General features: G+C 38.9%; 1 protein-coding gene across 5 annotated transcripts; it reads left to right on the forward strand.

The window, feature by feature from the left end:
• Nucleotides 1-13,610: 13,610 nt before the first annotated feature.
• On the forward strand, nt 13,611-120,465 carry cpne5b (copine Vb). 5 transcript variants are annotated; one of them, XM_041033751.1, is made up of 22 exons: nt 13,611-13,720; nt 40,890-40,930; nt 41,343-41,389; nt 49,286-49,389; nt 51,093-51,132; nt 52,001-52,015; nt 53,934-54,010; nt 83,771-83,834; nt 96,265-96,368; nt 97,711-97,815; nt 101,912-101,926; nt 104,967-105,008; nt 105,177-105,252; nt 106,893-106,946; nt 107,725-107,786; nt 110,002-110,048; nt 110,938-111,119; nt 111,422-111,549; nt 112,989-113,091; nt 118,478-118,535; nt 119,188-119,261; nt 120,260-120,465. In XM_041033751.1, the coding sequence occupies exons 1-22, from the start codon at nt 13,611-13,613 to the stop codon at nt 120,449-120,451; spliced, it is 1,740 nt and encodes a 579-aa protein (XP_040889685.1). In that variant the 3' UTR covers nt 120,452-120,465. The 5 variants fall into 5 exon arrangements, with proteins under 5 accessions (XP_040889685.1, XP_040889683.1, XP_040889682.1 ...); XM_041033749.1 differs by lacking the exon at nt 101,912-101,926; XM_041033748.1 differs by lacking the exons at nt 52,001-52,015; nt 101,912-101,926 and adding an exon at nt 53,290-53,292 and having other exon boundaries at nt 104,967-105,011; nt 105,138-105,252.
• The last annotated feature ends 9,324 nt before the right edge of the window (nt 120,466-129,789 follow it).

Below are 129,789 nucleotides of genomic sequence, written 5' to 3' on the forward strand. Positions count from 1 at the left end.
GTAAGGCGTCAAAATCGGGCAAAAAAAGTCAAAAATTTTTTTCAACACAAAATGTCATAAAAAACGTCATAGTATAGTAAGGCGTCAAAATCGGGCAAAAAATGTCAAAATTTTTTTGGACCTCAAAATGTCATAAAAACGTCATAGTATAGTAAGGCGTCAAAATCGGGCAAAAAAAGTCAACATTTTTTTTCAACACAAAATGTCATAAAAAACGTCATAGTATAGTAAGGCGTCAAAATCGGGCAAAAAAAGTCAAAAATTTTTTTCAACACAAAATGTCATAAAAAACGTCATAGTATAGTAAGGCGTCAAAATCGGGCAAAAAAAGTCAAAAAATTTTTGGACCTCAAAATGTCATAAAAAACGTCATAGTATAGTAAGGCGTCAAAATCGGGCAAAAAAAGTCAAGAATTTTTTTCACCTCAAAATGTCATAAAAAACGTCATAGTATAGTAAGGCGTCAAAATCGGGCAAAAAAAGTCAAAATTTTTTTTCACCTCAAAATGTCATAAAAAACGTCATAGTATAGTAAGGCGTCAAAATCGGCCAAAAAAAGTCAAAATTTTTTTTCAACACAAAATATCATAAAAAACGTCATAGTATAGTAAGGCGTCAAAATCGGCCAAAAAAAGTCAAAATTTTTTTGGACCTCAAAATGTCATAAAAAACGTCATAGTATAGTAAGGCGTCAAAACCGGGCAAAAAAAGTCAAAATTTTTTTGGACCTCAAAATGTCATAAAAAACGTCATAGTATAGTAAGGCGTCAAAATCGGGCAAAAAAAGTCAAAAAAATTTTGGACCTCAAAATGTCATAAAAAACGTCATAGTATAGTAAGGCGTCAAAATCGGGCAAAAAAAGTCAAAATTTTTTTTCACCTCAAAATGTCATAAAAAACGTCATAGTATAGTAAGGCGTCAAAATCGGGCAAAAAAAGTCAACATTTTTTTTCAACACAAAATATAATAAAAAACGTCATAGTATAGTAAGGCGTCAAAATCGGGCAAAAAAAGTCAAAATTTTTTTGGACCTCAAAATGTCATAAAAAACGTCATAGTATAGTAAGGCGTCAAAATCGGGCAAAAAAAGTCAAAAAATTTTTGGACCTCAAAATGTCATAAAAAAGGTCATAGTATAGTAAGGCGTCAAAATCGGGCAAAAAAAGTCAACATTTTTTTTCAACACAAAATGTCATAAAAAACGTCATAGTATAGTAAGGCGTCAAAATCGGGCAAAAAAAGTCAAAAATTTTTTTCAACACAAAATGTCATAAAAAACGTCATAGTATAGTAAGGCGTCAAAATCGGCCAAAAAAAGTCAAAAAAATTTTTCACCTCAAAATGTCATAAAAAACGTCATAGTATAGTAAGGCGTCAAAATCGCGGAAAAAAAGGCAAAAATTTTTTTCAACACAAAATGTCATAAAAAACGTCATAGTATAGTAAGGCGTCAAAATCGGCCAAAAAAAGTCAAAAAATTTTTTCACCTCAAAATGTCATAAAAAACGTCATAGAATAGTAAGGCGTCAAAATCGGGCAAAAAAAGTCAAAAATTTTTTTCAACACAAAATGTCATAAAAAACGTCATAGTATAGTAAGGCGTCAAAATCGGGCAAAAAATGTCAAAATTTTTTTGGACCTCAAAATGTCATAAAAACGTCATAGTATAGTAAGGCGTCAAAATCGGGCAAAAAAAGTCAACATTTTTTTTCAACACAAAATGTCATAAAAAACGTCATAGTATAGTAAGGCGTCAAAATCGGGCAAAAAATGTCAAAATTTTTTTGGACCTCAAAATGTCATAAAAACGTCATAGTATAGTAAGGCGTCAAAATCGGGCAAAAAAAGTCAACATTTTTTTTCACCACAAAATGTCATAAAAAACGTAATAGTATAGTAAGGCGTCAAAATCGGGCAAAAAAAGTCAAAAAATTTTTGGACCTCAAAATGTCATAAAAACGTCATAGTATAGTAAGGCGTCAAAATCGGGCAAAAAAAGTCAAAATATTTTTGGACCTCAAAATGTCATAAAAAACGTCATAGTATAGTAAGGCGTCAAAATCGGGCAAAAAAAGTCAAAAAATTTTTGGACCTCAAAATGTCATAAAAAACGTCATAGTATAGTAAGGCGTCAAAATCGGGCAAAAAAAGTCAAAATTTTTTTGGACCTCAAAATGTCATAAAAAACGTCATAGTATAGTAAGGCGTCAAAATCGGGCAAAAAAAGTCAAAAAATTTTGGACCTCAAAATGTCATAAAAAACGTCATAGTATAGTAAGGCGTCAAAATCGGGCAAAAAAAGTCAAAATTTTTTTGGACCTCAAAATGTCATAAAAAACGTCATAGTATAGTAAGGCGTCAAAATCGGCCAAAAAAAGTCAAAAAATTTTTGGACCTCAAAATGTCATAAAAAACGTCATAGTATAGTAAGGCGTCAAAATCGGGCAAAAAAAGTCAAAATTTTTTTTCACCTCAAAATGTCATAAAAAACGTCATAGTATAGTAAGGCGTCAAAATCGGGCAAAAAAAGTCAAAAATTTTTTTCAACACAAAATGTCATAAAAAACGTCATAGTATAGTAAGGCGTCAAAATCGGGCAAAAAAAGTCAAAAAATTTTTTCACCACAAAATGTCATAAAAAACGTCATAGTATAGTAAGGCGTCAAAATCGCGCGAAAAAAGTCAAAATTTTTTTGGACCTCAAAATGTCATAAAAAACGTCATAGTATAGTAAGGCGTCAAAATCGGGCAAAAAAAGTCAAAATTTTTTTGGACCTCAAAATGTCATAAAAACGTCATAGTATAGTAAGGCGTCAAAATCGGGCAAAAAAAGTCAACATTTTTTTTCACCTCAAAATGTCATAAAAAACGTCATAGTATAGTAAGACGTCAAAATCGGGCAAAAAAAGTCAAAAAATTTTTGGACCTCAAAATGTCATAAAAAACGTCATAGTATAGTAAGGCGTCAAAATCGGGCAAAAAAAGTCAAAATTTTTTTGGACCTCAAAATGTCATAAAAAACGTCATAGTATAGTAAGGCGTCAAAATCGGGCAAAAAAAGTCAAAAAATTTTGGACCTCAAAATGTCATAAAAAACGTCATAGTATAGTAAGGCGTCAAAATCGGCCAAAAAAAGTCAAAAAAATTTTGGACCTCAAAATGTCATAAAAAACGTCATAGTATAGTAAGGCGTCAAAATCGGGCAAAAAAAGTCAAAATTTTTTTCAACACAAAATGTCATAAAAAACGTCATAGTATAGTAAGGCGTCAAAATCGGGCAAAAAAAGTCAAAATTTTTTTGGACCTCAAAATGTCATAAAAACGTCATAGTATAGTAAGGCGTCAAAATCGGGCAAAAAAAGTCAACATTTTTTTTCAACACAAAATGTCATAAAAAACGTCATAGTATAGTAAGGCGTCAAAATCGGGCAAAAAAAGTCAAAAAATTTTTGGACCTCAAAATGTCATAAAAAACGTCATAGTATAGTAAGGCGTCAAAATCGGGCAAAAAAAGTCAAGAATTTTTTTCACCTCAAAATGTCATAAAAAACGTCATAGAATAGTAAGGCGTCAAAATCGGGCAAAAAAAGTCAAAAAATTTTTGGACCTCAAAATGTCATAAAAAACGTCATAGTATAGTAAGGCGTCAAAATTGGGCAAAAAAAGTCAAAATTTTTTTTCACCTCAAAATGTCATAAAAAACGTCATAGTATAGTAAGGCGTCAAAATCGGGCAAAAAAAGTCAAAAAATTTTTGGACCTCAAAATGTCATAAAAAACGTCATAGTATAGTAAGGCGTCAAAATCGGGCAAAAAAAGTCAAAAATTTTTTTCAACACAAAATGTCATAAAAAACGTCATAGTATAGTAAGGCGTCAAAATCGGCCAAAAAAAGTCAAAAAATTTTTGGACCTCAAAATGTCATAAAAAACGTCATAGTATAGTAAGGCGTCAAAATCGGGCAAAAAAAGTCAAAAATTTTTTTCAACACAAAATATCATAAAAAACGTCATAGTATAGTAAGGCGTCAAAAAATGCCAAAAAAAGTCATATTTTTGTAAGACCTCAAAATGTCATAAAAAACGTCATACTATAGTAAGGCGTCAAAAAATGCCAAAAAAAGTCATATTTTTGTAAGACCTCAAAATGTCATAAAAAATGTCATACGGCCGCAAGGCGTCAAAAAATGCCAAAAAAAGTCATATTTTTGTAAGACCTCAAAATGTCATAAAAAACGTCATACTATAGTAAGGCGTCAAAAAATGCCAAAAAAAGTCATATTTTTGTAAGACCTCAAAATGTCATAAAAAACGTCATACTATAGTAAGGCGTCAAAAAATGCCAAAAAAAGTCATATTTTTGTAAGACCTCAAAATGTCATAAAAAATGTCATACGGCCGCAAGGCGTCAAAAAATGCCAAAAAAAGTCATATTTTTGTAAGACCTCAAAATGTCATAATAAACATCATACTATAGTAAGGCGTCAAAAAATGCCAAAATAAGTCATATTTTTGTAAGACCTCAAAATGTCATAAAAAACGTCATACTATAGTAAGGCGTCAAAATTGGCCAAAAAAAGTCATATTTTTGTAAGACCTCAAAGTGTCATAAAAAACGCCATACAGCTGTAAGGCTTCAAAAATGCCAAAAAAAGTCATATTTTTGTAAGACCTCAAAATGTCATAAAAAACGTCATACTATAGTAAGGCGTCAAAAAATGCCAAAAAAAGTCATATTTTTGCAAGACCTCAAAATTTCATAAAAAACGTCATACTATAGTAAGGCGTCAAAAAATGCCAAAAAAAGTCATATTTTTGTAAGACCTCAAAATGTCATAAAAAACGTCATACTATAGTAAGGCGTCAAAAAATGCCAAAAAAAGTCATATTTTTGTAAGACCTCAAAATGTCATAAAAAACGTCATGGGGGGTAAGGCTTCAAAATATGCCAAAAAATGTCATACTTTAGATCGGCCTTAAAATATGCAAAAAAAAAGGTCATATTATAGTAAGCCTTCAAAATTGGCCAAAAAAAGTCATGCTTTAGTATGGCCTCAAATTGTCATAAGAAACGTCATAGTATAGTATGGATATAAAATCCGTAAAAAAAAAAGTCATACTTTAGAACTGCCTCAAAATATTAAGTACTTAATTAGATTAAGTGTGTGTGAGAAACACCCATTAATACATCCATTTCCTGTTTTGGCGAAGGGTCAACTTTGTGGTGCCGCCCCGCCCACACCGTGTAATTTTGATGAAAGCTTTTGATAACTTTTTCTCATCAATGTCTTCTGAACCATGACAAAACATTTCAAATCTATCAGATTATGTCCTCTCCTCTCTCCTGCTCTTCTCCCCACAGAAGCACAGCAGTATATCAACAACAGAAAAGACATGGGCCCCTCCCAGCAGGGGGCGCTATGAGTGTATCATCAAATGAGCATATAAATCAGTTGAGAGTTTGAAGGTCATCCTGACTGTAGAGTTTGTTCAACACTGGATGAAGTATGTGGGAGATACAGGCACAAATACATCCATTTCTTGTGTGTTGGTGAAGGGTCAGTTTCGTGGTGGCGCCACTTTGATGAAAGCTTTTGATAACTTTTACTCATCACTGTCTTCTGAACCATGAGACAACATTTTAAATGTATCAGATTATGTCCCTAAGAGGACTTCATCGAAATACAATGTGTGGAATGTGGAAAATAGGGCTAAAAATAATGCATAATGCCAGTAGGTGGCGCTATGATTGTATCATTATATTAGCATATCAATCTGTTCAGATTCACATGCTCATCATGCCTGATTTTTTTCATCCACATTGGAGGAAGTATGTGGGAGATACAGCCACAATTACATCCATTTCCTGTGTGTGGGCGAAGGGTCAAGTTCTTGGCGGCGCCACGGGTAGACTGTATAACCCACACCAAAACTTTTGATAACTTTTTGTCCTTAAGATTCAACAGACAAAATTTCAGCCCGATCGGACCAATCCCCTAGGACAAGTTCATTCAAGTACGGCCAGTCCGAAAAGCTAAATGGAGGCATTTTTCCAAAATGGTGGACTTCCTGTTTGTAGAATTTTCCTCCAAGAGACTTTTTTTCTTGTATTGAAGAGATCTTTCTGTGCACCAAATTTCATGTCTGTAGGCCTCACAGGGGCTGAGTTCAAGTTCCAGGGGGCGTTGCTGAGCTGAGTGACCATGCCCAATTTTTCTAAAACAGTGCCCTGTGGTAAGACTTGTAGGGGATTATAGGTTTCAATATGGAATATTAGCCAGAATAGTTGATAAGTGGGAAAAAACCTAAAATCCTCATTTTCACAAATCGGAGGGTGAGTTTGTGGTTCTGCTCCGCCCACATCGTGTAACGTAGAGAAAAGCTTTCAATCACTTTTGGACAATAGTGTCTGCAACATGACAAGATTTCAGCACCATCCGATGATTTCCCTAGGAGGAGTTAATTAAAGAAAAAAATGAACCACTGCCATTAGATGGCCCTGTGATGATATCATCATATTAGCATATCAATCTGTTCAGAATCACATGCTCATTGTGCCTGATTTTTTTCCATCCACATTGGATGAAGTATGTGTGAGATACAGCCACAAATACATCCATTTCCTGTGTGTTGGCGAAGCGTCAATTTCATGGAGGCACCACGGGCAGTCTGTGTAACCCACATCAAAACATTTGATAACTTTTTGTCCCTAATGCCTTCTGAGCAATCAAATCACCAAAATTCTGCGCAATCTGACAATTCCCCTAGGAGGAGTTTGTCAAAGTACGGCGAGTGCGAAAGGCAAAATGGTGAAGTCTTTCCAAAATGGCCGACTTCTTGTACATTGTGGAATTTTTCTCCAAGAGGCTTTTTTTCTTGTCCCGATGTGATGCATCTGTGTACCGATTTTCGAGTCTGTAGGTCTTATGGCGAATATTTTCACACTCTAGGGGATGCTGCAGAGCCGTTTGGCTGCGCCTGGTCGCACAGATAGTGTCAAACAAGAATTTTCGTCAGGGGACAGTTTTGGGCAAAATTTGGTGACTTTTGAGCACGTTCAGGGGGTCAAATTAGCCGACAAAGCAACAGAAGAAAAATAAAAGAGAATAATAATCATCCCTTCAGTTACAATAGGGCTTTGCGTGAATTTCGTGCTTGGGCCCTAATTAAAGCAAACAGAGCTCTGGTATCGGAATAGCATCGGTATCGGCAGATATCCAAATTCAGGTATCGGGATTGGATCGTAAGTGAAAAAATGTGGATTGGGGCATCCCTAATTACTACCTCTTCTAAGGTTATGTTTTCACCCATGACTGTGTGCTGGTTTGTTAGGATTACCTAGAAAGTACTGAATTGATTTGCACTGAACTTGATGGAGGGATGAAGCATGGGACAGGGAAGAACTCATTAAATTTTGGGGCTGATCTGCATTATCTAAATATTTCCTCTGCCATCTGGTGTATGTTGTTTAACACTGGCCTTGGCGGAGGCCTGCACTCTCAGAGTGCCCTTCTAGTTTTATTGCTGTACCTTTTCAGTATCATTCCATCTATCCATCCATTTTCTAAGCTGTTTATCCTGGTCAAGGTTACAGGAAGGCAGGATACTATCCCAGCATGAAAAGGGCAAAAAGCAGCGTACACTCTTGGCAGGCTGCCAGTCTATCACATCTTTTTCTGCAGGACATTACAAAAATAACAGTATTTATTTATGTCTTTTGAGACATACAGACAGGATGTTTGTCCAAGAAAATGCATGACTCAATAACTACACTAAAATAACAGTAAATTAGACATATTTGCACTAATGTTATCTATTAGCCATACTTAGTTTGCTTCATTTAATTAACATTACACAGTTTTAAAGGGACTTTCAGAGGCAAAAATTATTTAATAAAGGCCATGTGTAACTGTACCATCATCCCAGAGTGATGACGCTGAGCAGCCAGAGAGCAGAGTGCTCCTGATGGATGATTTTAAAAGTCCCTGGTGAAAACTTTGCCAGTAGAGAGTTCTTTGCTAATCACTGGTAACATTTTCACTTCACTTTCAGCATTTAAACTAAGCAATTTCTTTGCAAAGAGATAGACTTACCCAACATATGCTTCTTTAGTAAAATATGGCAAAGCAGAACATTCAGGCAGCTTCCCTGGAGGACTCAGCGGTGAACGTTTACCACTGTAGAAAAACTACTGCACCACTAAAACTTTTGGATACTACTCATCTGATGATTAAGCGGAAGTTCATAGTTAGTTTGAGTGACTGTGTAAGTACTATAGACCTCTCAGTGAAAAAATATGCTCATTTTATTATTATGTTGCAGGTAGCTCTAATTCAGAATCCAGTTCTTTGAATCCCCACTGCTACAGCCTGAGGGAGCGCTGGGCCCTTAGCCAGTCAATCAGCCACCCAGGCTGCTGTCATCTTCCATAAATACTGTATATCTGTGCATGTCTGTCTATGGCTCTTTCTCTTTGTTTGCTGATCTTAGGGCAATCATTCATAGAGGGTTTCTCTGTGATGTTTGCCATCTCAGGAGGGGTTTGATTCTGGATTAAACCACGGGGCCTCAGAACAGGATTACACTCTGGGAGGGAACATGTGGCCCTTTGAACTGGGGTTTACCAAACCCCCTACTTCGCTGCAGGGCACAAGCGAGGTACCCAGAGAGAAACACAAAGCCTCAGCGGTCACATTAAATCCAGCTCAATCATAATTCAGAGCTCACTGGTGTTTGCTTAAGCTGTTCCAAATGAGTGTTACTGTAATAATAAAAACTCTTTTATTATTAGTTGCTGCATCAGGAAGTTTGTTCCTTGTGCTGTTTAAAGCACACAATTTGTAGTCGGACTCTCTGATGTCGTTTCTGGGAGCTTTCAGCACATCATCTACTTTTCTGAAGGATGTTGTGGATTCCAAAAATCTGTATCATATAACGGAAACTGTGTATTTACTGTATTAGCAAAAGTGATATTCTGGTTTTAGATTTGAATGTTGTTACTGGAGTTTAAGAAAAGATCAACTGCTACATTTGTAGTCTCAGTGCTTCATAATGTCTCATAATGTCAAGTCTTATTTTTATTTTATTCATTTTTTTAATGTATTCTCTTTGCTTCACTATGCCTTGTTCAGCTAGTAATTTCCTGCATTTCACAGAAACGTGAAAAAACAACCTGGATATTCAGCATGAGTTTGAAGCTTTTGAGAAAAGTAGACTCAGACTCTTCATTTAAAACTGCAACATTACAGTACTTCAGGCTGCCGTGCATTATGGATTTTGAGCTTACTTTTATTGGAGAAATGACTTTTCTTCCTCTATGATGCATCTTTCTATAGGCGCATTGATGAGTATATAGAAATCCCTTTGGGAAAGGGGAAGCCCCCTGCAACAGTGTCTCTAGTGCATGTGCATGCTTGTGTGTGTGTTTCGTTCACTTTGAGTAAAATGCAGAGAACAAATTTCCCCAGCTTGAGGGACGAATAAAGAATTAAAACTTAAAACTTGCTCCTTGATTGTGAAGTAGTGAAACCAAAATCTTAAGTTCACCGTTGATATTGTAGATGGAGTAAGTTAAGTGTTGTCTGACTATATTGACAGTGCACTTAAAATACTTCAGCATGAAATCATGTTATCTACAGCCACAAATGAGAATAAGAACAGTTCTCCACCAGACACCAAAGTGGACACCAGATGTGAAAAATTGTTGTGTTGTGGGAGGTTTTTTTGCTAAGACAATTTCCTAAGCAGCAGAAGGAGAAGGCATACTGTCCATCAAGAGAAAACTGCACTACCATCAGCTGCTGATCCTTTTCATTATCTCTACTAACAGCCACAATATTAGGTTTGACAAAGATTGAAAGAAAGAAAGTAGGTTGATGTCAAATTTGAAGACGAAGACTACATTTTAAATTTGTGCGTCACAGGCCTAATTAGCTAGTATTTGCTGACCACTTCCCTTCCCGTATTTAGGAATAGGTCTAGGGTTGGACATCCAAAACTTATTAATTAGTGGATTTTGTTTTGTTTCTTTTTAAATAAACTTAAAAAAAAAAAAAAACATCCAAAGAACGAGATGAAAGGAATAAACAAATGTTCTTATTTTCAAGGTTGGTGAAAAAAAAAAAAATCACATATTTTGTTGTAAGGAACCTCACATGCTTGACAGGGCATTTGTCTGTTTTTGTATAATTGCTTCCAGAAAGGCGTTATTTTTGGACAGCATGACGCAAGTAAGCATAAACACAGTAATTAGTGCTTAGGAAACTGCAGGAAGCCGAGAGAAAAGGACGGAGAAGGAGGAAAAGGGACATTTGAATCCCCTATGGTGTTATTAATGTCACGAGTAGTACAAAGCATTGACCACCTCCTGGTCCATCGCAATTGGATGGCAATTGTATTCAAAGGACATATCCAGCATTTTGTTATTGATCATGCAACAAGCCAGCACCTTAAGACATTCAGTTTGTGTTTCTTAGGAACTGACACCAGCTTGATGAAACTCATCATCTCTGAAAATCTAAAAATCCAGCTGTCCAACAGTTTTGTTTTTATTTGTTTATCCCAGAACAGATGTAACAGATGCAGAAATATTTAGTTTTCTGCCAATTTTGCATAGATTCATGTTCGGTGCTTTGATGCTGCCAGACAAAAAAAACAAAACAAAACAAATCAGTTAACTCACTGACCAGTCATTTTAACACAGCAAGTTTTCCAGCTTTAATTTTTCTGTTATTTTGAATTGTCAACCGTTGATTGGAGTGCTGTTTGTCACAGATCTGATCTGATTGTGGGAGTGTTCAAAAGTAACATTACATTAATGATTTTTACACCATCAGTTTTAATAAGACAGAAGAAACAGGAGCAGGAACAAATGTGCTGTGTAAAGAGATGCCACAAGCCTACAATGTCATATAATTCCAAAAATGCTGTTTATAAATATTGAGGGGGCAAAATATTCATCAGTTTCAACACTGGTCCCCCTACAGTACCCTTATACTTGATTTCTGAAATCCCAGTTTGAGGGAATATGTGTAAAACACTCTCTATTGCATTCTTACATTTCTGATTCCACAGGTTACAACTCAAGGCAAAATAGCTGTTGTGGGTCTTCTTCCTTCCCTTTCTGTTTTTTTTTTTTGTCCTCTGGCCCTGCTCTTGCCAACCCACTCCTTGGAACATCTGCATTAACGTGCTCACCCACACTAAACAGCGAGCCCTTAAAATACATGAATCATCCTTGAGAGAAAGGGGGGTGTATGTGTGTATGTAGATGTGTGTGCCTCTTTATCTCTGTTTGTGGGTCTTTCTGTGACATATGAGAAAATAATTTGTTTTCATATGTGCCCCATACGTCTGAAAGAAAGATTGCTCGTGTGTATGTGTGTGTTCCTGATCCTGAGCTGGAGGGCTGTGTGGGCAGAAGCATCCTGTGCCGGGGTAAATTGATTTCCAGAATCCAGACGCTAGGTGCTCTATGCAGGAAAAAGCTGTGTGCTTCTGCACCCATTTATGAAAGGACGTAAAATGGTTTATAGCTGTGTGTGTGATGTGCATGTGAGAGTGAGTGAGTGGGAAAGAGAGAGACAGAGAAACAGACGGAAAATGCTCAGTGATACAAGAAAACGGATGTCTCTGTTTCCATATTGACCAAAAAGTGACAACTGTAGTTTTACAAGTTGGTAAAAAGTGATTTCTCTCCAGATGCAAGCAGTAGCGTATGGAACAGCTAGTTATTTGTTTATTCATGACTACTAGAGTTTGCATGCATTTCATATAAGTGTGCAAGTCCCTTGTTTATCAAGTCCCTTGTGTCAGATGGAGTAAGATAAACAGTGAGGTGGTGGAGAGAGGATAACACACACACACACACATTTGTACTTCAATCTTAGTAAGGACACTTATTGACATAATGCATTCCCTAGCCCCTTACCCTAAACTTAAGTATCATAACTAAATGACTAACCCCAATGCTTACACTAACCCTAACCTAAACCTAATTGTAACCTGAACCCTAAAAACAAGTCTTAACCCTGAAACAGCACTAAAGCTAAACTAAAGTTGTGAGGACCGACCACAATGTCCACACAGCGATGTTTTCAGACCACAGAAGGACATCTACGCACACACAACGGCTGCATTTATGCATTTAGAATCTTAGTTGTCCAAAAATGACAAACCCATCACTTTCTTGGCAGGCGGCTGCAGCGGTTTAACATATTCATTACAATGTGGTTTACAGGGCAGGTCTTAGCTGCATACAACAGGCTAATGATGGATGGTGGCCATTAAATCTCTATGTAATTCCCTCCCTGTAATTAATATTGATTTTAAATCAGCCAGCATGAACACATTATAATTGGTAACTACATTTCTTAAAATGCCATGTGCATGCCTCTTTCACCACAGAAAACCCACTAAATTCGAGACAGTGGGAGGGAAAAAGAGCTGCAGTTTTGACCTATTTTCAACTTTAACTCCAAATCCATTTGGTAGAATGTACAATTACTGCTCAGTGAGTATTAAAGGCTGAAGGAGTTTATTAAAACTTGTCTGCTGTTTTTTCTTTTTCTTTCTTTGTCGTTTTCCCCCAACCATTAGTGAGCTGGATGGTTTGTTCTGGGAGCTGTCCACTGCTGTGGTTCTGAAATATTTAATGTTTTTTCCGCACCCAAAGTCGCTCCAGAGCTGCAGTTTCCAAAGTTTTTTGGCTTGTGACTCAGTGAAAAGAGAAAAAACTATGTCTACTTGGGACCTCTTTGTCATAGGCTGAGGTCAGCTCAAGAGATTATTCTGAGTCAGACAGACTTAAAGAAATACTTTTTTTTAGATTAAAAGAAAGATTGATAAACTAAAGAAATATGGATTTCTATTTTCATTTCCCGTTATTCACCTCGAGACCCCTTAAGATTTAGTCTCTGATCCAGTGGGGGGTCTCGACAACATGTGCTTACAACCTCACAACCTCTTGTTATGACAAGCTGATCTTTTTTTTCCCTTCATCGTTATGAAAGATTCCGCGCTAGATAAACACACCTCATATAAAGTGTTAAATATTAAATAGCATCAGTGCCTAATTCCATTACCATGACACACACACTCGCACGCACTCAGTGAACAGTGCACAGAGGATGCTGCAGGGTGACAGCAGCACCGGGGCATGGGCAGGGTTTCCAGCACTTGAGTGTAATTCCGTGTGGGAGGAGGATGGGTGGGTTTGAGTGTATCTAGTCTTTTCTCTTCACACGCTCTGCTGTGCGCACAGACTGAAGACAAAGCGTAGAGAGCAGTCCAGTGATGTGCAGCCGCTCGGTGAGGGCGCACTAATCTTAGATACTGTCCCAGAATTTCTTAAAAAAAAAAAATTACGTTGCATGGACAGTTAACCCAGTGCGCCTCTGCTTTTTCACGGGTGTCCACTCACTCAGTGCTCCCCCCTCCCTCTTCTCCAGCGTCAACATTTGTGAAGTGGCTGCCTCACCGGGTCGGACCGGAGGCCGTCTGGTCTCTGATCTGGTCTGTGGAGTCAGCGGAGACTCGACGCGCTCCGTCGGGGCCAGGCTGTGCGCCTCTCGGATCAGACCCGAGCCACCCCGAGCTCCTGCGATGGAGATGATGGAGGGAGACGTTATGGACAAGCTGGAGGACATGTCATCGGTGTACGACTTCGACCCGATCACCGGCAACATCCCCGCCACCAAAGTAGAAATCACCGTCTCCTGCAGGTGAGTTGAAGCGTCCGCAGACAGCGGAGAGCGCGTCCAGCGGTCAGCAAAGTTCGGTGTGAGGAGTGCGTTGTAGAAAAGTTGTGGCGGCGCCCCACCCTTTCTGTGGGATTTAGTTACGGTTGTCCAGTGAGAGTGTGATCTAGAATAAATTCAGACAACTAGATCTTATTAAATAAATGCAAAGAACATTATGTTTGAGGGGGGAAAGCAGCAGATTTTGGGTGGGGACAGAACCTTTGTTTTCCTCACTATATCAAGAAAGTTGTTTGATCAAATCTTACCACCGACTCTCTTTACAGAGAGCTTTGTGGTTTTTGATCAACCCTTTGATTTGTGTGCATTTCTGAGAGAGGATTTGCAGAAATAGACACTGATTCACACATGCAGGCAGCTGTTGTCACTTAAAGAAGGGGAAAGGTGTGTGTGTGTACTTTGAAATGTCAGCTCATATTATTGGAAAACCTGTTATGGAGGCAAACTAATGTTTATTGTGATAAAATACAATATTGCACTCAGAACAACATCCTATGTGGCTTGAAGACTGTCTAAAAAAATGTAAAAATCTAGGGTTTTAAGAACCTGATTGAGCTTGGTTTGTGTATCCTTTTTTGTGGTTACATACTATATATAGGATGATGGTGTTTATATATTAAACGCATCTACTGCTCCAACATCTTTTCAGGGAGAAACCTTTTTCACATTGAAGCCCACACTGTCACTGCTGTAACCACTGGCTGCTTTCAGCACCAGGAGAGCACTGAGAGCCTCTTCCCTTCCTCTCCTGCATTCTTTACAAAGTACTGGATGTTAAAGATTCAAAGATTACATCATATTCACAGAGCGCCTGTGTCCCTGGCCTCAGCCTTAGTTTCATTCTGTATTATTTTTCATTACAAAGCTTTTTCCTTTTCAGAAAGTACTTCAGTTAAAGAAATCCACCTTTCCACCAATTGAATCTTCCTGCAGTGCGAGTTCAGTGAGAATAAACAGTCACTCCTCTTCCCATTAGGAAAGGTTCTGAAGCCAAGGCTTTCAACGCCTTTTGCCTCTCAGACAAATCTTCCACTGCTGGCATGTGTGAGCATCCTCACATGCACACACACACACACACACACGCACGCACGCACGCACACACACACACACGCACACAGAAAGACATCTTTCTGGTCTTTGATGCTGGGTTTTAGGTTGGTGAGCCATCGAAGCAGAGTGAGTTTGAGCTATAACAAGCTGTGTGTGCATTATTGATGGGCTTTCTGACGTTCAGAGAACCTCACTGCCACATCTCTCAACTCAGAGTAAAAAATAAATAAATAATAATTAAAAAAAAAAAAAAGAAAAAAAAAAATATATATAGAATGATAATAAAAAGAAATCCTGGCAAGAAATGAATGTGTTTCAATTTACTGCATGAACAACTGTTTGCCTGCTTGTGGAAATGGTGGGTGATAGTGGAGAATCAGTTTAGATGGATAAAGGATGGCTACCAAAGTGTTGTAGTCAAAGCCCTGCATGGTTTTGGATTTTGTGTTTTTCATCTTGTAACGATGAGGCGATTGGGATTACATGCCTCAGTGACACGCAATTAAGCACCATTCAGGTAAATGATGAATCCTATTCTGACAACCCCCTGCATTTATGCAAATGATTCCTCTGACAACGTGTGTGTGTGTGTGTGTGTGTGTGTGTGTGTGTGTGTGTGTGTGTGTGTGTGTGTGTGTGTGTGTGTAGTTGCACTTCTATCTTTGTGAGGACAAGTTTGAGTTATAAACCTTACAGGGTGAGGACATTTTGATTGGTCCTCATTTCAAAGGGCTGTTTGAGGGTTAAGACTTCGTTTCAGATTTCAGGTTAGAATTAGGTTTAGGGTAAAGGGCTAGGGAATGCATTATGTCAATGAGGGTCCTCACAAAGAAGTACGTGTGTGTGTGTGTGTGTGTGTGTGTGTGTGTTGGAAAAAAAGAGAAGTGGTGCAGATGCCTCCCACCATAAAGAAGAGGAGTTTGGGAAGAAGAAATCATTAATCGAAAGGGGAGGGTCGATGCTTTTCTTCCCGCTTCACTGCTGCTTTGTGTGTGTGTGTGTGTGTGTGAGAGAGAGAGCATCTGTGTGCGTGTGTGTGAGAGAATGAATGAGAATAAGAGCGAGAAACAGAGCAAAAGAGGCTGAGAGTTCATCTTAGAAAAGCATACATTTGATGCATGAGCGATTCACACTTTCAGTGAAATGTAAATGATTATGATGTAATTTGTGTGGAACATGTATGTAACGTACTCTGAACAAGCTTACTGATTAGGGGGTGTGTTTACTGTGATCATGCTTGACATAGGATTGTAGCCTAATGAGCTATACAGACTCCTTAAGTGTGCAAAAGGTTGCTCTCACAACCTTACCTCCAATTGTCCTACATACACTTCATTTCCTTTGGGTTTATGATAAATATTTAATACTAGGCTTCTGTATCAGGCCCCTCCTGAAGCAGAATAATTCAGCAGCTAAATATTTCTGTCACATTCAAACACTTCTGATAGCAGTTCAAGGCCTCACAAATCCTCTAAATCCTTTGTACAGATGTTGTGTGAGTCAGATTCTCATTCAAGATAAGAGGCTCCCTGTTGGGTCTTCTTTGCTTTTCTCCCTTTGTCACCATGTACAGTACATGCACTCTCTAAAACCTGATGATAGCTGTTCCCTCTAGGTTAATACCCCTTATTAGAGGCTACACCCCCTGCTTTTGACAACGTATTATTATCAGGACCAATGATAGGAATTGGTTTGTCTTTCAGTCAGGGGGGAAAGAAGACTGAAGGATTTGGTGGCAGGAAGTTGCAAACAGTGTTAAAATACAAATTATATTCATATAGAGTTATTAGTGATTCACATTCTGTTCAGTGCCAGCGCAGGAAGTCATGAATTTTTCCCTAAGCCTCACCCAGTGCTTTTAGCTGTCTGACCTCAACCATACATTCTATATGAACAGACAGTCCTTGGGATACATCTGTCACCATGTTCACATTTCTCACTGTGTTTCATGTGTCATTTCCAGCACATTTGTTTTGGGGGAAAGCTTGGCCTTCAGGAGCTGTGTGAGTGAAAACTGGTGAAACCGTTTGAAAAAACTGCAAGAAAAAAAAAGATTTTTCTTTTTTTAGGCCAAAATCCAACCTGTTTTTTTTTTTCTTAAAGTAGTGGTTACACTCCCACGGGGCTTGTCAGTCAATGGTTTAGCTCCTGGGGGGAGAAATAAGAGGGAGACGGGTACAACTGGCATGTAGACAGGAGAGCGGAGGTGTAAATCCTACAGCCACAAACCCCACAGTCCTAAATTCAGCCCTTTTGTATAATCCCTCCATATCCATTCACGAGCAGGTCGAAGACTGCTCTCCCATTTCTGCTCCAGTCAATTCAAACAATATAAAGAAGTACTTATGTGTCTAATGTGGTCCACAGCCATTTATCAGCCTCTCCAGTCAGCTGAGGAGAGACTGTCTGGCTTGTGTATTGAAGAGCAGGTCAGTCAATGGAGGAGCACTGGAGTGATATTGATAAGCAATGACCTCACCTGGCATTATTGGTTGCTGTAAGGTGGAGCCAGCACAGCCAATTTAAGAGACCTGCAGACTTGCCAACTAAATTTTTAAAGCCAGTATTTCATTTTCACCCAAAACTGGACCCTGCCCCAGTTTGTGCATCTCTTGAATTATCATTACATTGGAGTCACAGAGGTACGCATATGTTTTTCTGAAAATAAACACCCAGCAATCTTTGACAAACCCAGAAGGACGTTTAACAACAGTTACCATTGCTTTGAAAGTATTTACAGAATCCCCAAAGGCTCTTCTAACCATCTGGATTTCTAGCTGTTTCCCAATTTACGACTCTCAACATTGCTAGTTTTGTATGAAAACATTAAAACTGGTTATAAAACTTCCTCATTCAATTTGTATGACATAAAACCTGTCATACAAATTGAATGAGATGTATCATTAGAGTTGCAAAAAATTTTTGGTCAGGAGATGGAAATTCTTTTTCATCCCGATGTTTATAACAGTTTTTGAGGGTTCAGGAAGAAAAATGCCTTTAAAACGCAGGTTTGTTAGATGACCCTCTGACTTTTTTAGAGATTGCCGGGTATTTATTTTTCAGAAAAAAAAACTGTTGTTTTGCTCTGCAGATTGAATATAATGATGATACTTGAGAGGCACAACCTGGGGCAAGGCTTGACCAGACAGTTAAGATCAAAATCAGTGGTTAACAAAGGCTTTTGCTCTAACAGCCCTCAGCTACTGGAAGAGATTCACATTCGCTGTTGAAGGGCTAAATCTTGAACTTGTTTTAAACCATGACAGGACACTCATTCTCAGGCACAATAGATGTACAAGAAAATTGTTGAATGCATCTCAGGCTTTACATGTATGTGCCATGGGCTGATGGGAAACAAACAGGGGTCAGGAAGAGGGGGAGGTGCGACCACTACCAACAAGAACCTGGTTCACACTGACTGAACGCAGAGCACAGAAAACCAATTAAACTATTAATGGATTGTCCTTTTCTTGAGCGTGACATCTAATCTAAGAACTTCAATAAGGTGAAGATGGATCTTGTAGCTGCTGAATTTTTACTCTAATTGGTAACCTGCAGTAGTGATAGTATAATAATTTTATGAGCTAACTGTGGGAATGTGGAATTTCTCAGCTTGTTCAGGCATTGCATGTGTTGTTGTGATTAAATTCCTGTGCTAAATGTCTGAATGGTCTGCATTTGCATACACATTTGTGCTTATGAGAACCCTGGTTCCACCATCTGATAGATTGCTTTCCGGATCTGGGACAGATATGAAAGCATCTCTCACAGTGTAGAAAAGCCCAAGGGAGATCCGACGCCAACGCATATACGATGCCTATCATCACTGTGATTTCCCTGGCTTGTTCACATCACATCTCTCTAGGTTTGAGCACTTTGGGTGCGAGTATGTACTGCACCACAAGCATAATCAAAACTAATTAACAATGTGAAGAATGTAGAGGATAAAACACAAGCTCAGCTTTGCAGACCACAACATAATTATCTTGCAGATGACCCACCCAACACCAAAAATATAATAAACCTCTTTCTGTTTCTCTAACTCTCTCACACATATATGCTGACAGTAATTTTGTTGCACAGCAGACTGGGCACACTGCCTGGTATCACACAGCCTAACTGACTTTAGCTGGTTAGGGAAAATTAGGTGTGTAGAACGAGATAGAGGCAGGGAGAGAGGAAAGCGAGTGCGCACGGTGAGAGAGCGGATAAACAAAGACAGACTGAGATGAGAAACAATATTGAGGTGGGCATGCTCGTCAGTGCACAGTAACTAGAGGGCAGGGAAGTGAATTCATTAAGAAATGCAAATAAGAGGCTGACATGTTTAGAGAGAAAGTAAGAACCGGCAGACAAAGAGATTTAGTTTTATTATCACCAACAGAACAGGGGCTGCATGTGTAGTCTGAGTCATTTGTGTGATCCAACATTTCTGTGAAATGTGAGAAAGCAGTAAATAAGAGGAAACACGAACAATGACGCTTTCATTATAAACCCGGGTGTTAGAGGGAAAGCACAACTTAAACCTGCAATGACTGATTTCCTTGGGCCATGTGGGAGCAGACGAAACAAGTTGTGAACACACCACTGACACATCGTTGCTTTTTAAGTTGGTTCTGTGACCTTGTTGGCAAACAGTTGCTTACACATCCAGATGTTCTGGTGCAATATTATCATTCATTTGGAGTTGTGTTTCTGGCCATGTGGTGCATTTAAGTCCAACATTCACTGTCCAGTCACAGGGAAATATTCGGCTCTTTAGTTGCTAAATGTTCCACTATGTTCTACCTGCTGTTTGGTGCTGAGCAGGCAGCGTACAGTGGGTCTTTGGAGCTTTTCACTGAAAGCAGCTGCCTGCTGTGGCAAAAAACGATGCTATGAGAGCTGTGAGAGTGAAACAAAACAATGAGCTGAAACCCACTATAAAGCTCTGTAAAGCCAGGAAGAGCTGCAGATACTGGTGAGAATTCTCTATAGCTTCCTCACTACAAGCGACCCCTTTCACAGCGTCATTTGATACATTTTATAATGAAAACAGGACTATAGCTGCTTTAAAAGAATTGAAACTACCCACTTCAAAAACACCGGGGAGACACTGGCAGAAGTGATGATTGTCGCTGTCAGATTTTATCAGCTGTATCTAGCTAGCTAATTAAAAGTACGAGCTGGTTGGAAACTTCATCTTGAGCTTTGAACCCTGCGAAGCCCTGTGAAGGGTCTGAAATTGAGATAATATCATGATACCTCTGTCAAATAATCCTGCAGGAAAAAAAAACTGGACTCGAGAAAACATCACCTGTGTATGGTCCATGTAGACAAGGAAATAAAGCAGTAAACATTCTCCTGATTTTACAGAGTAGAGTGAGTTAGTTCTGGTATTACAGGTATTAAAAATGTAAGATCAGACAGTTATTATTTAGGTTTTTACTAACTACAGAAACATACTTGGATAAGCAACCTGAAAGTATATTTTTGCTTTTTTGTTAATATTTTCAAACGTATTTCACTTTTAAAATCTTAAAGTAAAGTCTTTTAGGATAAATCTGGGATAAACTCCTCAGTTCAAATAAAAAGAAGACTGAGCCTTTAATGCTACCCTAAACATTAGGCTTACAAGCAGTCAGCCAGTCTTAAATGGGGCTTTTTCTTATGTAACCTGAGCCCCTCAAAATGATGTGGTAAACTAATCATGTTAATCATATGTAATTTCAGGTCACTACATCATGTAGTAAGCTAGTTGACCAGGCATGCCTATGTTAGCACCTTACTTAGCCTACGAACAGAAGCTTATTCCCAACAGTTTTGCTTATAAATATATACATAAAAGCAGGGGAGTAAAAGTAAAAAAAAAAAACAGGAGCAAAAGTAAAATAAAATGAATAAAATGATTTTCTCTTCCATGGATGAAGTCACTTGTGATGACAAATATCACAGAATTAAAACATGCACCCAACACCCCCACAAAAACATGCCCAAAGAGAGACAGATGATCTACTGCTTAGCCTGAAGCTTTGTACAACAATACAAGCTACCACGCCTATACACACACACACACACACACACACACACACAGAGAGAGAGAGAGAGAGAGAGAGAGAGAGAGAGAGAGAGAGAGAGAGAGAGAGAGAGAGAGAGACTTACACATTTCTTTCATGAAATCCACCCACTCAGTAAAGCTGTGGTGATCACGTGCTTCTAGTTTTTGCATTAAATTTTTAGTGGAACACTCTTTACACTGATTTTTTTTCCCTCTTGCTGAGGCCACACACTCCTTTTACTTCTTAAAGTGAACACTGTGCAGGTTTCAGTGTTATTAAGATGGAGAAGCACCAAGGACCATGGCACTCGAACACCTGCAACACTGATGAGTGTTGCAGGTCTCTCTGACTCTGACCTTCTCCTACACAGACCCGGCCTCCTGGGGGCTATTACACAAAATCTGGTGATAGCAGCTTACAACCTATATATTTCACCTCTTCTGCTTTGCTGGTAGCTCTATTTTGCCGATAACCAGTAGACAGCTGTGTGGTCACTGTGTGTGTGTGTGTGTGTGTGTGTGAAGTCTGTTTTGGAAAGAAGCAGTCTGCCACAGCAATGTGGTCCATTTGGGAGACAAATTAAAAGACTCTATGAAGCTTAGAAGCAGTGCCTATTAAATATGCATCTGAGTTGTTGTTTCTGCTTACAAAACATTTTCTTCTCTTTCTACCAACAAGACTGCATTGATCTACAGAAAGCATATTGTATATTGGCATGTCTGTGGGGAGCTGTTTGCATACAAAAGGACATTCAGATGCCATTGCAGCATGAAAAACCTCTCCTGACTTGGCAAAACCAATCAATTATTTTCTACTCTCTTACTTATCTAACGCCTTGGATGAGTGCATTGCAGACAGCAAACATCATTTCTGCGTACCATTCACTATCTTTCACAGTTCAGTGCTGCTTTTTGCCTTTGTAATTTTTTTTTACAGTGCCCTCTGTACGCTGATGGACAGACTGTGACTAATGCTTTCACTAAATCAATAAAGTGGACTGTGGGCATGCTGAGAAGATTAAATGGGCACATGTCAACAGCTTACATCCACATTTCAAAAGCAATATTTTCCTTTAGCTGGTTGTTTTATATTAATTAAAAACAAAATGTCATCATTGTTGCTCCTAAAAAGATTTGTTTTGGGTTTCTTTTTTTTTGCCTTCATTACCATGATACTTTAAAGATGCTGATTTTTATCCGTAACTCCTCTCCCGACACCCAATAATCCCCTACAGCCTTGACAGCAACACTGTTCAGTTGTCAGCGTCTTCACATAGCCATGGCTATAATCAGCTCTGTCAGCTCTGCTGCTGAGAATCAACTGTCTCATTCCTGTAGCCATCAAATTCTTCCATCCTGCACTCCTGTATCAAGCTCGTATCTTACAGCTCTTATGCCCAGGCGGGAGAGTCTACATGAATACAAACGAGATCTGGTAAGGCTGTGGTCGACTGCCACTGAACATAAGTGATGTTAAGTCCAAAGGAAGAAGGGTATCGCTCTCCACGAGTGTTAATGATGGCTCACTGTCATGCTGGCTTTAGTGGCTGAGAGGCTGAAACGGGGCTTTGATCTGTGCTCTCTGGCTGGCAGGCTTGCTGGCTGACTGGCAAGAGAAGAAGAGTCATGGGAAGACAAAGTCAAATTTATTAGTGAAGGACTGTGGAAGTGGAGGACCACCTAAACACTCTCTCTCTCTCTTCCTCTGTGTCCTAAATAGCTAAAAAAGACTGTGACCAGTAAACATGTTAGAGGGCTAAAATGAATTTCAGTTTCAGCTTTTTTGAAAGAGGGCTGTGGCCTCTGTTTGGTGCCATGAAATGTAACCTTTGCTTGTATAGCAGAAGTCTCAGCTTGTGCAGGCTGCCAGTCAAGTTCAGTTTTATCTGAGGAACATAAATATGACTACAAAGACTTGAAGTTTGTCTGTTTGTTTTTTTTTCTCCACAAAACTATAGTCATTTGGAAAAAACCTTCACTGTGGGCTTATAATTTAATAGACATTTGGCTGCACTGTTTTGTTTTTGACAACCTAAAAGGCCAACCTTCAAAGAAGTTGTGTTGTTTATGAAAGTAAGCTGGATACTTTCCATTTCATTTTTTATCGCTTCACTTTGGCATCAGACTTTTATCATTGCTCTTTTCAAGCTCCATGCTCTAAGGGACGTTACAGACAGCTTTTTTTCTGATGGATGAAAGCTCAAACGTTCAGGGCTGCAATGTAGGAGAAAACAAAACACTACATGAGTTTAACTGATAAACTGATTCAAACCAGGTATTTGCACATTTGCACACATACTGTTTTTACCTGGAAAATAAGAACATTTGCGTTTTAATGTTCCCTCAGGTCAAGGATTGATTATTAATACATGTTTGATCTTCATGTGGGAAATAATGTGTCACCTGAATCATCAGTCTAATTGGGGGGAGTCATTATTAACATCTGACCAGGGTGTATGACTTGCTTGTCTCTGGCTCCCTGGCTAGTGTTTTATCAAAGTTACACTGGACTGAGGGATTGCTATCAGACTCTCAGGAGTCTTATTATTTCACTGCATAATTGGATTCATTTGACTTTTCAGCTGGAGATACTGACAAACCAAATAAAGATAAGAGGCCACATCTCTGCAGGCATGAAACACTATATAGCTCACGGCAAATAAATGCAACCAGTGAAGAAAACAGGTGCAGTATTTGTGTAGAATGATGCTTAGATAAGTACAAATGATTCAATTCAATTCAATTCAATTTTATTTATATAGCGCCTTCCACAATCAAAATTGTCTTAAAGCGCTTTACAGAGACCCTGAGCCTGACCCCAGAGCAAGCACTTAAGGCGACAGTGGCAAGGAAAAACTCCCTTTTAACAGAAAGAAACCTTGAGCAGAACCTGGCTCATATGGGGGACCCTCCCCCTGCCGATGGCCGGGCTGGGCGAAAGGAAGAAGAAGAGGAAGATAGGACAGCTAGGAATGGAGGAGAAGAGGAGAAGGACATGCAGTTAGTGAACAGTTAGTGGATAATGTGTGCTCAGCGGATTACAGTTATGATAGGAAGCAGAGCACAGAAGCAAAAAGCTGTCATGATTGGTAATCATTTACATTACAGTCTGCACAGAATATTAATCCAAAATTTATCTGTAGCAGAGTGGAACATTAAACATGTATTAGAAATGGATCATTGTAGACAATAAACAGCAGCAGGTGGGTGGAGCCAGGACCACAGACAGAGAACATGCAGCTCCGGATGAGTGATTACTAAAAGTAATTTTCTCACTTTTCCTATAAAGGATGAGGAGATATGCTTTGGACAAAGTTTTTGTACTGGCACCTTTATTGTTGTTTGTTGTTGTTTTCAAAGTTTTCAATGCACTGTAGGCAGTGCAGTGTTAGAACAGTGTCTGAAAGAGACAGATGCATGCACACATACACCTGAGTCAGATAATAAGTCGTAAATATAAAAAATAAGACATTCACACATCATTAAATCCTCTAAATCACAGATTTGCCGTCCCCTCTGTGCTGCAATAAATCACTGTTAGTACTTTGAACATGTGTGATATGTGTGAAATCGCATTATGATAAGTGATAAGTATTATAGTGTCACTGTTTCAAATGGTGAATATCTTTTAGGTGTCCAAAGTCATCTCAAAGACAAGTCTGTCAAAGATTTCTTTTTCCCCATGAAATATAAAAATATATCATTAAAAAAAATTCAATGCACTAAAACTCTAAGCATCAAAACCTTCAAGACAGATAAAGACAGATAAACAAGACAGCCGCCTGATCAGTCATTTAGCTGTGTGAATCGCACCAATTGTGCAGCCCTACAAGCATCTGTCCCCGGCATATGTGATGGAGTAATGGGAGCTTAATAGCTCTCAGTCAGAGCTATTGAGGAAGGTGAGTCACAGCTGTGGACAGCTACCATCACCTGGCAATTAGAAAGATGGGGCTTTCTCACTGTTACAAGGACCATGTCCATGAGAAGTGATGCATCCCAATCGAATGCAATGAACTAATTTGTTTTGAATGGCATGCCAGCCATGGCTCTGAACACAGATGACTGGATACTTCCAGTTGCTGGTTGAGCAGCAATAACAATGTTTATAGGTGGCAAGATTTTCAGGTCTTTTTTTTGTAGGGACACACAGCAGCCACTCAACTGGTTGGGCTGGTCCCAAAAAAATTGAAACGCTACAACTCGTCATGAATTACAAGCTTGTTCTGACATATTCTGAAACTATGGTGCTTAAAATTAGAAATAATACCTGGCATGCTTCAGCTAATGAGCTGAGCTTGCTCCAGGAATGTGACCTCAGGTATGGATCTCCCTATTGGCATCTGATGGAGCCAATGAGTGGAAACATAACACTCCCACCACTCAGGTCCCTGAGCTCTTTACCGTGATGTATCCAATTTAACCCCATTAAATCTGATGTTTTAGGCTGATAGGATTTTCAGTTGAAGACAATGAGCATTATTTTGAAAATGAAAGCACAGTGTTGATTTGAGGCATCCCTGCAGCAGTTATGGCTTTATTTGTCAAAACAGAATATGGGTATAATTTTAGATGACAAGCTGATTTCTTGACACTCCACACCAAAACCTCATCATAAATTCTAAAAACACTAAAATTAATCCAACATTTTTTAATTCCACAATTGAGACTGAGAAATGAATGAAATCATTCTAACACTGGCATTGTTTATAATGCTAATTTTACTGTGGGCCAGTCAACGTCTTGTAGTGAGTGATCCATGATTGAGTTCACTCCTCAGAGTAGATGTGAGATTGCCTATTCTGAGCTCATGGTGCTATTTCAGTTCTGGCTCCCAGCCCCACCAGTGCAGGATAGGATGATTGGGCAAGATGGTCCTGTGTGGTACAGCAAAGCTGGAGATGTGTGAAAAGTGTGTGGGTGAGATGACTGGATTTGATTATGGCGCTACCAATGTCCTGAGGGAAAATAGATAATGGATGAGTGAAAAAATGTGTGTGTGTGTCAGTGCATAACTTGGTTTTCCTGGCTGCATTCATAGGGATGTAAATGTGTTTGTGATGGTTTGAATTGTTGTTGATGATTTGAATTCAGACAAATGAATGTAAATATAGCTGTACATACATTTTTTGTCAGCTTTCAAAACAACTTAGTCCCCTAGTAAAGGTATTATTGCAATGATAGCACTTTTTTCCCCTCATAGTATCGGCTGAAATCCCTTTAATGTGTTTTTCTTTTCTCATGGTAACTAAGTCATTATGAACTTTTTGAGTCTCATTTATCTTATTTTACAGACTGCAATTTACGTTGGGGGTTTTCTGCAGTTTTTAGCCATGCTGCACTGAAATATCGCAACAATAATTGGACAGAAAATTTTTGTGCAAACATTCATAGATCACAGAAAGGCTGGATTAACAACCGGCCAACGCAGGCAATTGCCCAGTGGCCCAGATCCCAAGTTGCCTCAAAAGGCAGATTTATATCACAAATAATTTGATTAATCGCAAATTTGTCAGAAATTTGCAAGGCTCAGTATCAACTATGACAGGTCCTCCACCCTCCACCTTGTAGAGGGACACTGTGCCATAATCTAGTTTTAGGATCTTAATTGTTTTAGTTTACATTGTACTCCTTTGTAGTTGTGTTTAATTGGATTGAAATTAAGCCTTGCTCAACTAATGGTTCAGTGCATAAAAAATAAATAGTGAAAAACAATGTGTTGTCTGACCAATAGTCCATAACCCCCCTGAAAAAAATGACTCAAAGAATGAATCAAATAGCAAAACTGTTGCCAATGAATTGATAAAATAACCAATCAGCCTTAGATAACTAGCTGGTTTGGGTGGCCGGAGACAAAAAGGAAACTTCTGTGTATAGAAGGGGTTGACTGGGGCCTCACAACTTATTTTTGCCCAGAGGAATGGTACTGACTTTGGTGATCCCTGACATTTTGTCTACCTCTACTGTGAAGTTGACATTTTTGGATCTGGAGTGTAATATCTTGACAACTATTGGATGGATTTCAACATTCATGATCCCCAGACAATTAATCCCTTAGGTGATCTCCTGACTTTTTCTCTGGCGTCATCGGTAGGTCAAAGTTTTCACCAGTCTAGTGAAATATCTCAACATCTATTCGATACATTGGCAGAAACTTTGATACAGACATTTGTGGTTCTCCGATGGTATATCCTACTGACATTGGTGATCCCCTGAGTTTTCTCTCTAGTGCCCCATGAGGCTGACATTTTTGGTTTAGAATGAAACGTCTCAACGACTACTAGATAGATTGCCATGGCCATCAGCCCCAGCTGTACTTTGTCTTATGTTAGAACACTAATATGCTAAAATAAGATACTGAACGTGGTAACCGTTATATCTGGTAAACATTAGCATGTTAGCGTCTCACTCAAATCAGTGCTGGGTCTAAGTACAGCCTCACAGAGCTGGTAGCATGGCTGTAGACTTGACATTATTCTAGCGTGCTTGTATGCTGTGTGTGCCACCGTTTTTGTCACAACTAGAGTAACTCATTAGCTACTCCTAGGGGCAGGCATAGGAGGGACATCCGAGTGTGAGCTCCTCATTCAGTGACCCACTTCACAGAAACAATCACACATTTTACAGTGACCTACTTTGAAGTAGTTTCAAAATGTTTCTCTCAGGATATTATTTTTACAGCATGGGCTCACTTTCATTAACATTTCGCTCTTCATCTCAAGAATTTTTTCTGCATTCACTCTCAGTACAAAGGAGAAAAGACAGTGAGCTGGAAATTTCTTGGCACTTTTCCTGCTTTAACTACAAAATAACAAGCTGGTTTCTGTTGTGGGATAATATCTGAATAGCATAATGTCCCCCTCTATCTGGCAGGTTTAAATTAAAAAACTGCATTATATTTTGCAGGTCACAGAAAACAGATGACGCAAACTATAAACGATCAACGAACCACAGTTTTTTGGGGTTCTACCCATAAAGTATGTACTGCTGCCCATTACCTGACCTTTGTTGACTTGGGCCAGGGTGCAGCCCATGCTGTTGGGAAATTCATGGTGATCCTGAGCTTCCCTGCCAGGCTGCAAGCTTGCTGTGTCTGTCTGACAGGCTGAGCAGGAATCTCCCCAGAGGAAGTCCTGGCCTGAATAATTCAGCAGCTGGTGGGAAAAACGATTCTGCTTGGTTCTGCCATTGATCCAACACTAAAGCAATGCCAGCACCACAGTTTGGAAAAGGGGGTGATTGAGGCTATGAAGAGCGCTTTATTTATAAACTGCTACTGCTTGTGGTTTTATTATAGGTCTAGCATGGAAAAGAGAACATCATCAACTTACAATATGTGAATTTTTATATCACCACCATGTATCAAAACACATGTATAACATATTATATTAGATATTACTATCTTACTTACTACAAATGTATCAATTAAGTATTTTAATTATTAATATGTGTTAAATATTAGCCAAATAATAAGGCAGCAAAGTAATATGAAAGTGCAAATGACAACAAGACAATAATGAGAGACTGATGAAGGGTTAATGAAAGGTGATTTGATCCATCTTAAATAAAACTGTTCTGCACATGCTTTACCCTACACTCCTCTCCCTCTCTTTTAAACATATTACCCTCCTTCCTTCTACTTCCACATTTTCCCCTATTGCTTTCTCTTTGCTTCCTCTTTTCTCCCTTCCCCATCTGTCCACTCCTTCCTTTTTCCATGTTTTCCATCGCTAACTCCTCTCCTCTCCCTTAGGTCCCCTCTCTTTTTATCTTGCTCTTCCCTCCTCATCCCTCATTAACTCCTCCTTTCCTCTGTCATCCGCCGCTGCCATCCACCCGTTCCTTTCATTTCATCTCATCGGCAGTGCTTTTTCATTCAAGCAGTGTGAGGATAGCCTCCATACTACAATCCATCCAAGCTTAAATGTCCTTGAGGAAAACATTCAGCCTGTTTCTGTGTTCCTTAAGTGACAAATTGTCATGGCTGGATGAAAACTTCACATTTTCAAAACATCAAGCCTGTTGAAAAAAAAAAGGAGTTTCTTTTTTAGCTTCTTCATGAGGCATTTTGTTTTTACCAAAATGAAACTGAAAGGGGAAGCGTTAAATTTCTTTAACATACAAAATGTTTTACCAATACTAAAACATCAACGTGTATGGCTATCTGGTGTAGTGGCATGTAGGCTTGTTTGTTCTTTGTTTAACTAATAAATGTTTAAGTCCTAAGTACAGTTTGCAGTAAACAGGGATCTGATGTAATTGACAAAATTACAGTCAATAATGCTGAATTAAGTGCATGCATCAATTTTTGTGAAGGCCTTCGATCATATACGTGGAAATCTGAATCCAGCACAGGATGGCAGACTCCAACACCAACAATGAAAAAGGCAGACCATTAATAGTATCAGAAACAGGGACTATCCTCCTAAGAGGAGCAACTGTATGTTTATGTTTCACTGATAAAGCCCTCTAGTGGCAGTAATGGCCTTAACTTTGTAGTTATTATCCTCATGATGACAAATATTCCCTAACTTTAACAAAGTAGTCATTTTAACCCAAATCATTTAAAAAAGAAATTGCTTTAGAAGTCACAGACACATGATGTTATCTTGCAAATAGGGATGCCAGATCAGAAAAACGCTTGTTGCGTCTTTGAAGAGGGCACAAATACAAATGCCATATTCTGCCATTTAGTTTGGAGGGTTTGTAGAAAATGGACGTCGTACATCCATTCAGTCTAATGCAATTCAGTACAACAACTCTGCCATAAATTCTGGCTTTGAGAAGCTTATGTTTAGTTTATTTAGTTTCACTGGACTGTATTATATTTCAGGTGTTTGTGTTTTGTCCAATCCATTTACATGCAGGAGAGGTACACGACATTGGAAACGCTTACAATTCTATCCAGTGCGACACTAATAGCTATGAACTCAATAATAAACATGGTTGAATTACCATGTCTTACACAAAAAATGTCAAGTATAAGCTTCCTAAAGGTACAATTTATGGCAGAGCTACTGTAATAAGTGAAAAAAAGTAAACTTGCAAAATCTGTTCTGCTCCATTTCAGTCGTGGCTTTTATTATCTACTCAGAGATTCTGCAGGTGATAAGTATCCAGTTCTGTTTTCTTATTTTTTACAGCAATACACACACACACACACACACACACCTTCCCCCAGATGAGTTGCGCTGGATTGTGTGCAAGCAAGAGGTCAAGCAAAGAGCCTGGGCTCTATGAATACAGTATAGATTCATTCTACACCCACAAACTGTCCTCCTTGCACCAGAAAAATACACCCTCCATGTCAGCCTTTCACCCTTGATGCACACATGCATTTCACAGTCTTTTCTTGGCTGTGAATTTCCTGAGGACACTGTGTAAGAAACATTATTCAAATGCAATAATGCATATAATCCATAATGACCCAGCCTTGGCTCAGTTACAATAAATGATGTCCAAACAGGTATATCATGTCACAGTAATGCATGACAGATAAAACAGAGTGTGAATGAATACATCCTCTGGAATTATTTTACAGGTGAGCAGTATTAGGAGTCCCCAGTGAAGTTAAAAATCTGCGAGCTCCTGAAGTTTTACTTATTAGCCCGTGGCAGCCTATTTATGCTGACTTGTACTCTTTTCCAAGTCAAGAATTTCATCAGCTCAATTTGCATGTCTTGAAACGCCTCTTCAAAAAGAACCACTCATCCCTAGATATTTATCATCCTTTTCTCAGCCCTCGCTCACAGCAGTTGGATTTGGAGAGCTGAGGAACACTCGCTCAGGTTAGAGGAAAAGAGCTGTCTAATTATTGTGGTTTGTGTCAGATCTCTGTAAATAAAGTCAGCCATGTCTGTGTGTCTGTCTAACAGGCGCTTGTTTCTTCTCCCTGTGCAAGAGGAACTCCGTTGTACTCAGTCTATTTCTGAACTAATCTCCGAGGACTTCATTTTTCTCCCTCACTCTCTCTCTTTCCAACTTCCTCTCATACACACATTCCCTGACACACATTTTTTTCTCTCCTCTCCCCTTCTTGTTCTTACATTTGATTTTCTCTTACATTCCTGCTCTCTTGATTTCACAAATTCCCTTGCGCACAGAGACATCCATACCCAAATCCTGCCCCCACTGCCTCCGCACGTCTCAGATCTTTTCATAACCTCATTTACATAAGGGAAGTTGTGTTTCAGGAAGTTAGTTTGAAACCCCTTTAGTATTGCCTATCCCTTTGAAATTTATTATGTAACACCTAATGCAAATTTGGTGACATATTTTAAATATTTCATACCATAGCAGTGGTTTTATGATGCCCTGGTGAAAAACTGATTCTTGTTCTTAAAGGAATATTTAAACTTAACTCACATCTAATTGAAAAAGCTCTTATTTCATCATCCTGGTGAGATGCAATTTTTTTCAATTTATCAAACATTTTCGGAGTGTCTATGTCTCTCTTTTCTTGCTTTGCTGTGCAAAATGCATTGACCTCAAATTATTAGAGACTTCTCTGAAGTTAAATTCCTGTTCACAGAGATTACTACTTTGTGGAAAAAAGGATCAGGAGATTTCACTTTTAACATAAGTGGACTGCATTTTACAGCAATTACCATAGTCTGCAATCCTGCAGACATGTTCTCTGTAAGGCCTTAAAACTCTCTGCTGAGTGAAGAATCTTAACATCACTTTAACTTTTCTTGGGCTCATTTGAGAACTTTGAAGCACCCTTGCAATAAAGCTGGGGGGTTTTGATGTGCTGTGTGTGGAAGGTTTTATATGAGCACCTCATTTGGTGAAATTTTGGGTGATTTGGTTTACTTCCACATTTAGGGCAGGACTGTTGTTGTCTAGGGGCTTTTGTGTGCAAAGGCATATGCTGTTGGCGTTGCATTTGACGCAGGGTAATAAAGCAGTCGCTTTGATGAGGTTTTGTTTCAGCAGACCTAGTTTTTAATACATTCAGGTTGAGCTCCTGCAGGCTGGGTGTTCATGTTTAAAGCTTCTGTCTTTATACACATCTCGAACGTATGTCTATGCATATACTGTACAGTATGGGTGAATGTACACTTTGTACCAGAGTTTGCATGGTTGGGACGAGGATTAAATTGGTACTTTAAAGTACTGTAAATTCTCTTATAAAAGCTATTATTAAAATAACTGCTGGGGGCATGGTAAGCACAAATAAATAAAGGTCAGCTATTAGTACGGGAAAACACACTGAGGGCGGGGGGCATTACCTGTAGCCTACTACAGCAGCTCACATGGTGAATTCAGTGTAATTTAACAGAAATAAGGTTTTCTACTCTAATTAATTCCAGTCATTTCATCTTTGCTGTACTCTTCTCAACACGTCATGTTGTTCATTTCACATTAAAAGCCTATGAATAAAAGGAAGGCTGCAAGACTTGTAATTTGTAAATCCTAGTAGAATTGTCGATTCATGGAAACTTAAGGTTGTCTAGGTAAAAAGGCAAAGTGGAACAATTTCAGAAATGGACATTACACTGAATTTATCAAGACAACAGGTAAACATGGGGGGCGTTTGCTGTAACTGGGGAACAGGAGAATACTAGTGAATTAGGAACAAAGGCTTATGTCCAATATAAGCCTGTCCCAAATAAAAGCCTGTTTCTCTCTGTCACTTAGGCAAATAAAGGGCTAGGTCACTATCTGAGAATTTGCAGTATTTTATTTTGTCTACCGATATGCAGAACATGTTTGAAAAAGAACAGGAGCACCTTAAATGAATAATGCAAATAACAGTACAAACCTCAAAAAGAAAAAAAAAAAAGTGTTTCTGGCAAGGCTAACTTATTAGAATCTAATACACTGCACAGGTGTTGAAAGCATTGTTAGTCAGACACTCTGCTCTGACACAAAGGCCTCTCTAAGGTTACCGTTCCTCTCAGGAGCAACACTAATGTCCTGCTTTTTTTAAAAGAATATCTGAGCCTTACAAATGGCTGCTCCTCCACCATAACTGGGGATTATTTATAAAAAGATGGGTCTCAGAAATAGCATTTGGGATCTCTCAGAAACAGGTTCTAAATCAACAGATACAAACTGATCCCTCTCTTGTATCTTCAGACAGAGAATAAAGTTGTCTGAATTTGAACCGGTTACCTTCAAATCAGCTTAAACCATTATTAGTGACAAGGATTCTTTTCTCCATCATATTTATAACATGTAAAACTGAAAGGCAATGATCATTCATGTGTTTTTATCTTTCCTGACTGTAATTATCATGCACTTCATATTAAGTGCAATGACATGAAATTGGTTTTGTCTGAGGCCTAGAGCACAGGTTTTAAAATATACTTGTCAGAAAGCAGAAGCTTTTAATAATTTAGATGGCACCAAATGCTTTTAGTTATTCAACGGCAGGGGAAAAAAAATGACCCCTTCATAGCGAATTAGCAGAAGTATACTGTTGCCATCTTCACTTTTTTTGATGATATTGTAATTACAATAATATATCTATTACAATAACCATACAACTTAAACTATAATTATGTCGTGTTTTAATTTTTTGCTTCCACTTTATTGTTTGCTAATGGACCTAAACCAAGTGTCTCTCATTTTGTTGTTTGTAAGCTTTTCATTTTTGAGATGAACATGCTGAGCTTTTATTTGATGATGGTGAACACTGTGACGACCATAATTCATTTGATCTTTACAACATCCAACATGTGCAGTTTGTGTCAGTGACATAATAAAATGCACCAAATGAACCAATCAAGAGGCAGAAAGAAATAATTAGAACATTTTCTACACAAAATGAGACAATATATATAGGAACCACATCAGTTGCAATAAGATGGGATCAGGTGTCTGCTTCACAAAGTTACTGCAGTAGCTTATTGTGGTTATTATCCTGAATTTTAAGTACATCACCATAGAAACATAAGCTGCTCATCTATCATGCTCTACAGAAAATCATGTTTAAGTTATTGGAAAAGTATAAAAAAAACAAATAAATCTTCCTCACCAATTATCTGTGGAAAGATGACACCACCATTCTGAGTCGGCCTTGTGGCCCAAACCGCAATTGGTTTACAGCACCCTTTCTCCCTGAAAGGGAGCAGAAAAGTGGATGTACTCCCTTGAGACATTGAGAAAATGTACTGCGTTTAATTCAGAGTCTGAAACAATTGTTATACGCAAAACAGCATTGTTTACAGAGTGACCCTGTTTGCTCTCTGTCATAACAAATTAGATTAGAGATGTACCATTAGAGATATACTGTAGACAACTGTGTATGGCATTTGCTGGTCACTGAAGCACTAGATAACAGCAACATTGCTTTAGCTGCAGCACGAAGGCCACTTTGTGTCCAGAAAATCTTCTACCATATCACTGTAACAACACTGTATTGATAAAAGAAGTGTAAACATTTGCTTTAACACAGTATAACAGATGCAGAGATTTTTTTTAATTTTTTTTTTTTTAGATTTGAACCTGTGACCGCTGCCATGTAACTGTGGACAGGGATAGAATGATTTAAACTGGCTGCCGGTCACATCTAAAAATAAATGCGTCGACTGAGTGAATGTTGGAAAATAAAGAGCGGTGGCACAGGGATGAAAGCAATTTGAGGCTACGTTTAACATAAGAGATAATGGAGAGACCATTAGAGGGATAATACACAGCTGACAGATAAACAGGAGGTGGAAATGACAGAGACAGAGAGGAGGTAGTGGTGGGTGACATATGGGCTGATTCATTTTAGACCAGTGTGCAGGAAAAACGTACTAATTTAGGAAAGAGAAGGAGAAAGGGAGGGAATACTAATATAATTGGTTGGTTGTTTGCATGGTTGAGTGATAATGTCTGCACATACTCACACACACATACTCACACACATATAAAGGTTCCTACAAATTTAAAAATGCAAATGTTAAGTGTCCACTGTGAATACTGCTGCTGTTTATTATGAGCAAGGCAGCTACTATAAAACTATCCAGGGCACCACAATGCTTAACCTCGGTGTCATGGCTCATTTTCAAATGATGAAAATGTAGGTTAGGAGGGATCAAGAATAATGTTAAAATACTCTTGAAGTTTAAGTTTGTAGTGTTTCGTACAAAAGACTATTTTTCTTGTACTAGAGGAATAAGGAAATATCTTAAACTATTTTACTACTCCTTCAATATATTAGGTGAAAATTAAAATATTAAAAGAACCTATATCCTATAATACCTATGAACTTCTTAGGGATTTTTCAGTTATACTTGCATCAGATCTGGTACAGGAAGGATGACTGTGTCATAATTAATGACATTAATAACTTTATTTTTCAATGAGGCACCAAACTCCCTTAGTAAACTGCGTATAGCACACAGTCAGATTTTTGTAGTATTACTATGTGTCTATCTGCTCAAGAGAAAAAACAAGGCAAACCTTTATTTTGCTTCTTTAGCACAGACACATACAGGTGGGTGGGTGGTTTTAAAAATTTCTTTGACATTTACCTGTTTGCTCATATGTGCTTTTTCTATAGACACAAAAAATGTAAAGGCACTTGGTGTCAACCTTTACTCTCACTCTCTTTGATTCCTTCTAATTTGAGATGGTAGGCTATAAGGATTCAAACACGATCTGAGGCACACAGCGGTAACAGCTCCGAACATAAAAATAGAACAAATGAAAGGTCAGGACCCACACTAATTTTATTAGGATTAATGTATAATTTTTAGACGAAAGGAGAAAAATTGTAATCTCCTCTGCAGTTACTTCTTTATAAAGGAAAAGGGAAAATGAATCTTCCATGTTCAACGTTGTTTGGAGAAAGTTTCTGACTTGCTATGTTATACAACAGCTAACACTCAAATCCAGCAGTAATTACTGTAATAAAGAAACAATACATAGAAAGAATACTTGTGATAGGAGTGCACACTCAACTTAACATTTCTTTTTCAAGTATCAAAGTTCCAGTTATATAATGATTATATAGAGTCAAAGTCCTTACGTCATGTCCAATCTAGCCTCTGTTCCACCAGCCTCTGTAACTCGAAGTGTAGTCTCTCATACAGCTTTTCTTTCATGGGTGTTTGTGAAAAAAAAAATGCAGCGTGTGCCTGGGATTTTCTTTCCATATTCTGAGACAAATCCACATTCACTACAGAACTTGCAATAAGAAACTGAAACCCCTGCGATTTTAACACAGTTAACAATTATTTTGTGGGCACAGAACACAGGACACAGCTTGTACCAGTGAGTCTTTAAACCCACATTAACAATTAATGACTTATTGGTCTCATAGTTTTAGAGTTCATGATAGAGCAATTTACAACATTTACGATGTGTAATGTTGCCAGAGATATTTACTCGAGAACTCGAAACATTCAAACAAGAACAATAGAGCAGAAATAAATAGGGATTGCTGCATCACACTGGTGCTAATGTACCCTTTGAGGGTTGTTGGGGTGGGTTGGTGGATGGAAAGAGTCCAGATGTAACAGAACGTGTATTTGGATAAGGCCTGAATAAATTAAACTGAACAAAGCATCCAATTATTAGAAACAATACATTCCTGAGACATTTTTGCAAATAAGCATGATGAACTGAAAATAGCATGATGTTTTGTTTTTTTCAAATTCCTATTCTACTGCTGGAGCTGTAGCAGTGCAGTATTTCTGATTAGGATGAAATAAATGACTTTTAAAGTCAGTGTGCAAGTCTGTGCCCTGACTGATAATTTAATTATCTTGCTTTCATAGCACCAATTCTATTATTCTTTTCAATTTAGATCAAACTGTAATGAAAAGTGCCTGGAACCTCGGACACTGCATTTCGACAATCACAGAACATGAGCTGGCATTGTCTTTGATTTCAGATTTCAGGATTTCATGTTTTTTCTTTCTTTTTTTTTTTTTTATCAGTGTCGCCTAGCTATAAAAGGGAAAAAGGAGGAAATACGGAGGCAGAGAAAAGATTGAATCAGATTGAGGCTGATGAAAGAACACAGCAGAAGATTTATGACAACAGAAACTGCAGAAGAAAATGAAACATGAAAAAGAAACAAGAATCAGAGAAGCCAGCGGGCTGTGGCATCTTCAGTGAGGGCTCTCATGTCACTGTAGTGACCGAGCCAGCAAAAGAAAACAAGAAGGGTAATAGTGTTGGGTACACAGTAGCCTCTGGCAGGCATTATGAAAAGGTCAAGCAAGCATGATGAAGGTGTAACATGGGCACTCGAAACACAGGCAGAGGTTGACAGATAAAGAAGGACAGATTTATAGAAAAAGTATTGAAACAGTGTATGGCTCAGGAAGAGACAACAAAAGACAACGAGGGAAAGTGAAGAGGAAAGTGCATGAAAGACAGCAAACAAAGAAAAAACGGAAAGAAGAGAGTTCACTGTCATCCTCTGGTTTCATGCAGAGATGGCAGTCGGCCAGATAGAACCAAAGAAAGAATGTAATACACATGTCGGGTGAGCCAAGAATTGGAAAGAGTGAAAACCTTTTTCGGCCTATGCATGGGGTGAACAATTTTCAGTGAATGAATTGGCTGATGTCTTGGAACACTATATCCAGTTCATGTAATATCTACATGATTGTGTCACATTCCACCCGCTGTGGCTTAAACAGACTTTATTTGCAATGTCTACAAGATTAGACCAGATTCACTCTTCTAGATGAAAATAACTGACTCGTTCTCACCTGTTTGCAACCTTAGAACAGTTGAGTTTGGATAAGAAAATTTTGGTAACAGATTAGGGAAACACTCTAATCACAGTTAAACACAGTGAAACCATAGTCTGGGCTTCCACTCTCAACACACACCAGCTGAAATTTATAATAGCTTTTTAACTTCTTTCTGTCTTTTATTTGTATGACTCCAAAGAGCACCAAGAGCTGCTCACTGAACTCTTAAGAGTAACGTATACTTTTAAAGTCTGTAAAACTGGAGTTATGGTTCTTTGAAGACGCATAATTATCAGTGCGGATCTACGCAGTGAGGGGGATTTTACAGGTAGTTGTCAGCTGCTGAGGCTTGCAGAGATGCCAGTGTGCATGCCTCAAATTTTAACAATGCGTTTTGTGGCTGCATGCAGAAAGCTGATTGACTGATCCAAGTTCACATGAGAAAGGAAAAACACAGAAATGTTAATACTCAAAGTCTATATGAGAATAAAAGAAACAGTCATGAGAATGTCACTAAAGGATTCCCATGCACATTTGCTTCTATGCAGCACAGAAACACATGTTCCAGCCTTAATACAGCACACAAACTTCAAAGGAGGTGAACACCTCACTGTCAGGAGTCAAAAAGTGATTAACTGCTCTGTGGGTGTCTCAGATAAAAGACTCTTGCACATCTCTGAGCCCCACAAGTCTTTGAGAGAATTACAATGATGTTTCTAAGACCATGCTCAGCACATAAAACAAACACAATTAAATGTGTTCTTGTTTTGACACTAATGGTCTCTCAATTAAAGATCAAAAACATCTAAAGCAATGAGAAAAGACAGTTGTTATTCTTCAAATAGCTCATGAATTCCCTATTACTTAAGTTTAACAAATTGAGAAACATCAAATTTCTTCCACAACACAGAAAAAAAGAATCTCCCTGAGTCAGTATTAAGTATTTCTGCATTATCTACAGTACTTTAAATAATGTACTGTAAGCTAAAATGGTACAACAGACTCATGAGCAAATTTCCAAATATAATTTAGGTTTAATAAATCATATGTAAAATGGATGAATAAAAAATGCACCCCACAAAATAATTTATACAGATGATATTCCTCTAAGCACTGTATGATTTACTGTTTAAAGATTAATGGGTGATATGGTTGATCTTATTGTCTTATTGTGCATATGACATTCTTTTCATGTATGAAGCACATATTAGCATATAGAAAATGATTTCACAAAAGACCACATTTCACAGATTGACAGAGAATGGAGGGTGGAGTGGGACAGATAGGCGGAGGAGCTCACAGTGTGAAAGAGACTGTTGACAATGACCTTTTTGGTTGTCTTTCTCTTCGCATTATACAAGGCTGTAATTTTCTGACTCCAGCCTTTCATGAAAATCAATGCTGCTGGCTCTAATCAAACTTCAGGTTCAGAGGATTCCTTTAAAAAAGTGATCTGTAATAGGTTACCTACTGAAATAATGACAACTGACAATAAAAACCGTTACTCTAGGAATCAGTGGTGCTAATCACAATTTAAACAAACTGGCTATTTTTAAACACCCTTGCCCCCCAAAAACCACCACATCACCAGGCTGAATAAACAGTCAACAGTCAAGTTTGTCGTCCTGCAGCTATTTTTTCTTTAATATGAAAAGTGTGAGGCTGAACATTGCGTGCCATTGCAAAGAGGGAGGCGCAGTGGCTGTTTGGAGGGCAGAGAAAGAGATAAGCATTCAGTAAACACACAGACATGCTGGTAATCAGGTTGCCATTGTATGAGATACCAAACCCAACAATTTTCTGCGCTGATATGCCTGCTAACCAGCTGATTTTGTATTCTGTGAACATATAAATGATCATGTTTGTATGTGCATGTTGTAGAAATCAACCTTACACATGCAAGAGGGAAAAAAAAGAACTGTGCACCCAGATACTTCAAGGCTGTAGTTTCATGTTTAAGTGCTGTATTTTATGATCTTAACTTTGTTGCATCTCTTAGGATGAACATGACATTTATTATTTGTATATAGGATTTTGACTGTAGCTCCACCCAACATCAACCTGTACATCAGGCTAATGAGCCAGAAAGATTGAAACTATCTGAAGAAACATCTTGGAGGCAACCACGGGAAACACAAACAAACTGGCAAAGATAAAGTATAAGTGCAGTTTCTTTGGTAAACTTTAAACTCCCTCCAAACCCATGACACACATCTTGGCTGAACGTCTGAACTCTACTCAGGACTGTGAGGGCATGTACTGCACTTGATTAACATCCATCTGACTCCCCTGTTAGCTGCTAGTGTGGGACAAATGACATCTTAATAATACTTAATCATTCTAGCACATGGTGTCTGGTAACCTCATGTAATTTGAGGCTGGCATCCTAAGAAGAGCGACAGGCTCGATTAGCTGCTCAGCTGCAGCACATTAAACAGCATGTAGAAGAGCATGTACTTTTCAACACCACTAACAATGACAATGTGCTGTTTACTGGCAAATTTGTTCGCTTTGTCTCTTGCTCTCTACGGTGTAACACCGGCTCTCTGACAGCCTGTCAGCTGCTGTCATTCAAACACAGACTCACCCCTCCAGCCAGCTGAGACAAAGAGGAGCAATTCTAATATTTATCCAAAGTCCTTTTTTGTCCTTTTAACAATTAAAAATATAAAGAGTACATTTAAAAAAAAAAGAAAATGTTGACATTATTTTTGACTACAAAATGGGACGACTACATGGATTTTAACACCACTCTTGACTTTATGTTTCCAACTAACAACGTTGTATTTTGGCCACAATCGTTCTCTAAACTTATCATGTGTTTATTACTGTAACCATGACAACAAAGCTCCTCTAACTAGGACTTATTAAGTTGTTTTTGATCAGAAGCTGACCGCAGAACAAAAGCTATTAAAGATTGATGTGGAGTGTGTGGAGGGCCATCTTTTTCCTTCCTCCTGTGTTGATTGCTGGATTGCATTTAATTTAAAGTTCCACAGCCATCTACTACTGTCTGTGTGTGCGTGTTTTTTTCCTTTCTTTTTATTTTCTTGTGCTATTTGCAAGATGTCATGGTAGTCTTTGATGCAAAGCGTGGTGGTGAAAAATCTCTGAAAGGGAAGAGAGGGCGGGCTCAGCAGTCACTTCTCAGGGTCAAGTTTTATACATTGGTGTTTACTGCAAACAGCGTTTGGTCAGTTTCTAATGCAAAAATTATAAGAGGAAGTGTGGATGTACTTAATGTATTTGAAAGCTAGAACATAGTATGTTCAAAAGTCTATGCATACTTAAGTACAGGTGAAATGATTGACTTGGAAAGGGCAGTTTCACAAAAAAAAGACCTCTCTGACAGCAGTTTGTCAGCATGAGTAACATTTGTTTTTCTTTCTTTATTTTTCAGAAATCTGCTGGATAAAGACACATTCTCCAAGTCAGATCCATGTGAGTACATTGTAGAAGCTGTGTCTGAGTGTTTGTCTGTGTTCTTCTGTCATCTCTGTTTTGATACTTCAGTCTTTTAAATTACTGCTGCCCCTGTCCTGGTCTGTCTTTGTCTTTTCTCTTTCCCTCCCTGTCAGAGAGAAGAAGTGGTTTTTGTCTGGTTTCATGGATTAGGATATATGGATGTGTTGCCCTGTGATTTGGGGAATCTTTGTTTTGCTCAGAGTGCTGTGTCTATTCGTTCACTGTACTGGAGCTAAAACCCTCACATGATTTCCAATTTAGAATTTGTCTGCATGTCTCTGATTGTCTCTCTCTTTCTCTCTTCCTGGCCCTCATTTTCTTCCTCTTTCTAACTATTTCTTTTGCAATATTTCATCTCTTTCTGTGTCTATCTGGTATTTTTTCACAGTATGCGTGCTCTATACGCAAGGTGTGGAAACCAAACAGTGGAGAGAGGTGAGTACACACACACACACACACACACACACACACACACACACACACACACACACACACACACACACACACACACACACACACACACACACACACATGTCTTTGTGAGGACACTCATTGACATAATGCATTCCATAAATCCTTACCCTAATCTTAACCATGAAAACTGAATGCCCAACCCTAACCCTAAAGCTAAGTCAGAAAGTGAAAGTGAGGACCTGGCAAAATGTCTTCACTTCAATGGTTTAAATTTCAAACTGATCCTCACATTGAAAAGCCATACAAGTATACACATACACACACATTAAAAAGAAGAAAGGACTTATGTCCAATTAAGTTATTGCTGTGCTTACCCTGTGTTTGTTTGTAACTGTGTGTGTGTGCAAAAGCCAGGAGAAATGAGGCTCTAGTTAGGACTTTTTTGAGTGTGGACACGTGGTAGTTGGCTTTAACACTACATTATAGCTGCTCAGCTATCAGTCGTCTGAGAATGCCAGGAAATATTCTCTAACTGGAGACTTCAACCAACAAAGAAAAATCCTCACAATATAATGATCAATATGTTGACATTTTGGAGACTAAGCAGCACACTGCGGAGGCAATAAACCAGCTCTTACTGTGCCTTCTTTGGTTTATATAGTTCACACAGCCCACTGACCACTCTGTCTGTTTGTCCAGTAATGTTTTTTTTTTGTTCTGCAGTTAAAATAACAATAAAATGATGTTCAGTGGATCTATGAAGTGAATACGTAAATGAGGCACTATTAAACACACAATTAAAGATTAAAGACTGAGAAACAGATGTCACAACTTCCACTAAGTGTTTGTTATGAAAGGTTGTGTGTAAGATGGCCATTTCTTTCAGTGAGTCAAATGATAATGATAACCTTTACTTAAGCTTCATTTTAAAGGTCAAGCTTGGCAACAATCTGTTTTCCCTATTGTGAACAAATTCTTTTAAAAGAATAAAACCAAAAAAGAACTGTAGAACAGACAAGTATTATCTGTATAGTTTAAAACTGATGTAGTTTATTCTTCTGTGCCTAGATCTCCAACATTGTCCAAGAACTGTTTAAACACATCAGTGAGTTATGCATGTATATACGCAAAGGTAAAAGCACATCTCAAAAAAAAAAAGTCATAAATATAGATTCAAAAGTTAGTTGGGAAGTTTCTGGCCTGATCTCCTCAGGGAAGTCATTCCAAAACCTAGCAAAGATAAACAGCAAAGTGAGATACAACTTTAGCAGGTTTGATGCTTGACTTCAAGGCTTGAAAATACAAACATGGTGTGGAGTGGGTTGCTGCCAGTGTGTTGGCTCCATTTTGAACAGACTTTTTCTGCACTGTCACCAGAACAGGTGTGACACCAAAAGATGATCAACATTTCTCAGTAGCAGAGGATGGAAAAAAAAGGACTATGATAAACACCCAGAGTGTGATATTTACTGGTTTAAGTTATGGTTTATAACTTACTTGATGTTTCTAATGCTTGTATGTGTATCCATTTGTATATCTGTGTTTGTGTTTGCTGCAGAGTTGATATATATTTCTGTCCCTGATTACATACAGGTTCCCATAACACGTTCCCGTAGACATCTCTGGTGTCAGCACCAATGTTTGACATCATTACTCATCATGTGGTGCAAATTGTCAGTGCATCCAAGTGGCCACAGTTTTTTTTACAGAACTGGCCCACTGTGGATCATCATAATTTAATGGAAATCATATGTATTTATATAGTCAGATGACCCTCATCTCCTGCTTGTGTCTTCACCCACTCATAACAGATGGCTATGTGGGCTTTCATTCAGATGTAGCTGAGCAACTGCGGGGGACTGTGTGTGTGTGTGTGTGAAAATGCGGTTGCATATGTGTATATGCTTAATGCATAGGCGTATGCATATGTAAAGTTCTCCCCATTGTGCAACTCTTCTTCTCACAAAAGGTACTTTGTTTTTCTACTTTGACAGCCACTGATTGTAAGACAGGCTGTTAATCCAATCAAGTACACAAAACATAATTAAAATAATGAGCATTTCACTTGTATTTTCAAGCCAAATGATATTTCATTCTATCACATTCACTGATTTTGTTCTAAAAATAGAAACATTTAAGCCAGTCCTCTCCTCGCGGAGATAAACCATCACATCCACAATCATATTGTTAAGAAGGGGTGGGTGTTGATGCGGCTCCGGGTGACACTGTGAGAGCGAAGGCTGAACACTGCAAAACCCCAGACGGACCGAGCAAAGCCAAACAGGTGACTCACCGGGGACCTCTACATAACATGTCTTGACAGGACCCTCTAGCAGAACGGTCAGGCATGGGTCATATTTGATGTTGATTTCCACTTTCTCCAGTATTTGTTGTGGAAGCCATCATGTCTTGATGAGATAAAGAATGTCGTCATTTTTTTTGACTTAACTGTGTAAGATCACAAACCTAAGTCATAGTGTGCTCTTGGCTTCTTCGTTGCACACATTCGGTGTCCTCTACAGTAAAGCCCTTTGCTCTAGATTTGGTTTGAAAATACTTTTATGGCGATTTTACTCTTGGGCTGATTGGAGGGGTTTTTCCTGGTCCAGAGGCCATTTTCCCTGAGAGTTCAGTACGTTTGATGAAGTGTGAAACCTGTTACATAACTTGGGTGCAGTACAGAAAACCAGTCTCAGTCTCTTATGCTGGTAGTTGAACAACTTGTCTTATTATCATCATCACGTATAACACTTAATATGCTGATTTATTTATATATGTCAGGAAGTGGCCCACTGTAATGACTAGTGTGAAAAGGTCATGGGAAATATTTACTGGGGACAAGGTAAGGTCACTGAACAACTTCAAGTGCTATTACAAGTGCTGCTCAGTTGAGTACTGAGAGCACTGGCAGAGATACACTTTGTACTCAAACAAGTTATGCAAACACAACCTGGGTGATTAGAATATATAATGAAATGATAATGATAATGAAGGAAAAATCCACAACACTGAATTCTCAGATGAAGCTGAAGTCCAGCTCCAGAAACACACTCACACAAAGCACACTCCCTGAGTCATTCTTCTCTCCTTAATATACCTGTCTCCAAAGTTTTAGTCCTTAATGTTTTTTTTTTTTTTTTTAATTAAAAAGAGAAGCACGAATGAAACCAGGGGAGGAATCTAACAAAGCCCTGTAATCTTGGAGGTCAGCTACGGCAAATTATTATTAGCATGCGCAATAGTCAAGTCAAGTCAAGTCAAATCTTATTTATATAGCCGAATATCACAAATTTGCTTCAAGGGGCTTAACAGTCGGTACAGCATTACAACACCCTCTGTCCTCAGATCTTCGAATCAGACAAGGAAAAATCCCCCAAAATATAGACAGAGTTTGTGTCTAGTTGTTTGCAAAGTTATGCATCACTTAGTAACACACTTTACAGTGATGGGTTCACTTTTTTCAGTAGCTTGTAGTATACGGGATTACAATTTGAAATTCAGTAAATACATTACATTTACTAATCCCTTTGACATTTGGGGGTCAGCTTGTTCGCTGTCTTACTGGGAGTTTGATGAAGGGTCGATATCAGTTTGGTCTCTCTGTGGGCAGACTGGTATGGGATGTGGTAGAAGTGCAGGTAGGTGGTTAACCCACCAAAGGAGAAGAAACGTGATTCAGGTCATTCCAAACTTGTCTTATTTAAATTTTGTGTGTCCTTGGCAGGCTGATGTGGCAAATGTTAGCCACAGGTACGTGCACGCCAAGGAGTCACCTCTGTTTTAGTGATGGAGGGTGTGTTGCTGTGCCTTTGAGGTTGGGATTTCTGGAGCGCTGTGTGCTGTCACCAAGGTTAAACTAGCTGCTGGATGGTCAGCAAATCCCTCCAAATTGTAGTGCTTCCGGCTTTTTGAACAGCATTGTCTTGTTTTCAGGTTCTACATGTGTTAAATACAAAAGATGCCAGGTGTGGGTATGGAAGATTTGGAGTTTTTGGAATTAAGTAATGTAATGTATTACTTTTGCTCCTGAGTAATTAGTAAAGCAATGTGATTACTTTTTTAATAAGTAATGTGTAATGAGAAAGTGATTACAGTATCATGTACAGCACTAGTTTAGAACCTGTTATAATCACATCTAGATAAACGGTGAACTGACTTCTGTGAAAACATACTGTACAGGAAACACTGCTAACTGTTGTTAGATCCCTGCAGATTTCTTTAGTCTTCATATAATGATGCTTTGTTATTTTCCAGTTCAGGAAATTCAGAAAATACACAACAAAAAAATGAGAGAATTTGATAGTGTTCCAAGATGGCACTTCATTCATTCAAATAAACACTGCTCACTGGGCGCATCTGCCAAAAGGTGTGTTTTTTTGGACTTCCTCTGGCTTCAGCACTTTTTGGCCAATAAAGAACGCACATTAGTGTCCTGGCTTCCCACACACATGAATGGCATGAAAATAAAATAGCTCTCAATTCACATGAGGCCTAATGGATCAAATTTCAAATTCTGCTCATACAGATTCATTCTGGAGTGTTTGATGAATTCAGAAAAAATGTACTCATCCTTTAACAGCCCTTCTTTTTGTAAGGATTGTGTGAGGATAAAATGTTTTGTTTTTGGGCCAGTGGGCAACACGTGACCTGCAGTTCTGACTGTGTCCACTTCCCAACATGGTTTCACAACTCAGTGCTGGTCCTGGGAGCCTGAAATAAATCCCATTTATTTCTACAACATCTTTAATTTCAGCACAAGCAGTAGCCTTAGCTTACAGCAAAACTAAAAGACCAATATAATTACAATTTTTGGTGCACTACAGCTTGACTAGTGTTCTACATACATAGGTGCAGTACTGTTACTAGGACAGAAAACCCACACCAAATAAACAAAAAGGGTGAAAAGCTGTTTTTCTGTTATCGTGTATACACTGCTTTAAAAGATAAAGCAAGAAAGAAGTGGTGGATAGTGCTAATTTACAGTGGTTTTGTGGAGATATGACATGGCTGACCTTTTTCCAGTACTATATGCCACTGGTTTAATTCCTTATTGTGACTGGATGTGGCCGCACAAGTACGTGTGTGTGCTGGCTCATGTGTTTGTATGTGTGTTTCTATGCACCATATATTATGTGTACACGTATCCCATCCTTACACAATCACAGCTCTGGTTCATAGCTCTAACAAACTTTGGGATTTATTTTCCCATGAAGCCACACAACTCTGTTGTGTGTGTAAAGAAGAAATGGTTTTCAGCTGGTTCTTTGGCTCGTTGTTTTCCCTCAACAACTGAAGTACCCTGAAAACTCTATCATTCCTGGGGAGTTTTCAGTGCTTCTGTGTGTTTCTCTTTCGGTCTTGGGGATTTTTTTTTTTAACACCCAAGTGCTTTTCACCAAAAGCAAAGCAGAAAAAAAAAGCTCACACCAATTCACACTACCGTCATTTGCGTCTCTCTGTGAAAACACTAGATTCCACCAAGCTCATTATATCGGCACTATGCTTGGTCTGCTGAACATGGTACAAGGAGAATAAAAATCCATGTTGACCAGAGAACTGCGGGACATTGAGATGACACATATCCCCAGAGGTGGTTCATGTGTGCTTCAGGGAAGACGATAATGAAATCTTTGTCAGGTTTGGAACAAAAAAAAAAAAAAAACCCTACAAAGATAATGAAGGACTTGACTCGTGTTGTCATTGCTCTCTTGTGCTATGCTCTCACTCACAGTGTATGTATGAGTGTGTGTGTAAGTGATTTTTTCCCGTGTCTGTGCTTTAAGGACATGTTCACGTTTCAATATCTGAGACTGCAGGTGTCTAACCGTTGCCAGCCTGAAGAGTTCACTTTTCCATATGCACAGTGTCTATAAGCTGCTGCTGTGTGTGTGTGTGTGTGTGTGTGTGTGTGTGTGTGCACATGTTGAGGGTGCAGGTCAGGGACTTCATGCCAGATTCTCATTAGCCGGCTTCAGCAGCCCAGCAGTATCTAATGAACTCTGTAGCGAGGTATTGTCTCTTCAACTCAGCAGGGAAATCACATTATGGAGCTCATCTTTGCCATCACCCTGTCTCTTTACGAACATGTGCTCACAGCCTCATCAACACCTCGGGGTCTCTCTGAAAGTCTGGGTGGCTCATAGATTCAGCATCAGCGTCCCTTTCTCTACTTTTCTCCCTCGCTACTGTTACATTTAGATTTCGAGTAAGTGACTTCACAGAGAAAAGATGAACCTTAAACAACACAGATTTCAAAGAATTGTTCAATGTTGTGTAACAGCATAGACGTGTGGTTTTATATCAGCTGTGTTGTTCTAATTGCCCACAATGTACTTGTATTTGTTGTTTTTACTGTATTGATTGAAAAGGCAAAGTTTGCTCACACACCCACCTACAGTACCTGTCATCCACTTTATAGAAAAACAAGATCAACTCCTACTTGCAAATGGATTCCTCGACATTGACTGAAATTGTAGTTTTTGGCAGGGTTCCAATAAAACAGGGCATGTTTAGCTTGAGCACAGTTGTGTATGATTTGAGGCTTCGGATTTTACATCTTTATTGCAGACTGGAGGCACAAAACTAAAAAAATAAGGTCAAAATAAAGTCAACACATGGGTTGCTGTAGTTACAGTATACATTTACCTCAAAATGATGTTTTTGTGTGTGAAAATCAAGGCTGGATTACAGACACTGCAGATCGATTCAGGTTCACGCTGTGTCAGCAGCCCTGTGTCAAAATCTGATCTTCATACTTGAATGAAATAATTCACTCTAAATAATGTTTAGTGCTGCTCATCCTGTGAAAAAAGAGCAGCTTTTTTCAAGTCAGCAAAAGTAACTGTAAGTGGCATAACTTGGGCCTGGAGACTACAAATTTATACCAGAAACATTAACATTTAACATTGGAAACTGGGAGTGTTCAACCCTGTCTCCTAGAAATTACGTGCACTGTACTTGATAGGAACGAGGAGGTGACAATGGACTCTGGGGCCAGAAGCACCCTGGTTGAAGCATATTGAAGCCTTAAGAAAATACCCATCAATAATACCATAAACTGTGACACGTTGTAGTTGACATATGTTGACTTCCCCCTTGCATTCACCAACTGCTACTGTGGTTTTCTATTTGTGCTTATGCCAAACCAGTGTCATTCCTACGATCAGAAAGTCCTCTTTAATTAAACAGGGTAATTCCGGGAGGCTTTAGATGATTTACGCATGTGCTGTATCGCATATTTTAAACATTTAATCAGCTTTTTGTACAGTATATGCATGTGGTGTTGCTGGGTCTTTGCCAGCCTTTTCGCTGGCATATTTCCCTGCATTTGGCACTTTGGGAGTGAGAATCCCACTAATTAAGGAGGCCTTAATCACTGCCTTTCTCTTCCTCTCCCTTCCCACTCTTTTCCCACTCCCACTTCGAGCCCCCCCTCCCCGTCTAAACCCTTTTGCCCCCCTATTCTTCCCCTGCTCTATATACCTCCTAAGCCCCTTTTCCTCCCTGTTCTTTTTCTCTCCAAGTCCGCCCATTATTGTTTCTCTTGGTCTCTTTCTACACATTTCCCTCATCTCTACCCTTATCTCTCCGTGGGGTTGATGAGTGAGTTATCCTGCTGTAATTAATGTGGGAGAGGAGTAAGGATCAAGGAACCAGGAAACACACCCATAGCTTCCTCTGCACAGCAGCAGTGCGTGAAAGCACCTCCATTAATCACATCTCTGTAAATGTATGTGTTAATAAGACAGAGAACAGAAAGAGAAGAAAAGGGACAAAAAGTTTTTTTTTAAAAAGTTAACATGCAAGCACACAGCTGGATACTAACTGTATTTGTTTTTTTTAAAAAGTGTTTGTTTTCTTGCCTTTCCTTTCATCATTCCTTTCTCCTGACCTCCATGTGTCTTTCTCCTTCCATAGTTTGGCAGAACGGAGGTGATAGACAACACCCTAAACCCAGACTTTGTTAGAAAGTACATCTTGGACTACTTTTTTGAGGAGAAACAGAACCTTCGCTTCGACTTGTGAGTCATTTCCTTTGAAGTCATATCATCATTGTATCTCCTCTCCTGCCCTCTGTCCTCCTTCACTGTGATGTATTTTCCTCTCTGTCTGTTCTGTGCTGATTGAGAGCCCTCCTGTTATAGTTAGCTTAGTCTGAAGAAATTGACCCTTCACTAATCCTTGGCCCAGAACGGCAATTACCCATCAGCAACTGAGCAACTCAGCAAACCTTTTCCCTTATAAAAATGAAACATACTGATTGAAAATACACACTCTAAAGCATAAATTTAACCTCTGTGTTGCTTGTTCAAGTATATTTATTCATGATAAATGAATAACACTTTTATTTATAATGCTTTATAATAATAATATCAGAACTAACTAGCAGCTTTACCCTGCAAAATGTGAATAATGCTACGTTTTTTTTCATGCCTTCTACATGAATCATCAGTTAGCAAGGATGCTGCTTTTTTCTTGAGACATGTAGCTGTACCATCAATCTTTCAGCACAATGTGTTTGCAGCCTTCACGTGCATGTTTAAGAGCCATTTACAGGATTCTCGTTTTAAAAGATGTCAGTGGGAAACATTAAAACATGAGGTGCAGATAGAGTTTTCACCCTGTGCACCATGGTTTTCCTTCTATCATTCACATTAGCTTGTATTAGCTACCCACAGCTGATAAAATATAAAACTTGTTCAAAAGACATACAAAAAAACTCTTGACCAATGTAGCATACGTAGTTTTAATGAAGCAGTTCCTTATTTTTTACTCTCTCGCTCATTGGTGATTTCTCAATCCAAGCTGGACACACACACAAACGAATACCGCCTCAGCTCTGTATTTTGTTCAGTTTTTTCATGAATGCTGTTTTGTCAATGCTGTCATTTTCATTTGACTTCACACAAACATTTCCACAGACCTCTCTCAGCAAAATGACCCTTGGCATAACCAGTTTTTATATCCTCTACAGCTAAGCCATCAAGTACTGTGAAAGTGCTGTAGTTTGTGCAGCCTGTAAAGTTTTTTTTAAAGACGTTTTTACTAAGGGTATTACAACACTTCTATCTAACTGTGCCTGATTAATCTCTAGGTGAACAGGATCTATCGTTTCATCAGATGTTTAATCTTAATGCATCACATTGCTCCATTTCCCTCACTTTCATTTCTTTATATTCACATGCAAATCAGACCATGTCCACCACTCATTATTATGGAAGAGGCGAAAGGGTCTCGTTGAACCCTTCCCCAATTATTCCGCCTCACAGATAGTAACATCTGAAAAGATACTAAGATCCTGTCCTCTTTTTATCTTTTTATCATTTTGAATTCTGCACATCTGTCTTCTTTTATCTCTCACAATGTCCACTCAACTCTTTATATACTCTTAAGTTTAAATTTAGCTAATGCAAATGTTATCTTAAATATTATCATATTTTTTTATTTTGCAATTTTTTCTGTATTGATTCCTTGCAATTCATACCTTTCTCCTCTTCCCTACGCCAGATGTTTGATTCACAGAATGTCCTTAAACTGATAAGCGATAAGTGCATTGAGCTGAAAGTCTCTCCTTTCTGCTTCTGCTGATGACAAATCACCAGGGCTCATTTTAAATCTTTCCTTTAAGAGTGTATCAATCAAAATGTCCTCACTTAAATAAGAGTCTCCTCTGCTTTTTTTTTTAATAAAGTGGCTTTACTGCTTTTCTTTTGTGTCCTTTCAGGTACGATGTGGACTCCAAGAGTCCAGACCTGTCCAAACATGTGAGTGCACGTACTTATTTTGACCCTGAACCACAGATAAATGGAGGCCAGTCTTGAGTAAAATTGGAATTATTGGCTTGAATGGCTCTGAAAATGAAAAAACTAAATACTGCTTGATGGAATATGGTGTTCGACATGATTTGAGACTGGCCAACCAGTCTTATCAGTGGTCTAATGGTGGCAATGTTTATGCTTTTCTGTTTCTGTATGCTTTGATTGGATGCTGCCTGTTGCATGGTTGATGAAATAAAGCAAACCCTTTTTATTGCCTGATCACAGAAATATCCAAATACATTTTTTTTTTGTTATTAGAATTGAACAGTGGTTATCAATGGTGTAATAGTGCTGTAAATGCAGTTTCTATTTCTTCATATCTTTGACTGAGTCTTATATATTTTTTATTTGTTGTAGTAGTGGCACTGTAGTGATAGGCATTGTGCAATAACTTGTACAATCATGCAGAAAAACACAATGCTTTTAACCATTAGTTTCCATTTCAAGCAATGTATTAGACTGCACTGTACATGGTTATTGTGTTTCACCAGTAAAACACCAGTTGTTTTTTGACCACGAGACTGGAAACTATGGTGACAGGAAGCATTGACCTAAGTTTGATATCGAAATAATCAGTGTTGATGATTATTTGACGTATTTGGATGACTGGGGTTTGCATTTTTTCATCACTAGTGCTTAAGTTTCACTTCATGTCACAGTATGTGTTGTCTTTCCACTCTTTGTGATCTTGAGCAGTGCTAGGAGTGCTAGGTTTTTGTTGTTGTGTTCTTGATATATGATGTGCTCTGTTGTTGTTGTTGTCATTGTTATTGTTGTTGTTGCTATTGCTGCTGCTGCCCAACCTTTCTGGAAGCCTGCAGAACTCAACGTAGGTCCCAGCACCTCTCTCACTTCTGACACTGCATGGCTGCTGTCTCACATTAACGATCCTTCTCTCAGGAGGAAGGATGGTGTCACTGATCAGAATGAAACAACTGAGAGCCAGGCCAGGCTGTCTGTGCAGCTCATAACCATTGTTGCAGTCTCAAAGGGCTCAACAATGGCCATCATATGAAAAGAAATTTGGTCTTCCAGCAGTTTTAGTGCTCTTGTAACATGATGAAGATGGTGAGATTTTCCAGGCTCTTTTTGTAACAGAGACTCACTGAAATGTAACACACCATAGCTGGTGATGTTGAATTATTTAGTGTGTGCTGTCTGCCAAGGCTAAAGTTGAGGACATTTGGTTTGTATTGTCCCTCATCCTGCCTGTGATTAGTTCAAAAGGGGCTATATTGAAACCAAACACTGCAAATTTTTTTGTCTGCCCTGTCAAAAATTTGATCATACCAGATCAATGCTGGGTGATAAAAGACACATTATAAATGAAACCATGTCTCTTTCTAAGAAGTGTCTCCATTAATTCCCCACATGCTTGTGAATCATGTTTCTTGTCATTGTTCATCGTGTTTTGAATCTCTCCATCTTATCACATGTGTCTGTTATCCTCCACAATAACCAGTGGTTCCCAACAGGTTGGTCATGGTCCATAAGTGGGCCACAGGTTCATTCTGAGTGGGCTGTGATTACTTTTGGTTAACTACAATTCCCAAAAAATAAACAAACAAACAAACAAATCTTTGAAATTACTTTGAACAACATGCAGTTTTACAGTAGAGGAAGCCTACTGATGCTGGCCTTGTGTCAGTTTGTTCAAGTTTGTTCCCCCTCCCAATAATGTTTCCCTCCTGGTAAAACTATGCTTCCCCTGGGTCATATAATCGCGGCTGGGGTTAGGGCTTAGTTTGACATATTATGCTGTAAACATAGTTTTAGTAGGCTGAATAAGCCTGAAGTAGTTGTAACTGCTATTGCATTGCTCTCATTATTTTTTGAAATATTGGCTTTCAGCCCTAATTGCACTCTCTTTCTGCAAAGCTCCTTTTTTTTTTTAATATTAAGCCTTGAACCAAACCAAAGTCATTTTGGTTTTAATTTTGTGAACTAAAATTTAAGGATAGCATGAATAAAATGGGTGGATGAAAACTGAATGGGTACAAGGCAGGAATGTCCTTACTTTAGTCGAATCTTGGTTTGTAAAGCTGACAACCTGCCATGCTGTTGCTCCTGTGCAGCTTTGCGTACAATGACGCAGCTAAAAAGAAAGTACCATGATCTGACTGCCAAAATGCAGGTCATCTTGAGGTCTTCTTGACTGATGGCTCAAAAACATAGACTTTTACGGGACGGCCCCAGTGTTAAGTTACCGTACATTAGGATCGTGACCTGATGTCTCAGGGAATGTTTTGATCCTGAGGCTAGACCAGTTGGGAAGCACTATAAACCATGCTTATTATTATACATAGTGTGTATGGTTATAGTAGCATTTAAGCTCAGTTCAAAACACTTGCTTCATATTTCACACCAAAACTGGATATGTTGTCACATTGATGAGCAGATCACAGTTATTGTGTCTCTGAGAGAAGAGGAGAGCACAATTTCTGACTCACAGCTGACAGCCAGCCATCAAGTCCTTATGCTGCAGATAACAATCTGCAAGCATAATATAAAATGGTGTCCCATGACACTACTACAACCAATCAATCATTTTTTTTAAAACAAAGATGTTGCCCCAAAAAACACAATTACTTTTGGCTCAGTGTGTTGGTGCACAGGCCAAATTTAAGGCGCATGAGCGAGCAAGCTTCTTTGGAAGAAATCAATTCTTGAATTTCTCATTTGCATGGGTCCACTCCACATATACCAACTTTTCTTCCCTCCTTCCTTGCTTCCTTCCTTCCTTCCAGGACTTTTTGGGGCAGGCGTTCTGTACTCTTGGCGAGATTGTTGGATCACCAGCCAGTCGACTGGAGAAACCACTGGGGTGAGTAAGAGCCTCAGCCAATTTCTGCACTGCCTAAATACCCCAGACTCCAAATGTGATAGAGGAACACCATACTGTGCAAAGAGGGTTAATTTAAGAGAGAAGAAAATTGCTTTGGAACCAGATACAATGTCCATTCTCAGGTATACCTCATTCATACTGAGAATCCTATAGAAACGGACTAAAGTAGGTGTTAATTTGTTTGGTAGGTTATGATGAAAGAGAGGACACAACACTGAGAGAAACTGATTCGGGGCACAGTGACAGTGTAAGTGTTAAGAAGCGAAATGGCAGGAGGAGGAGGAAGAAGAGGCACAGGGGTGATTTAGAAAGAGACGAGAAGAAAACACATTGATCAGACAAAGGAGGCCGAGGAAGGGAGGGGGAGACAACACATCCTACAGATGTTTTCCACAGATAATTATTGTCATTAAAGAAAAGGGTGAAGCGAGGAGCAAAATTACCCAAATTACTGCTCGTCTCCGAGGTTTGTGCTCTCACATTGGAAAAAAGTAGTGTTAATGGGGTATCCTTTAATCTGTCTTTGTACATCTATCATCCATCATTGTCATCAGTCTGCTGGGCTCTTGCACAATTCAGGTGAAGTCATTTGAATGTCGCACTCAGTGAGATTTGCTGGTTCTCAGGTGTGAATGTGTTACTGTGGAGGATATTAAAAGGGAACACTGGAATAGTGATATCGAACTTTGAGCTTTGAATTTCAAAGTTGAGACATTATTGCCATGGTCTAGGATTGGGTCTAGGAACACTTGACACTCATCCACAGTCACAAACTGAACAGCATGTGTTTGCTACTGATTCACTAATTGACCTTTTGATTGACTAATGGGCATAATTTTATATTAACTACCTTAATATGAAATACTGCCTGTTACATGATATTATGCATAAGATACTGATTTTCTATTCACTTCAAGCAAATGTGTAGGCCTAAGAGAAGAGCTTCATGGGTAACTGAAGGACACCAAGGCTTGCAGAGGAGCCATTATGCACCCTGTAATGCATCTGTAAAATCTCAACTGCATCATGTCTATCTGCAGCCCCATGTGAAAACCATGTCTCTCCACCTGCTTGTAATATGCTAACATTTCAGCTGTGACAGTGCACTGTTAGCTAATCCAGTGGATTTTTAAAATGGTTGAGAAGTAGGAAAATTTTCTTTTATTCTGAATCACCAGTATTAGTGGTTAGTAAAACAATATCCAGTAGCAGTTGGATTGTGCCAACATGGTTAAAAGCGAGAACACAGACTTATTGTTTTATTCATTTTCTTGCTTGTGTTATTAATAAGTATTTGGTTTATTTGGAGTATTTGGGTTGCAACAGGTTTCCTTTCCTAAGCTTTTCCTCTGTACACACTGTTTTGCGTATGTGTAAATACTTGTACATTATGCCTGTGTTCACAGACACAGTAGGATGTTTCACAGCTCATATTTTGACCTGGTTATCAATGAGTTATGTGCATTTCAGACGGATTTACATAAACTTTGGTATACTGTATGTCATCATCATAAAAGTCAGTATACAAAAGAAGCCTCTCTACACAACACACACATGATGACACAGCTGCATTTCTCAGAGCCTGTGTGTTTTCCCCATGGTGCATGGACTATTAATGATGCTTACTTAAGGCAACGTTAGCAGTGAACCATTATAATGTTATTACAAGTTTAATATCAATCCATATTTTTTTTTTAAACTTTATATGGCATGGTTAGAAAGGGAAATAGAACTCTTGCCAAATTATTCATTTTTCATTTGCGACACAGCAGCTCAGAGACAACACAAATGCTTGTTTCTCATCTTTGTTTAAACATAGCTTTCCACATAGTGGGAACCTCTGCAGACAAAATTTAAAAGTGTTTTGCTATTGCTATTACGTCTTCACAATTCCTCTCTTTAAAACGGCCACCAAGCTAGCTCAACTCTGGGTGTAGCATGTGGACATAATGGGATCAATTTGTTTTACATGGGTTTCATTACTTGGCTGTTTATGACTGACCAAGTAATTTGCAGTTGTTTTGCTGTACTGACGTGATTTGATGAATCAGAAGGTGTGTTAGGATTAGTTCAATTCTTAATTGGTGAATGTGATGTGTGTGTGTGTGTGTGTGTGTAATTTTGGCGGATATGTAAATAAGTTTCTTTAAAGTTAAACACTGTCAGATGATAACAACCTGTGTGATTACATTCAGGACTTAAGGTTTAAGAGAACTGGACTAAAACTGTTGTTCGGTAACTTTTGTTAAAGTTCTACTGGAGAGGTTGTGCAGCAGCTTTCCGTCATCCTCTTTGGGGGAGAGTCACTGAGAGTAGTGAGAAACACACAGCCACACACACATATACATATACATGAAGTGATGCATTGCCCTTGTAGATATGCTACCCAGTGGAGTTTGTTTTCATGTTTCTGTGGTAATGAAGAGTGATTCATATTCCATTGCTTGGAAATGTCAAGACATTTGTCTAAGCTGTGCTTAGCCAGTGGGGAAGAGTTTTAGATCATTTGTTTGTTTTTCATATCTGTCTCAACCAGTCCTCTGCCTCTCATTTCACCTGCTTACACAAGATGTAGACTGGAATAAATCTTGGTAGTGAGTGAAGAGGTCTTTAGTAGCATTAGGCTGTTGAAAGTGCAGAACATCGCAGACGTTACAAATAAAATGCATCACAAATCTTAAGCTTTGTTGCTTGCCATCCTTTCCCTTGTGTTTTCTCTTAGCCACTAAGCATACACTGTATATGAACACACACACACATTCCAAGATATGCACATTTTCTTAATTGTTTTAAATCCTGTAGCTTGGCTAAATGGCACATGAACACACAGATGTGTGTTTTAGTCTTCCTCTCTCTTTTTTTCATGGCTAATTGTAATGGCTTTAATCTTCCTGAAACAAGTGCTTGTTTAATTGGGCAGCAGCCATTGTGGTTTTCATTATGGAAAAAAGGTTCACGAAAGGTAAATAGAAAGAGGAGGAGGAGGAGGAGAAAAGGTGACATCAATGACCATTCAGAGAGTGGTTGTGTGTTTGAGGCACATGGACATCCAGACAGAGACAGACGATGACGAAGACGCTCAAAACAACCCATAATTGCTTGTCTGATTATACACAACACAAGTCTCCAGGAAATAGCAGAAAAGAGGCATTAGAGGAGAGGTGAAGAGGCAGAGGACAGTAGACAGTATTCAGTGAAAACATCTAACATGAATGCAGTAAATGTTGCATGAGGTATTCAAACATGGGGCCCATTCATTTCGATGAAAACTGGTCAGTGCAAATCATCAGCGAAACACACTCATGACAAACACACATTTGTATTTCTTTGACTAAGCCAAGCAAACTGCCTGCATACAGGAATACACACAAATAATATCTTGACATGAATTAGTGTTTCTCAATGAACTCAGAGTCATGTAAGCAGAGGCATCCATGTTGATTTTTCATCTGCTTGTTAACTTTTGTATTCTAGTATCAGAGTCTTGAAAAGTCTGAATTGTGTTGTAAGGGAACAAATTAACGTCGACTAGTAACAAACGTATCAGACAGTGTGACCTCTTGTCAGTCTATTGTTTATTGCACTCTATTATTTACAGATTCCCTTTGAAGCCACTCAAGCACACAGGAAACACACACACACACACACACACACACACACACACACACACACACACACACACACACACACACACACACACACACACACAAAGCCATACAAGCACAGGCACCACAGAGATTAATTTGGTGTACATGCCAGAATGTGTATGTGTGTGTGTGTATGTGTGCATATATGCATACATAACTATGAGAGCATAATACTGTATGAAAAGGCATGCTCAGAGTTCTGCATATGTAATTTCTCCTGTCATAAAGTTATAAATAACTCATTTTGCATTTGATTTGAAGTTTTCAGTGATTTTCAAAAACAACAACACCAACTTCATCCACTACTTGTCCACTAGCAGAGAACTAGCAGAGAATGAGCAGGTAACACTTGGGAAGAGCGAATCCCAGCAACAGCTGCAATGCAGATTTATATGTCAAAGAAACATATACCCCATATCTAATTATGTAGATATGGGGTATGTAAAAAGCACTCGTTTTATAATTTTGGTAATTGAAATGTTGTTGGAAATGAGTTAAGGTTTTACTAGTTCTCCAACAAGGTTTTTTTTAATTGTAGTAACTTGAAAAATGGGTCAGTACTTAAAAGTCCAGCCAAGTGGTCCGTCTGTGGCCTGTAAACAACGTCTGAGTAGCATTATTGGCCTTGGCAATATCAGCCACCTTCTTATTAACCATGCTGTGGTGCTGTGTACGGCAATAATACTGAACAGTCATTAATTCCATGCAGAGTGCTTGGTAGATTGAAAAGAAAAACAGTTGAGCTGACCTTAATTAGGTCCTGAATATTTAAACATTTAAAAGTTTTGAGTTTATCTTACCTTTACAATGTATAGGCCACTGAAGTGTTCTAGTTTCAGGGCCCGCACTGTGTATGTTGTTTTATTGGAGGGCTTGATGGAACGCTTGAAGGGAACTGAGCCATATGATTCATGTTATTAGTCGCACCTGTGTTTGTGCTGTTATGACAAGTCAAAAGTCTAGAGTGACATTTTATCAAACCACCAATACTATCCAAACAGTTATTATCATAACAGGATGCACCTTTTTAAATTTACTGGGATTAGTGTTTATAAAGGGATGCAACACGTGACTTCTCCATTTCCTAAAATGTTAATGAAACTAATTCATACTCTGTGTGTGTGTGTGTGTGTGTGACAGAGAGAAAGAAACAGAGAAAAATAGAGCGCTTCCGCCAAACAAGACATTTGTTTCATCTTAACATCAAAGGCGCTAGCTCTTTTATGATTGCTTCAAATTTTACAGTGCTCTCTTGCCACAGGCCTCAAATGCATATTTTATTAAAGAGATTAAAATTCTCTTGTCATTTATATTTACATAGAAAAATGATTTAAACAGACAGTGCAGTGACTAAGCTAGCTGCACACACAGAACATATTTTGAAAATTTGGAAAAAAAGCAAATGCTACATATGTCTTTGTAATTCAAACTCCTTTTTTCTTTAATGTAATATTATTGATATATGGATTGTACAGTGTGTTTATTGTAGTTTATTGTAGTAAGAACCAACGTATTAATATAAAATATTGATATCCAGGGCCAGGTGTACAACATAAATCAACCTGTGTCACTCAATGGCATATGAATAACACACCCATTTCCTTTCTGAAGTTATTTCACGTTATCAGTTCGCTTGTTTTGCTTTTCATTCCACGTCATTTCTCTACTGACTAACCCCTAACCCTAACTAAAACTGCACTAAATGTGAAAAGTTTAAAATGCAAATTACACGCCAAACATGCCCGAAAGTGGCGTGCTATTCAAACGAGATCACATTATTTAAACAACAAAACACATGCATGTACCATTTCCCACACATTAACTGATATTTATAAAAACTGAATGTGCTGTGAAAATGTGTGCGCCTCATGCATGCTTCATGTGTAAGTCGGAGATGTTACCATTTTGCAACTCTGTCAGAGTATCTGTCTGCCAGATATTCTGTGCTTCTTTTCAAATATCTACAAAATAATATGCCGGTCAAAACCACATTTTCCTTTCATATTACCTTTTCACTGCTCTTGATGATTTACAAATGCATGTGATATGAATTAATGCACCAACCACAGACTGGAGGATGGCTGCTTTAGTATTGCTTGAGCCTTTTGCAAGTACAACATACATATTCTGTGAATTTTTGTTTTTTAATTGACAAGTCTACAAATTAGAACAGAGAACTGATTTTTTATATGCAAACAGCTAATTAAGGGTGTATCTATCTATTACTGTATGTGGGAGAGGAAATCCAGCTCGTGCACAAGTGCACCAGTAACTAATTTTTTGAACTGACTTTCACAAGAACCATGCACATACTATGTAATATACTAAAACTCTGCAGCACACAGTTTTATGCATCTGGCCCCTTTCATTTCTGATTGTAATGATGAGGGAATCTCTTGTCTGAATCTTCTTTGGAAGAGTGCACATGTTTTTATTTGTTCTTTGTGAGCCATAATTACTTTGAGAGGTTGTTGAAAGGCAGGTCAGTAAGCCTTGTGTGTATGTCTGTGTGAGTGAGTGTGTGTCTCAGGGACAAATGCAGACAAAACCATTTCCCTGTATTTAGAGTAAACAGCACCTCTTTCTGAGAGGGAAATTTGGCCTATTATAATACCATAAGAAGTACGATTTGGAATTATCCAAACATCCTGCTAGTTAATTTAGCATTCTGATGCTGTTCACTTCTAGTATGATTACAAACAAAATGTTTACACAAGTGAGAAATTAATTTTGCAATGGACCCTTACAGTTTTGCTAAGCTTGCAGTTAAAAAAAAAAAAAAAAAAAGAAAGAAAGAAAGAAAGCCTGTCGTTGCAGTGAATACCAAATCTGTTGATTGCAGGTTTTCTGATATGGTGGAGAAAATGTCTGACTGCCAGCATTTAGATAACCAGCTAATTTCCCAGCTTAACTGAAATATTTGCTACCCTCTACGCATCAGTAATCAAGGGCTATTTACCAACTTTTCTTATCTATTATTTATTCTGCATTTATCCTCTTACAGTGGTATCACTTCAGGCAGCTGTGTCTTTAGTAGAGTTTTATCAGTAATTCAGAAGACATCTGATATCCACAGGTCATTAATGCAATGTGATCAACCCCTGTAGAGTCTGGTTCAATATAACATTCAGCATCTGTACAGTACTTTGTGTTTAGTGCTAATTAGCAAATATTGGCATGCTAACACTAGGCTGGTGAACATGGAAAATGTTATGCCTGCTAAATGTCAACATGTTAGCGCAGAGCTTTACAGAGGCTAGAGCCTCCTAGTCCGTGTATGTAAAAGGTACATTTTAAAATGTTTTTGAAACAGTTGTGAGATATGGACAACTTTAACTCCCCAAAAAGCCTGGTCCAGAGCGTGCATATAACAAGCATGTGATTTGTGTGACCTTACATATAATTACATTGTATTTTGATACTACATCAAATACTTTAACACTCAAAACCAGACAAAAAATGTCGAAAGGTTCATGTCACAATTTCTAAGAGGTTACTGAACTCCAATGAGGTCATATATCATCTTTTCACTGAAATTTTCCAAACCCACTTTAAACCATAACACATATACAGTATTTATATAAAGAACTCTTCACTGAACACATACCTAAAAGAACCTTACACACCATCAGTAATCAGTTACAAAAACAATCAAACGAGCTCATCAAAAACAAGCTATCAAAAATAAATTAAATTCAATCAAATCACATGTTGGAAAGACTTAACAAGCCTAACTAACATCTTTAGACCAGCCAAACTCACCAACCACCTCCAACCTCAAAGCCTCAATAAGATACATTATACCTGAGTTGAAGAAGCCTTGGGTGGACCACTTCAAAATGGTGTTTTAATTGCCTTAATTTATTGAGGGCAGTTTCACTGTGCACACACACTCAGGCAATCACTGCACCTGCACAGTTACGTGAATCCTGTCCTGGACCTGACCATAAACACCACAGTTTCCAAGCAGTGCCCACAGAGCAGCTCCACTGCAGCAGATGGGGGTTAAATGGCTCACTGAAGGGCACACTGATGACAGAGAAGAAACCAGAGGAGAATTATTGTCATTCACTTCAGTTTTCAGGAATTTCAACAACTCTGTTCATGCACACTATTTCACTTTAAAGAAACTGAAATACTCACTAATTGTTGGTTAGGTTTATTCAGACCATGTAATGTGACTGGCCACATAATGAATAATGATCACTCTGTTGTATTATGTAGATGGAGTATTCACATGAATGACAAGTGTCAAGATGTGGAGCACCATGTTATTAGGCATCATGGAAGAGACATATGCAGTGAAGCTGAATTAGTTCTACAAAGAGGGAAAGAAGAGTGAGAGGAGAGCAAAGACTCTTTCACAGAGAAGAAATTAGAAAGATGTTGGGAGGGGAGCGACGGGAAAGAGGCGGAGGTGTGTTTGAGTGCACTTGGCCTTTTACCGTTTCAATATTCCCTGAATGTCAGGGTAGATTACTGGAGCAGAGTAGCGAAATGGAGGGAAATTATTTGAGAATGTGAATAGAAGCACGTGTGCAGAGGCAGGATACCCAGCTGGGTACGACGACAAACCAAACCCGACACCACAGCTTCCCTGTCTCCAACGGTTGGCCCTAGGCTCTCCTGGATTATGTGACAGCTCCTGCAGGATATTTGCCACCATAAGAAGTTTTGAGATGGGATATTGTTTTATTTAGAGAGTGAGAGAGTTTACAGAGTGTACTGGGATTATAGCTGTCAGTTGTTACATGGTTAAGGATTATAGTTAGCTCAGTTTTGCTTTGTCAGAGATTAGAGATTATCTATAAAACAACACATTTGTTCTACTTCATTTAAAAGATCCGTTTGCAAACAATTTTGCGTCCAGATTTGTTTTGCAGACTCTGACTCTGAAGCTTTCACCACAGCCCCAATACAATCTAAGTGAATGCAGCTTCATTTGTGGTCTCACAAAGCACAATAACTTTTAGAAAACTCAACAGCAACATTACTTTCCAGAAACACTGTCCCGATTACTCTTATATCACACATCTCTCTTGCAACAGTTTTCATTTGAATTATTTCTTTGGCAGAAAAAAGCTCCAGTGAAACTCAACTGCAAGTGTCAGATGTAATTTATCAAAGAGTTGGATATCTAAAAACCTCGACACAGAAAACCAATAATATCTGCATGACTGTATAGCAGATGTAAGCTTTATTTCTTATACATTTTGAGTAAAAACAAGTTGAAAGATGTAGCTGTTATCATTCTTATTCAGCTCAGGAATTGGTGTCCAAGCACTTCACAGTCTTCCAGACTGCATTTGATGTAATACTACACAGTCCAGACTATAAGTGTTTGGCCAGTTACACATTTTTTGTTCTTCAGGCCCTGAGCTTCAGCACATTCAATTTGAAGTAAAAATAATGATACTACATTAAAGTGCTAAGTCCCAGCTTTAATTTGAGTAGATTTACAACAGAAGAAAGAACTGTGTGAACTGCGAGATACAATCCTTTTAACACACAGTGCCCAGAGTTTAGGGGCTCAAAAGTAAATGTACAGATAGAAGTCAAACTAAATCACTTTACTCTTTATATTTACAGATGACTCTCAATCAACTCTGAGCCACGTGTGAGCTCTTTTGAGCATAGGCTGAAATGACACACAGCTACTCAAGAAACATTTAGTAGCCAAGTGTCCAATTATTTTTGAATCCTTGCATGTTGGGCACTATGTGTTAAAAGTGCTTTTAGTCACACACAGCTCTTTCAGAACTGATCTAAACCTATTCAGATTAAAGCAGAGACCATTATTTTATTTAAAATTGAATGTGTTGAAGCAGAGAACATGAAGAAAAAAATGTTCTGTCCAAAGATTTATAGTCTGGACTTAATGTCTGTGGCACAGCATTGGCTGCTAACATGTTTCTGACATCTGAGTGCATGCCCCTTTTCCCTTGAACAGCTTTATTGCACTACAACAACAGCTTGAAATTTGAAGGCATTTATAGCGAGGACTGGCCAATCCAACCTTTGCTATACAGATGCCATTAGCATGAGTGAGTTCAGGGCTTAGAATCCCACCATGGTGCTTGGTCTAAGTGCAATAAAGTTAAATGCCTTCAGCATGTAAGAGACTTTCTTCAGTTCCTCAGTAAGCTTTTTCCAATCTCACCTTCTGCAGAAAATGAAAGACTGGTAGGTCTGATTCTCATTCTTCTACCAAACTGTTCCAAAATCCCACATGCCATGAAAATATCTTCCCTGACCATTTACACGGAAAGTGAAAACACTCAAATCACCTATGAAATTGCAAAACAACAATAGAAATAACTATCACATATTCTGAGTGCTAAATTGTGGGCTGCTCAGATAATTGTGAAATGTGCAACACCCTGAGCTGCTGAGAAGCCACACTGGGAGCGGAGGCTGCAAACATGGCCTTAAGCCATTCCTCGGTGCTCCAGTGTAGTGTTGCTGAAAGTGCTGGGTATGTGTTTGATCTCATGTGGTCAGAGAAGGAGAGAAACAGTAACATGTAAGCAGGTCAAATTGCCTCAAGCAATGTTTGTGAGAGACAGGTGGAAGATGCATCAGAATCAAACCTTTAACATTAAAATATCAGATGACAATTACACTGTTTTTGTTTGGTTTTTATTCTGGTTTTTAATCTATTAAGCATGTATGGCATTTTATATCTTTCTGTTTGAATGTCATTGCACCAGTCACTGACTGATCTTCCATCATAAGGTTTGGATGATGTCCTCTCTGCTCTCTTAACTTCTCAGACCTAATTTTAACTTAGAGCTTGGGCTTGAGATCTGCTTAGACCAGTCACAATAATGAATTCCACTGGCTTTCTTCCCAGTTTATCACAGCTGATTTATGCATCCTTAGAGGGCACACTGCAGACTAGCTACTGTAAGATTCAGTTCAGACCTACAAGAAGAGGCTGCGAGTTCTTGGTCAGTGCTTTTACTTTCCGTCTGTGTCAGCAAAACACTCTGCTTCATTATTCATAGAGATACAGTAATACATAGTGACATTTATGAGTCGTCCATCTCAATCACACTCCTCAACTGTGAGCCACTGAGCAGCCCTGCTGGGAGGTCGGAACTTAAGTGCCTTGCTCAAGAGCACCTCGCTGATAGCTGCTGGGGAGGGGGATTTTGATTCACCTTATCTGTCCTGGTTTCTCCAGCAGGTTTGGAAATTGAACATTTTGATTCTCTCTGCAGGCCAGGTGTGTCTGCCTGACTGTGTCTATTTCTTTATACTCATCTTTTCCCATTTTCTGTCTCTCATCTCAGCTCTCTCTCTTCCCCCATCAGCTTGGCTGTCATAAAACCATACATCTCTTTCTGTTGGTATGGCTACCAGCTATTTCTAACCCCGACTTTGAGAGAGCCGTGCTCCACTGTGCCTCGTCATTACCTATCTAGGATATGCAGATGCACACAAACACAGGCCGTGAAAAAAAAAAAAAAAGCTGTAACAGCTCCAGTTGGCGTCTTCTCTGGGTGACATTTTTGTGCGATAAGGCTCTTGTATATTTTTGGCTCCTCTGGAAAAAAGTGACATTTTGTTCTGTTTATGAGAATTGAGTTTTCAGCTTTGTGAAACCTGAATTTTACATTATTGGCTGCCTTTATGGTTGAATTATTTTACTTGTAACAGGTGCAGGTGCAGTTTCAAAGTGTAGCTGGTGTAGCTTTATACTAGACATATGCATTGAGACTAGTGTTACCATAGTGAAGGGAGTCATCATGGACGATCATGGAGTCAAGAATTGTTACTCTTCTGGACACACTTTCTTTATACATACATACATGTCATATACATATAAAAATAAAATAAAGTCATACCTCCATTATAAAAGGGTTGGCACTTATTAAGCTAGTGCTTACTAAGAACTTTCAACATAAACTCTGTAATGAATTTGCTAATACATTGGTACAACCAAGCCTCACTCAAACCCTTTTCCCCCTTTTTATGAAACACTCGACCAAACAGGACTTTGTAGTTGAGATAGCTTCATCTATGAAAGGAACATTAGGTACTCCTAGCAACTGCTACAGCAACTGAAGTGAATGTTATGTCAGACTGAATGAAAGAAGCTAAAGGAATTGGTTGTTTATTATCAAGAAGGATACAACATCACCTGTTAACTTTGAAAAGCTAACATTCATATAAACACACACTGATTGACCTCAGTGTTATACAAAGAAAGTATAAAGACAAAAGAAAGACAAGCTCGAAAAAAACATCCAAGCAGGAATAAAAGATAAGCAAATGTGAGCACCAGTATGTGGACGAGACTATCCCACTGGTAAGGAGCCACCTCCCAAAGTGTCTAAAGACACAAACACACACACACATCCATCTGTGTTTTCCTCCTCTGGCACAGTGTGCTAATGGAGGTCTGGAACAGTGGACTGATAAAGCTGTCATACTGCCTCCCTCTCTGCTTCTTTTCTTTCTCTAACGCATAGTGATAAATCAAGTCTCTCCTATGGCATCACTTCCACAAAGAGACTTTTGTCTGCTAACACATGCGTTCATACAGACGTGCACACAATACACACACGCACGCATGCACACACTCATCACGGACAAATACATTAGATCCCTGTGCCTCGGCTCAGGCTGAGAGCAGCTATTCATAGCTTCTAAACACAATCTGCTCACCTGTCCCTCGCTGTTTTATTCTGTCGTATATCTTTCATTCTCTCTCTCTGTCTCCCGATCTCACACACACACACACACACACACACACACACACACACACACACACACACACACACACACAGACAGACACACACACACACACACACACACACACACACTTGTCTTCTGCTCAGATTAGGCTACATACTACTGGATTCAGTGGCAGTGCATTGCTCGCTCTCTGGGGAAGCCTTCATTGGTGCCCTGGGTCTCTGTCACAAGAGTAATGTCTGCTCTGGGAATAAATGCATTGCAGGAGCAGGTCTCCTTCGAGACAAAGATCATACAGTAAATGTGAGGAATAAGATTTAGTATTTCCTTGGGGGGGTTTGGTGGTCAGAAAAGAGTAATGGCCAAGAGCGTAATTACTACTAGAGGGCTCCTTTTCCACATGAGTACCTAACCTCTTCCTGTCCTCACGCTCTATCTGTCTCTCTTTAAGGTCTCGGCAGATGGAAAGTTGGTGTTTTTTTCAAAGTCTGCAGCTGCTTCTGTCTTCTGGGAGGTGTATACTGAACATGGCTGGAGCACATCTTTGATGGGGGTGAAAGGGGCTACAGATAGCTCCTTGAAATTGGGCCATAGAATTGGATTCAAGGCAAATTTCGTATCAAGTCATTACGTCTCTTCAGCTTGAGGGACTTACTAGAGTCTCTGTACAGGCCTGTACAAGTTACGATAGTAGAATTTGCATTTGATAAAGTTAGGGGCTGACATTTTGGGCTTTTAAAACACACTTTTTCCACACATGTTCTGTTTTAAAGCAAAAGGCTCTGACCAATTGATCGTTTGCTAAACCCTTCCTGCTAGCAGAGATTTGCTATTCATAGCTCCAGTGTAAGTAGGCACAACATACCTATGAAGTTAGCACAAGCCACATTTATGGGGTTCTAGTACCAGAGATCCTCACCATTTAAAGAGTTATTGAAAAATAACATTAAACAATGTGTTTATCTGCCTTAACAAGCTACAGCCCTTAGCATGTCCAGCTATAGCAACCAACACAACCACACTGACTACAGGAAAAAAAAAGTCGGCTGGAAGCATTAAAAAGTCAGCCAGTGAAGGTGTTTTAGACCATAGAGCTAACCTTAGCTTTACTACCTAAACTGCATTATGTTCCATGTGACAGGAAGCATCAGTTGAGTTGGGGCCAAGAGGTCAGAAGACATGTGAGCTCTCTTCTGTCAAGAGAGGTTTTATTCTTTGACTTGGTCATGAAAACGAAATTCTTTCTACTTGTTGCTGACTATTAATTGGTTAGTGCTGTTTTAATTCTTGAAAAGCAAACAAACCAGTGTCACCATGAAGACAGGAAGAATGGAAGGAAAGAAAGAGGGAGGAAATATTTTCCAAAAGCCCCTCCAGCTCCTGCTTTACAGCTGACAGAGAAGTCTTTGATGCTGTGATGAGAAGTGACAGCTGTAATGCCCAGGGCAGCTTGTGTTTGAGGGGCTAGGTGAAGTGAAACGGATGGTTCAGGGGTACTGAGCTCCATGGAAATGTGCACACTAGAGAGGGGTTTTCCTACAGGAATATCACCAGCTTGATCCAGGAAACCCTCTGATAGCAAAGGCTGAAATCAAAAGGGAAAATGTTTCAACAGTGCTTTTTGAAGGCTCATGTTCCAAGCCAAATGCCACTAGCTTATGCATTTGAAGTTGATAATAATAATTTCATGGCTGTAAAAGAACAGACTTCGGAGAAAGTACCTCTTGATGAACTGATAACGATACAGTCCATTAGCAAAGCCCAGCCCACAGAAGGGGTTTGATATTTCTTTAATTGCCTCACTGCTGTGAGAGTGGTGAGCTCAGTTTTCCTCATCTTTCTCTTGGCCCAAGTCTATACACGTTAGCATAGTGAATGTGGTGAATGTTAAAAACTTTACTTTGCCTTTATTTTGCCACAGCTATAATTTGGGTTTTTTTTTCATGTTCTGAAGAGGTAAGCTTTCCTATGTAAAAACATAACTCTGCCATAGGATAAAGTTTTGCCGCTGTAAAAGTCAACATAGTAATATATAATGAGTATAGCTCATTTCTTTTCTTAATTTCTTTTCTCACTTTCTTGTCTTAACCAAAATTGCCACCCAAGTTTGCAAAGATAAGTGTGGTTCAACTGGGTTAATTCAAATAACTTCCTTTGTTGGTTAGACGCAGCATTTACAGAGATAACAGAGACACTCATTATTTAAAGCAACATGTGCAAACACTTCAAATGTAGTGGTTCAGTGTCTCACCTGAGCACAATGTTGAATCAGTTAGTCTAAAACTAGTCAGGATGCTTGTTCTTATTTAATTAATCAAAACATTCATGTAAGGGTATAATGAACACGTTGAAGGAAGCTACACGTGCAGCTCACAAAGTGATTTGATACTGGTAAGATGTAACAAATGCTGTCATGCATTTTATATCAGAATTACCTGTTGCCTTCCTGCATTACTGGAACAGACTGTAGTGCTGACATATTATTTATTGGGCTATTTCATATTCAGATTGGCTAATGCAATATGACCATAATTCAATAATCAGCCTATGTTAAACAAATGAGGGGCTATATCATATAACACACTAATGCATTATGTGCAGAGAGTGAAAGTAGCAGAGAAACAGACTGATCCATCTCTCCATTCATAGAAATCAACTCTATATCAGATCTATATTTCTTTTTCCACTGTGTAAGAGGTAAGTGTGACTGACATAAAGCTTTGCTTTGTGGGAAACAAACCTTGGAACAATTGTTTATATTTCATCAGAATATTTCCAAAAAAAAAAAAGATAATAAAATGATGAAATTGAGAAAGTACAATAAATAAAAGAACAAAAAACAGAACATTTGATCTAGAAATAAAACAAATAATAAGGGTTTTGTGTCTGGTTGAACTCAGTTTAATTTGTTTTCTTGCTCTACAGTTTGATTCATTTACCTCTATACAGAATTCACTCTAACCTCATTTAAAGCACGTAACCCTAATTACAAGAAAAAATAACACAGGTTTTCTGCTCAATTGTCCCTGCACTATGTTGGTAGTATGTTAATAATGATTAACCCCATGCTGGTATTTGTCAAATGAGTTCAAAATGTCAGGTCTGACAGAGCGTCTCTAATCTGAAAGAAACTATTCATTAAAAAGCATTTATGACCTCTGAGCAAACTTATTTCCTCCATGTATGAGTCTGTGGTTTTAACAGGCTGGTCACATTTCCTCATGAAAAGTGGTGAATTTTTATTATTTAACAATAGGATTTCATTTCTTTATTTGACCAGATCATTAAGAGCTAGTATCACAATGTATAATTGTGAAAGGGATGAACAGAATTCATGGCTGAAATGGACAAACAGACTGTCAGTAACTATAGCTCTAATGATATTTCCCATGTCTGCACAGCTCAGAGTGTCCACATTAGATTCTGCTCTTGTTCGTGAAGGTCTATGTGATCCGTCTGCATGCAGCCCAATATTTTGTCCATGCAAACCATACTGAACTACACCATCTGCACAAATGAGCACATGTCGGCGTATGGAGGCAGCACAGGTTGATTTATTCCCTGGGGGATGGACCTGAAGCAAAAAATTAGCTGGTATGTGTTCCTAAACCAATTTGTTATTATCCAGATTACTCATAATTATACAATTAACTCCAAAAAAATGAATAATTATGAATACAGAGCCTTTGTGGCCCCTGAGTCTAACTGTTGCCCACTTTGCGCAGTTAGGTTAAGGTTATACAACATTCCAAAATCATCTACTACGAACGTAAAATAGAGTTTCCTGAGGATGTTGAATCACAAAAGTTAAGCCAGGTTCAGGGTTAGTGCTGGGCAACCCTGCACTGGTACCCCCCTGCATTGGCACCCCCGCAGTGCCAGTGTAGCTTTCCCATTGAAATGAAAAATGGGAGTTTTTTGTTTTGTTTTGTTTTTTCACACAGCACTACTGCCAGTCTGAACACAGCTGGATGGTTGTGTTCATCCTGGTTGTGAGCAGAATTCTGAAGCAGGTCGGATAACCCCTGCAGACCCATTCACAGCAAATGGCAAAGCAGGTTTTTCCTGCAACCGCAGCTTTGGTAAGAAACGGGTGTTTGTTGTCTGGATGAGAGCTTATCCAGTATTGATACCCTTGTGTCTAATATCTCTGCGCAAAACTCCATTTCCTGTTCCTGCAGGCAGCAATTGATCACCTCTCTCTCTCTCTCTCTCTCTCTCTCTCTCTCTCTCTCTCTCTCTCTCCAAGCCTAGGAAAACAATTTTTCTGTCATTGTGGATTCAATTGGAGCTATCAGTCAACTTGACAGATGAGGTTTCGTGCACTAAATTAACAAATTCAGGGATTCTGTTGAAGATTAACTGTTTTATGAGGTTACGGTGCACTCTGAACTTAAACCTTGCAGGAATCCAATTGGGAATCAGCAAGACTGATGGGAATACACAGGCCACTCTACTCCTGCACTAAGCCCAGCCTGTTTAAACATTTGGAGACAGCTATTTTGGCAAATAGCATTGATTTTCCTCCAAAACGAATTAGAGGACTCAGCAGCATTGATGGCAAACAAAGCATTACAGAGATTGGCTGCCATTGTTACGATGCTAATTGCCTGAAGTGTCATTTGCTCCCCAGCAGAAAGAGGGAAAAGCTTTTATTTTCCATTTCACCTTCTGTGTTTGTGGGTATAAACAAAGGAGAACAAAGAGAAAAGAGTCAGCGAAAACACGTGTAATGAAGGAAGGACTCTCTTCAAAGAGGCACCAAGTTTTCAAATAACTTTTGGCTTATCAAACATTCTTAATGTGCTCCTCTTTGAATGTTGGCTTCTTTTCATCACACCTTTGCTCATCTGGCTTTTTTTTTTTTTTTTTAAATTACGTTTCCAGATGTTTGCTTTGACAGCTCCTGCTCCGGCAGATAAAAAGAATTTAGAGGGAAACGCAATATTAACAACAAACTGAATAATAAGAAACATCAGTGAGGTAGCACTGCCCCTAATTACCACATATCTGTCTCTAACTGCCTTCATTTCCAGTGAGCCTGTCTATAAACCACAGCTCCGCTACCTTGAAAGACACGGCAGCGTTGTCTTTTGATGCAGTATGTGCTTCATTTGAGGTATGATGGATGCTGGGTCACTCTCTCTCTTACAGGCAGAAGCAAAACAAGGAAACTATAGCAGCCATTTCAGTTCAGTTCATTTCATTGCTTCCCTGGGTGGCTGCTCACTCTCTCCCTCTTCTATTTGATTAATGGCACCGTCTCTCCGGTGGCCGTTGTAATAAAGTCAAATGAGGTCTCGAATGGCTGAGGCTTTGTAGAATCAGCAGTGGGTAATTGGAGGTGGATGTCTCAGGTGGGGCTCCGTGTCTGTTCTCTGTCCTCACGGCAGTGAAATAGTGTTTCACTTTCCTCTTTGGCAGAGTTAGTGAAGTCAGTAATTGTGTTAGAGAGGCCCCTGCTTCACTGCACATTGTTGTATGTTTGGATGCTTGTGCTCATGCTCGGTTTTAAAGGTTACAGAGCTGGCGGTGTGGAAGAAACATGCCTGATCCCTGAGCGTATCAAAGTGTGCTCAGTTTGTCTCCTGAATAATACAGTGGCAGAGAAGTGATAATTGAAACTCTGTAATCCACGGTATCTTCTTTAACTACCAATGATATTCCTTTGTCAGAGAGACATGATTGGCTTCCCACGCTAAAATCTGTCAGAGGAATATCCAGAGAAATCCTGCCTGAAACCTGGTAATCCTCAGTATCTCCTTTCACCAGGCAAGATTTTTCTCTGTTGTGCGCAGATACTTAGCTTTATACTGGATTGTCTGTGATACCAAACAGGCTATTTGGGAATTTAGTGGGTAATAGGTGTAGCAGAGCACTCCATTCCTACTGGGGATATGGCTCACCAGTTACCCCCATCTCTGGTTCAAATTCAGTCTATTCTGCAAAAACAACACACAGCGAACACACACACACACACACACACACACACACACACACACACACACACACACACACACACACACACACACAATATGACCTAAACACAGACTGAGGAAAGCTATTCATGAACATGGCAGGCCTGGCATTACAACCTGACTGACTGTTTATTGTTGTATTGTGTCAGTATTTGACAGTGCCAATCAAAATCTCTGTCATCACTCACATTTACAAACTGTTTCATGTCATCTGATGAGGTGCTCACATCTTCTCCTTGTGGAGAAAGCAAAATCACTCATAACTGTCAAAAGTTTGTATTGTCACGTTGTGCGTTGTGGTGGTACTGAACAGATAGATCCTATAAAGTGACTTCCTACTATGCAACAATATCCTTTAAAGCTATCAAGTGTTTCTAGAGCGTGTAACAATAGAGATCACCTTTGGCCAGACAGACACTAAAAAGCTTGATGTTGCACATAGGAAATAACCAGCTTGTAATAACTCCACATTTAATTTACAGACTGCAAGTTCTTCTTCCATCTAGTTTGTTTTCCCTCTCTCTATCATCACCTACTGATTGTTGCTTTGATGTAGTTATTCCACAACAGTAGGTGAAGCTGATCATTTTGCCACTCTAATCACTTGTATAGTGATTAGTCTGTGGGTAAACTGTCAAACAAAAAGTGATGTGTTAAGATTTGTAGTAGCTTCTTCAGAATACATAACAAGAAGAATCACTAACTTCAGGTATCAGTGCATGCGTAATTGCAGTTGCCTTTGACATGAGACAGAATGCCAACAAAAGCCCAGTATTAATTACAAATTAATCACAATTAAGGAGGTAAAAAATCATGAGGTGCCCTGCTGTTGGACACATTATATAGGTGCAAATAGACAAGCTTATTGCAAGCTTTTAGATTACTTGTACACATAGAAATACTAAACTTCGTTTCAGTACATTCAACAGTTGTCCCATCATTAATGTGCTGTCCAGTAACACCAAGCAGGCGAAAGCAGACGTTCGCCATTTTATATTTAATGAGAGAGACACAGCAGGAAGTCTTCTCCCAATTACTCCTGTCCTAGTTATACCTTTGGTTATTTTTTTTTTGTTAAGGAACTGTCAGAGTATATAGATAATTGTCATTTATTATTCTGACACTTCCCACATACTGTATACCATGAATAGTAGTTACTGATATTTAGTAGTATTTGTGATATTTAGTTTTATAAATAGTTACTAATAAAGCCAAAACTTTTGTACATAGGCCAGTCCTAATTAAAACTGAATTTAAAATAAATCCCCACTGTAATTCCTTTTTGGCTCATTAGTCTGAATGGAAGCAAAGATGAGTTGAAAACACTAATGCCCAAAGACTTGTCCCCTCTACCTATTCTAATTGGCATCTCTGCTGTAATGCAGTCCTGAGGGTGCATCAACAAGGAAATCAAAAGGGGATAAGAGAAAAGAAAAGGGAAAAAGGTCAAGGAGGGATGAGCGTTTGTAAATAATCTCCCTATGGGCAGACAGGAATGGCGGTAATGGACAATTTTGCAAATACCCAAATTTATGTCCAAAGCCGGCATAGTGGAAATTCTAATTTTCTGCCATATCTGCATATGGCATTTACTGTATGGTTATGGTTAGGGAAAGATCATAGTACCTGCATGGTTAATAGAAACATTACTTGCAGGTCTCAGACAGGATGCAAACTTCTGAATTACTTTTCATTCCGCTTCATACAGGGCAAGCATCTTCCTGCGTTGGCACTGGATATAAATCATGAAGCGCAGATTCATCCAGTACAGATGTAATTCTTAAGGACACTAGGCTGATAAGAGCAAAAGTACTCCCCAGGCTATACGCTACAACTGACACTGCATCTGTGGGCATCTGAAATCATACACCTCCTCTGACTATGAATATTGTTTTAACTTGTGTCACATTTTCTTGCTCTGCCTCCCCATATCTTTTACCCCTTGGACTCCTTAGAGTTCCCACGCTTCATTAAACTGAGTAATTCTCAAATGCAGAGTGAGATATTCATACCCAAGATGCCTTGTCTTATGGATGCACCCTTACATCAATTTAAAATAGTGGCACATTTTTACACACAACACCCCAAAAAAAGACTTTGACGTGCTGGTATCTTTGAAGCTTTGAAACTTCCTCTATAATTTAAAGTTAACTTCTGTGGGTTTGAACAATGCTTGGCTGCACAGCATGAGATTTATATCATCCCAAGCACAATGCAAGCTGCCCACAGATGTGGTTTGGCTCATTAGCTTGTACAAACAGAATCCGACATGACAGCGTTCAGACCCGCATGTGATCCTGAAATGATCAGAATATAAAAGCTGTGTCAAGTCAACCGTACGGTAACCTCATCCAGAATATTTTTTGTAAAACCCTGACAAAAATAAAAGATAACGCTGAAATGACTTGAAATAACTCACCTGAATATGGTACTGATTTCATGCTCATGTGCACACTCAATGTATTTTATTCTGTCTGTCATATGCATAAACATGTTCTGTTTTACTTTCTGTTGTGTTAACTTTTTCTTGTATAACACCCCACTTTTCTTTGCTCCTAACCATGTTTGTTACCATACGTTCCAGCTTACATTACAGTCTTCCCACTCAGCTATGTCCTTTACGGTCCACTTTTTACTGTATTATTCTCATATTACACTCACAATCATTCATATTGTTTACAAAAATGTGTGTTGTACGTCTTTAAATGACCAGCATATCTCTCTCCTTTGCCATTTTCAAAAAACCATAACCATAAACACCACCTGTGTTCATAATGTTGTTTTCTTCACAAGATAACCCAATTTGCAAAAACTAGTGTGCACAAGAGTCCATAAAATGAGGCTGTCACAAGTACTTGTTATGGTATTCCAACAACAGCAGGCAGTATTCATCATCAGTAAAAGCCTCCTGGAGTTGAAGCCTCACTTTCTGCACCCATTTACCTTTATGCTTCCCAAACATACTGACGAGCATTTGGTCGGTTTTAATGACAGCCGATAATCACTGACTCTGATGGGCTCCCTGAAGGACACCCCCATGGAGCTTTTGCTTTCCTGCCTCCTACTTGACTGAGTCACAGTGTGCAGTTTGTGGCCTGAAGATCAGTAAAAGCCACCAGGAGGTTAAACGTTCTGCCTTCTTTTATTCTTGATCACCATTTTTCACAAAAGCTGCAGAGAGGAATGGATTAGGTGACCGGCGGGTGGGAACCTGGGAACGAGACAAAACCCCGAACTCTGGTGGAGCTAGAAGGCCATTCACTGGCTGAACTGACTGTGTGTACTGTGTGTACTAGGGGTTACACTTCTTTAGTTGAGCTCTTATAACAGAATAAAAGACACTATAAACGACTACACATTAATATACATGGCTGTTTACTTAGGCACCCAGAACTCCATAGTGCAACCGCACAGAGCAAGGGGGCAGTTGGATATGCACTAATAAGTTAGCTAACAGCTGGTTCCAGATGGTTCTCTGGGATGGTGAGGATAAATTCAGTCTTTGGGGAATTGGGTAGAAAAGCTGCCAGTTCTTGTGATGAAGCTGCTTCAGCTTTGAGAAATCTTCATGCAATGCACACGTTCCCTCTGGAGAGGTTTTACAGCAGATGGTTGTCTATATGTGTAAGGTTGGTGGCAGTCTTTCCTGTCTCGTCCTTATGCTATCTGGAGTCATGCAGGTCCTTAGTGGCGGGCAATGACAGCAAATGATATCTGAGTGAGTGTGAACAACATTTAATTAATTTCAATTGTACAATGCTTTCTGATAAATTAAACTGGAATTATAGGAATTATGTGTCATTGTGAGCTCCTTATTACCAGCAGAGGAAGGTTCTGTCTCTTGATTAAGCAGATAATGGTTCTCCCTCTGTCTGATGCCATCACTGATGGTAGTCCACAGGAACATTATTAGTTTGTGGTTGAGCCAACTCGCTTTTTTGCCTAGCCATTTTTCTCCATGCGTAAATGAGCACAAGGCCTCTACTGGAAGTTAATTACAGTCTGAAAACCTTCACAAGAATTCAGCTGCAGGTGATGACAGCACCCCATGTTGTAAAATGAGCTGCCTGTCTCCCGTGCAAGAACTCATCATTGTTAATAATGAGGTCCACAATGGCGATGTCATTTGAAAACAGTAATAATTTAACTGATGGGTGTCAGGATGTAAAAACATTTGTGTAGAAGGAGTTAAGGCGGCAAACACATTTTGTTGTAAAATAAGATTTCGTGGGAGGTATCTGTCAGGTTCTAACTCAATAAATTGCTTTAAATGGCAGTTGACGTAAGAATGACCTACGCTTGGACAACTTTCTGTGGCACAGAAAGTTCTCAAGTAAGGAATCTGAAGGTCTGACTCTGTGGTTCATAAAATGGTATTGAAGCAAGGAGTGTACTGGTATGCGTGGATAAAATCTAGGCCAAAGCTGATTATGTCACAGGCTCAATTTCTTTGTAGACAGAATGCAGACAGTGGAACTGAGACATATTCAGAGGTATTACTGAGGAAACAGGGCTTCATTATGTCTGAGCTGAGTGTTGCTGGCCTCAAGTGAACATAGAGGAAAGTAAAAAAGACCCTCCCTGGCATTATAAATATTTTTTTTTGGACCCTCCAAAATCTTAGGACTTCCAAACACCTGGAACACAATCACTGTGAATAAAATTTCAACAAAGTATCATCAGATATCAGACATCAATGATATCAGGCAAAGACATGAAATAGAAACAAAAAAACATCCAGTTGCAATTCCACTTCCCTCTCACGCATCTATTTGTATTCTGATTAAGTATTAGAGCTTTTGCCACCAACAATGAAACCACAGTTTTCCAATTAAAATTTACATTTGCAACATGTGCAGAATTTGGAGCTTATGTGTCATGTTGTCCTTTAAAGGCTCTATTCTTTCTTTAACCTTCTTGTCCTTCTCACTCAGATCAAACGTCTCATTTTTCTGTGTTTACCACAGGTGAATTTACCAGGCTCTCAGTCAAGCTGTTGCTAAGAGCAAATCAATGAGGAGCTATTCTTTACTGTAGATTTCTTTGGTGGAGTGCTCTTCTGGAAGGCCTCCAGCACAATCTTACTCTCAAGAAGTCTGGTCATGTACAATGGCCCTTGGCAATGGACATGAGATTTTGTGCTCCAAGATACATGAATGCTTTTGTGCTTCTGCTGCTTCTGAATCCTTGTTTTGTTAGGAATGGTTAAAATATATTATAATCATTATATAAATATTAATTCATATGATAATGAGAAAACTTGACTTTAACTTAAATCCAGAACTTTGAGATTGTTAGACTATATGAAGACTGGTTTGACTTTTCTGTTTTCATATTTCACTACATAGCATTGAAATTTCAAGATTACAACTTCAAGATTACATTTTATAAATTCTATACATTTTATAAATCATATACACATACTGTTTTTATATTCTAAACCATGATGGCAAATTTCTTTTTAGGCATGCTAGCGGCATGAACTTGCTCGCTCCACCACTTTAGTACAAACTGAAATACCTCAACAACTACCGGACCTACTGCAATGAAGTTTTGTACACACATTCATGTTCCCCAGAGGATGAACCCTAATGACTTTGATGACCCCCTGTATTTTCACCATGAGGTTGACATTTATGGTGAAAGACCCCAACCACTACAAAGGATGAATCCAAACTAATATATTGTTTTTGAGGTGGTGACACACTGACAGAGTGATACAGTGGCTGCGCTAGAATATCCCTACAAAAATGTAAAATAAAGTCTTTTGTATACATAGTGACATACATTGTAAGCTGGAAAAAGAAAACAAGGGTAACTCTCTCAATCTTGCCTCCTCCTTCTCTTGTCCTCATCTTATCCCCCTTGGCAATATTAATTTAGCCGTTTCTTATTCACAGCAGGTTTGTTAGTTTGCTTTAGTCTTTGACTCCCTAAAGACTTCTGTAATTACAGATTCTCACCACTGTGAATCAAAATGGTGTGTATGTATGAGTGTGTGTGTGTGTGCCAATATGTCTGTGTGTATGTGAGTGTGCCTTTACGCTTTGAGTGATTTGTGCAAGTAATTTCTACGTTTACTTGTTCCTATGGGCGATAATATGTCTCTGTCTCAGTGTATGCGTGTGTGTATGTGTGTCAGCTCTTCTATGTTTAATATCGGAGGTTCAAAAACGCTCCTGTGTGTACCCTGTGGGTCTTTGAAGCATTTTGTTAATGGTTGGGTTATATTATGCATGCACCACTGCTTTAACTCAATGTTTCTAATAAAAAGACAGAAAAGAAGATATTTCTTTTCAGGTGTCCTAAGTTACTGTAAGAATAGCTTTCTAATTTGCCCAGGTGCAGTTCAAAGAACAAAACTTACTGCCAGCCTGACACACTTATTAGCGCCCACAGGAGGTCTATGCTCCGTAACTGAGACATTTTTTAAATCAACTATCAGTTGCAGTGTTTCTTTCTTTTTATTTTTTCTGCTGCTGCAAATCAATAGCAAGGTGCAAATGAGGTCTTATTTGATCATTCTCATCTACTTCTTCCAATATTTTCTTAAGCAACAAGATGGGTGTGATTTTTGGCATGCACGGGCATATGAGGGGAATCAAATCCAGCAGGAGACAGATTGCAGTTTAACACCAACTGATTTGTTTTCCTTTCTGTGAGCTAACCAGGAGATGAATTATGAATGTTGTATTTACAAAATATGGTTGTTTATGACCTTGGTTGCTGAGAGCAAAAGACCCTGAGGATAGCTTATTGCACACGACTGTCCTCTTGTAAAAAAAAAAAGAAGAAAAAAAAGACCCCACAGGTCATTTGAGCGAGCAGCTTATTATGACCTGCATCCAAGAGCAGGGATTAATTACTTATATGGTTGCTTATGTAGGACACACACACACACACAAAGATGCATATTCAAAGATGCATATTCAATGTATAAAGTAAAGCTGAAATGATTTGTCAATAGACAGAAAATGATTAAATGCCTGTTCCTGGCAGTACATAGTGTTGTTTATTGTGGCTATAGCTGCTTAGTTCTGCAGGTAGTATATAACAACAGCTTGTCAACACAGTGAAGATTCATTTGTGTAACTTAAACTCTTGTCTGTTGATTTTAGCTTTTCAGTGGTTTTAAGATAACAGGCTATTTCTGGGAAGATCCGAGAGGGAATTGATTCAGTTGCAGAAGGTGAAGGAAGGAACGAGCAGAGAAGAATGTAGATATGGAGTCATTTGTCTTTTGAAAGCTGTATTTTTGAGCCAGTGGCTGATAGGGTGCCAAGTGTCTCTGAGTATGCGTGTGCGTGTATGTGTGTGTGTGTGTGTGTGTGTGTGATCTTAGGTGATAAAAAAACACTCTCACAACTCGCCACTCACTCGCCCATGCGACCAGGATGGTTTCCGCACCTGATGATCGATGTGAGTCTTTCACTGTGTAGATCAAAGGTTTCCATCTACTTCTTAAAAGACACACACCCACTGCACAAAGAGCAGAAAGCACTTCCACACACAGCTGGAGAGCACTTTATCCAGCCTTTTGACCTTAGCATGTTGTGTGCAAAACCTGAGTCCATCAAGTCAAATCCATCAATCTTTTGTGGAAATTGTTGTAAAATTGCACCATTGCTATAAGTGTAATGTGAATTTTAACTGAAGTTAGTTATGTGCAACTGACCTGTCACTGGCATCTAACTCTTGGACACAACAAGTACCTAGCACCTTTATATTGGGCTTTGTCTTAAATCTTTTGAGTCTCCTTCACAAACAGTGTCTCCTATGCTTTTGTACTGCTACTTTGCTTTGTTAAACAGGTTTAGATTACATTCACCAGGAAAATTTATACAATCCAAGAATGAAGACACTAACTGCAAAGGCACTGAGGAGAAATTGTTGGGGCGAGTGACTGTGTTTTACAAATGCTTTTTAGGAGACAGGGCAGCTTTCACTACAGAAGTTAATGAGGTGTATCCCATTTTGATGCTGTTGAAGAAATGTGTTAAGAGGCACCTCAATAAAACCAGCCAGAGTGGATGAACTGCACTGGACAGCTGCATACACTATACAGACTTGTGCTATGCTGATTTCCCCCTGGATCTGCAATACACTAACCTGCACATCCAAATGCACTCTGGCTTTTGGCAGAAGATGGATGTTATATGGTGACTATATTTCTGTTGAAAAGCAAGTCCTAAAAAAATTAATTTTGTGTGTCTCTGAATTCCCAGTTATGTAACTCTACTCTTGGACTTCAGTAAAACATTTCAAGAATAGCAGAAATTATCAGGGAGCACAGGAATACCAGGTTTGAAAAATAATATTACAAGTAGATAAATGGACAGTGATACATTTATTATTTAATGAGAGAAATAGGTCTTAAGTGGTTAAGGGATTTTCTTTGGATACAATTTGTGACTCAACAAAAGCAATTCAAACAACACAACTAATATGAAATTATTTCCAGTACTGAGAAAAAGAAGAATAGACAAAACAGTGACAACAGAATAAAATAAAAGGCAACCAAGAGACACAGCCTCAGACAAACACAAGAATAAACTACAATATCTGGCACAACTGAATTAAACTGGACCTACTTTAAGAACAGAGAGGTCTTGTGTCAGAGGATCTGGGGTCTATGACAGTGTGGAATGAGGACAGAAGTTTACTAATGTATAAGCAAGGGCAAGAGAATTTAGTGATCTGTGGACAGTTTTTCAACTGAATTTTAAGCTAAGCCTGGAGCTAGTGGAGGGAGGAGAGTTGGAATCATGCGATTCATGATAATGCTAAAAGCCTTGGTGCGTCATTCTGAACACCTGAAGACAGAATTAAAAGGTCTGAGTGATACTAAAATATGAAGAGTTGCAGTAATGATGGTGCATGGATATGAAGGTGTTGATGACTTGATTCCCCAAGTCAGACACACATCAATGATCCTGAATTTGGAAAACAGTAAACAGCTGACTGAAGATATATTTAACTACTTGGTTTATTTTTCATTATCCAACTTCAATGACAAATCTAATACCACATTTTTGCTTATGACTTCAATGAACTTTTGTGGCAAATCTATCCAAAATGGAGTCTGTCTTTTTTTTTTTTTTTAATTTAGCTGGGTTGGACCCTTCACTTCAATTAAACCTCATCTGTCGAAGTATAAACTGTTGCAGAAAAAAAGCCATGATTAGCGGACAATTTTGAGACAGGAGACTATGGTACTGACACGTCTTTTGTGAAATTACTGTCCCATTGGTGACAGAGATTACTACCTTTCTGGCTTGACATTTAGCTGTTGACAGTTTGAGAGCTTGAGTTGGACCGCTTTTTCCCCCTCAGTAACTCTTTACTGACTGAAATCTATCCTAAGAATAAAAAGGAAATGACACCACCTCAGAGAAAAAATAGAAAGTAGCTAGAGGAGCAATTTTGACAGACTAATGCAGTTCACTAGTGGTTAGCTCACCAGCTACAGCTTTCTGGTGTGACTGGGCCTTGAGAGTTGTGGACTGATTTTCTTTCATTCATAAGTAGACACTATATCCTAGAGGCAGTTATTGTGGCCTGTTAGTTTAAAATAGTAAATGGACTGCATTTATATAGCACTTTTCTAGTCTCAGTTTATTATAGTTATTTGACTTTAAATCAAGGTAAACTAGGATGTCATCGGCAAAACAGTGAAAGGAAATATAGTATTTCTGGACCATGCACAGGAAGCTGCCACTGAAATAAAGATTTTTTTTTTACAGCTTTTTCTTGGTTTTATATCTTTTCCACTTACAACTTCTCATGTCCTCACATATGAATTCCATTTCCTGGGCATTACAGTTCAATTCCATCTATCACCTTGAGCAGACTAAAGGACTGAAGAGATTTAGTCTTATTTGAAAGGATGCCAGCGCTTCAAATATCTGAACACAGGCACATTCACACCATACACTGATACATTACCAAGACATAAAAAACAAATATAGTATATTTCCTGTTGCACTACAAACAATAGGACAGTGTTAATGGCCTTTTATTGCCACCTCTTCTTTTTTTGAGATTTGATCAAAATGGATTAAAAACTGAATGAATGAATGAATCATCTTATTTTCATGTCTGGCCGTTTGCATGATCCATCCCACATAAAATTATTTACTTGAATTGACACATTAGTCAGTAGTAACCAACCATTCCAACATGTAAAACCACCCGCATTGAACTAGTATGTTTTAACAGAGCTGATCTTTTTTTAGTCTGTTTAATTGTACCAGATACATGAGTGGATAGTCACTAAAAACAGATGTGGACAAGCACATCACCTCAATCTGCATTCAGTGATAATACTACAAGTAAATAATGTCAAGATTGATGGTCACGGTTATTTTGCCCTTGACCAAGGAATTTAAGTCCTCACCTTCCCAAATGGAAAACAAGTAACACACAATATAACAAAAATATCATTAAAAAAGAAGAAAGAAGAAATATATGACAGTATATTATAAATATATGACATTATTGGATCTTGCAGGAAAAAGCATGATCACCAAAAATGAGGAGTCAGTTAATAATTTAGTTCAGTTCCTTCTTAAAATCATAAAAGAAGTAAAACATTTTAAAACAGTCCATCTGCTGCTGTAACGCACTCATAAACTGAGGCTATGAGGTTGGATCATCTTTCTCATCTGTACTTAAAAGCTTTCTCTCCTGTGTTCTGAACAGGTTAAAGAGGTGATGGAAGAATTGCCACTGCTATTTAGTGTAAAAGTTCTCATAATAAAGATAAGAGGAGAGATAATTACACCATCAATGGCTTTCTCCACACAAGAGACAGTAATATGAGAAGAGATATTGTAAGAAATGCTGAAATCCATTCAGCTATCATGAGCCACCAGCACAACTGAAACTCATCACCACTCCTATCCACACGTGAATTTGAATATAAATCAACAATATAAAAGATTTCTCAGCCTAAAGGTTGAGCAAACATTAGTGGGTTTATCTCTCCTCTAAAGACTTAGATGCATTCATCATAAGGAAAACGGTGGTCAGCAATATATTACATAACACATTACACTGAGGTACTTAGCCATAATAGAAAAAAATATTACAGAATATTACAGACAGTTAAACTGCTCTGAGATTGCTCAGTTGAGTACATGGCCTTGTTGTATAATATTAAAAACTTTAATTAATTAAAAAAAAAAACAACTTGCATAAGACTTTCTGTAAATGTCAAGAAATGTCGAGGAGTTATGTTGAAAGGATTTTTTGTTGTTGAGCATAATTAGAGGGACTAATTCACAGTAAGAAAATGAACATGCCTTAATTCTCACTGATTGACTGGTGAGGAGTCAAGAGTGGATAAATAGAAGATGTGTTTTCCTTTCATTTCCGATAAGCTTTTGCTGTCTTCTCTCTTTCCTCCACAGAGGGATCCCAGGGAAGAAATGTGGTACTATCATCCTGTCTGCAGAGGAGCTGAGCAATTGTCGAGTGAGTAAGCCATAATAAACTCCCCCTGCCAAACACATATTAGCAGGCAAACATCTGTCAGCAAAGCCTGGTTAAACAGAATTCGCGCATAACGTGGACTGAGCAGGATGGAAGCTTAAAAAAGGCAAATGAAGAGTAGGCAAGCAGCCACAAACAAAGGAAATTTCCTGTTGATTTTGCTTAGTCCACTTTGAGAAAAGAACCCAAACAAACAAAGAGCTGGAGAAGTCTGAGTTTGTTCCATTGGTACATTTTATGAAACGAACATTTTATTTGTATAATTAATTAATTTGAGTCTAGACAGATGTTGCTTCAATCTATCTACATACCTATCTATCTATCTATCTATCTATCTATCACACTTACACAACCGGACACACATCCCTGTCAGAATATAACAGACAGGGCAGCTGCTCTCCCTCTGCAGAGTGGCCCACAGTCTAATGAAATTGCCCAGGAACATGATGGGGTGAGTGCTGACAGTCCCTCAACCACCACTGTAGTGTAAAGCTTTGGATGCTTCACTGGACTCCCAGCGCACAGATTAGAACAGGATATTGAAAAGTAAGAGAGTGCAAGAGAGAAAATGGCAAAGAGAGAGAGAGAGAGAGAGACAGAGAGAGGAGAAAGAAAAAAATGGCACAATGAAAATGAAAGAGCAAACGAGCAGTGATAAGATGGAGAGAAACAGAGATTTGTGTGTGTGTGTGTGTAGAGGAGAGAGCGAGAACGAGTCAGACAGACAGAAGAAGATACAAAGACAGTGAAGTGAATCAACAGAGGATTATTTCATGCCCGGCGTGTAACAGCTCTTAACTATAAAAACAGCTTGACTAATGACAGTGTGAGACTGAACGTTAGTTAGTTAAAACACAGCCCGTCCTGACCTTGTCCCCTGTAGCCTGTGCGACACACACACATAAACTAGCATACACATTCATACACAATATCGTAATATGCATATAAATATATATATATCTTTCACACACTAGTTCACAGCCTGTCTTTATACTCATTTACATACAAATGCACCCACATTAACATGGGCAGCCAGGGTCACGCTTCAAAGTGCTTTGTTATATTTCATGTCACCAGACACAGACTTGAATTTGAAATAAGTTGGATGGCACGGCAGTAATGGGAACACAGGCTGCTGCTGCTGCTGTTGTGTCAGCTAAAGGGGCTATAATCAATATTTTTATATCAATTATGGATCACATAACTAGTTGTATGTAAAATGAGTTGCTTGTAGTGATGATCCCACAAAGAATTTTCACCTGCTGCTCCTCTCAGCCCCACAGAGCTGTATAACATCTTTCAGCTCCATGTTCTGGTTTTCCAGTCTGTAAGTTTATTGTTTTGGTTCATTCTCTATGAACTACTCTTGTTGCTTTTGGCCGCTTCGGGAAGCTGTTTTCTGCAAAAAGACCTAAGGTATGCCACCTATTTAACTCCAAAGTTTGCAACTAGCAGCTTAAGAACCAGATATTTCTCTCGAGAGTTGGTGGGGACCAAAAACAGAGCCAAAAGCGAATGACTAGTGGACTTACATTCATCCGGTGACCAGAAACACAAACATCCAAATGAATGCTAATGTTGCTCTGTATCTACTCGATGTGTAGATCGGTTAGCGAATAAATTTCAGCCATTTCAGCTTTATAAGGTGATAATGTCCCAATGTTGCATTTACAGCTTGTTTTTGCTGCCCCTGAGTGGCCAAAATATCAATTACTGCAGATTTAAAGACTGGTAAATAGGAGCATTGTGATATTAAATAACCCTCTGGGTTCAGCTAGCACCCAAGCTTAGAGTCCTACCATAACGTAGGCGCACCTTGAAAGTGCCAACCATTTGCCTCTTTACTGTAAAATATACTGACAACTGTATCAGTCTATAAACTATGTTATGTCCTGTCAAAGTCAGGAAACATGGAGTAGTTAAAGCAGACCTAGTCACACTCAATTACCTTCTTCACCATGTCTGAGTTGTGGCTGTTCTTTAAAATTTCATTTCTTGCTAAGACCATCACAGAGACTGATGCACTTGGGGCTCTGCAAATGTTTTTAGTGAAAGTCTACTGCACAATCAAGGGACTTCATAAATATGTAATTCACAGGCTCTTTAAACTCTTAATTTCACCCTGAACTTTAGTAACCTTAAAGTGAGACTAAGCATTTATATCCAGACTTAATGACCAAATCTTATTCTGTTTTCTTTTGTTCAAACACTTTGCTGAAGCTATATGATCCTCGTGCTGAGTAAAATATTGAAATCATAGATTCCTTGTGCATAATTTTACACATTTCGCTGTAATTCAGTCCGACATAGTTGGTATCTTTGGAAACAGTGAGATCTTGGCTAGAGTCTAAAATAAAGTTCTCCAGGTTTTGCAAAATGCTTGTCTGCAAAAACATGAGTTTGTAATGATGCTGGGTCTGACCGGGTAGAAGAGGTTAACACACATTTAGAATTCATGAACTGACATTATTCATCAATTTCCATTCATGGTGTAGTCTCAATAAAAGTGAGTATGTGGTATCAGAGTGTTTTGCTTTGTTTTGCTTACATGCCAGGCAATAAGAAAATATAATACATTTGTCCGCAGTCACGATTAAGCATCATCATTTTTACACATGGTTTTCAGTTAAAGCTACAGTGCAGGACCAGCTAACTCTGGTGTCTGCCTTTGTGTGGAAAATTTGCCTAATTTAAACCCTCTTTATGATGCAGACAGGGAAGAAAATGTGTGGTTTGCAGTTTGTGTTTTGCTATTTTTGTGGAAAGTACTGCAGTGCTCTCCCAGTTTGAAAGGAGACTGCATCAAACAACCCCGGGTTAGTGCTTTTTTAAAATTCTTTCGGGAGGTATTCTAGACTTCTGAATAGCAGTATTTAAAATATTATAAACATAAGGTGTTAAAAGAGGAAAACTCCTAATAATTTATTTCTGAGAGTCTCACCAGAACAAACTCAGGAACTGAGAGATATAACAACAAACAGAGCTATCTGTTAATTTTGACATTTGGGTCTGTATTGACCTGAGTTATTTATTCTTGAAACATTATTATAAAATTACAAAATATAAACAAGTCTTAGGAGAGAGACTTTTACTGCATAGATAACTTTTTTATAGGTCTGACTTCAGAAGTTGAAAATCACTATTATGGTGATCAAAGGAGGAGCAGTTAAAGATCATAAACAGAGTTTATAGAAAAATGTTTGACAGCAGATACCATCAAATAAATAGTTTTGCAAAAGCAGAGCATTATATAAGCCCTTTGTCATCTTGCTTGATGTGGTTTTCATAATTTCCACTGCCACAGGAATTTTAAGCTGACCATACACACTTTTTCAAGAAATGCAAGTTTGCTTTGGTGTAGCTTATGGTGTAGGCCCAAACCCCTTAATGGAACAGTCTGATATTCTGTAAATATATTTATTTGCATTTTTGTCCAGAGTTAGAAAAGAATCTCTGTATCACTCTCACGTCTGTAGATGAATTATGAAACTAGACTCAACAGCTGTTTAGATTACCTTAGCATAAATACTGGAATTTCTTGACCAGGTGCATCTAAGTCTCAGGAGAAAAGTGATCATGGAACATGGAACTATAAATGTGGATATCTATAAAAGACTGAGTTGAGGAAAAAAGGGTAAGGTTAAGGGTCACGTTATGCTGTCCAAAATCAAAAGGGTAGTTGTTACAAATGCCTAAACTGGAGGATGGAGTGAAAAGCCAGCCATCATATGAGAGTAGGGGGAATGGTACAGTTTATGCATGTCGATAACATTTTCCAACAGTCTCTCTTGGACAGGGTTCATGGTGTTGTGCCCGTTTGTTCACATAAAAAGTAAGAGAAATAGAGAGATGGTTCCTTTCTCATCGCAGTCTATTCAAACAGGAAGACACTGATTATAACCACAGAAATAACAGTGTTTCTTTGAATGCAATAATTCTACCAGCTCTCACAAACATTTTCTCTCTACCAGGACATAACATCAGCTGTTCATCCATCTAACTGGGAGTATGAATATTGCAGCAAATGTCCTGCTGTGTATGACCCTGCACTTTCTACCTGACACACTGACTGACTCTATTTTAATTATTTCTGATTTTAATGGCCAAACAGTAAAACAGATTCAACAACCAAATGCAATTCGGGAGAAAAAGATTTCTGGTCATTTTGAATTAGCTGATTCCTAAAACAAATTGACTTGCACAATCTAAACTATATGGACGAAATACCATGAGAGCTGGAGGAACAGAGCTGGCAATTAGGAGAAGATTGTTCTCTTATTTGATCAAGTTTATGAGGCGTGCAGTAAAATAATCAATTTAAGTATACTGAAATATTTCTCCCACTCCATGTGCCGGTTATTAAAAGTTTTTGCAGCTATCTAAAAACTATGACTATCAAAATATTGTGTTTCATAAATTTGATTAAGTCCCACTTTCAAACACTATCGACACACCCGAAGCGACCATTTTGCGTGGGTAGCTACGGCTCCATGCAAATACACACAATTTGGGGGGGGTTGCTTCACTGGGATTTCAAAATAGAGAGTTCCATGGCAGACTGTTTTAAATCCTGATCCTGCATGATCTCTGAACAAATACAGCCCACTCTGTCCCAGTATCACAATAAGAAAATCTGTTTGGCCTACTCACAGAAAAAATAAGACTTATTTACTTTCTATGGATTTCTTTAATTGCTCACATTATTAGGTTGTGTGGTGTAGGTGTTATTAGGCCACTTTTAAAAGAAGTGAACTCAAAGTAAACTTTATTAAATGCATTCTGAATAATTATACATTTAAAAAAAAAAAGCTTCAACTTGTGCATTGGGAACTTTGATTTCCTTCGATAGTTAATGCTGTTTTCCATAGCACAAGATGCAAACTAGATGCTGGATCATCAGGATACATCAAATTAAACCTAATTATAATAGCCTCTCATACTTTCATGTATGAAATTTCATGACAATACTGTCCGCCTGCTCCTGCACTCATTAGAGTAAATTGCTGAATCCTGCAGGACCAGGATCCCAGTCCAGTTGCATCAAAGCAATCTAAGGCTGGTCCATGTATAAATACATTTTTTTCCCTAACATATTTGCAACAGGATATGTGAGCTGTGCAGAGTAGGAGCAGAGCAGGGTGATTTTGCCTGAAGCGTCTCTCTGTGTTCTCTCTCACTTCAAGATAAAGCTCCACCACATGAACAAGCTGATACAAGCCCAAGAGGATTTTCATTTTGCTTTATTTGCTCAAATTTAATCACTGGACTGTTTTGCGGTCTGTGCGTTTGGCCACAAACAGCCAAAGGAGATGTTCCCTGAGTGACAATATACATGTTTGCTGCGACTGTGTGTGTGTGTGTGTGTGTTTGTGACAGCTCATACAGGCTGATTTCAAAACCTACCAGAAACTCCAGCTTACTGCTCTCTATCTTGCAGGCCTTTGCCTTTTTTTCTCCTTTGATTGTGCATTTATGTCATCGGGAAGACCACACATTTTGCTCTAAACGAAACATTTTCATTTTGAGCAGAATTGTTGCCTCATCTCAAACGACAGATCCACATCTGTGGAACATTCATTCGAACGTGGGGAAAAAAAATTCTAAATGTAAAAACCTTGGTGAATTAAAAATGTACTGCCTATGAGTACATCAGCCTGTTTTAAATAATTCGCTTTGTGGTCCAGCAGCAGAGGGCATTCTTAAAACTCACTACCAGCTTGGCATATTTCTGCCCTACTGTTCCTCCAGTAAACTAAGCCAATAAATAAGGGGATATAATAAACAAGGACACTAGTAAGGCCATACTAATAGGGTAATCATGACTCTGAAACCTCTGAGAGGCAGCATGTGTGGGAGTAATCTTGCGGAGTTCTTCTCTGCAGTTATTCAATTATCATTTACCATTTAATATGCTTTATGCAGCGGGGTATAAAGTATATTAAATGTATAGTATATGGAAATCCAAAAGTCTGACATTTGCAACCCACTGTATATGCATTTGAATTTGTTCAAACTTGACTTTTTAAAAAAGTGGCCACTATAGTTTGTTCATCTCACTTCCTGTATTTCCGTTCACTTTGTTGTCTGCTTTCATGCCCCTAAATTTCACTTCACATCATGCAGTAAATGTGAGGAGCGGCATTCACCACATTTGCTACAGCGCAAACAGGAACAGGTTTTCTCTCAGCGTGAACAGAGAACAAGTGGGAAACAGAAAATATCCAATATAGAAAATAAAAAACCTGGAGTGGCTGGGAGTGGAGCGATTAGAAGATGCTTTCAGTGTAGCAGCAGCAATTGCTGCCGCTCCATTCCACTCACGTACACTGTTTGGCAATCCTTATTAAATGCTACAAACCAACAAGACAACATAAATCACAGATTTCAGTTTCCAGTGGCTTTAAATCAGACAAGAAAAGAGGGAAGGAATCCAGGCAAGGAATTAGTCACACAATGTAAAAGAATGCACAGCCCCTGAGGATCATGTATGTTAGCTATCAGAAACTTGACTGTGCACTTGTGTGTGTACACTGAACACATAGAACTACAATACAAAGAGCAGGGAGCCATTTGTCACTGTGTATCATGTTAACTCTTCCTTTCCTATCTCCTTTCCTCCCCTCTTTCTCTGCCCAACCTCATCACCTTTAATTGTGTCGCTGCCTTGTTTTTCCATTTTACTCTCGCCTCTGCTATTGATCTTTTTTCCACATTTAACCCCTAGAGACACAAACACACTGGCTCGCACTAATTCATGCCTATCTAACTCTAATATAAATGCACTGGTTTGGCCTTTATATTATACGTTTACCACCTCTCCTCTTGTCTTTTCCCCATCTTCTCTGTCTCAATTAGTGTAACTGTAACTCTTGCTGCAGTAACACACACACACACACACTCTCCTGTCACAAACACTCCTTCATCACTCCCCCGAGGGTGTGAACATGTCTCTACCTAGCCTGGCCCCCATCTTTAAATATTGATACTCTGATTCTCTCCATATTAGCAAATGGCTGTTGATCACAGACCTTTGCAAGAATGTGTGTTCGTGCCACAGAAGCCTAATGAGGCAGGAGCAGATGCATATTTAATATCCCCAATACATTCCATCACCATAAATGCTTTTATGTGCCTATTAGTTAGCTCCGCAGAGATTTCCTGGTGTGTCCTTCCACTTCCTGACTCAGAGCTGCAATGTTGCCAGATTTTGCCGTTTTGATAGTGTGAACAACTTGATCAGCAAGTCACAGAAGTCAGTTTGTCATTTATTGAGCAGAGGTAAACTAGTGAAACTTGTGGACAAGTAAGAAGCTCTACGTTAAACTGATGATGGTATTAGTGGGTCAGTTTCTTTAATCAATTTTGGTCCAGTTGGGTGTAAGAAGAAGCACTAATGGAGCCTTTAGACTTATCACAATGATATCCTGTTATAAATGTATTTTGTACCTTCACTATTAAATTTATTGGAAATGTGTCATAGGTTTTGTCGATAAATTAGTTTAATTTATGGTCTCAATTTTATCCTCTTGATATAAAACCGTGCAGTTTACTCTGTTATTCTCTTCTTGATAGCTTAACTTATCTACCTTAAACCTTTTTCCCCCCACTAAGAGCAAATGTGATGGTTTTAACATGACATGTTCAATGTGGGTAGTAAAGCAACCTGACAAGTTAATCTCCATTTCTGGCATTTTACTTAATGAAAAACAGAAACTGCCAGGCTGCAGCAGATGAATGTACAGCACTCCTTCAGGGCCAAGTTTACTGTAAATGTCACCAGCGAACTCACATTTTATCTGCTGTATTAGGTGTCAGCTCCATTTACTGTCATTGTTGTGACAGCACTGGCAGACTTGCATACAGTAACTACTAAACTTGCACTGCATGGATTCACTGTCTGTTGCTGGGTCAATGTGTATATTGGTAATCTCAAGTAGTCAGTCTTTATTTTCCTATATATTTAATTTTGCTGAAGAGACCACGCCCAGCAGTAACACACACACACAATATCCCAGAAGAGTACTGGTTATATAGCGCATGTGTCTATGTGTGCACCTAATATGGTAATATGTTGTACATACATAGAGATAGGCACATCCTTCGTGTGCATGCAGGAGGAGGTGGAAGGGTCAGGTGTTTTCATAATGGAAATAAATCAAATTTTGAATGAAAGAAGGTGAATCTCAGCATGTCTTCAAAGTTTAAAAAAATGTATAGGTGCTGCAATCAGGTGCAGTCTAAACTGGAAGAAAGAACGCTGTTTTCATGTACAGGAAGAGTAGGAAGAGTACACTGCCACAGTTAGTACTTGTTGAAATCAGGCACTTGTTGAAACAGAAAACAGACAGAAAGCGACAGGAATTAAATGAAATCTGTTGCCACAGCAAATATTTCTACTTTCGCAGTTCAGATGACATAAGTATTTAGCTGCTTGTGTCAATCAGTACACAGCATGGGAGCCAGCATTCCCCCAGAGGATTAAAAGAGTGTTTTCAAGAGAATGAAAAGACCTGGCCTACATGTGGTGTGTTATGTGGCCTCAGGGTGAGGCCAGGAATACAGATAAAGTTCCTCTCGCAGCTGGAGTGGATGTGTTCATGAGTGTGTCAGGGGGAAGTGTGTGCTGCATACTGCCTGACTGTGTGTGGCAAAGGCACAGAGAGGATAACATGGCAAGAGGCGCAGGAATTAAAATGGGAATCGGCATATGTGCACAGAAACAGTCCTGCTCTCACTCTCACACACAGTCTTTCTCGCTCGCAACTTCACACACATTGTTCTGCTGATTTGCCACTCGGCACACAGCCAGACACGAGGTGCAAGCTGCAACATTAAAAAGCTATTAAGCTATCATTAGTGGCGCCGTGGCTGCCCAGTGTAAGGCCCCAGGCTCTGACAACAACAGCAATCTACTGTTACAGCATCTGAATGCACTGTAATAAACCCACTGTGTTTCAGAGATTAGCTACAGCCCATATGCCAGAGATAAGTCGGGTCCCTTCCCTGTACTGCCACCACACAGAGAGCCAAGAACAGGGAGGGGTGAAAGTAAACAAGTAGCACAAGCCTCGACAGCACACAAGTGATTTATATTTGGGGTTTGGTAAAAGCTCTATGTGTCATGATAAACAACTGGTGGAGAAAATGCACAATCAGGCTTATTTGTTAGAGGGGGGCATACTACAGAGGAAGAATTGGTTTGCAGTGGTAATTAATCTCCCAGAATCTGCTACTGGTTTTTGATTTATTTGAGGTATGTATTATGTTTTTATAATGGTGTTTGTCAGTTTATCCTTTATATCCACAATGGCCTTAGGTCACCTTCACACATACAGTTCTCGTAAAGATAGACGACGGTGCATAAAGATTTTTGTTAACTGATTAATTGCTGCCAAGCTAATGATAATGGCACAATGCAATTCCAGTCATTAAACTGTCCATCACGAGTCTGACAGTGTAATAGCAGTGCTACTAAAGCTACTAAATGGGTGGAATACTCTTTTAGATTCTTTCATTTGCCATTTTGTAGATATGGTCCTAAATTGAGAACAACATTGAGTGCATCATCATGTTACTTGGCTAAATCAAGTGGCAAAAGCAGCCCTCAAAACATATTAGAACACACAAAGCCCAAAGCAGGAAGTGTTCTTTGAGTTTGATGTTTCTCTGGGGCTGAAATACACTCAGAGCATCTGATGCTTCCCAGATGCAGTGACAGGTATCAGAAGAAGTTAGTCTGATGACCATTATTTATGCCAGAATTAGACTTGGTAAGCAGCTGGCACTAATGTTAGCAGGACTGCTGGTGGGTGGATATGGTACTATGGTTTGGGATTACAGTGCCTGCATACTTGAACACACACACACACACACACACACTCACAAACACGCTACTGGTGGAGACCATTAGGTTGTGTTTATAGATAAAGTTAGAGTGTATTGTAGGCCGACTGCCAGTAGTTCACAGAGACCATGTGAGTAGGTCACATTCACACAACACGTCCTCAGACAGATTAGTAAAGAGCATTTTTCCAAACGGTATTGAAATATTTTCTATAAAACAATTCATGAAATAGTCCTCAGAGCTTTCTGTTCCTTTTTACAACAGCACTATTTATTGGGTTTGTGCACAATTGTGTAGCATGTGTGTATGTATACTATCTGCACTTGCATGTGAGGATGTGCAGATGTACTGGACAGAACATTAAGTCTTACTTTTCTTACACTCCTGCTGAAACTAATTGTGCTCATCTCCAGCAGTTAGGTGGTGACTCATGGTGACATGTTGACATAAAATAAATTGAAATAATCCTCCATTGGCCTCTGCTAATTTCAAATTATGTACTTCATCATCAGCTCCTTCACAGTGGTATGAGAGTTCAGTGCTACTTAACCTCAATTTCCATCAACCAATGTTTTAGATATTTACATTGATTCCGATTACTGTGAAGACATGGAGTTAAAGAGTTGCTAGTCCTACCAATCCCACTGTGAACCAACACTTTGCTCTGCAACACTTTTACTTCATCACTTTGGTTTGCATGATAGTTTCATCTTAATAGCACATTAACATGCAAAATGTTACGTTATCATGCTCAAAGTAGAGATGTATATAAAGTTGAGGCTGACAAAGCAAAGTAGAGTAATAAAAGTTGAGAAATGTCCAAAAATGTAGCCAATGAGGCCAGACGAGGTGAGTCTGCCATATATATATTGTGCAAATTATGTACAAGAAATACTCAACCAGTGGTAAAGATTTAAGAAAAAAAAGTTACGATTCTCATCTGTATGATTGGTTTGCTGGTGTGTAACGACCATTACAGCCTCAGAGGTCTGTAAGTGTGGCTATTATTGCAGGAGTTATTGGGAGTTTATCAAAGTGGAAACATGCTTGTCATGGACTGAATGATGTGCTCTAATATACTTGTTGCTCTTATGTAAATATAAGAAAAATACCAAATAAAATATTCACAATATATCCAGAATTATCAAGATCCAAGATTCAGTAATTCATTGCCCTATCAGCCCAAGAGTTGATTGGAATTTGCTTCACAGAACACACAATAAGTGAACAGCCACAAGTACAATACAATAAATAAACACAGTTAGTGCAACCATGTGGCCCATGGCCTCAAAGTCCCAGATTAAAGTACATGGACTTGTTTGTACAACCAGTGAAGGATTTAGGATGTGGATTGCTTCAGGGTAAGAGCTATTTTAAAAGTGAGATGCTCTGGTCTTAATACTGCTTTTACCCGAAGGAAGATGACTGAATAGAGGGTTCGCTGGGTGTGAGAAGTCCTTTAGGATTTTAAAACCTTCGCCGCTGAATGCAGTTGTGGTATAGTTCAGAGAGGGTGGCATAGTTTCCAGCCCATTATTTTTGAAGCCGTGCACACGCCTCTGTCCAGTTGTTTTTTTTTCTAGTAAGCTGTAAAACTGCCTTATCATACAGTTATTGAGAAAGTGAATACACCTGCTTTCATTGCTCTGTAGAAGTGTAACATTGCACCCCTTGACTGTCTTAAAGAATAGTCTTTGGTAGGCTTTCTTCTGGATGCTGGTTATGCTGTCTTCCAATCACAGTGAGGAAGGGATTGTAGTCCCAAGGAATTTGAAATGATCCACTTTCTCTACCACCTGGTTGTTACTGGCCAGCAGTAGTAATTCGCCCTGATTTTTACGGTTCTTTAGTTTTCTTGATGTTTAGTTCAAAATTATTATTGCCACACCAATCGACTACCAGTCCCAATATTGTTGTATCATCTGCAAACCTTTTTCAGTCATTGGTGTACAGTGATTAGAGCAAATGGGAGAGGACACACCCCAAAGGATGCTGATGGTAATGTTCAAAAACATATTGCTCTGTCCAAAGCCAGAGACATACGAGACTGACGTAGACCTAGTTGCAAAAGTTTGTTATATAGCCTTATGGGTATGATTGTATTAAAAGCTGAACTATAGTCTATGAACAGTACCTGAGCGTAGGTGGCAGGTGCCTCTAGATGCTGCAAGACGGAGTGGAGACAGAGATACACAGCATCATCCACTGACCTATTGGCCCTGTACGCAAACTGACTGGTATCTATTGGGATACTTTAGGGTTAAAACACACACACACACACACACACACACACACACACACACACACACACTACAGTATTCCTGTCTTTGAAATGAAAAGAGGCATTTCCAGCAGTATTCATGATCTTATTGTGTGATGCACAGACAGCTGCTTCCATCTGCTGTCCCACTGTGAGGTATGAACATAAAAGAAGTAGTAGGAGAAGAAGAGTGAATTAGGGCACATAAATAATACCATCTATTCTTTAATCATGAAGAAGATATGATACTCTTCCCCCTCATAAACCCATCTCTACTTCCTCTCCCTACATTCCATATATCCCTGCAGGACAGCGCCACTATGCAGTTCTGTGCCAATAAGCTGGACAAGAAGGACTTCTTTGGCAAGTCGGACCCTTTCATGGTCTTCTACAGAAGCAACGAGGATGGAACGTGAGTGCTTGATGTAGTTTTGTTTTCTTATTCCAAGTGTTTTGAATGAGGCAGCAGGTGTGACTGAGGAAGTAGATTATGTGGCACACACATAACTGACACTGAGACATAGAGGTAAAGTGGAGTATCTGCAATCAAAAGCACTAAATTTGTTGAATTCTGAGCTAGCAAGGTTTTCCATAGTCAATGGTAAAATTAAAAAAAAATATAGAGAGCCTGAATAATCAATTTTGAGACATGAGGGAAAAAAAGCTTTAAAGCACACTATTATAAAGGTTACAGGAATGATACAAAGTGGAAATTAGTGACAAAAACAGACAGAACATTAGAGGATGTATAGTGTAGTAGAGAGAAACTAGAATAATATACAGTGTGAGAGGAGCACTGCAGTGGTTACTGAGGCAGCAACTCCCATGACTATACCTTACATAAATGACTCCAGGAGAGCAAATAGGAAAGACAGACAATTAATATGAAAAGCATTAACGCAGGAGGGGAAAAAAATCAGCATTTTCCATCAACAGGAAAAACACTGTCAGTTTCTGAATCAATTCACGCATAACTCTCTCCCATCTCCACACGCTTTCCCAGAGTGCTGCTCAACCTCCCAAAGGGCTCTACAGTTGCAGCAGCGTCATCCCAATCTTGCTGGGGATGCTTTAGCAAGTGCTTCGTTAGCCGTCTTCTAGCTTTTCTCAGTATTTTTTTTTCATACATAACAGGGTGGGAAATGGATCTGTACAGAAGTGCTAGAAGTATCTGTTGTTGGTGCCAGAGGGAGGTACAAATTAGAGGGCTGTGTGGCTAAAGGACTCACAGTGTTTTAGAAGTCTTGAGGCACTTAGTGGAGCACCAGTAATCCAAGGCCTTGGGTAAAAAAAAAAAAAAAAAGGATGTGCATTGTTGCTTTTCGAGGGGATATTTGGGAGGTATTTGATAGGAATTTATGTGGCTCTGCTCTGCAAAACATTTCCGATATCACAGAAAAGCATTTGCATATTGTTGTCACACTCGTGGTCAAGGGAAAGGATTTAAAAGCCGGACTTGAATATTAAATTGTTCTCTGTGGTCTAAAACACAATATAGCTGGGATACAGGCCAAGCTGTGAACAAAGCTGGGTACAGCCCTATTTAAAGCATCTCTCCTGTCACTGTAGGATTTGAAATTGTCTTTCCTATTGCCTCCCTCTCTTCAGTTGCATGCTCCTCCCTTCATCTGCATATTTATCTCTCTCTCTACAGGCTGGTATAATTGACAAATAGAAATCAATTTTCTTTCTCTGCCTCTTTTTGAACATTTCGTTTCATAACGTCCCTCCTCCTTCTCCTCCTCCTCCTCTAGGTTTACGATCTGCCATAAAACAGAGGTGGTGAAGAACACATTAAACCCAGTGTGGCAGCCTTTCACCATCCCAGTACGAGCGCTCTGCAACGGAGACTACGACAGGTACAATGCATCCTCCCCTTGTTCTGTTCTGCACTTTCTGATCCTGTACCTCCCCCCTATTTCTACCTCACCTCACACAAATTCTGGCACACACACCCTGAATAGTCGATGATCTTGGCCCCATTTACATCCCCTGCCTTCATTGAATTCTGCTGGATTGATCTATTGACTACCTTCAAGGCTCTAATCAAAATCTCCCTGACTGACAGTGTACTGATGACAGCCATTACTACAACCTGAGCATTGATGAGGTTAATAAGCAGAAATCAATACGAGTTCAACATGCTGCAGCATTAAGCCTCGCATTCTTCCCACTGTCACATTATTTCAAAACAGCTGTGTGCTTAGTACATCCCTCACTATTGATCTTTGCTCTAACCTAATCTCCTCTAATCTCCAATGACCACCTTTTGGTGTTCTGGTGTGTAATGTAGACTACCTTTAGCCTTAGTTTTTTAGCATGTTTTCGTATAGGTATCAATCAACCACAACTCCTCTTTATAAGCTATTTTGAAAGCAGAGTGGAAATATTAAAAAGTCAGCCAGAGACAAGCGTTTTGAACCAACTCATGAAGCTAATATCAGCTTAGCTGACTAACTAGCTTCGGCTGATAAAATTTACTCACAGCAGTTGTCATTTCAACAAAATGAGAAGTTGTCTTTGTCAGAGATCGATTGTTTCAAAATGAAACAATAAATTGACGGTAAATCCGTCACTGTTAAACCGTTTATGTGCTATGAAAGAACGGCAACCTTGTCAGGCGTAGAAAGAGCAGATAATGGGGACATGGTTGGACAAACCGTCAGTTGATCCCAAAAAAAATACAGAGAAAATTGATATGATAAATTGTGAATGAATATATGAATGTACAATTCAAAAAGTATTTTGAATAATATACTGTAAAGCGGTCTGTTCATCATCGCTTTGTTTTTTACACTTTGGCCCTGTAAACACAGGAGTACATTACTCGCTAAATATGTAAAATAATGACAGGTTTCTCTTCTGAGCAGACCCATAATTAATGTAGACATGTTGTGTCAGAGGGGATAGGAATTCATTTTTCTCCCAGCTTATCTGCCTGCTTCTAATTTAAAAGACAGTTCTGGGAAGAAAACAAGCTAAATCATGAAGGAGCTGTGAAGGAAGATGAAAAAGGAGTGACAGGCAGATTACTTTTGTGGGGGGAAATATTTCATGTGGCATACTGTATCTTTTTTCTGCCTCTCCTTTGTTCATCTCTCTCTCACTCTCAGAGGTGTCTATCCTGTCTTGTTTGTAAGCAGCCAAACTCTAATTACTGAGAATGCAGAGAACCTGGTGTGTGCTGAGAAAACTGAGATAAATCCCAAACAGACAGACTGACTGACTGACTGATGATGGGGTTGCCTCAAGAAGTGTTTTGATACTTGAGAAATATTAGGTGAAACTGTGTGAGCCAGCCAATCACACATGAACCTAAGAAGAGGTCACTACCCTGTCAGAGCCAATCATACACAAGGGACTGAGCTGGGCATCAAAGGCATTTCCTAAAATGCTCCTGTTCCATGCAAAAATGCGCGAGCACACACACACACACACACACGAGTATGCTGAGAGAGTATAATGAAATGTGACAAGCCACAAGCTGAAACAGCCTGAAATGCTGCAAGTCTTGAAATATCACCAAGACAGCGCTATAAACAGGTTATATACTGGTGCGTGGGTGAGGAATAAACTTTATGTGTCAGTGTTTGCTTGTTTTTTTGTGTCCATATTTCAGTGAGGTGAGAGTGGGAATCACGGCCTCTTTTTTTTTTTTTTTTTAATTATATAGTTCTTCAGACCCACTAATAAATTATTTTTTTTTAACCTCTGTGATGGTACATTATCATCCACGCTGTATTCATGCAACAAACACGGCTCTTAAGGCTGTCAGTGCTTTTGATCCATGTAATTACTGTTTACATCCATCAAGTGAAGGAAAGCTTCCAGTGATGTGAAAAGTGCTAATGTGGTGCCCATAAAAATAAAATAAATAAAAATAAATAAAAATCAGCTGAAGCAGTTCAGACCAACATAGTACATAGTACACAGTACATATGCTCACCATGATGTGAGGGTGCAAAAGACATGACTTAAGACCTTGATTGTTTCCATGGAGACATTTCAAAGTATTTTTCTGAACACGTCTTAATGATATAGATGTTGCCAACTTGTGTAGATTACATAGTTTACATAATATCACAGATATGATTGGCATGCACAGTAAAAATTTTCCTTTACATGTGATGCTTCACACAGCTAATGTTATATTCATATTAAACCCTCAACTGAAAGTCCTCACAAGAAGCAGCCTGTGTCTGTCTAACTTTGCAGACTGTAACAAACAAATCAAAAATTTTCAGCAAAGTCTCTGGAATCTGCAGACGGGACTCTGTAGATTTAGACACTGCAAGGTGAGCAGGGACGTCTGAATATTTGGATTCAGCCAAAAACTTGCTGGTCTCACTTTACATAATTTGAGTTTCCAAACAAATATAGTGAAAATTTTAACCAAACTTTTGTAAAATCAGTAAAAGAAAGAGAGTTAGGCACATTGAGATAAAATTATATACATAAATATACCTCTATACCTCAAACGATGCGGAGACCATGTGGAAAGCATGAAAATACAGCATTTAAATTTGTTTATGTTAATTTGAGGATATCACAGTCTCCTCATCATACAGAGCTGATGTTTTTGTCCGTCGCTGTTTTTAGTCTCTATGGTTTAGCAGAAGCTGCAGTGAATGTTTAAGTCAAATGCTACATGTGCTTCATGATTTATTCACTCAAGTCTGTTTCTGTTACATTTGTCACATTTTATGTTTATTGACACACCGACTTTTCCAACTCAGCTAAGCAAGACAAGTAAAAACATTTTTGTGATGTCTCGACTTTTTTTTTTTATTATTTCTAATGTTTCCATTCAGCATTTGCATTCAAATTGAAAATACTCTATTGGCTTTGCCTCCAAGATTGAGGACTCAGCATTTGATCAAATGGAAAGTGCAAAATTATATGACCCTGAATGGTAAGAGTTACACAGGGTTCAGATTACTTGTATAGGACACATCCCTGTGTTTACTGCTGTTATATCTAGAGGGAGAGCTACTGCCTGTGGCTCCAACTGCTTGTTGTCTGGGTTGGCACTAACTCTACCCTCTCTCGTTTCCAGTCCAGCACATGTTGGAGAAGGCATTGAGGCACCTCTATCTGTTGCCTGAACAAGTATGTCAGTGGATGACCCACTGCTGATTTACTTTGCTCTAATTAGATCAGTGCTTAAGTTTGGACATGTTCCTCTCATTTGATGCACCAAAGGGCAAAAGGAGAAGCTGGAGCGAGTCCAACAAAGGGCACTTAAGATTTCCAAATGGGCCACTCTGCTTCTCTCCCATCTGACATCTCTGAAAGGAACAAAGGAAAACTCAATGTGTGTGCTAAAAGAGATGATGCAAGGCTTTATCTCTTGAACCAGACAAATAAGCACTGGTGTGTGGGAAACTGAAAAATAGTGCTGCACTCTAGTCCTCCTGCTGGAACAAAATGCCATTTACTGCTATGTGGCAGGTAGTGGTGTCAGACACACTCTCTCTCTCTCTCTCTCTCTCTCTCTCTCCCCATATATATATATTTTTTTCTTTAAATTAACCTTTCATTGTGAGAAAAAAGAATCCCAATTATGCCTTTCTGCCCCAAGGTAACATCTATTAGTGCAGCACCTTCTGTAATTCACTAGAAAATGTGTTACAGGAGAAGAGCTGCTTGCTATTTGTCGGTTCTGTTGGTCTTGCAAATACACAGACAAGGATAAAAACACCACCACCTTCCAACTTTGTTGCCTGGCGTCAGGGTGGCGCTTTGATTAGGCAGACCGTCCTTCAAGTGACAGGATCCAGTTGAATCCCCTGACGGCAGCGAGCATCTGAGGTATCCTTGAACAAATCTATCTTTCCAGAGGAATATTCACTGTACATTTTGGCAAAGAAGAGGAAAGTGTACGGAAAGGCAAGCAAAGTAGGGAAAGTAATAAGAGAGAAGTGAGAAAGAGAGAGGAGAAATGAAGGAGAGGAGAATAACAGATAAGAGGCTTCAGAGGCGAGTATACTTGCAGTGTAACAGAAGGAAAAAACAGAAATCCAATATGTCAAAGGCCCTGTTCCAGATGAGTAAGTCATGGAGAACAGGATGGGGGAGTGTGAAACTAGAGGAAAGACATGGAAAGCACTTCCAAGTTGTTGTATATTCTGCTCAATAATCGATGCATGAGGAAATTAAATTCTCACCATCTTTCTATACATACACATCTTTCACACCCCCGTTTCCTATCTGTGGGTGGTACCTAAGGTATATATTTTAATGCTGATAATTCATTGGAAACATCAAAAGAATCAATTCTTCCTCATTAGCATGCTAGCCCTACTCAAACATGGTCTATTTTCATCACTGGCAAAAGATCACAGACAGATCTGTGTAATTGGAGCTGAAGAATTGTTCAGTGTCAAATGCAGTCTCCTTTTTTCCCCCCTCAATTATATGCGCCTCCATTACTGAAGATGAGTCATGTTCATTAAAGATGCCTTTGAATAGTAGCCGAAGATATCGGTGGCAGATTAGTTTTGGAGTGTATATTGTTCTGAGAATTCAAGGGGCCACTCAAGTATCGGCGCTCCCAAGTCCTCTGATGCAGCTGTTAGTTAGGATACAGAGATTTGAAATAAAATGATGGTAAATGCTCAGAGCTGACATGGCAGCTTCCAGGTCCTTTATTCAACTAGCATGGCGTGCACTACAACTGCACCACTTACACCTAGCACTAAATTTCGCTCCTGCATATAAATTGGTCTGGGGAAGGTTGGCTGAATCTTGTCTCTGACTTTTCCTCCTTTTTCTGCTATCTCCTTCTGTATCTGTCCTACCTCTACCCGTTCCCTCGCTTTTTCCACACTGGATAAGAAGCATCGTGTTTCTACCACCTAGGTGACAAGCACATTTTCTCTAGCTCACAGCCTTGAAGATAACCTCAAAAGAACAAACTGTCACCATGGAACGACAGGGGCCAGGTGGCAGGGAGGAAGTTGGGCTTATTTCAGGCATCTTTCAATTCCTCAGTGACAGGAAAGAGTCTCTGATGTGCCGCTTGCTTCTATTTTCTTTGGATCTGGGCTGGTGTCAGTACTTGTGTAAGACGAAGTGGGGAGAGAGGGGAGACATGGGGGTGAGATCAATGTGACTCAGGAATGAAAGTGCCAAAAAAAAAGTTTTTTTTTTTCTTTTTTTCTCTTCACTCTGCAGGGACATTATTTCTGCTGCATTTGCGTAAAATGTCATCAGTGTGTCTTTTTTTTTCTGATGCTTCTTTTGAGTGTTGTAAGTTAACATGTGCTGCAGTTTGCAAGTTAAAAATTTTGGAGGGAGTACTTTATACAAGTTGACTTTTTCTTGTGCGAGATGCCTCATTCAGAAGCCGGCAAGTATCCCAGGTTTAGAACAAAGTGACATCAGTTTTTGGGGGTTCCCAAAGCACCATTTCAAAACACATTTTTTTCTGCTTTTAAGTGAAATGATATCAGGGGACTCCAGTAAAAAAAAAAAGGTTTGTTTAAATCTTTGATTAAGATACCCTCTACCTAATGAATCATTCAATCATTAATACACCAAAACATAATTCTTATCCCCAAAGGACTCAGTTGTGATGAGTCTTGTGTATTTAGCCATGAAAAGACCAAGGTTTTTGCGGTTGACATGAAACGGTAGTAGACACCTTTTGCTGCTGTCTCCTGTCCTTGTTAATTACAAAAGCCTTAATGAACTTAATGAAGCTGTTGCTGAGAAGTCTGGTTATGTTTCCCCCACAGTGTGCCTATAGTGCCTATTCAGACATGAACTAGCTTCCAGAAATGCTCCGACAGTTACATGTAGCCACATGGTTCAAAAGAAACTTTGGGTCTTTTTTTCTTTTCTACAAAAAGAAATTCCTTCTTAAAATTACTTTCTTTAAGACAACATTCTTACATGTACTGTTTTTGCATATAGTGGGTAAATGTCACCGAGGGTTTAAAGGCACCCTGTGAAGTTTTGACTACTTGTGAAAATGGTTTTACAAGTGGTCATGTATTGTAGATCACATCATTGTAGATGAGTATGCACATCATTGCAACATCATTGTTCAGAGTATTTGCTTCCGAAACCACTGTCGTCCTTACTTTCTGATTCTATCCCTGCCTCTAAAATGTAGCATTGCATCTTGCAGAAGAATCAAATTAATAGCTGAGTATGTGCACTACAAATGCACACAAGGAACAAAGGAAACAAAAGGTGGTCGTGATGCACATGCAAATGTGTTGTTCAAAACAAGTATATCAACAACCTTAGTCTGTTTTGTTTTAGTGTCATGCATGCACATAGTGGTGGCAGTAACGTGCCAACAAAGGCAGTTATGAGGAAGACTGCAAGTAAAAAAAGCAGGCTTTGCAAAAGTTTTATGATGAAGGAAACACACTAAACCTCAAAGATACAGACAACTCAGTTTGATGAGAAACACTGAATATACAAGTAACTTTTGTTTGTTTACAAAAAAACTCCAGAGGGCATTTTTAAATGCTGTGCCCTAGAGATCAGTCTGAGGCAGCGGAAGACAGACATTGCCGAGCTACACTTATCTTGTAAAAATGGCTGTAAACTGGTACAATATTAATGTACATCTGTTTCTGTGCTTATTGGTCTTGTGTGCAAGATCCCAAATATTGCCCACTCCGGGCCATTATAGTCTTACAGTCAATATGGAACTCTAAGAGAGAGGAGGACCCAATGTCTCAGATTGCTGAGCTGAAAGGGGTTCACTTAAACTTGCTCTCCAACTTGTCTGAATTACTTCCTTTCTTATGTATGTTTGAGTGAATGAGTGCAAAGCAGTCTGACCAGACAGTCCAAGGATCCTGGAGCTTTTGATCTTACGATTGTAAATGTTAAACCTTCCATGTCAACTGTGAAAATTTCAAATGCTGACGAGAATCTTAGGATATGATCAGGAGCTCCAGAATGAGCTACTGAATGTGTGGAAGATTGTTTGCCAACTAGCATGCTTCTTTAAAATCTAACCTGTGTTGTTGGGGCGTTTTATTTACAGAACAATCAAGGTGGAGGTGTATGACTGGGATCGGGATGGCAGGTGAGTGTGACTCCCAAAACACAACACTACTGGTATTGAACTGAGTGAAATTTTATCGTAAAATTCAGTTAAAGATCATCCTGTCACAAAGTCCCATCGTGTCCTGTTATTTGTACCTGATATTTTTCATTCTCACTGGTGTTTCTCCACCTTTATTCCTTCTCCCAGCCACGACTTCATCGGGGATTTTACGACCAGCTACCGAGAGCTTGCTCGAGGGCAGAGCCAGTTCAATGTGTACGAGGTGAGTAATTCCAGCTTTTCCACAGTTCAATAACGTGTCTGGTGGCTCCTGAGATCTGGATTCCCTGTACGTCGGATATCTTGGATCCCTTTTCTGACACAAGTGACATTTCTATCTCTGACATCACTGCTGCACTGTTTCCCATTAGTCTAGCACATTTCTTTCAATGGATGTCTTCTACTCGTGTAGCAAACAAATGCATTTGCTCAACAGTTACAAAAGAAGTTATTCCATACATTCCTAATTCAATTTTTAAAAGGGCATTTGTATTGTACAGTATTTGTGCATGTCTCCTCACCTCTCCCAAGCAGCTATTTCCTCTGCCCATTTTCTTCTTTTCAAAATGCAAGATTTATTTTGCCACTATAATCACCTGGATGCTGACACACATAGAAACGGAGCTATTAGCAGCAGCGTGAAACTGGATTAATAGCAGAACAATCCAGGGATTTAAAATGATCACAGCTATTTCTCAATACTTCTCATGGGATAGCTTACTGTGTCTCTTAATAGCCTACAATACAGCTCTGTATGCAAATTACAAACACAACTCATTTAAATGTCTTATCCTAGATTCCAAGGTTGACGGGCAAGGTCTGTAAATGACACAAGTGTGTCCTATTGTGTCCTGTTTCTCGAAAATCACTACTTATTTTGTCCAAAACAAAATTTATTTTGTAAACCTGTGGGGAAATATGATAGGGTGTTCTAGTCACCACTGAAAATTAATCCATGTAAAAAAAAAAATGAATACAAAACTGTTGAAAATCAAAATATTACCAAAAAGGAGGACATGCCAATACCCTCATGCCTTTGTGGTTTTGTGGCCTTCAGCTGAAGGACAAATACCTGTCTTTTAGATGTCAGCTCCATTAAACGCTACTCTTGATTCTTCTTTACCTCCCAGTGAGACTGAAAGGCCCTTTAGTTTTTGCATCAGCAGATTGTTCAGTGTGTCAGACAAATTGCCATCCCTCCATGTTAAATTAGGGGCTGTCACTTTCATGCTTAGCAGTTTTAGAGAATCGAGGTAATAAGCTGAGACATCTTTGGTCTCCGGATTGACATTTCTCTCTTGTTTTGGAGCCGATACAATACCGGTGAAGTAAATGTAAGTCTTGCATCTTAAGCCTTCTTCATCCATCGATTCTTTGTAGCCTGAGATTCAGGTTTGAATTTCTAATCTTCTTCTGTTTAACAGTGTGATTGAAGCAGATCTTTAAACAGGATAAAGTCTTTCTATATTAAATATTTATAAATGATCTTTCATGAGCTTCGCTTTCCCATAACAACCATCTGTTACTTCATGCACACACATCTTACTTCATTCCCTGATATTTTTTTCCGTCAGCTGCACGGACAAACACATTGTTCATCCTATCTACGAACTACATATGTCTGCTGGATGGCAGACCGCACCGCCCACATACACGTCTTCATAACATTTGCTGCACCAAATTAGAAAGGAATTATATAGTAAAGCATGGGGTACGAATGTGTGTAAAACAGGGTGAGATAAGTCAGGGAAATTCTGTTTTAACACGTGTAAAAATATATCGTTGCTAGTCAAATTACAGAGAGCTTTATAATTACAGGCTACTAATGCAGATCACATATACCTCTCCTTATTTATTTTCTAGGTTATTAATACCAAGAAGAAAATGAAGAAAAAGAAATATGTCAACTCTGGAACAGTGAGTATGCCTCTGGCAGCTAATCAGGACTGGCACTGTGCCTCTTTTCTGCTCCACAGCTATTTCTCTACAGTTAAATGATTACTTTTATCTAATTGTACTGTAAGTGTTGGCTCCTTCGAAGACGATGCCAATCTGCGCTTTCTATGTTCTGAAAAGAAAAAGAAATAGATTTCCTCATTACTTTTCATATCACAAAACAATTAATTAAAGCTTTATCGATAAAAAGCTTTGGGATAAAAAGACGCTTTGTTGGTTTAGTGGTTTTGAGATTCAGCTACAAGAACATACTCAGCAGTTGTTACTGTGTTTATTTGCATTACCTGTGCACACACTATACTATACTATACTATATGGTACTGTAGGTGATTATGGAAGATGTATACTTTGGATTGTGAAAGGAACTGTATGGAGATAGAGTTAGTAAAGAAAACTGGCAGCAGTAAAGTATGTAAGTGGGACAAAATAAAGGATGAAGGGACTGCAGGACTTGAAGGACATGAGAGATCACAGTGGGCGACACCAACAACTAACTGAGACATGAATTTTCACACAACTTACCCAGCAGTGTGGGGCATCTGCAAGTAATGCATACAAATGCTTCTCATCCCCTCTTCAAATTTGTCCTCTGGCAATGTAACTTAATCAGTCATCAGAAAAGCAGCCAGCTCACATCTTTTTTCCAGACTGAGACTCAAGTGCTAAACCAAGTTGAGATATAAAAGGTTTTTTGGTATTTTCTGTGTTTAATCAAATCTCTCCTCGCCTTTAATTTCAGGTGACCCTGCTCTCATTCTCAGTGGAGTCAGAGTTCACATTCTTGGATTACATCAAAGGAGGGTGAGTGGAAGTGACTGTCTGTCCTATTCAAACTAAATGTTGTGGTTTTACAAAGCATTAAATCCAGCAGTTAAGGAGAGAAATTATGTTTGATTTGGTTGGTTAAATAGGAGGCGCAAAAGGGCAGGAATGTTCATGTCTACCTCTGCAGGATGAGGTCGTAATCATCAGAACATTTCTTCTGAAAACTGAAATTATTCTTTAAAGGATTAATGACACATACAAAACTACTAAAGAAAGTAATCTTGATGATTAATTACTTGTAATGGGAATTCTAAAATCAATATATCTATAGAGTCTTTGTATTAAAATGCATATAATTCTATCCCCTTATCTTCAATGTGTGGCACCACAGTGTAAACTGTTCCATTACAACTTTGATAAACTGATTTATAAGTTCACAGTAGGAGGGGTCTGTGTTATTAAAGTGCCAAATATATTTTAAATGAACTGGCTACAGCTTTACTCTCTTCAAAGATGGTATCAGTCTTTCGACCTCAGCTTAGTTTTAAAGCAGAAGTTTGACATGTAAACATCAAGTATTTCTCAGGTGAGTTGTGCCTTTCAGGAAAGTTGGGCGGTCCTTTGATCTCCACTGTCCCATCACAGTGGGCAGGCTGTCAGGGGCTTTATGGGCTGTGGCAGGACTGACAAGTGTGACAGATTTCATTGACAGCTCCTGGCTTTGGCTGATCTATGATACAATAACCTTAAGGTTTAGTAGCCCCACTTCAAAAATATCATTCTCATCAGTCTGCCCCCTAACATTACTCTGGAAGTTGCTGAATGACACATCAGAGAGTTGGTTCTTGCAAATGTGGAACCTTTTGCTATTAAGAAAATGGATGAAAGTTAGGAAAGTGTGTCACATTAAGTGTCCAGTGCTCTTTGCTGCATGAAAAAGGTGAAGCACTATGTGTAAAAATCTTTTCTACGCTAGCTGTTAAAGCACTTTTCAGTAATATTTGGTGTTACAGCTTTCATAATTTTTCTCACTCTAAAAGTCGTGCAGGACTGGGACAGTTCAGGAGCGAGAACTGAGAGGACGAGATATGCTTGAAATATAATGATAGGGGCCATCTCTCTGCAGTGATTATGGTTCACTGCTCTCATATCAGGTTAATAATTTGAACATTACCTTTTACCAGCCAAGAATTTGAATTAGGATGAAGTGGTGTTGTAAAAGGGAAATGCCAATAAGTTAAGCTAAAATAAGAAAAATGTTGATGAAAAGGTTGATTTTGCCCAAACAGAAAAGCTAAATAACTGTTGCTGTAGTTGTGTTAGAAAGGATAGAGTTGAAATACTACATAATAAGACTGCCTTGTCATTTTGTCAAGGAGGCTCATTTACGAGGGTTCACCCTGACACACACAAACAAAGAGTGGATGGGGAATTCAAACCAAAATTATCAAAACCTAAATTATCAACTGAGGCAAAAAAAAAAGAGAGAATGACAGCAAAAATCCCGGAATTTCCTACCACACAGAGTTTTCAAACCTGCCTTCCCATGCAGAGAAGGTGATACATTCCAGAGTCTTCATGAATTAATAAAAACAAGTTTAATTAATGCTAAGGTTAGCAGGGTCAGGCTGTGGCATATTCTCCGTCCCCCACCCCGAATGGAAAGGTTAATGTGAATCTTTCACTCGTTCATTTTACTATCATTCTTTCACCTTCCTCTCTGATGGCTCACATAGATAATGAGGCGCTGTCGTTCAGGCCCCCGAAGGCCTCGTCTCATTGTCGTAAATTAGCAAGAAGAGGGGAGTGCTTCATCAGCAGGGAAAATTGGATTATGATTTGCTCTTAAGTGCTCCATCAGTCTAATTGCTTGTTACCAAGCTCAGGCTCTTCGGCACCTCCTGCTACTCCTCCTCATGGAGGTGAAAGTCAGATAAGCCGATGAGTGTAATCATTTAAATCTAACTCTAACAACTGAGCAGCTGCACTTTGTATCTTAATGCAGATGAAGACAAGAAATGGCAATGACATATTAAATATTGATCTGTTTGTAACTATATCATCATAAAAAGTAATTATCATATTTTGTGAAAACTGTTTCTTAGTTGTAGGGATCATACTGTCATGTTTTGTCGCAGACTGTGTGTGTATTTAATGGAATTTAATGCGGCCTGGCATGTTGTTATTGGTGGTTGCTCTCTGTTGTTGATTTTTTTTTTTTCCCATGTCCTCCTCCCCATCCCCCTTTTAGGACTCAGATCAATTTCACTGTGGCCATCGATTTTACAGCATCTAATGGTGAGTGATACTAGCGGCAAAGTGTGTATGTGGAGGGCAGGCAAGAACAAATAGTAGTGCTCTTTGACTGTGGCATGTCCGATTGCAGAATCAATCACGCAAACACACACAAGCAGACGGTGTGGGGCACACATACTGTACACAAGATGTAATACATACATTGTCCCCTATAAACAATAGCCTTTCCTAGAAAGCTCTACCTCCTAAACGCTCTGTCAATACACTCTAAATAAAGGTTATCGTAGGCAAAGAAAATGATGTATAACCCTCATCTTGACACAAAGACTTCGCTGTATGTGAAAGGGCCACACTTAAGTCTAACTACACCATTTATGCCATTAATTATGCCTGAAAATAACAATGCAAAAGATTTTCCTGCAAGGAAAAGCTGAGCTCGTCACCTACATATAACCTCACTCAATGCAATGACAAAAATATTTTCTGAAAAACATCCACAATATCCCATCTGGCCTGTTAATATTGAATAATAATCATCATCATGATCTTAATTATAATGTGTTATTACAGTGGGAATATTTGCGAAGGTCACAGTCACAGAAATGCTTTCTTAATGCTCGCTTAATTTATCATTTGGATGTGTTCATTTCTCACTGTGGCTTTCCTCCCATTGCTTGTTAATGGATTACCCTTGTGTTACAAACCGTTGATTTAAAAGTTATGATTCATCATCTCTGAGGACTGAACATGACAGCTCCACTTGACAGGAGTCATGTTAATTGTGATCAGTGGCTGCAGCAAATAGAAATTGCTTGTTTAATGTCATGTCATTGTAGAAGATGTGCACAAGAACAATATATTGTATTGTAGAAGTCTTATCTTTTTACCTACTACACCACAGTGACCTCATGATTTATTGACCGGTCAACAGGTAACCCCTCTCAGTCCACTTCACTGCACTACATGAACCCGTACCAGCTGAACGCCTACGCCATGGCCCTGAAGGCTGTCGGGGAGATCATTCAGGACTACGACAGTGACAAGATGTTCCCCGCTCTGGGCTTTGGAGCCAAACTGCCCCCTGATGGACGGGTGTCACATGAGTTCCCCCTGGTGAAGTCACCCTCACCTCATTTCACATTTGATTAATCTATTCAATGGATTTTTATTAGGCTATTTCATGCTTTTTATTTCCAACTTCCAAAATAACGCCACTGGATTGTCTTTCTAATTTAGTGTGTTTATTGTAATTCATGAATTTTGCGCATGACCTGGTAATATGAAAAAAGTTAATGATGTCTGATTAAACCAGTGTACTTTAATTAAGATCTTGCTGCTTCTTTGTTAGATAAATGTATTCACCCACACCATGAAATTGATTTGTTGTCTGTTTGCACTGTTTTTCTCCTCTCCAGAATGGAAACATGGAAAATCCGTACTGCAATGGTATCGAAGGCATCTTAGAGGCATACCATCAGAGTCTGAAGACAGTGCAGCTGTACGGGCCAACTAACTTTGCTCCTGTGGTGAACCATGTGGCCAGGTGAGAGAACAGTGCAAGCTGGTGAATAGAAATTAAAGTGGCAAAGCAATGAGGACATAAAAGCTGATACTTTTTTTTAATTAAAAATAAAATCTGCACATTTGCATTTTCACCTTTACTTTCTTCTACATAAACCAAGAATCCACCTCTTAGTTCCATTTGTCAAGTTTATTAATATCAAGCACAAAATAATAAAACAGTACGAGTCTTCATCTGTGTGTTTTTTTTTACTTTTGGATTCCTCATTTACAATCCTCTTTGGTTAGTATCAGTCATTTTCATTCCATCCCTGTGGATTTTCCTCATGGGGCAACTTTTTCTGCTTGTGGTTCTTTCATTATGATTTATACATTATTCATATTTCTATCAAATACTAAAAACACAATAATACAAACAGTGAAACTCACACAAATGCTCACAAATTTATTTTGAAAGAGTTTTATAAGTGGAGAAAAGCGGCCATTGTTTAGTCTTTTTCAAAAGACCTGTAGACAATATGAATAGATGTAACTGAGAAAGAATCCATTTTTATGTTCCGTATTTGCAAACAGACTGTGATTATTACTGATCTTCTATAAGAGTCGAGTAATCAAGGATAAAATAACACATGACATTTTTTTTTTTTTTTTTACTGCTGGCCTTATTTGGTTTTGATTGCTTGTGCCACTTCTTTTCTGACCTAGTGTACTGACACTATCTGTCCTGCCAGACACAATAAACAGGATGTGACATGCTTGAACATGAATTTAGATCGGCTGACAGCTATCAAAAGAGTGGCGGATTTAGCTGATGGAACAAATGACAAATGGGGCCTATAGCCATTAACATATACTGACATCACTTGAAGTTAACACAAAAAACTATGCAAACTGTGACATGATCTGAGTGGATTCTTGTGCCCCCAACACCCACCCCCACCTCTCACTGTCACTGCTCCTCTCACCGTCTCGTTTGTTGAGCCATAGCCAAACTATTCTCCAACTGATTAAGCCAATGCTCTGTTGTAATTAAAAATGTCATTCTGATAAAATGGAGTCACACGTTTTAAGCTGCGGCAAGGAGCCATCACTATGAGAATACCCAGGCATCATTAGTATTTAGCATCTGAATAGGTGAAGTTGAGAAGAAAGAGATTTCAACAAAGGTGTTAATCTGTGAACCAAACAGCGTAAACCAGCTTTGTTTTAAACTTGATTGTTTGGCCTGATTAATCAGTGGGTTCTCATGAGGCATTTTAATGAGCATTATCTGAGATACGGGAATGACAAAGAACATTTTTATTGAATTTGCATGTGGAGGGTGCACACGATAAGGCATGTATCATCATGTTTTTCTGTATTGATGTTTAGATGTTAGATTTGTTTTTGTATTAAATGAGATTAAACAATACCCTTTTCATTTCTGTCTGTATGTGTGTGTGTGTGTGTATGCACATGTAGGTATGCAGCTGCGGTGCAGGATGGCTCTCAGTACTTTGTGCTCCTCATCATCACAGACGGCGTCATATCTGACATGGCCCAGACCAAAGAGGCCATTGTAAATGTAAGAATGGGAAAGGGGGGAGGTAATGTGCTTTTGAAGTGAACGGTGCTGTGAAAAAAAGTGTTTGAAGCAGTAGTTTGACATTTTGGGATAAGCTCATTTGCTTTTTTTTTTTTGCCAAGGTTTCAGATGAGAAGACTGATTTTACTCATATATCTTCAAGATAAATACAAAGCTACAACCAGCAGCCGGTTAGCGACATATAAACACTGAAAAAGGGAAAACAGAAACCTGTTTTCTTGGCTCTGTCCGCAGGTAGCAAAATCTTTGCTGGTTGCTTGGAAACCTTAAGGTGACGAAAAGACTTAGACAACCAATGCAATAATGACAAATAGCAGTTTGTCATTTTTACCCTTCAGTTTGTGTATGGTTGATGTTGTTCATGGCTGAGCTTTAGGAGCACTTGTAGATGGATTTTTTTTCCTTCAATCTTTATGCTAAACTCAGCTAAGCACCTGTTGTCTATTGCTTCATATTTACTGGGCAGACATGAGAGAGGCATCAATCTTCTCATCTAACTCTCTGATAGAAAACGAATAAGTGCATCTCCCCAAAATGTCAACTTTAAATTGACAAATAAAAGACCAGTCAACACAAGACCAGGCAACTTAAGATTATTTCCAGAATCAATAAATCCCTCATTTATTTCTTATTTCTTTTTCATTACATAAAGAAATGGTGAAAAAATGCCCATCGCAGTTTCCAGCAGCCAAAGGTGACAGATTTAATACGTTTGTGTTGTTTGATTAACAGTCAACTACCTGAAGATATTCTTTTTACAAGGATATAAAAAAGAAAAACACACAAAATAATCACATTTGAGAAGCTCAAACCGGCAAATGTTTAGCATTAATGCTTGATATAAAATTATTAGTGGATTATCAACACAGATCTTGATTAATTTACTTTCAGTCAGTTAAATGATTTTTGCTAGATCGTGTGGATACTGTGTCCCTCTCAGATGAAAATATGTAGCCCATATGTTCCTTGTGGTCTTCACTGCAAGTCATACACAGAGGGAGCCATGTGACAGTAGCAGTTGTAGAGTGCACACAGCACTATCAAGATCAAGTAATAGACTGTTTTACCCGACAACCACACCAAAGTTGCTTAAGACACAGATAATGCTTATTACTTTACTGTCAGTCAATCCTCTACTGTCTTAAAAGGTTTTTCACCAGAAAAAAACACTATTAAATCTATAGTGAACATAGATATGAAATACAGGATTAGAAAAGATATTGCTGCCTCAGTAAACAAAAAACAATATTGTGCTTTATTCCTCAGAGCTTTCCCCAAAACTTGTCCTAACTCTTTATTTTCCTCCCAGCTTTAAATAGCAGGTAGCTGGCTTCCTTTTCCATTTTCTTGGTCTCTTCCTCTTTTTCTCCCTTCGTCCTCCACCTCAGCCTGCCGCAGGCACAGAACACCCAGCAGACTGGATTTAAAGGGAATTTGCGACTGTTAGTCAAAACATTAGAACAGCCACACCTTCCTTTTAAGATCTTGCCTGCTGCTCTATCTCACTGCTTCCACCCTGACTGTCTACTGATGCTTGCCGCTTCCACTGCTTTTTCCCTTTTGCTCTCCACGGATCATGGGCGAGGGAGGACACAGTGCCGAGGTTATATAAGTCTTTTCTCATCCTTATTCATGCTGGAAGGTATCTTCGAGACAGAATGAGTAGCAGAGAGAGAGGAAGACTGAATGTGCACAACACTGTGTGAACATCTGGAGTGGGTTCACGTGTGCATGCAGGGTTTTTTGTTTTTTTAATGTGTTTTGGTTTTAAAGTGTGGGCATTAGGCAGGACAGTTTGGGAGTGTCTGCCTCCCCATGTTTTCAGTAACAAACCCATGTGGTGGAATAGAAGGGGTTTATCAGTCTCAACAGAATCTGCTATTCTACAGAAATCCAGCTGTCAGTCACTCAGCATCCCCCTCCTCTGCTCACAGCCCGGGTCCCTCTGCTGCCTAGTTCTCTCTGTAGAGCTGTGAGACACCCTCACTCACAAATACAAAGACTTTTGCTGTCTCTCCCCATCTCAAAGATCTAAGTCTCTTTGTCTTCATCTGCTCTCTCCATACTTCTCTCACCACACTCATACAAAATCTCTCTGTTGCCTTTGATTTTTTTTTCTCTTTCACATCTTGTACTTGTTATCTGTCAGTGTTTTGCGCTTCATCTCTTTATCAATGCCAGGACCCACCAATGAACACTTCACAACCATTTCACCGCTTTTCACTTTGTATTGGATGCTGAACTTTGTTGTGCAAGAGGTAATGGAATACCTGGTGATGTGATGTGAAACTAAGTTTATACTGTGGAGAAAGAGAAAGACCTTTTATGTAAATGTGGGTGCTGTTTGTGAATCAATCAGCCATTTGATTTTACAGACTTGGTTTGGGTTGTTGTTGTTGCAGTGTGCTGAATCCAGACACAGCATTAGCAAGTGTAGGATTTCCATATATACACAACACAACAAGCACAGGCTACACAGTCCATGGCTCTGTATAAACTATTTATGCTCAGATATCTAAATACCAGTGGTAACAGTTCTTAAAAATGTCATGATCCTGTCATTTTGCATGTAATGAAGTGAAGCATATTGAACAATAATTGACTGTTTGCTAAGGCCCACACCTTTCATTACTGTTGCTATGACTGTGAAGTTTTCCTTTCCCACATGGCACAAAAGCAGTTGACAGTGATAACAGTGAAAGGTTTGCCATAAAAACTCTCTGTAATTTTTGAGCTCATGAGCGACTGATTTCAGACAATGACAGACAAAAGCAGTTTTTCATTAATGACCGGTCATCACCGATTTTGTGGGCTGAAGTGAACTAAACTGTCACAGCTAGCTGCTAGCTGATCACACCTGAGTGGGTTAAAAAACGCCATCTTTGGCTAACTTTGAAATGTTTCTTGCCGACTCGTTTTAAAACAAGGATCATGTGAAAGTGGTCAGTGTATGTGATGAGGAACTATGTGATTTTTGAAGGTGTACCATGACACTGTATTTATATGACGGACATTTTGTTTCAAGTTTTTACATCAAAGAATGATTCTAGGAATATGGTTGAAATGATTCAGGGTAGAAGTAAAATAACAGCGGTGCACCTAAAGAAACTGAGGCTATAGTAATGAGATGATAAAAAAAATACTTAAATCTTTACTTCATTACATCATTAATTCAGTGTGAAGTATAGTATAGTAAAGTATGTGACAGCATTAACAAGTATAGTTAATGTGCTTAAGCTTTTCTGTGAGCTGAGCTCTGAGACAGCCTCTGAGAGATGGTCTGTGAGTGAAGTGACCCCTGTACGGACAGGACAATCACCTCCCCAAACACATATCTATAAACCTGTGTGCGTGTGCGCAACCACATATACAAACACACAGACCAATCAAAGCATGCACATGCATGACATTTGGGTTTAAGCGGCACACTGCAGTGAGCTGTTGGAGTAATGAGAGTTGATTGACGCTTTGTTTTGTCGTCTCATTAGACTGGATCTCAGCTGCCATTCAGTGTGACAGGAGGATGGCAAAAGTGGGGCATGGTGGATTGCCAGGTTATTTTTGGTGGCATTTGATGTTCTGATGCGTGCGTATATCTCACACACATGCATGTCTGCAAGTGTGTGTTTATGTGTGCATGTGTGTGGGAGGACAGGCACTGACAGGAGTTGTGTTGAACACTGATAATCGCGCTGATGTGCTGCTGCTTAGGTGGTGTCGACAGAAACTGCTTTCATCCCCGTGGCAATAAGAGGTTGCCTGATTTGCCACAGTACATTTGTCTTGTGCTAGAGGGTTAGGAAAACTGCACTTATTATAACGGCTTTGTGAAAATATGTGACTGCAGGAAACTCATTACACATAATAGCAGCTTTTGCATTGAGCATTTATGTTGCCATTGATCTGGAAATTACAACAACAGGCACTAACATGGCCTGCCAGAGAGCAATGCAGTCACTGTTACTCAAGCAGAATTGTAAGAAAATCTCTTTATTGGTACCCTTTGATCCTACATTTACTAATAATCTGGGTGAACAGAGATTAACAATCCTTCTGATTCAACTGCACTGTTTCTAACTGCCGAAAAGGAAAAACCTGCTACAACTAACCCTAACTTGTAAATCTGCTATTTTCTTTCACATAAGCAATTTAGCCATGCTATTGGAATAGCTCCAAGGAATCCTTCAAGGCAAGTCTTGCCACTCAGCAGCCATATTGGCAACGCTACAGGGCAGTTATTTTGGGCTGACAAGATCATGCCTCTGTCTAAACGAATGGGAAGAGAGGCATAACTATGGTGACCAGGACACAAAAACTGCATGTATAGAATCACCAGTCAAAACTGATAGAAACAACTTTAAAAGTTTGGTTAGTTTGGTGATTGATTGATAAAGCAGACAATGGGCTTTTTGGAGGGAGGGGCGGGATATGTGTCATACAACTGCCATTTTTGGCATTATGGACTTGGACAGTAGAGGGACAAACAGCAGTGTTACTCGGCTTGAGATGTGGCTGGGAGTGGCCGGGCGGGTGTCTGAGGATGGTTGCTGTACTGACTGGAGTTGGCACCTCCTCCCTCTCCCTCCTCTCCTGGCTCACAAATACCACCATCCATTCCCTGCCATGTAAGACTTTATCAGTGTTTATGCCAACTGATTCACTTTTTTCTCTCCTTGTGGACAAATGTTCCTTCTTAGCCAATATCAGCTTCTTAAATTTCATAATGTCCACACATAGTTCTTAGCATTTTGTCAATCCAGGCTGGGAATTCTGGGGATAAATTTGATCATATCTTTGTGTGAAATTTGTTTATATGAGGAATCAACTGTTGTGATTGTTTTTTTTTAGCTATCAAACGAGCTTTAGTACTGATACTACAGCCCTGTTGGCCAAGTATCTCAGGGGTGTTGTTAGTGAGTTTAATCTCCACTCCCTGGCCTGATAACCAGCATTCAGTGGGCAAACACAGAGTGTCATGCCACGATAAGAGCAGGGGAGGATTCATATGACAGAAAATTGGATTCGAGGATGGAAAACATCTGGGATAAGGAAAGCAGCAACAAAAACAAGTTTTCTGTTGAAGATTCACATCAGTATTTCACTGTCCTGCCTAACCCACCTTCTTTTATCTCTATGAAGAGAAAAGGTCATTCAGCTAGTTGAAGGGCGACACAGAACATTAGTGTGGTTGTAACCTACATGAGTGAGCATGTAACTGCCACAATGTCTGATATACAGTAATGTGCACTACAGGTAATCATTGCTGTGGACAAGCTTCTCTCCCTTTGTTGAAATGCATACTTGTGTGTGTTTTTCTGAATAAAAATCTTGTTTTTTCACTTATTCTATTTTGATTTTTGTGCAGGGTGCAAAGCTTCCCATGTCCATCATCATAGTTGGAGTGGGTCAGGCTGAGTTTGATGGTATGTAGACTTTCACTTTTTTCCAATCACTGCATGGTCACAATTATAAAATATTCTAGTAACTGTATGCACATATAAAATGTTTTATATATATAAACAGCTGTTCTAAAGCTTCTGTTGTGTTATATTCTGATGAATTTATACCATCTACATTAATAAAGTCAGTAAAACAGAATAAAACATGAGCCAATAATTGACATTTTAATTCTTACTCACACTCTATTAGCGTTACAGCCAGCACCTCTGTGGTACTAATTCAGAGAAATACCCAAGAGAAAATTACTGTACAAACTCATTTGAATCGGTGGTGAAGGGAGTGCGTAGGTGGATGCAGGCATAATTGTAGAAGAAATGGCTGAGGTTAATTACTGGGTTTGCGGTGTTTAGTACAGATGATTCTAAATTGCATAGCCTGCAATAAAGGACTTATTAGTTGATTAGACATGCCATAAAGAGAGATTACAGTAGCACAGCTCAATATCTTTTCTCTTTTACTGATGCTAAAGGTAAAAGTTATGGCTTTAATATAATATAACTAAATCTTTACATCAGTGAAGACTTTGTCTCTGTGCTAAATGCAGCTCACCTTGCTTGGTTCTCATACTCTGTGTGTGTGTGTGTATGTGTGTGTATGTGCATGCGTGTCTTCCAGCTATGGTGGAGCTGGATGGTGACGACATCAGGATCTCATCCCGAGGGAAACTGGCAGAAAGGGACATTGTTCAGGTGACTGCTCTTTACAGCATGAATGAAACTTTGACTGGATGATTGAAACCAGGAAAACAGAAATGTGCAGGGTCAAAGTCCACAGAATGTAAATGAACTACTCAGACATCTTGACTGCAACCATGTGTAGATACAATATTGGCAAAAAATGTTTATCAAGCTCTGGATTATACAGTATTTACTGTTTCATGTTATGCATTTTAAATTCCCACTGTTATCTCTGTTGCGCTGATACATTAAAATGCCTGTTTCTGACAAAACACCATCTGTTGGCACTGGCAACTCTAACAGATTAGGACATCTGTGTGGCTCCTGTGAGACGAAAGACTTTGATATTATGTGTCACTCTAAGAAACCTTATGTGTCTTATTCACAAAACTATCAAGCTGTTTCAAGCGACTCACCACCTTTCTGTTCCTGCGGTGCCAAAACACATGAGTAAGTGACAATGCCCTCATAGTTTTATAGTGGAGGTTGGCCAGTGCTAAATGTTTTGGCCATCATCTACTAACTAAGTTGACCATGAGATGAAGATGCATCAGGGTTTGGGTGGCTGCTAAACAGTTTCCAGGGGGACACCTTGATGTGCTATGACAAATAATATAAAAAAAAAAAAAAAAAAAAAAAAAGAAAAAGCAGAGAGGTACTAAATTTGGTAAGGATAAATAAAACTTATCTTTCCACTTGGGCTTATTCATTTCCTCTCACTCCTGAGGGAAGCCAGAGCACAGGATTAGTGACAGATCAGCATCCTAAAGCTGGCAGGATCCAGCGAATGTTGACTAACATTGGGGCTTAAATATGAGCCCTCTGGATGTCTCCATTCAGTATACCACACTGCTCCTAAAACCTGGTTGTGTACATTGTTAAAGAGTATTGTGAGCTTTCCATGAATCACAACAGTAGTCCAAAAACCCTAGATGGCGTGATGTTAGACATGGGAAACCATATGTTGTCAAAAGTATATTTGAGTCACAATTTCTTCTCTTTTCTCTCAGTTTGTTCCCTTCAGAGATTACATGGACCGGACAGGCAACCACGTGTTAAGCATGGCACGGCTCGCCAAAGACGTGCTAGCAGAGATCCCCGATCAGTTCATCTCCTACATGAAGAGCCGAGGGATCAAACCCAACCCGGCGCCACCCCCCTACACGCCACCTGGACACACACACCACCACACACAGATCTGAAGCTCCCTCTACCACTCTCCCTCTTGGCTCCTCACTGAGGACTGACAGCATGCAGCAGCCACTCAGAGTCCAACGCGAACTCTCTACCACCTGTTTTTTTTGGTGCAAACAGGAGATGACACCACCAGGAAATGGGTGTTGAATTTTGTGCCGTATTCCTCCCAGTGACTATAGGAGCAGTTTTTTGTTTTGTTTTTTTATGTTTTTGTTTTTCTGTGGTATATTCCTTTGGCTGGTTTCTCTTGAAGAGAGGCTACAGTCTTTCCAGGACTCATTGGTGAAAACCTTTTAATCTACACCGAGGCAGTGACTGTTTCACATCTAATTTGACAGCAGGTTGGTTCAAAAAGGTCATGTTGTGGTTAAAACTTGTGCCTGTCTGTGATTGTTTCTCTCAGTGTATCAGGACATGTGAACTTTGACCTAAGCCTTGCTCGTCAGTCATTTGTGTGGCCTAATACAGTGATATTTTTTAGGCACCTTGTCCCCTCTGGAATTAGTTTTTATATTTGGGGATTATCTCGGTATCTGCTAATGCATCAGTTGTGATGGAGGAAAAACTACAGGTGTGTAGTTTGCAGTTTATTACGCTGAACATTAATCAGGCTTTTCATACCATGAGGTATCACCTCCTATCTTCTTTATTAAGTAAATGTTTATAAGAGCATGTTGTATGAGAATTTAATTCCCCATATAAAGCATATTTATTCTCGAATGTTATTCAGAGTGGCATGGACATTTTATAGATCTGTTTTAAATACCATAAACTTTATCCATTTTGAAGTGGTCACCAATTATTTTTAAGTGACTGCATATAAAAAGCACAACCCGTCTCTACACCAAGAATTATGATGATGCTACCAGGTTTATCATATGTAATCCTTTTGAGTGCTGCTATTCATTCTTTCCGAACAAAGTACACAATTTATTCATGCAAGTCAAATATCTTCACTGAAATTCAACATTTGAAACAGGCATGTTTACGGTTCTCATTCAGTACTGACACATTTCCACTGCAGAGGTCATTGCACAAGAAGAGCATTAACTAATAAATCTTAACCGCTTCTAACCTTTTAATATTACTGTCTTTGTAACATACAGTAATTACAAAATACATTAGCATCTAAGTAGAAGACAGACCAGGTAAAAGGGAGAGAAAAAAGAGCACAGAATATAACAAAACATGTACTTAGTACTATCCAAGGCTGGATTACCAACCAGGGAAAGAAGCTCAGAAGCCCACATGTTCATTATGGGCAATTACTTTATGGTAATTTCATTACTTGCCATTGTTTGGTAATATACACCATTATAGCACAATATAAACAGAAATAATAAGAATCTTAACGTGATGATAATTATCTAATCTTGATTACCCGACCTGTCTGTAGTGGGGCGCTTTGTCAAGATCTAGTTTTAATACCTTTCTGTTAAATGAAAATATCACAATCTAACTGGCACAGCGAATATTGGGGCACAGTGAAAATTCAGCGTAGGAACACCTGGTACATGGTTTTGGGAAGCTAGACATGGCCAGTGATTGAAAGAGCCCGTAGATAATTTCTGTCCTGTGGCCCAATAGTGGGTTAATCTGGCCCTGATACTTTCCCAAACACACCACCTCTGCAACTCAGAGGCTTTCATGTCACTGGAAATCTGTAGGCCTCCAGTGGCCACGCATCAGCAGCTACATAATCTCCGCTGTCTCAAACATAACGCTGTAAGTCAGTACCACCACAGCCAGTGCTCCTCCCTGAAGAATTCATTTAATACAGCGCTGTCCTTACCGCAGTGTATTACAAGTCTCTGGTGGGACAGAGTTCACAAGTGGTCTCCAGAGATTCGGGATTTATAGTCATTACATTAAGGATAAGGATAAGGAGAATTCTTTCATGTGTAAACACATTAACAATCTGTCTATACCGCAGGGTAAAAGAAGGATCCTTTAGTGCTAAACTTTGTTTGGCTTTCTGTGGCCTCCTACCATCTGTGACGTCAGTTCAGTGTGAAGAAACAAAAACAAACTGGCTTCCATGTAGCAAATCCAATTTTACTGCATCAATAACAAGGCTTGTAATTCAAGATGCATCTGTGCACAATGATGCAAGAACAGTCTCTGACAGTCCTGTGACGTGTTGCCTTACAAAAATGCAGAGACCGTAAAAATGAAATAAACTGATCCATGTAAATGTATCTCATTCTTTTGATCAGTAAGCCCACAGGGTACATGCAGTAAGCAGGATTATGAACAGCCAAAAGGAGAGGAGAGGTTTTGACAGTACCAAGTCCCATATATCACTCAGATCTTGTTACACTGCTTGTTTTCTTTCTTATTGTTTAAATTGACATATTACATGAGCTACATCAATAGCCTTTCTACTTTAGGCTTTGTACTTAAAGGGACAGGACATCCTAGATTTATAAAAATCAAACAGTAGATACTGCATAAAAATGGATTTTCATGTGATGCAGATGCTTAATTTTCCATTTTCACCTTATTCTAAAGCCAGAATATCTCAACAATCATTAGACTAAAATTGCAAAATTTGATTCAGACATTAATGGTTCCCAGAGGATGAATTGTATTTCTGGCCAAAAACTTCTGACATTCCCATCAGTCTCAGCTTTACTTTGGGTTTAGTGCTAATCAGCATGCATGCTAATAAACACAAGAGGAGGATGGTGAACATCAGCTCATTGGCATTGGCGTTGTCAGCATGTTAACACGCTGATGTTAGAATTTAGCTCAAATCAATGCTTTCACGTAAACTTTTTCTAAATCTTACTTCCACTTTTTTATTTGTGTTGCTCTTTTGCTGCAGCCATTGTTTTTCTCCAAATTATTCCTGTTTCACTTGGTTTTTGATCATTACCTGAACCTTCACATTTCCCTCACTGGTGTAGAGAGTAAACAAACGCAAAAACAATGCTACATTGATGATAATGGACTGGAAAGGGTGTCCTTTCCTTTTAAACTGTCAAAGTAAGAAAGGAGTAGAATTAATCTGAGCTGAAAAGGTTCTATTCAGATGTCTAATGTAGCAAACTAAAGGCCTTAATGATGTGAAAGGCAGTCACTCCATCTCATTTAGTCCTGTATTGAAAAGCAGTTCAGGTGGATGAGTATTGCTCTTCGATGGAAGAGAGAAAATTAGTTAATGGTGGTTAAAATAGCAAACAGCAATTTGCTTGTTGATCTTTCTGTAGCGTAAGAAAGGAAACAGTTAACAGTGAAAAGATAAGAGTGGTTTTCTGTTAGAACGTAAAGTGTAATACTAACAGGTTTGCATTTAGGTCCCATCAGCACTTTATCCTCAAGAGGAGTGCTTCTTGTATATGTTTGATATATTTTTTGGAATATTACAGTATTGAAGATATTTATTTATTTATCTATGTATTTATTTTTGGAGTGTGTATGAAAAAAAAAGCCATCGCTCCTGTTGTCCATGTCATTACAGTGACTTGATCTCCTCTCAAAGCCCTGGTTTATACTAGCATGATGGATCGACTGAATGGTTTCTTAGGGTACAATGAGAGAATTTTACACACGGTGCCGCCATCTGTAAAATAGGAACCAGCCCAACCAGATAACATGCATGTCGGTGCCAAACATGGCAGTAAGTTCTGTGGACTGTTTGCTATTTATTATCTCTTGTGCCTGGTTCTCCAAACATTTCCTGTCTTCACCAGTGATTCAAAAACTGTAGCTAATTAGCATGTTACAGTTAACAATTTTTTTTTAACATTTATTTATTTTTGTCTAATCCCACAGTTTCTCTTTGTTGTTTATATCTCTTGATTTTTCTGATTTGCATGACTCCCTACTTTCCTTTAAACAGGTTTTTATTGTACATGATTATTGTCATATGGTGGGTTGTGAAATGCTTTGTATTGGATTGCCTTAAATGAAAATTAATTAAAAAATGACTACTTTTATAAAAGTTCTTGGAGTGTTATACTTTGATTTCAGTGGTCAGTATTGTAATTTGTGACTCAAAAGGCTGCTGGTCACCGATGAGCTTAGAGTGGCTGTGTGCCAACAACTCGAGGGCAACTCCTCATAAATATTAACGATTAAAACACAAAACAAAACTGTAGGGCACACAAGACTCTGCACGTATTCATTTTTTACGTTGGAATATAATGTCCTGTCTAAAACAAGCAGGATTGTTTGATATTTCCATGATCAGCAGTTGAATTTCCAAGGGAGTCGATGTCATTCAGAAGTTTATCTAACTTCTATTCAATGATGATGTTCTTGCAATTAATATAAAAAAAGATATAAGGTTTCATATGCCTGTTTCAGAGCTCAGATTAAGTCACCCTTCTCTGTTTTATCTAAACAGAAAAAAAGGAAACATGCAACTTGTGGCTTGAAAAAGTTTAAATCTACATATATTTGAGATATTTTACTATTGAGGGACCAGATAGGTCCCTCACAAAATGCATTTTGGACATAATCTTTAAATTTATACATGAAAATGTAAGAAACTATTTATAATAGTTTAATAGGTGATAGTTCCTTCACCTTTTCTTACTAATGTCCACTTAGAAGGACAAGGACCTTGCATGTTTTTAATACACAAACTTTTAACAAACTACCGAGGTCAGGATTCAGTATCAGTTCTCCTTGATAATAATATATTCTTGATTTTAAAATCTCTATTAGAGTAAGGGTTAGTTAATGAGACCACAGAGAGTGCACAGAAGTGATTTTCCTAATAGGTCATTACAATCAGAGCAAAATGCTCAAGATGCTGAATGATTAGTTATAACCACTACTTCTCTAAGCCATTAGAACTGAGTAGAGTGATTAAGGACTTTTCATAAACATCTCGAAATGAAAGCCTCTAAATGCCTTTATCATAATCAGCCCTTATCCACCTCTGCTTCCACACAGATTTATGCTTTACCTGCTGTACCAGAAGTACCACCTTCCTGGAGTAAAATGAACTGAACTAGTTCATGTTCCTCTTTTGCAAATTACCATGCAATCTTGAATGACTGGCATACTTTCTGGTATATTTTGACTAGTTAGAATAAAAGTTGTCACACACAGGAACATTTTCAGACAAGCAACAAAGAAAAGGATAAATCAAAACAAAAAGCAGAGAAACACAATAGATGTGGATGCTTCCATACAGAACAGTGTTTGATCCCCTCAATTCCACAGTACAAATCTCTCAGTACAAAGCCCACTGAAGCTGTTCTGGCAACTCATGGTGGCCGAACACCTTACTAAGACGCTTTATGTTGTTTTTTTTGCCCCTTAATTTGTCACCCATCTGTGCAGCCTATCCCTCAATGTCCTCTGAGTGGTATAACATCTATTAGACCATTTGTTGAAGATTTAGTAAGTAAAGAAAAAGTCAAAACATATCCACTTGGTCCATTATACCTAAAAAATATATATATATAGTTTTTAAAAAATGGTAAGAGGAGTTCTTTTAAAAAAAAAAAAAAGAAAGAAAGAAAGAAAAAGAAAAGAAAAAAGAAAATAAAGGCACCCATCAAAAAATCTATCCTTTTTCTGCAGCTTGATGCAGCAATGATTTCCAGGTCCTCCTGGGGGATCCTGAGGCATTCCCAAGCCAGATGAGATATGTAGTCTCTCCAGCGTGTTCTGGGTCTACCCTGGGACCCCTTACCAGTTGGACATGCCTGGAAGACTTCTAAAAGAAAGCGCCCAGGAGGCATCCTAGTCCCAGCTCTATTCTGGATGTCCCTAACCTGCATAGAAAACTCGTTTCAGCCTCCTGGTATCAGCAATTTCATTCTTCCTGTCACTACCCAAAGTTACAACCAAAGGTGAGGTGAACGTAGATCAACTGGTAAATCGAAAGCTTTGCCTTCCGGTTCCACTCCCTTTTCACCACAGAAGTTCGGGTACAGCTCCTGCTTTACTGCTGATGCTGTACCAATCCACCTGTCAGTCTCCTGCTCCACTCACTCGTGAACAAGACCCCAAGATACTTAAAATCCTTCACCTGGGGCAGACACTCCATCCCAGCTCGAAGGGAGCAATCTACAGTTTTCCAGCAGAGAATCATGGCCTCAGACTTGGAGCCGCTGACTCTCATCACAGCCACTTCACACTCAGCTGCAAACTGCCCAAGTACATGCTGAAAATGCAAATATCTTGTAACACTTGAATGTATTATTTACTACCGCTCTTCCCCGACTACCATGTCTTTGCAGGCTGTAATATACCGTAGTCTAAGTACAAATTAAAGGAGACCGATGGATTTCCAAGTTTCCTCGAAGTTTCTCTCAACCAAGACAGGGAGTTTTTTTTTCCCAACTAACACAAGTTTGTCCATCTTAAATTATTCAGTTTGCATTATGTTCTATGTACATGTCTTCTGTCAGCAGTCTGTAGTGGGGGTGGCAGGGGTGACAGCTGTCATAAAACTAAATCAAACCCAAAACTGAATGTAAAAAAAAAAAAAAAAAAACATTCACTTCAGTTGACAGTAGCCTCTCTCCACAGCAGTATAATGCTGCTGTCAACGTGGTTGGTAGTGTATGCTTCATTGAAAAACGCTGTATTATAATAAACAAGATATAGCATTCACTTAGCTCATCAACTCTCAAAAAAAAAAAATCTCATTCAACTTATAAACCATCTAATTTCTGAAAAGCATGGCAATTAACTAGGCTTTGCTGGCCACATTTCAAGTAGAATTTACTGTCTGAAAGAGAGACACTTCAACACACTCCAGAGATTTCTGGAGTATATATAGTTTCTGGGTCAAGAAGATATAACAAGGTAGTAGTGGGGGAAAAGAGTAAAAGTAAAGTGCATCCAAAGTTTTGGATGACAACTTACTTTACCATACTGAACGAGAATAATTCCGACAGACTGAAACTAATGAGCCTGAAAGGTTATCCAAATAACAGTTAGATAAAAAGGGAAATGCTCTTTTTAGTATGTAACTGCCCTTTGCTGCATTGCTCCTGCCCGTTAAAAAGTCCACGCACTTGTTTGCACAATGCATTTTGTATGAACAGTTCTCAAACAACCACCTCTGGTTAAAAAAATTAACTGCCAAAATATCAGGAGCAAAAAATAAAACAATTCAATTACCACATTATTTTTGGGAAATATGCCTATTTGTTTTCTTGCTGACAGTTACAGTCAAGCCCGAAATTATTCATACCCCTGGCAAATTTTGCAACTGTAGGCCTACATGAGAACCTGTGCAGGTAGGTGGACGTTGTTACTTTTGGACAGAGCCAATCTAAAGATTTCCCCCCAGCTTCCAGTCTTTATACTAAGCTAAGCTAGCAGGCTGCCAGTTAGCCTCACATTTAACAGAAATATGAGAGTTGTATCAGCCTTATCTAACTCTCGACAAGAAGGCGAGTAACCTTATTTCCCCAAATGCTTTAAAATGTTTTACACACCTTCACTTACTATTGCAACATCACACAATGTATTGTATTGCTACTGAACACCAGCAGTTTTGTAGTTCCCACAACTCCAACAAAGTGATTCATCTTCTCTTTGGCGGATTGCACAGCATCAATTTCAGGATTTGCATTTTCTCTGCTTAAACTTAATATATCAGCTCAATCATTTAAGCTTATGAAGTTAATAGTTTTGAACCAGGACCTTCAGTATTTGGATCAAGTAGCTGCCTAAAAATAAGGTGTGCCAGATTAAATCTACAGCTGTTATTCAGTGTGATACATACTTAATCAACATTTAGGTTAATATAAGTATGACATAATCATGACATTGCTAATAATGTATTCTCAGTTTTCACCCACTAGTTAGCACACATGCAGTGTGACAGCTCAGAAGCTCAAAAGGTGTGTGTGTGTGTGTGTGTGTGCACGCGTGCACAAAGTAAAAAAAAAAAAAAGAGGATAAAAAAAATTACAACATTAACAATTACAACCTCACATTCCAATTTTGTTATCAAGGCACCTCCTGAAGTCAAAGGTCCTCTAAACAGGGTTTTCCCCACAGCTTCCACTCCGACCACTCAAGTGTTTAACAGAAATTAACACCTCTAATAGTTTGATGCATCTATTTTAATTCACCCACACTCACTCTTTGCCCTCACTGTTATCTAAAGGATGGAGGGCATCAAAACAACACTTGCGCTTTGGCACAGGACAGCAGGTCGGCCCTTAACCTTTCTGCTCCAATGCTGTGGTCGTACTCAGGGGCTGTCTAAGTCTCCCACAAATGAGATGATGATGGCAGAAGCAGCTGGGATGTTAACAATTATCTGGCAACTGCCAAAAAAGCAGTTATATGACTTGGCAGTCACTGGAGTCAACAAATGAGTGCCTAATATCACAGATGTTCATCTGAATTAAGCCCTGAGCACCTTAACTGAGCTCTAAACACACATTCTCAGCAGCCAAAACCTAATATCAGTATGTATGTGAACCCAGTCAAATGTCACACTACAAATGTCTCAACCAATAAGAAAATAAAACTTTTTGGGAAAGCTCACATCTACAGTGAGCTTTTCAAGTCACAGGTGGCTGTCTAACTCCCTTTTTTGGGAGAAAATTCCTCAAAAGCATTGAAGCCAGCTACCTTATTGACTACCTGTCCAAAAACAATGCATTTCAATTGGTTTCCATCAGGCTCTAAAGATTCTAATTCCCCTAAAACACACTTACAGTGGTCTGTTATCACCTGCATGTTATTGATTCCACTTTAACTTCAGTGCTTTCACTACTCAACTTGAGAAGGCCATAACATTTCTGCATCCTCATGGCAACTAATATTAGTTTCCAAAAACTGGCTAAAAAATGCTTATAGAACAGTTGCAGTTTGGTTAGGTTTAGGCACAAAAAATACTAGTCGCCAGCTTTGGTGCACAACAGACTCCTCATCTGAGTCTGACTAACGCTGAGAAAAGCAATAGTCTGATGACACATGTTCACATAAAGTTACAAATCTCTGTGATAAACCTTTTTTCAACACTTAAGCTTTTATTATTCACAGAGAGCGCTGAAAGTTTATTTTTGTTTGTTTTTTTTTGCCAAAAGCGACTTGTTTGGTGTTAAAGTCTGTCCCAGGGCAGTTTTTACACTCAGTGTGGATTCAAACCTGTCCTGGGACTTTTATCATACGTCATTCCTGTCAAGATGACGCCTGCTCCCAAAGCATATTCTTTCTCTCTACTTTTCTTTAGCGTCTCAGTCTGTCTGTCTGTCTTGTGCTTGTCTTTACAACCCTGTGTTCCCGCATTGGCCCTCTAGATGTCCTCAGAGAATTTCAGCCTCAAGAGGTTTAGAAAATGGAGGGATAGACGGATGTTCTAGCATAATGAGATTCATTCTCAGTGAATGTCAGATTGACTGTGTTGTTG

The sequence above is a fragment of the Toxotes jaculatrix genome, chromosome 3 (assembly GCF_017976425.1).
Source record: "Toxotes jaculatrix isolate fToxJac2 chromosome 3, fToxJac2.pri, whole genome shotgun sequence".
Classification (NCBI taxonomy): Eukaryota; Metazoa; Chordata; class Actinopteri; family Toxotidae; genus Toxotes; species Toxotes jaculatrix.

What these genes read in the sequence shown, in the direction of transcription:
- cpne5b (XM_041033748.1), top strand. Translation starts at nt 13,611, where the DNA reads ATGGAGGGAGACGTTATGGACAAGCTGGAGGACATGTCATCGGTGTAC. An exon ending in ATTCTCCAAGTCAGATCCAT is followed by an intron (nt 40,931 to 41,342) that starts GTGAGTACATTG and finishes ATTTTTTCACAG; the next exon opens with TATGCGTGCTCTATACGCAA. An exon ending in AATATGTCAACTCTGGAACA is followed by an intron (nt 106,947 to 107,724) that starts GTGAGTATGCCT and finishes CTTTAATTTCAG; the next exon opens with GTGACCCTGCTCTCATTCTC.